This window comes from Haliotis rubra, unplaced genomic scaffold (genome assembly GCF_003918875.1).
Source record: "Haliotis rubra isolate DU_JTF1 unplaced genomic scaffold, ASM391887v1 Scf22, whole genome shotgun sequence".
Classification (NCBI taxonomy): domain Eukaryota; kingdom Metazoa; phylum Mollusca; class Gastropoda; order Lepetellida; family Haliotidae; genus Haliotis; species Haliotis rubra.
This window is the reverse complement of record NW_025766225.1, coordinates 827155-971333: the sequence shown is the minus strand read 5'-3', so window position 1 is coordinate 971333 and position 144179 is coordinate 827155. Positions and strand designations below refer to the sequence as shown.

The 144179-nt window shown below is 39.3% G+C and overlaps 1 protein-coding gene and 1 long non-coding RNA gene across 3 annotated transcripts; one reads left to right on the top strand and one right to left on the bottom strand.

The window, feature by feature from the left end:
- Nucleotides 1-4000: 4000 nt before the first annotated feature.
- Nucleotides 4001-15002, bottom strand: LOC124277229. 2 transcript variants are annotated; one of them, XR_006898778.1, is made up of 4 exons: nucleotides 14884-15002; nucleotides 7318-7463; nucleotides 6439-6625; nucleotides 4001-4815 (listed from the first exon to the last, which is right to left on the bottom strand). It is a non-coding gene; the product is annotated as an uncharacterized LOC124277229 (long non-coding RNA). The 2 variants fall into 2 exon arrangements; XR_006898777.1 differs by having other exon boundaries at nucleotides 14804-14892.
- A 30114-nt stretch (nucleotides 15003-45116) lies between these two features.
- Nucleotides 45117-107556, top strand: LOC124277261 (glutamate carboxypeptidase 2-like). The gene is made up of 13 exons (XM_046712911.1): nucleotides 45117-45684; nucleotides 81241-81550; nucleotides 92561-92683; nucleotides 94401-94473; nucleotides 95735-95872; nucleotides 96402-96494; nucleotides 96739-96941; nucleotides 97316-97447; nucleotides 98352-98531; nucleotides 99915-100131; nucleotides 100895-101057; nucleotides 104235-106322; nucleotides 106361-107556. The coding sequence occupies exons 1-12, from the start codon at nucleotides 45329-45331 to the stop codon at nucleotides 104410-104412; spliced, it is 2166 nt and encodes a 721-aa protein (XP_046568867.1). The 5' UTR covers nucleotides 45117-45328; the 3' UTR covers nucleotides 104413-106322; nucleotides 106361-107556.
- The last annotated feature ends 36623 nt before the right edge of the window (nucleotides 107557-144179 follow it).

Below are 144179 nucleotides of genomic sequence, written 5' to 3'. Positions count from 1 at the left end.
CCCTGCAACCGAGGTGCAATGTGATAATTACCCTGCAACCGAGGTGCAATACGATAATTACCTGACAACCGAGGTGCAATACGATAATTACCCGACAACCGAGGTGCAATGTGATAATTACCCTGCAACCGAGGTGCAATGTGATAATTACCTGACAACCGAGGTGCAATGTGATAATTACCCGACAACCGAGGTGCAATGTGATAATTACCCTGCAACCGAGGTGCAATACGATAATTACCCGACAACCGAGGTGCAATGTGATAATTACCAACAGCATGAGCATCGATCTACGCAATTGGGATACGATGACATGTGTGATCCGATATGCATGAGTTGCTGAAGATCAATTCTATTCCGTATCTTCACGGGTAAACGATAAATGACTACAACCGAAGTGCAACTAGTTTCGGAACAGTCATGTAACAACCTGATAATTCAGTATATTGCGACTAACTATTGCAGCAGTGTTTTTGTGTCTCCTTGGATTGTCTCATTTGAAGTAATTTCCCAAATGAATGTTTTTTATATGAAATAAGAACAAGTTGATGTAGTTTCAGTCTTTTTTAATAACTGACAAGAAAAAAAAGAAATAACGTTTTTGATATGACAATTGATATTTCATTCTAAAAAAACAAGATTTTTAACAAAAAAAGATCCCACGATTTATATACATGTATGTAGGGAATCGTGACAATTTTTAAATGATAGTTTTATTATTTGCACAAACGGATATGAAAATACCTTTTCGTTGAGGCTACAACAAATATATGAGCGAAATCACTATAAGTGACACCATTTGTCATCTTAGTATATTGCTTCAACAGTAACTATCTAAATAACTATAGGTACCAATGCAATTTTAACCAACATTTCAGAATTCTGACTTGGCTGAAATCAAACAACAAACAAACGTTTCATTTAATGCAGAACAACCTTATTTGAAGCATATATGCAAGCCATGTTGCGATGCTCGTCACAAATCCACTCATTTCTAACAGACATCAACCTTATACTCAACGTCGAAACATTGGGTCATCGTCGCTGGCCACATGTCATATTTTCAGATGAGTCCTGATACACTTGCACTTCTTTGATGGGCGTGCGACTGACGATGTTGATATGAACGTGAACTTCCATGTTTTCTCGTTTGGAATGTGTGTTGGTCGACGTTTTGTGATTCAGGACGACCACGCCCATGCTCACCGTGCACGAATCGCCAGGCTCACATCCGTAGAATCCATAGCACATCCACCAGCACATGCCATGGTCAGTCTTGACCCCAGACCTCTCCCCGATAGACCTCGTCTAGGACATGACAAGGAGATGTGTGTCGCAGACCACGTTGACTGAACTTGGCGAGGCGCTTCAAGAAGAGTGTGGCATCCCATGAAATCCAACAAGGCACCCAAAACATACCTTGTTGCATGAGTTAATTTTTTGCAAATAGTAGAGGTACGTCTGATCCAAAAGATTCAACTGTGAATCTTTCCATTTTACAACATTACTAATTTCATTAATACATTAGTACCTTTTGCAGTTTTTGAAATTTAAAGGTTTCTCATGCTTTTCTGTAAGGGTATGTCTCTTACAAAACGTTCGTTTCCTAAAGTTCATGGAAATGGTGTGGAAAAATAAACTAGTTAACAAATGTTAAGAATTTATATTCTCTGGGTCGGGCAAAACCTGTAAGATAAGTATGTTTCTTGGGATCTGTTCAGTCCTAGAATAGTCATAGGGAAGTAGCATGACGGGTATTGGAGACATATTCGGTCCCGGAGTAGTCAAAGGTTCTACGTGAGTGAGTGTGTGACAGTGATTTAGCTTAAGTGTATGCCGCTGTAAGCAATATTCCAGTAATATCACGACAGGGGACACCAGAAACGGGCGTCTTACATTGTAACCATGTGGAGAATCGAACCTGGGTCTTCGGCGTGACGAGCGAACGCTTTAACCACTAGGCTACCCCACCGCCCCATATGAAATAAGAACAAGTTGATATAGTTTCAGTCTCTTTTTATAACTGACAAGAAAAAAAAAAGAAATAACATTTTTGATATGACAATTGATATTTCATTCTAAAAAACAAGATTTTTAACAAAAACAGATCCCAAGATTTATATACATGTATGCAGGGAATCTTTCCAATTTTTAAATGATAGTTTTATTATTTGCACAAACAGATATGAAAATACCTTTTCGTTGAGGCTACAACAAATAGGTTTGTTAAATCCACGAGGACGTTATTGACCTAGAAACATAACAAAGGCGAACCGAGATTCGAGCCCGACAATACCGAGAAGTTAACTGTTATCAATCACAGTTAAATATTACATGGCTAAGCCATTGTCCTACACGAGACAAACTAAAATGAATTAAGTAGCAACCTGTATATACATCGACAAATGAAGTCAACTGACAGCACACAAGTTCACATTCGTTGTGTCAAGTGAGTCGACGATTATATTCTGTTGCAAATTGATGTGATCCATCCTCGATACTCAAGGTGATTAGATATATATTGTGGTGCGTATCAAATCAGTATTCAGTAATTCAGCAAATTACGAAACTAAATACAGGTCGATACCTTTCCCTTCACTAATATACCTTGTGGGTGGTGATCCTAGACATCGGAGTCATAATGAATTCAATAAATATATATATGGCAAAAATGTTATTTTTAGGTTACATAGTAATTGAAACAGCAGGCCGGGTGATAAGAAATATTTTGATACAATCATTCAGTTCCATAATTACATGAAGTAAACCCATCTACATGAATGTGCCCGATGTCCCATGATGCACCTGTCAACAAATTATCGCGAGAATCCCGCGAGACCATAACCTCGACAGAAAATGGAATGTCTTATTAGATAGACAATTTTATTGATGTAATCAAGGCCATGGTATCCTGTTACAGTATCCTGTTACAGGTGTGTTGATGTTGGGCTTATATTACAGGTACCTTATCAGTGAAGCTCTCACAAAATTCCAGCAGAGTTTTTATACCAAATTATCAAACACTATATCAGCTCAAATGCTGAAAATCTAATCATAATTTGATGTATTTATTATTTGAAGGACTTTATATAAAAACTTTGCTAAACTTAACAATACAGTTTTGTCACTACTCGACGTGATTCTAACAAAAGTGTCCACAGAAGGGCTATTTCTTATGCTAGGATGAAAACATTCTATTCTTACAGCTTCATTGCGTTGACAAATCATTAAGACATGACCTTCGTCTTCTACAAGGAATACATAAAACAAAGCCTCTCGTTAGCAATAATATGACAATGCCTTTCTGTTTCAATTGCTAACCTGAAATTGTTACACCTGAATTTACATATAACAGTTCTTAGATGTAAAGAAATGTCGATTGAATGATATAATTCAACATTAACATAGTTTTGAATTGACGATAAGTTTGACACTTGCTAAACTGTGAAGTAATACAATGCCAGTTGATTAGCAATAACAGTGTGTGTCAGTTGATGAGCGAGAACAGCATGTGTCAGTTGATTAGCAGGAAGAGCATGCGTTTCTTGATTGGTGGGAACAGTACGTGCAGTGTTTACGGCAGAAACACGTGTTTATGAAGAATATAACTTTCTTAGACTATAAACACTTGTTAAACAATATTCCAAATAACTGGAGATATCGGATAAGAAACAGAACACTTACATTTGATCAGCCACATATACAAAATATATACAAATATATTATCTGTAATGAAAAAGGCTCAAGGAATCTCTATGATGAACTAATTAAGAATGATACTACACCTAAGTGATTAGAATATTGGAACACTGTCTTTCAGCATGAGATTGACTGGAAAGATGTATTTAGCTATTATTATAAATGAACAAATGACTGTAAGCTCTTAAGACTTTCAATACAGATTTATAAACAGAAAATAAGAAAATAATTATTGAAGATGAAGTTAGTTGATGACGATATATGTACATTTTGTAAAATCCACCCAGAAGATGTATCACATGTTTTCTTTGAATGTCAATTTGTTCGGAACTTTTGGCTTAAAGATGAAAAATTCCTTGATAATAACCTCCAAAACAATTTGTCACTATCTAAATTCATTATTATGTTTGGACTGTCCTCAAACAACCAAGCAGTAAATCACATTTTACTACTTGCCAAAGATTCACCTATACTTCAAGCCTTAAACCGCAAGATATATCTTTTGCAGGATTTCCTATGTTGCTTAAGGACATATGCTAAATTGAAAGGTTTATTGCAACGAAAAATAATAAATTTTGTTATTTTACTAGGAAACTAGGACTTAGATACCCTACTCTGACATTTTTATTTAGCACACATACAATTTGACTTACTCTAGTTAACGTGTCCATTGCAGATATAACACTTTCATCTAGCTCCTGTCTATCTATATTTGTACACCCTTATATGTGTATAAAATTTTGTATATCAAATTGTTGATGTAACTGTCAACACATGCCACTCTTCTGTCTGTACATGCAACTTGAAATGGAATAAAAAAAATAAGAATGTGCCACGTGTATATCAAGAACCGTATGTGTCACATGTATATCAAGAGCAGTATGTGCCACGTGTATATCAAGAACAGTATGCATCTACAGTTTGTCAGGTAAGAAACGCTGACAGGAGGTAGCGAGTCTTACTGGGAACAATATGTACCACGTGTTTAGCAGGAACAGGATGTGCCATGACTTTTGTAGGAACAGTTCAGCAGAAGCAGTCACATTACAGGTACAGTGTGTATCATCACCAGAGCCGATGAACAATGAGAGCGGACAGCCATATGTCAAAGAAAGCCTGAAATACAAAAATATATATCAAGAGAACAAGACCTGATTAGTGACTGATTGAGTGAGTGAGTGAGTTATCGCCATATCCCGTTTTTATCACGCCAGTCTGAAGAAAACACGTTGACTATATCAGTCCGAAAGGATGTTGAGCTAAAAGATAACAAATGTAGATTTGACATGACAACTAGCCGATCCTCTCACAGCTAAGGGGCGTAACTATGCACAGCGTACCACAAGACAGTGGATCAGTTAATGCTGAAATGTCATGGTCTTACAGCTGAAACGATACAACCTATAATAGGAGCCCTATCCTTTGAAAGTATATTGCAATTAATATTATTTTACAATTTATACTTTTATATTATTAGTTCGATATCCAACATTGCTGGGATATACGAATTCCATTTCTGGATTCAGCTGCTTCAATTCCTTCCAAACCACTCATAAGAAAATAGAAAAAATGCTCAATAGTACCACAAACTTGATCATTGACGTGATTGACAAAAGACCCAGAAATGAATTAACCACCAGGCAAAAGAAAGTTACCTCTTTTGAAGTAATTGTATAATAAACGAAAATGATGGTACAGGTTTGAATCCAAGCAGAAAACATTCGCCAAAACTCAACATGATTCCGATAGCAAAGCAGCTATCCGAAAACTTCGTACGAAACGTACATTTTTCAAAACGCGAAAAACGTACTTGTGCAGCACTGGTCCCAGAGGGGTCGAGTCTGGACCAGACAATCCAGTGATCAACAGCATGAAACATCGATCTGCGCAATTGGGAACCGATGACATGTGTCAACCACGCCAGCGAGCCTGACCACCCGATCCCGTTAGTCGCCTCTAACGACAAGCATGGGTTACTGAAGGTTCATTCTAACCCGGACCTTCACGGGTTGGGGGCTTCACAACGTCGGCTGGCAAGAACCTTCAACTGCAGCGAGGCAACCATCAGCAAATTGATTAACCGCTACCAGCAAACAGGCGGGACCGCCCAAAATCGGGAAGACCAATAGTCACGACACGACTGACGACTCCAACGAGAAGGCATGTATGGATGACCAGGGTGTTCACACTCGCTATTGATGACGTGTTCCCTAATTCCTGCCTCATTATGTGACTCTTTATACACTATTTGAATGACCTCTGATTTGTGTAATTTGTAATTTTGATCCCTTGAGTTTTTCTTAATGAATTGCGGCAAATGCAAGATCGGCATTACAAATATTTGGAAAATGATTTCTGTTTGTAAAACAGTTACCATACATCTCATATACATGTACTTCTTTGTTTCTATTTCTTGGTCAAGTGAAGTCGGCAATAACTTTCTTTTGCCCGGTAGTTTGTACCTCGGGTAGTAAAGATTATATTTCTACGTGTTTGGGGAACATACACTACAGTGGACATACAACAGAAGCAACTAAACAAAACCAATCCTCATATGGAATCTCTTCTACATTCTCTTCTTTCTAGAGTTCAAGTTCCAGGTGTTCACAAACTGGTGAACGGTGGCACTCATCACAAACACATGCAAGGACCAGTCAATTTTAGTCTTTTAAAAATATAGAAAAAACAGGAATAAAAAATACCAAAAAGAAAGAAAAACACAACACAAGGCCAGCTGACCTAGTTTATAGAATGTCCTGTCTCTGCATGAGCAGGTCGCGTTGTGCCGACGCTAATGCTTCTGTGTCTTCCGACGCGCACACCTCCGAGACGCTGAAGTCTGTGTCGGGGCAGAAGTTCACGTCGTCCAAGGGAACGTACGGTATCTGATTTGTGGTAGCAGTTGCTGGGTTCTCTTTGTTGGATCCTGAAAAAAACCAAAAACAACATACGGTTAATTTCCGTAGCCGAAGTAATGTAGTGGTACGTACGTTTAACGGAATACGTGCTAACACGTTAACGGAAACTACGAGTAACGTTATTGTTTGGTTGAACAGTAGCGGCCATAAAATATCCGAGTCCACATGACCAAAGAGGTTAACCCCGTCTGCTGACATCAGGATGTCATCTGTGGGATGTCTCCACGCCCTGCTACAGGTAAGTAGCGGGATGTAAATATTCAAACCTGGACCAGACATGAGGTCACTTGTGGGTGAGTGAGTGAGTGGGTGAGTATGGTTTTACCCCGCTTTTAGCAATATTCCAGCAAAATCACGGCTGGAACACACTGGGCTTCACACACTGGGCTTCACACACTATACCCAGTGCCATGTGGGGAATCGAACCCAGGCCTTCTGCCTGACGAGCCAACGCTTTAACCACTAGGCTTCCCCACTGCCCGCTACCGTTGTAGTAACACTGCACGATATGACTCTTTGTGGTCTGCTTACAGTACATTATGTTTGTTTTTTTAACCATTAAATAAAGTCATCTATGTTTGATCAATAGCTATCAGAAATACATCGATTTATTCGTATTTTGCAACATTCCGATAATAAACAGATGTAAGAGTTCAAGGGAGATAACTAGGAGTTACTGAATGACAGTTATGCCCCTTACTGTCCACATTAGGTGAGCCTTCAGGCTCTCCTCTCTCACATTCTGTGGTCGTTGTGAGTTGTTCTGCTAAAGCCTCATGGTAGAATGTTTTCACTGTTCGGCTGGTGGAACATCCCATTGTTGTCTAGGTAACGTTGTCATCCAGTCTAGAAACAACAATAAATAAATGAGGTGGTTAAGACGTCCATATTCGAAAGAACATCCACATGTTAACATGTATGGGGATGAAAAATTATCTATGTGTAACAAGTAGCGGAACAAGAATAATAATATACACACGGACAAAAGTATTGCAACACACGTGATTTTAACCCCTATTTTGATGTCAACTATATCAGCATGAGTTGATAAAGTTACATTTATCAACGTGTGTTGATATATTTGATATCAGAAGACATGAGGGTGAGAATCGGTTTATCATAAAAATCACTCTTCTTTAGTTTTCAGTGAAAAATGTACATCCCTGTACACAGTACTGCCATTAGACTTGCAGTGCAGCGATGTCATAGCATTATGACGCCATCAGGTTTTTGACGTCATAGCATTGGGAGTCATGTAATTGATGACGTCAGGGCATTGTACAATTCTACTTTCGAAACGATATCTCCTGGGAGATATCATTTGACCTCACACAAGCAATACCTCCTGTGAAACACAGTTTTGGATGATAAACAGAGAATCTCACCCAAGATGGCAAATTATTGGCATGAGGAACGCTGGCCTGTCATTGAGGATTATTGCAAGAGATGCTGGTTGTCATCCATCGACTATCAGCCGACTGGCTAGAAAACATCAGCAAAATAAAGACCGTCAGAGTTCAGGGACAACGCCTAGGGAGGATACTAGGGGAGGGCGATAATACCGGTTAACCGGTATATTGCAATTCGAACTTCACAATACGATATATTGCGGTACACTTTTAGCGAACCGGTTCACCCGATACGATCGGTAATTTTTGTAAAAACTACTAATAACATTTGTATTTCCTTTATATTATTATACATCAATAGTTTTGAGACTGTTTATTGTTCATATAATTGTATTTGCGTGACTTTTAAACCATATAAATAAAAAACAAACAGATTTGTACCGGCACTCGTAAGGATAAACAAACCAAAATGGCGGACGCCGCTACAGATGCTTTTTCTCGAGTTGCAAACTTTAGAGTGAAGTCTTCAGTTTGGAAACATTTTCAATTGATCTCTTGTAAATCACATCTGAGTCCTTACAGTGGCCAGTGGCATCGTTCAAAAGAAAGGAAACAGTAATTTCATTACCTTAACCCATGTGTTACACTATATATTGCAATACATATTGCAATACGCCAACACATATCACACTATACCGCAATACGAAAATGTTGGCGATACCCAACCCTTGAAGATACAGCCCTTCTCAGAGTCACATTAATGTCAAGTAGCGTGTTTGTCCAACAGAACTGTCCGAAATCGTTTAAAATCAGTCGGACAGACATACAGACAGCAACCTATCAGTCTCCGTTGGTGTCAAGGTCGACGTCACTGGTATTTTGGGTCATGGGGAAGGGTCCCCTGGTCGGAGATATTCCGTTGAGAACATGCATTGTTTCTGCGGCGCCAAACAAGGGTTCCCCCATCAGTCATGACCCTTCTCCATGACATCAAATTCCTGTGACTTACAGTTTGACACCAAGCTAGTCGTGCTGGCCTGTGCTCTTGGGATAACAACGGACGGATGATAAGTCTTCTATCACGGTACCCTGGTTTCAGGTGATTCCAGGCCGTTCTGTTGGATACACGTTGATGTGGAGGTGAGGTGAAATGGGGTTTAACGTTGTACTTAAGAATATTTCGCTCATATGACGACGTGTGTGTGTGTGTGTGTGTGTGTTTGGCTGCTTGTACTAGCCCAGACTTACCTGGTTTTATAGTGCTAGCCCACTGAGATACCATGCCGCAGTTAAGCATGAGTACCCCACTCAGACACATTATGCTGACTCCGAGCCGACCAGTTCTTGTTGTACCCATTAATGCCGAGCGCCAGGCAGAGACCAACAAGTACAATATTTTAACGTCTTTTAACGTCTTGTAGACCGGTAGTACACTCCCGGCCAGCCATCGGTATAACACCATATTAAACTTCTCACCCAAATCTATATCACAGTACATAACATCAAAATGTCATTTCATCTATCATGTGCTAGTAATCTTTCCTTATATACTATATACTTCATGTTATTTGCTCCTATTCTGTCAGTGTGAATGTGTGAGTGAATGCAATGTGCTTGTCTAATGTCTTAACAAAATCCAAAAAGACAGAAGCCTGTTGCCTCAATCTCTTTTCTCTTCAATGGGGTTTCTGCTTCCCTGGGCTCGAGCCCCAATTTGTAACAGGGGTTTCTGAATAAAAAGATAATTACAAAAATAAATATTTTAACGTCTTTTGGTATGACGCGGCCGGGGATAGAACCCGCGACCTACCGCTCTCCGGCCACTGTGATTTTGACACGCTACTTGACCTGAACTGTTAAGCCTCGTGATTCTCAGAAAGGTTTTATTCTCCCTAGGGACGCTGCCTTAACGTCAGTAGTTTGACGATGTTTTATGCCCAATCGGCTGATAGTCGATGGATGACATGCCAACATTCTACAGATCAATAACATGGCATCTGTTAGCTGTTGTCGACTGAGGAGACCTCCATAATACCTCATCAGTAACGCAATCGATTCATTTTCCAAGTTATCGAGCTGTAAGACTGACTGACTGAGTTTGGTTTTTACGCCGCTTTTAGCAATATTCCAGCAACATCGCGGCGGGGGACACCAGAAATGGGCTTCACACATTGTGCCCATGTGGGGATTCGAACCCGGGTCTTCGGCGTGACGAGCCAACGCTTTAACCATTAGGCTACCCCACCGCCCCCGAGCTGTAAGAAGATCAGTAAACTAAAAGATATTCTTTGCTTAATAGCATGCATAAGGTTTGCACGTGAAGCTCGCTTGATAGTACAACGTACATATCTCGAATCAATGTATGGTGCCCGCGAATAGTTACATTTATCACGCAAAAACATAATTATGATATAAATATAATGTCAATATGGGATTTAAAAACCATAGGCGTTGCGATACTTTTTCCCATGTGTATAGATCAAATGGATGTATCTATAACGTCGTACAATAGACACGAAAATAACAAATGACAAAAAATCGATTTTCCCTGACTGACACTGAAGGAAAACATTAATGCATATTTGCACAGAAAGGACAGACGGTATGGCACATTAACTGGTAATAATGAGGCCAGCGAATGTGTTTCATGCTGTCTTCTTAACGATAAACCCAATTATTTTCTAAAATGAACGGATTGTTCAGAAATATGCCCTAAACGAATAATTTGTTGGCAGCGGTAAAAACAACAACACAAAAATGATTAATTTGGGGAAAACACCAAAACGTCAAACTATTAGCATAATAATGAAAGTAAATAGACTATTTGATGGCGCTCAGTGGATTAATAGTTTGTTGGTAACCGCTGGGAAAAATGGGGATTGTGCTCAAAATCTATTCTCCTCCCAGATTCTTCTACATACTAGGTTGATCGAGCATCTCATTGTATAAGACTGGAATTTAACTTAAATCAAATTCTCCCCAAAGTATTTTAAGACAAACAAACACATGTTTACTATTGGAAATGTTATGCCTAATTTTGTGTTGACATTAATCTTCATCTCGATTGAAGATTATCACACAAAGCGAACGACGTTTATATGAAATTATCAGTTGTTAATTGTGTAAGGTTCGACCAACGGGTAGACATCTATGTGGCAGTACCGTACTTCCTCCATTAAACGCGCGGACAAATATACACTCGGAAAAGGTTAAGCGCGGGGGGTAATTTTGTTTGTTTGTTTGTGTCGGCTACACCAGTGGTGTGCACGCACACTACAGTCCGTTTGAGTCAGAAACGGACCGATGAATTGCAAATTTTATCATTGTACAAAATTGCCACATAAATATAAATAGTACACATGTTTATCATTTACTAATACCCAACAGCTTTTTTATATTTGAAAATTTTCCGGACTCCACCAAAAAAGTTCTTTAAAACTATCATTAACATTTTGACACAGTTCACTTTTTGTTACGAGGGAGGAGTGCAGAGAAAGGGACAGCCAGGTGTTAGAGAAGCACGTGCACAAGTGCCCACCAAGTTATTGATTCATTAGCCTGTGCTGTGCCGTCTCCATCCTTTCTCGCACACCTGGATGTAACGGGGTTACTCTTTATATTGGTTAAACAGACGTAAATTAGAGACTTCGGCAGGCTAATCACATGACAGGAAATTCTCTTGTTTGTAATGAAAAGAGGCTGTTCTGAAACCACATCAGACAGGCCTAATGGAAGCCTTTTGGTAGTCTTTACATACTGTTTTGCATAATTATGTCGACATCTTACGACACCAGCAACAACATGTGTCTATATATCAAAGAATCTGTGTCGCTCGTTGAACACTGGTCAATCCTGTCATCACGTGGAGCCGTATAACCAAAGAATAATAGTCGTTCACGATTCAGTAAGTGAGTTTAGTTTTACGCCGCTTTTAGCAATATTCCAGCAATATCACGGCGGAGGACACCTGAAATGGGCTTCACACATTGTACCTATGTGGGGAATCGAGCCCGGGTCTTCAGCGTGACGAGCGAACGCTTTAACCACTGAGCTACCCCACCGCCCCCGTTCACGATTCAGGGTATTTTCTCAAGGAGAGTTAACTGTTTCATGACATGGTGTATCTCCGCCATCAGTTGAATCCTCAGAATTTCAAGAACATTGGTCCTCGGACATCGGGTACACATGTTAGGCAGTGGGCATAGAGATCATGTCATTACCACACTGAAATGACTTCATTAAAATGTGACTTTCTGATTAGTGCTAGTATACAAATCCTAATAAGGTCAACTACAATTGAGTTGGCACCAAACTGTTATTCAATGAAGGTAGTCGAAAAAAATTAGAATCGTCCAGTGGTGAAAGTGTTCGCGCTTCAGAACGACCCAGGTTCGAATCCCCTCGCGTGAAGCCCATTTCTTGTGCTCCTGTCGTGAAATTGATGGAATATTGCTAAAAGCCTTTCCTGTCATGTTACATAATGGTTATTATCCTCTGAATCAAAAGCTTTCTAAAATTTATAAATAGTTTCGCATTTTTATGTGAGCAAGCCGAATCTCCGTTGTAGTTGAATTAATCACGTTTTGTAAGCTACCATTAATAAGAAAGTCACGTTTTAATTATGTATATCCGACCAGACTATTTCAGTAACGAGATCAGGTGACAGCTCAATAATTTGTCAACAGTAGGTATGAAAATTGTGTAATAACGGTGAACGTGACCGGCATGGTATCGGAGTTATCAAATTGCATCAATTTGTGCCGCTCGCGTGTCCATATGAACTGAAAGATTCGCTTTCGAAGTTGTTGTTGAAAAGGCCGCTCGACGTATTAGAGGATACATGATTTTCGTATTATGACTCACGGATTACATAAATACGCCAAATATACAAAGTGTTAGCTACTTTTCACCCAAATCTAAATCTAGGACAAAATATAACACATTCGAGACAGTGTTTTGATTGCAATGCAATAAAGTTAATTTAACATTCTACCTGTCTGCGTAGATGTATTAGAGATCGAACTGCACGATATCGATTCATTACGTTCAAACCTTTCAATTTTTTACTCCTCACAAAAAATTATGCAACAAGTATTTTCAGTGTAATATCTTTATCAATCTCGATAGCGATTTTGGCCGACATGTTACTGAAAGGTTTATTATTCAAAGAATACATAACCTTTAGTGACTGTCAAAGTGATTTATCAGATAACATTGATAACATCGATCCCCCGAACACAACCACCCTCAGAAACAATGTGCAAAATGTGTGGCATGGATGTGCTCCACTCGTCACACATGTACCCTGATCGGTGTAACCTATTTGTAATCATTTCTCTGGTACAATAAGCGGGTCCTAATTTCATTTTTATGGATGATAATGCCCGTCCATGGATGATAATGCCCGCGAAAGAGTTGTTAACGATGTTGTTTAGATCAATGACATCACACATATGGACTGGCCTGCAAGGTCACTTGATCTTAATCCCATTGAACATGCTTGGGACATTATTGGAAGTCGCGTTTATGGTCTCCATGTTCAGCCCCAGACTCTGGATGACCTTGAGCAGGCGTTCCAGGGAGAATGGCAGAACATTCCACAATGGCAACTTTAAAGGCGCATTTGGTCAATGCAAAGAAGCTTGTATTTGTGCTCATGGTGGTCACACGCGTTACTGAACACTGCTTCACTGTCCAAAACTGACTTGAACCTTAATGTTAACTGACTGACTGAGTTTGGTTTTACGCCGCTTTTAGCAATATTCAAGCAACATCACGGCGGGGGGACACCAGAAATGGGCTTCACATGGGCTTCACACATTGTACCCATGTGGGGATTCGAACCCGGTCTTCGGCGTGACGAGCCAACGCTTTAACCACTAGGCTACCCCACCGCCCCCTTAATGTTAACATTTTGCTCCATCAATGCAGCACATTTTGCACGACTGTTTCAGGGTACATGCTTTTGATGACTTGTAAGTCTATTATTGCTCAATACCATTTCATTTCATTTTGTCAATCGTGTGTACACATGTTTCACCTTTCTATTGCATCATTCCATGATTTGCAATTTCAATAAATGAAAATGTAATGAGACTACGAATTTGTGTTGCTTAACTTTTTGTGAGGAGTATATATTTATTTTGCTGACAAAAACAACACTATATGACCGCCGTGACAAAGGACGACACTACGTCTATATTCATCGGCAGGAATTACCAATGCCGCAGAGCTAAGGTCGCTTTGATGAACTGGGCCCCAGGACTTTCACCTAACTTGAGCGTAAAAGCGCATAAATAAATCCCCAAACGCGACAAAAAACACCTTTTACAAGACACATTTGAGCCCATTTAACGTGCTTTTCATAACACAATTTACACTACAAACCAACAGCAGATGTACAGAATGCGAAAATGTCGGACATATTTAATGAACCCATCAATCTGAATGGTGTTAACAACATAGGCGACAACAGCAGGGAACAGCGCAAATTAAATGTCGTGGTCAGGGTTACAATCGCATACAATGTAACGATCGTTTTTTAAAATGTATCAATACAATTCACGAACCCTTTGTCTGATTTACGGATTGAATACCCTTGACATGCTGCAGACCGCCCGTATTCTACAGACTGTTTCTGAGACTATCTATTGAAAACAGGCAATCTCTATCTAAGTCAAAAACATTAAATTACAATAGGTTGACTTCATTATAGACTGATGCGACCTTGTCCTGCATAAGTGTCAAATAATAACAGCGTTTTATAACACCAAATACTGGTAACGGTGAACCGTAATACGAAATAACATTCACAGGTGAAAACAGACAACAGTTTACCTTAGTTCATTGCGATGTTGCCAAAGTCAAGCAGTTTCCTTTTTATGCGGTAAGGTCTGAGTCGAAATAACGAGACTTACCTGTAGCACGTGCTGCAACCTGTGACTTGTCATTGTCTCTGTAATCACACCTGTTCTCGCTGTGAAGACCTTGCCTAGCAACGGCTAGGTGAGGAGACAACGGTTGGTTACAACGGGAACGCTGTATCCAGGAAGAGCAATTAAGCCTTGTTCATATTAAATAATTACCATAACTCTCTCTATTGAAACACAGTATATGTCAAACTTGAATCACGTTTATTTCAGTGAGAAACTGTTAATGTTGTATATTGTCTTTTTCCTCAGGTTGGAAAATTGTAATCAATATCGCTGTTGTTCTCAAATCATCACCTGGCAAATTGGTGGCAGGTGCACGAGCACCAAATCAAACCGTGATAGCACAAACAAATCTGGTAAAAATCCAGTTTCGATTCCCAACATTTGTACGATCTATGACCCAATTTCTGTAGTCTATTCCAGACAGGTATTCTTCTTTGAGAGGCATATTAGAAGTTGTATAGGTGAAGGAAAACCAAGGTCTATGGATACTCAACTTCTTTATTGCAATGAGTGTGACGTTTCGCTGTAGATACTAACACCGTTATCAAGTAAGTGATACAAAGAGTTGTAACAAGGAGAATATATACATAGCTGTATAGTGAGTATATACAATCTCAGTGTACATCAACTCATATATTGTAGATAACTCACTCTACATATTGTTTTAATCACTATCACTCTGTACTTCAACTTACTCTGCTAAAATCGATCTGTTTGATAGGCTTTTTAGAAGTTGATGGATAATAGAAAAGTATAATACTTTATGGATAACAACTTCTTTATTTATTATGATGCGACGTTTCGGTATAGCTTCTCATACCGTTGTCAAGCAAGAGTAAAGCAATACAGCACAGAACCGACTTATATACATGTAACAGGGATGAAGTAAGACAACATGAGGGAGTACATCAAAGGGATTAACAACAACAACAATGGGATAGGTAATGATACAATAACAATGGGAGGAAGCCAATGTTGAGGAGGCGGAAGAAGGTATACATGTAATATTAATAGTAGAAGCATGTTTTCAATGGATTGAATATTTACAAATATTACACACAGGAGTTACGCTTAGACGGCTACAGTCTTAATGAATCTTTGAATTCCCACAAGACCTATCGCTCACTTTTCACTCCTTAAATTGTCATGACTGTATGGCCAAGTCATTAAGATGCTATCAATATCATTTATTAATTATTCGCCAAGTCTGTCAAAAATTGTAACGTATGAACACACATTGCCAAATCTTTTTGAATCAATCAATATAGATGTTGTGAAAATAATACCATTAGCTTTTATCTGAAATATGCATTCAATGCCAATAGAAACTTAATAATGTTACTAGCACCACGTGCAAGTAGATCAAACTGTAATTGTACTATAGACCTCAGGGCCAACACTGCTGAATAAAATCAATCTATTATTCGACATTACTGTTGACAGGAATCTCATGAATAAAACTGTGCAATATCGTCATTATCTGAACGCCTTCACAGACGCATATTCCGGAAAGATGTCTTGAAAAACATGAAGCTGCGTCTAATTTATAGATGAACATAATTTCCTCGATACTCATTAATCAGATGAACCTTCATTTAGTTCAATTCACAAGTGACTGCAGAAAATGCATAATTCTTTTTAATGACTTCAAGGTGGGAAAACATGTATCATATTTCATAAGTGTATTATAGAACGCTGTAGTAGATGAACATAATTTCCTCGATACTCATTGATCAGATGAACCTCCATTTAGTTCAATTCACAAGTGACTATAGAAAATGCATAGATAGTTCTTTTCAATGTATTCAAGGACGGAAAACATGTATTATATTTCATAAGTGTATTATAGAACGCTGCAACGATTCGACAGAGAAATACTATTGTGCCATTGTATTCCTTATATGAAATACATCCGTGTATAACATTAGCATTCAGATATTGTTATAAAATAAGTTTAAAATTCCAAACATTATCGTGTAAAATGACAAGAGATAGTGTTGTGTTCGCTGTGACAAAAGGTTTCGATATTCAAATATAACATTTAATCAAAGTGACTACGAAGTAGGCCTGCATATCACTCATAACAGAAATAGATACATAATAATGTTTTGATTATTTTCCTACATATCAGTTGCGAGAGCAATGTTTATGTTTATAAAGTTTTCGTCTATTGCTGAAATGATTAGTAAAAATATAATTAAAATCCACCCATGGGAAGGGATGCCAGACGGACATATCAAACCAAAATCGGATAATTACTCTGAGAATTGACTTTCAAAAATAGCATATTAATTATCAATGATATCAGTTTTCCATAAAATCACTACTAATTCTGAAACGTTGCCGATAAACCTGGAATCGTGTTCAGATGTTGTCAGAAATACACTCACACGAACGCCCAAGTGCACTTTGCGCCCTATTGGTTAGTTTTTACAAAATCACGTTTCGCGAAGGCCTGTATTGAGACGCCGATTACATCACTTATATTTCATATTCATCGGCGACAAATGCATCACTGAATTCTAAGGCTGGGACGGGTACTCGGGTACTCGAATCCGGGTCGGGTACAGCTGGAATCGAGTCCTATTTCTAGGAATCGAGTACCCGGAAAGGGAGAGAGCTCTGTAATGACAAGGGCAGACAATAGCTTGTCTTTTTCGTTTTTGACGTAACACACATTTACATCACTGAGTGAGTGGGTGAGTGAGTTTTACGCCGCACTCAGCAATATTCCAGCTATATGGCGGCGGTGTGTATATAATCGAGTCTGGACCAGGCGATCCAGTGATCAACAACATGAGCATCGATCTGCGCAATTGGGAACCGATGACATGTGTCAACCAAGTCAGCGAGTCTGACCACCCGATCCCGTTAGTCGCCTCTTACAAGCATGGGTTACTGAAGATCAATATTCTAACCCGGAAATTCACGGGTTTTTACATCATTGGTATTGTCCGATTAATGGAGCATAGTTTTAATGACTGTAATTTATCTGTGCATGTGCAGTGAGTAGTTAAGTTACAGTAGCAGCAGGAACGAAACGTTCGTTGTTATAATGAGGAATGTATGTAATGGTGTTACTCTCTATATTGGTTAAACAGACGTAAATTAAATAGCTTGAGGTCAGTTTTAATGTCTTATTACCACCTTTTCAAGTTTTCTATAATAATCTCTGTCAAATCGTGATTGAATATTCAGAAAGTTGACCCGAATGTGTTTCTTACATTTCCGGGTAGCCTACTCGATTCCGATTCGGGTAAGTACATGCGGGTACTCGATTCCATTTTTTCCTACTCGTCCCAGCCCTAGTGAATTCGTCATACATTTTAGAACCTAATTACAACTGGTCTTTGTCACCAATACCAAGTGTCTCGATAAGCTGAAACGAAAGATATTGGGGGTCGAAACAAATGCTGTGCTCAAACACCTGTTTGAAATGTAAACAAAGACAATTTCAGACTTTATACTGTGTAGCATTTTCTCAAATTTTCAGAGACCCATTTGCATGGAAAGAGCATAGTAGCAAGAAATAGGAAATTAAAAATAGATACAATAGAGGAATGTGATGTGTTTATACGAAACTGTCAAGTTTCTGTGCAGCGTGACGCCATGACTGACGCAAAGTCACGCAGAACGACAACAGTAATAATCGGCATTTCTGGCCGCTTCTTCTCTTTCTTAAAATGAAAACGATAAAAACATGTAACAATACACAGATAGTCAGAATCATTCTGATTACTTGCATCTCATATTTATGTACAAACGATCCCTGAATCAAAGGAAGGGTCCTCGCAAAACCAATGTCAGCCGCCATTTTTTAAGAAATCTCAACGGTAGTGATGTCATACGTCAACATTGTTTAACATATTTTGCAATTTCTCTGAGGTGGAGGTCGGTAGAATAAGAGTATACACAATCACCATATCCCGCCGATTACACTTTCAGTATCATAATGTAATCATTCGGATATTTTTTTCATGAAACTAATTTAATTATCTACATTTAGTCTTGTTCAATATTATATCATACGTGGGTATAGGGTGTACGTGTTTGATTCTTTGAAAGTGTTTGTTTGAATAATATTTACAGAAGAAATTTACTCATTTAGTGTAGTAAAACATATAAACTGAGGGGCAAAAGAAACGTCCCCGATCATTTTTGTATCATAAAATGATACAAACACGTGCAATTCAATGTTGAAATGTTTAATATAATTTTTGAACATATTATGCAGACTGTCATTACAGAACAATTGAAACAATTTGCTGTAAGTAGAGTTTGTGTGACGTTTTTTCACAGGAGGTTCAAATGTCCGGTTTTCGATCATGACAACACATGCACATCAGTACTGACAGAGTGTCTTTGAGTGTCCAACTCCTCAGTAGCGAGTGTGTCCACCTCTTGCAGCGATACATGCTGCCACACGACGTCGTGCAGAGTGCACAAGACGTCTGATCACGTGATGTGGGATGCGACGCCATTCTTCCTGTAGAGCTTGAGTCAAAGCGTTTCTTGTCTGTGGGGATGTTGACGTTGCTTAACCTGACGGCCGAGATGATCCCATAGGTGCTCAATAGGTGATAAATCGGGGATCTTGCTGGCCAAGGAATGACGTTTACGTTGTTGTTGTTCAGGAAGTTCCGGGTAACAACAGCAGTGTGGGGAGTAGCGTTATCCTGCTGAAACAACACGCCTCGATTCTGCTGGAGGAAGGGTAACACGACAGGTCGTAAAACAACATCAATGTATCGACGGGCATTCAGGTTTCCCTCTATCACCAACAAGTCAGTCTTCCTCTCGCCACAAATTCCCCCCCACACCATCACACTACCGCCGCCAAACATCTCAACTTCCTGAACGCAACAACGTGCTGTGCGTTCGTTCCGACGTCTGTAGACTCGTACCCGACCATCAGCTTTGTTCAACTGGAAGCGGCTCTCGTCACTGAAGAGTACCCGGCGCCAGTTCCGCGGCTGCCACTGCCGAACTCTACGTGCCCAAGCCAATCGACGACGTCGATGTTCACGCGTTAACGTCACGCCCCGGAATGGTCTGTAGGCTCTGATACCGAATCGGCGGAGTGGTCTGGATATGGTCCTTCTACTGACTGGATGGGTAAGGCTGGTTGTTGCTGATGACGTCACAGTCAGGAATCTGTTGCGCAAGTGAAGCACCCGTAAATGGCGGTCTTCCTGAGGGGTGGTTACGGGTGGTCTCCCTGTCCTAGGCCTGTCTGCAGTCCGACCTGTTGTTCTGAAGCGTGTCATCAGTCTGGTGATGGTTTTCTTGCTGCAACCCATGATCCTTGCAACGTGACTGTGAGAAGCACCCAGCTGCAACATCCCAATCGCTCGTTCTCTCTGTTCTGCCGTGAGTCGAGGCATGTTCTTTGTGTCCAACGTATTGAAGTGATGAATTCGAACAGTCGAGCATAATTTTTATACTGTACTTTCATACGGGTATGTTTCCACAGAAGCATGCAAAAAACGTGAATAAAAGCAATTTTCATGCTTACAAAAAACTCCACGTGGATTTCCTTTCTGTGAGACGTGGGGATGCGTTCGGGAGATGTGTTCCTAAATAAATTTCCGTCATAACGAAAACAGAAGAAATGTTTTTTACAATTTTACTTTGGGGACGTTTCTTTTGCCCCTCAGTTTATAAATCTTTACACAAGTGTTAAAAGATGAAACGTAGGCACCATGTTCTTGTACAACATGTATTTTAGTTCCTATGAAGTGCATAGTTACAGTTTCGTATGTAAATCTTCGTCAGAATAATTTCCAATATCGAAGTCCAGTCCACGATACACCCTATCCTTTCTTGGCCTCATGAAAGCAGTGTTAGCCATGAACGCCATTTGCGAGTTAACCACACTGTAAGACCGCCTCCGTGGTGTAGTGGTTAGAGCGTCCGCCCGGACAGCGGAAGGTCGCGGGTTCGATCCCCGACCGCGTCATACCAAAAGACGTTAAAATATGGTACTTGTTGGTCCCTGCCTGGCGCTCGGCATTAATGGGTACAACAAGGACTGGTCGGCTCGGAGTCAGTATAATGTGTCTGAGTGGGGTATTCATGCTTCACTGCGGCATGGTATCTCAGTGGGCTAGCACTATAAAACCAGCTTAAGTCTGGGCTAGTACAAGCAGCAGCATATACACATACACCCGCATGCACGTCGTCATATGAGCGAAATATTCTCAAGCAAGACGTTAAACCCAATTTCACCTCACCTCACCTAACCACACTGTTAAAAAGTTAGCGGCGGTCCTTAGGTGTGTTAACTTTACGTCACGTTAACAACCTGTTTAAAGTTAACAGAGTTCTGAACAACACGATAACCCTCTGTTATTAGTTAACGGTCGGTTAAATGTACTTAACGGCTGGTTAAAAGATAACCGAGTTTTGAACAACCGGGCCCTGGTACGGACTTGATATTATATCAATCACAGTGTGCGTTACAAAACTACACTGAATAAGCGGAAAAACACATATCATGTGTAACCAGGGAGCCAGATGAATTGTGAATCATTGTACGATCTCATCAAACAGGGGCAGTCTGTGATGTCTTAGTTAACGACATGCTGCCTACACCTCGCCATACAATATAGAAATACGATGTTATTACAGTTAAAAAATAACATTCATTTGTAAATACCATTTTCTTATGAAACAAGGAATTGGAATTCGGTGTAACCACAGTTGTTTGTGGTGTCTCTTTTCACTTTCACACGAGAACATTCCGATCGGCTGAAAAGTAGGTCATTGTATGAACTGGTTGATAAGTGAGTGAGTATGGTTTTACGCCGCCTTTTAGCAATATTCCAGCAATATCACGGCGGGGGACACCAGAAATGGGCTTCACACATTGTACCCATGTGGGGAATCGAACCCGGACTGGTTGATAAGACTCATGTTTCGGTTTGCTTTACGTTCAGAAATATTCCAGCAGTTCTAGTATTTGGTGTCTTCATTTGACGTGCATTCCAGCACACTTCTTGTGCCAATATTTCAAAGGGCGACGAGGGTAGGGTGGGGGTGGGCTGGGGCAGCCTAGTGGTTAAAGCGTTCGCTCGTCGCCCCGAAGACACGGGTTCGATTTCTCACATGGGTACAATGTGTGAAGCCCATTTCTGGTGTCCCCCGCCGTGATATTTCTGGAATACTGCTAAAAGCGGTGTAAAACCATGATCACTCACTCATTCACCCCAAGAGCGACATCGTCGACTCATAAAAGATTTTCTTATCAGCAGTTAGGTATTGGCAAGGTTTTCAGGAGATTTGGTAGTGGAAATGTGGAGAACATTTTTAAAATTGGTGTATTTGTGACCAAAATGCCCATCTTGACTTATATCACATGTTCCCAAAAAGTATTTTTTAAACCACCCACTATCAGTATTTCCGGGTATGCCCAGTATCAATGCATCGGGTATGCCAAGTATCAATGTATCGGGTATGCCCAGGATCAGTGTATCGGGTATGCCCAGTATCAATGTATCGGGTATACCCAGTATCAATGTATCGGGTATGCCCAGTATTAATGTATCGGGTATACCCAGTATCAATGTATCGGGTATGCCCAGTATCAATGTATCGGGTATACCCAGTATCAATGTATCGGGTATACCCAGTATCAGTGTATCGGGTATACCCAGTATCAATGTATCGAGTATGCCCGGTATCAGTGTATCGGGTATGCCCAGTATCAATGTATCGTGTATGCTCAGTATCAATGTATCGGGTATGCCCAGTATTAATGTATCGGGTATGCCCAGTATTAATGTATCGGGTATACCCAGTATCAGTGTATCGGGTATGACCAGTATTAATGTATCGGGTATGCCCACTATAAATGTATCGGTATGGAGTAATCCCACAGATGACTCTCCTACCTTGTGAACTTGCTGACGAGGTTAATCCTTTTGGTCATGTGGACAGGATGTCTGATTTCGGGTCAGAAGTTCCGTGGTTCGAATCCAATCACGTGACTCGGAAATTCAATGGCCGCTTTATCTGTATTACATAACTGAAATAGCTGTTCATGCATTTTCGACAGAAAGAACTGCAAGGTGGACTCTGTGTGTAAAACACATAGTTAATGTTTCCTGAGATTTAAGGATCTTTTTGTTTGAATTTGCACCGTGAAAAGCTGGATGGCAGCCATTTTGACGAAGACAGAGGTATAGCTTGGCTATCTATCACACTAGATGCCTTGGTACGTGAATGTGAGGAAAATTTACATTGATAATAAAAACAGACAGATATGCCTGCTCAAGGCGCTACAAGGGAATATGTTGAGATAAAAGTTAGAGGAAATGTTCACTTGATCACAATATGATTAATTAATGTTCCTTCTTCTGTAACTTCAGAGATACTGGAATTTTGTTTGTTCAAACTTGGAATTTTGACTGTCATTCGCCGCTGACCTGCAGCGAATATCTGTCTCTGCGGGCTGCATAGATCGATGAAAAGGAAATCTGATCGAATATGACCTTGATCAATGTCCACAACACGTTTCGGGTCACGAGCAGCGTCCGCTATACAAATTGTGAATGTGAAAGGGGATATACCCTGAAATACACATTGATGTGTGTGACACCGTGCTGACGTCAGAAAAATGAAATGTGTTATGTCTAGTATCTATGGCGATGCCTATTTATACACTTATGGAGATTATTTAAGCTACAGACGTTTTCTTCTGAGACTGGACAACTTAAATGAACTGGTGCATAAAATATGTCAAAGATTTCCATACCATATAAACTTTGTAGTGGATAGAAAGGGCTGAGGTGAAACATAGCCAGAATCACCATGACGTAATCTGGCTTATTTGAAGATGATACAGATTTGGAAAATGTCATAATTTCATGCAAAAACATGACGAATTTCACTTTTCTTGCATTCACTGTCAGTACTATGCGTATATAGTGTTCACGGAATTAAAGAATAAAGTCTTGTTAGTGCAAATACTGACTTTCCATCAGCATCTTGTATAGGCTCCCTCCACACGAACAACTGATACAAGACGACGCCTCATTAGTCGTACCAATCTCCGGATTTGATTCTGAGGAATACTTTTCCATTCTTCATGGCAGCAGTCAATCCATTGAGAGTCTGGGCATCTCCTGTTGATACTGATGTCCATTAAGGTTACCGAGAATGGTAATGAGACCAATGAACAGAGAGACTTTTCTGGGTTTCATCTTTTTTTCATTGTTTGGTAGAACGTTTCAGGGCTTGTTCTGGCCCCATCATCAGGTAGAACTATACTTTAGTTCAGGGCTTGTTCTGGCCCCATCATCAGGTAGAACTATACTTTAGTTCAGGGCTTGTTCTGGCCCCATCATCAGGTAGAACTATACTTTAGTTCAGGGCTTGTTCTGGCCCCATCATTAGGTAGAACTATACTTTAGTTCAGGGCTTGTTCTGGCCCCATCATCGGGTAGAACTATACTTTAGTTCAGGGCTTGTTCTGGCCCCATCATTAGGTAGAACTATACTTTAGTTCAGGGCTTGTTCTGGCCCCATCATCAGGTAGAACTGTTCTGATGATGGGGTCAGAACAAGCCCTGAAACGTTGCATCAAACAATAAAAAGAAGATGAAATCCAGAAAAGTCTCTATGTTCATCAAATAGCATCTCCTAAAATGCCAATCAAACATCCAAGGAGGCCCATCTTCCCATACTTCCCCATCGTCCCCTCAATGCGACGGAGAGTGCTTAAATGCATCAAGTCAATGCAGGTCACACGTATTATTGAGGCGACACTATCTCCCCACAATAGCCGTGGTGAGCAGAATTGGAGTTAAAATCTTTAGCTGTTGTAAATAATTTGCTATTGACTGTATGATTGTCACCATCAACCTATACACACACATATCTATCTCAAATATTCAGGTTACTTTCTTAATATGTATTCTGTTGATTCTTTGCAATAGATGTGCAAATATAGTGCCAGGTTTCTTTTGGGCGTCAGTTTAGCTGCATTGTTGTTATAGTCTGTTTGCAGTGAAAACATACCGATGAATTTCACTTTAAACAAAAAAGTAAAACAAATAAATTGAAATTAAGACTGCGAATCATACAAGGGGGTATGCACATCAAATGAAACACCAAGAACGACAAGGGTTGTTCTAAGTAAACGCTCTTCACGTACCGCACGTGCATTTGTTTCACTGTTCCAACTACTGCGCTTACCCCATTGTAATACAAACCAGTAATATCGATTTGAATCTATGATCGTTTGTTAAACAACTTTTATTCTAAGTTAAATAAAATTGTGAGATTTAAATGTTCAATTGGCAAGGTAAAATTATGAGGATTCGCAATCTTAATTTCACTTTATTTGTTTTACTCTTTCGTTTAAAGTGAAATTCATCGGTACGTTTTCACTGCAAACAGACTATAAGAGCGGCTTAAACCAGAGCAAAGTACGTTCATTCTAATTAAACACTAAACCACCTTAGCTGTGAACAAATTAGTTAGAGGATCGTAAATCTTCTTATGAGTTTCCTATTAACGCTTAAGACATCATTACAGCTGGGATCATTTGGTTCACAGACTCTTTCCTTACAGAACGCACTGAAAATTGATTCTAATTAGGACGATGCCACAGGCTTCTTGGCTACATCTCGGGTGCCAATTTCTACTCTACGTTAAGGCTCGAAGGAAGACATCACTGGCAGTTAATCTCTGTGTGTAACTTGTATTTATAACGTCGTGTCAGATTAATGTGAGAGCAAAGTAATGCAGGTCTCAGATATTTACCACTTAGGTGAAATTCATGAAACTCGGGTATGGCGCAGTCAAACCTAGAAACATCAGCTGGTTGAACAGGGATTCGAACCCTCGATCGTATGTTTCAGACGTACCCAAAATACGCAACTCTGCAATGCAAAATGAGGCATCACCAGCGCACCCGTCAGTTTGTGATCTGAACCATACCAAGTCAGGTCGCCTGTAAATAGCAATTACAATCTTAGAAACGATCAAACGTACAAACAATCAAATGTACAACCTGGGCGTATGCCAAATCATTTCTTCCGGATACGATTAAACTGTTAAACAATTTACTTCACGAAGTATCTCATGCACGCTCATTAAAGGAAATAAAATTCTTAATAAATCATTCTGAAGGAATTATCAACAACCTAGACAAAATATGATTTAGATTCTGCCAAACTGTCCACTGTCGCCTCAGGCCCGGCTACAGCGACTTAAGCGGTGATACGTTCAGGCGCCATGTATCAGATATACCACACTGCACATGACGATGTACCTTTACATACTGGCCCTTATTAAGGTTATGTCAGTTTCCAAGAATTTTGGAATTTTAACCCCGAAAATATATTTCAAATTGTTTGATTCACAAATCCAACCGATTATGCTTTATGGGTCTGAAATTTGGAGATTTTAACGTCATGAATGTCTAGAAAAACTACACCTTTTAGCATGTAAAATATTTTTAAATGTAGCGCAAGCAACACCAACTTGTATGGTTTATGGAGAATGCGGTAGATATATGTAATTGACAAATCAGATGTATACAATATTGGTTAAAGATCCTTGGAATGCACGAACAAAGAATCCCAAAACTAGCTTATAACATGCTTGTACATTTAGATGATAGGGGTAAGACAACATGGGCGTCTCATATTAGAAATCTTTTATTTTCTCATGGCTTTGGATTAGTGTGGCTAAATCAAACAGTTGGTAATATTAATCTATTTCTTAAGCAATTTCTAGAACAATCTGTTAGCATGTATTATCAAGAATGGCAATCCTGTCTAGACAATAGTTCAAGATATCAGTTGTATAGATCATATAGAAGCTTAATTCAACCAGAACTATATCTATCTGTATTGACATCTAGAAATATCAGACGCACATTTGTCAATTTTCGATTCCGCTTGTTAGACTTGTCAGTAAATAAAGGCAGACGATTTTCAATAGAGAGAAGTTTAAGGATATGTCCATTATGTAACTCGGCTATAGAAGATGAAATTCACTTCGCTTTTGTATGCCCACATTATTCTGATTTGAGAAATAATATATCCCAAATAAATACCTGTTAAAATATCCTTCAACTGCTTTTGTTTCCATTCTATCCTCCAAAAAATGTAATACGTAACCTTGCGCTTTTTGTACAACATGCTGTTATCCTTAGAAGCAATATCTTATCTGAACTGTAATTTCTTTGTGAAATGTCTGTAACATGTGCTGTATATATACTTGTAGTACTAGTACATGGGCCGGAGGCCTTGGGTACAATAAATATCTTTGACTTTAACTTACATGGATATGACCTAAAATCAGTACTGTATGACCATGGTTCCGTCATTAGTTCCACTAACGTGGACATCCTTCAATCAGTTCAGTTCAATTCATTGTCAAAAAACAAAAGATTTGAATAATTATAAATTCTACAAATGATGTAGAAATATAACTGCACTATTCTTTCCCCATAGACACCACTGACCTCAAAATACTGGCTTCCGACAATCCGATATTCATATGTAAGGTAAGATAATTATGTATACAAAACATTAATGGAAATTACGATTATGAGAATTTGAGTAACATTGCTCCAACATTTGGGAGAAATTCGTACGAAGCGTACATAAAATATATAATCTCCATGTGTATACAGCCAGTTAGTTCTGCGAAGAACACTCACGGCTGGGTTTACGTCGCTTTTAGCAATATTCCAGCAATATCACGGCGGGGGACACCAGACATGGGCTTCACACATTGTAGCTATGTGGGGAATCTAATCCGTGCCTTCGGCGTGACGAGCGAACACTTTAACCACAAGGCTACCCCACCGCCCCACCGCGGATCAGATTGATCCCTCGTGCAAGCTGCGGTAGATCCGAAATAAAAGGTTAACTGGTTTACAATAATATACTGAAAGCCATTAAAACGCAATTTGACATTCATACTTGCTTTACTCACACAAATGTCAACATATATAAATGTAAATGGCAGATATGTTTTAAGTGAACATCGGTGGATAATGTCATCTGAAAATGTCCAATCAACAACAACATGACGCAACAACGACATCAAACAAAGGAGGGGGTCACTTGCAGTCAATATCGTGTGTGTCAACCGTGCGCTGCAAGACATGCCCGTAGTCTCCGGGGCATTGAAGGACACAAATTTCTCAGAAACAGCTGTGGGATGGCCTGCCAGTGATGTTAAAGGGCCTGTGTCAATTCAGCAACTGTCCAAAGTCCAAAGTCACCCCACCGATGCTCGATTGGGTTCGTGTCTGGGGACAATAAAGGCCAGTCCATCACACGAACAGTGGAATTATTCAGAACACCCCTTGTTACCCTGGCTGCATGGGGACGTGCATCATCATGCTGAAACACAAAATGGTTACGACCGCCATGTTGATCCATCATTGTGAGTACAGCCGGACGAAGGATATTGTCTACATAACGTTGAGCATTCAGACTGCCGTTAACCACCACCATCTGGGACCGGAAGTTAGCATTGATAGCACACCAGATCATGACACCCCCCCCCAAAACAATCATGTTGAAGGACACAGTTTGGCGCAAGTCTTTCTCCTCGACGTCGATAAATCTGTTGACGTCCATCTGCAAAGGATACGTCAAACCTGGATTCATCTTACAAAATGACATCTCGCCATGGCCTGTTGCCAAGATAGGCGCCATTAGCTGCCAATCGCTGTCTGGCAAGTCTGTGATGCAATAAGGTTGGACCACGGTACGGGCGACGACACAAGATGTTGAAGGCAGCAAGGCGTCTTCACACAGTTTGGGCGCTGACATGATGTTGTCTTGTCCCAATTGTCCTCCTTGCCGTACCCGCAGCTGTTTGGAACTGATTTCGCAACCGTAACTGATTTCGCAAGTGTGAAACTTGGATTTTCCGGTCCTGTCGCCACAGGTAGTCACCAGGTGGCGGAAGATCAGCAACACTTCCGGTGGCCCGAAACGTCTGAGTCGACCAACAGTGGATGGATGCACATTAAAGTGCCCGTCAGTTATCACATCTGAAGCACCCTGGCTGACCATACCGATAGCCTGATTCCTTTCGTCTTGTGTGAAACGTGGCATTTTCTCAAAGTGATTGAGTTTCACAATTCCTTGTGCTTTTAAAGGGCCTGGGTGCAGGTAGTGCACGTACACAATGTGTTTCATGAATGTGGTTGTGCTTACGAGAAATGTCAAAGGTTCAGTTTTAAGCATTGAAGTTCATGTGAGAGGAGCGCTCGGGGACTCGAACTCGACGAAATGGACCAGAATAACAGCCTTTTATCCCTACATCCTCTGTATGCCAGGACACAAAACCCGAACTTGTGTAAGTTCCAGGACAACAAATACCAATTGCGTTTTTAATGGCTTCAGTATAGATTTGTGTTGGTTTGGTCCGTGTGTTGTTGAACGCCGCACTCCAACTATATGGCAGCGGTCTGGACCACACAATCCAGTGATCAACAACATGAGCATCGATCTACGCGAGCCTGACCACCCGATCCAGTTAGTCGCCTCGTACAAGCATGGGTTGATGAAGATCAATTCTACCTGGATCTTCATGGGAACACAACGATAGTGGATCCATTAGATTTGGGCGGTTAATGGCGAAGACATGTGGTATCTCTTTAGGGACCTTGTTCGAAATATGCCGGGCAGTTAATGGGTACCCGGTAGACGAAATGGTAATGTGACCATTAACCTCACAGCTTAGGTGTTACACTCCCAAAAGACCTACGAATTAAAATCGACTGCACATTGAATTGGGACAATAACAAAACCCAGTGAGCATGCTTAATACACTGGGGTTATGGAAATGATCAGACCCCTGTTATACTTGGGGAAATATTCACATGCCCCGCAATGCAGAAAAAATAGAGTTTGCCTTTATCTTGCAATCTGCATTAAGTGTCCAAGGAATAAACTTCGTAGTTTTTGTTTACATCTATTTCAAGAAATACAAACACAAATGAGCTGAATAAAACATTGAAAACAATCGGATCTCACAAAAACTCACTCTTCAAAAAACTAAATGGTTGTTTCCAAATCAGGGAGCGTGCGTGTGGGTGCGTGTGTTGACTCTCTTGTGTATACAGTCTCATTAACTCAGATAACACACAAGTGGAGGTTCGCCTGTACACGTCGGCTGATGAACTGATAAGAACGAGATTATCTACACAGCAAAGATGGAATACTGCGTTGTGTATAAGACAAAAGTAAGGCCAGAAATGCTTGGAAAATGCTTTTTTGGCAATTATTTGATAATGGTTGATATTTCAGATTCAAAATTCATATCTAATCATTCATACCACCTCAACCTAATATGGCATATGAGTAATCACGATGTACCATTCCCTTATCATAATGATTGCTCGTAAAATATCGAAAATACCCACCTGGCAGACAGGATGACAGCATTATGTAACGCACGGACAGTGCATGTCAGGGACCGTCTCAAAATATCAAGTGTCAGTATCACTGCTGGTCGAGGAAAAAAGAAGCATACACAAGCTCTTTAACGTCTTAAAGCTTGAATGTGGTATTATTGCGAGCACTAAAATTCTTACAGTTACCCCATATCAGCTCGATGGGATTGAGCTCACAGTGCCGTACTGGTGTATGTGGCCTTGTTTTGCAGCTAGTTCGTCAGTGATGTACTGGATTGGCTTTTTTGTGCTGCCGAACCTTTTCCATGACACCACCTGGAACCACTGTCCTGCAGAGTGCGGTCATAGGGTGATTGTCCGCCTTGCGTTTGCAGTGATCGCGTGGGCTTCACACATTGTACCCATGTGGGGATTCGAACCCGGGTCTTCGGCATGACGAGCCAACGCTTTAACCATTAGGCTACCCCACCGCCCCGTTAAACATGAAGAAAGCAAGCAGCGATTATCGGCAGAACATACCTTTTCACGTAGACAAATACTAAGTTTATTTGAAATATAATTTCATTTTTCTTATGAATGACATACACAGTTAAAGATTATCACCAGCAGTAGCTTCTGTGAAAAGAGGAAGCCATTCAGGTGAAAATTGAAGAAGTCATTGTACAAAATGTAAAATTGATATTCAGTGAAGTGATCGCGGGAGTACAGTGAAAACAGAATTCAGTGATCGGAAATTTGGAATGTGCAGTGATCGGAATTTTCTGTACACGTTTTCTTAAATTTTATCGAAAATATGGAATAAGCGGGTGTGTCGATGTAACAAAGTATATTTTCGATCAATTTCAGACTGAGCAACATGGATGAGAAGGTTAGGTGTGGATATTGCCCTAATATGGATGACTTTTCTACAGTTGTGAATCACTGTGTGCAAAAACACTTAGATTTGAAAATAAAGATAATGGCCAAAACATTTATATAAACAAAGGCAAGAATCAGTATTTATGACATTGTACTAAGCGACCTTGACGGTACAAAAAAGAAATTACACATCTGCAAAAACATAAAATCTCTATCTATATAGTACCTTCCGACACAGAGTCCTCTAAGCAAAAATGCGAAGCAGAGGGGCAGGGATATATCACCAAATGTGACGCAGAGGGCAGGGATATATAACCAAATGTGAGGCAGAGGGGCCGGGATATATCACCAAATGTGAAGCAGAGGGCAGGGATATATCACCAAATGTGAAGCAGAGGGCAGGGATATATCACCAAATGTGAAGCAGAGGGGCAGGGATATATCACCAAATGTGAAGCAGAGGGGCAGGGATATATCACCAAATGTGAAGCAGAGGGCAGGGATATATCACCAAATGTGAAGCAGAGGGGCAGGGATATATCACCAAATGTGAAGCAGAGGGGCAGGGATATATCACCAAATGTGAAGCAGAGGGGCAGGGATATATCACCAAATGTGAAGCAGAGGGCAGGGATATATCACCAAATGTGAGGCAGAGGGGCAGGGATATATCACCAAATGTGAAGCAGAGGGGCAGAGATATATCACCAAATGTGAAGCAGAGGGGCAGGGATATATCACCAAATGTGACAGTTGTGAGGATGTTGATGGGAAGTCGGAGTATGACGCGTATATCCGTGAAATGACATCATTGAAACCTGACGTGGTGAAAGAACTTCATCTGCTTATCATATCACAGACTTCCTTAGCTTTCTGAATATTAAATGCACCGGAACCTTTCCCCTCGACAATATAGCCTTCCTTCTTCTGCTTGATGTGGCAAAAGGGTTTCACTGTTCAAAGACATCGCTAATGAGATATTTCCCTCAAACAAAGCAGTTTTGACAAATTGGATTGTCCGTATTTCATGTCATATTTTTGCGTTTCATGGACTAAGCCAGATACTTGTACATCTATTTTAGCATTTTGTATGAAGCACTTGTGATTTTATTCTCCGTCGATATGAAAGACTTGCCGCCGTAAAAACGGAAACTGCGGCAAAATGAAACCAGATATAGTTTCGGGTTATTTTTTCACATTTCCATTGTCAAACATGTTTAGTATTGTGACTGAATTTAGTCAAGCATACCAAATATTTGGATTTGTCTGTGAACCCCGACTCTACTCACAGATATTTGTAGTTGACCAACTAATCGGGGTACACCAGAAATGGGCTCCACACTCTGTACCCATGTGGGGAATCGAACCCGTGTCCTCGGCGTGATGAGCGAACCGTTTTAACCGCCAGGCTACCCCACCGCCCCAGTGCCGGTGTTGAAGGAAGGCTAAACACCCCCCTTATAGTATACACACATGCGAACTGACTAGCTCTGGTTTACGTTCAGAGGTAAGCGTGTACATCCATATATTACCCACGAGGTCAACGTATGGGTAGTTCCCCTAATCTCGTACGTCACACGAGTGTCGTATCGCGTTGACCTGTGTCGTAACGACTTGACCTGAGATTCTAACGATTTGATTGGATAACAGATGTCCTCTATTAGGTCATATTCTGACGTAACTATTTTTTCCTTCATAACAAACACGTGAATTCATTCATTCTACAACTTGCATGCATTGTGGGAATGTAAACATTGCGAACGTTGCCGTGTCGGTGTTTAATTGTGTGTCGAACTGAGACATTATATCCGTCCAAAAACATAAACGCAATGTTTCCACCAGTGATGTTAGCCGAATGAAGCAACTGGAAACCAAGAAACGAGGTGCTACGGAGTAGTTTACTGTAGAAGGCTGTACGAAGCGATGACAACTGACATGCATCGTGACGTCGGTTACCAAGGCAGTGACGTCATTACAGTGTGACGTCATGCAAATATTGTACTACAGTATAAACTCTTCCGCAACCTCTTTATGAAACCGGTTTCGGTTTGAAACCAAAAACATAACAAAAATACGCTATTTTGTCAATTTAATGCATGTAAGACGTGGGTAATAAATAAAATACCACACTCGGTCTCATTACATACGAATTATACGAAACTCATGACCTTCGCTTTCGCTAGGTCAGATACCATAGGAAGGACACTCGTTTCGTATAATTCGTATGTAATGAGACCGAGTGTAGTATTCTCTATTTATAATCCAAAACTGTGTTCCACAGGAGATATCGCTTGTGTGAGATCAAACGATATCTCCTAGGAGATATCGTTTTGACAGTAGATTTTGTACAATGCCCAGACAATGTTGTGACGTCATGTACTTGATGACGTCACAATGCTATGACATCGCTGCACTGCAAGTCTATTGGCAGTACCGTGTTCAGAGATGTACATTTTTCATTGAAAATTAATCAAGAGTGATTATGGATGATAAATAGAATCTCACCCTCGTATCTTCTGATATTAAATATATCAACACTCGTTGATAAAAGTTAAAATATCCTCGGCAAGCCTCGGATATTTGTAACTTTATCAACTCGTGTTGTCATAATTGATATCAGAAGACACTTGGGTGAGATTCTCTATGTAGCATAATGAGCTTCATATACATTACCGGGCAAGAGAAAGTAAACACTTGAAAATAGAATCTTACAAGAAATTACAAACATTATCAACACGTTATCTGACAGAAAACATTCGCCGAAACACTGCAAACTCACTGTCTACAAGAGGGAAATGATACGCACTTCCAATGCATCAGTACTGAATAAAATGTTGTTTGTTTCATATTGGACCGCAAACATGGGTGTATACTTCATTTTGCCCTATTGTTCATACAGTGGTTCATTCAGAACATTAACCTTTTCAAATTAATTCGAGGTGAATATGACTTCCGTGACGCGTACAGTAGTGGCACGATGAACACGTGTATTAAGGCTTCCGTTCATGCCGTTGCTTGTGTGATTTTAGTTTATCTTTGTCGGTGTACGCCCTGTCACATAAATCACATTTAGATGATGTTTGGTGACACCTGATATGCCGTTGCATGGATGAAGAACGTTTGGTACTGTATTTAGAAATACTGCAATAAGATGTTGTGCTTGATGAAGGCCGAGAAGCCGAATCAGAAGTTGCGCTTCATTGGTTGGTTGTTGTTTTACGCCGCACTCAGCAATATTCCAGCTATATGGTGGCGGTTGGTAAATAATCGAGTCTGGACCAGACAACCCAGTGATCAACAGCATGAGCATCGATCTATACAATTGGGAGTTGATGACATGTGTGAACCAAGTCAGCGAGCCTGACCACCCGATCTTGTTAGTCGCCTCTTACGACAAGCATGGGTTACTGAAGACCAATTCTAACCCGGATCTTCACGGGTAAGTTGCGCTTGAAGTGCTTTAACGGAGCAGTAGCTGGGACTTCAATTTCTGATTCTATGCTAATAAAGCTTACATCCAAACGGTCTATTTCAGTCATCTTCACTTCTACGGGTCCATGCTCATGTTTGAAACGACTGTACTATACCGATCACTGCAAGAACAAAAATACGATCACTGCAAGCATGCACAGTGGGTGTACAGTCATTGGACCCCGATCGCTTCACGATCACATTTAGACAGATTATATACTGTATATGAATACTATGCATTCAACTGAGCAAAGACTTCACATATATGTGGAAAAGTGTATCATTAACAATGTCTGCACATAGAAATACTGTAAAATCAAACCATTTGGTATTAAACTTAGTATTTGTCTACATGAAAAGGTATGTTCTGCCGATAATCGCTGATTGCTTTCTTCATGTCTAACCTATCAACTTATAACTTTCTATAAATGACCATCAGAATCTTTGCATTCGTGAAATGTATAACTTTCTATAAATGACCATCAGAATCTTTGCATTCGTGAAATGTTAAAATATAAATGATATTGTTCGTCTTTCACAAATGGTGACTAGAATTTTAACACCGAACGTACATTCACCACCAAAACAAGCACACGATCTCTGCAAACGCAGGCGGACAGTCACCCTATCACTGCACTCTGCAGGACAGTGGTTCCAGGGGGTGCATGAGCTGGGACTTTGTTTCTGATTGCCTGTACGGCACGTTACAGGAAGTGAGAAAATCCTGCAACTGAGCTTTTGGATTGCTCATGGTTGGTGTGATGGTACCAGGGACTTGCAGGTAACGGTAACTGGCGTTATCCAAAATGATAACGCTTAGTTCGTCCAGCTGCGGTAAAAGCTGATGTTCGAACCAATCCAAAAATACCTGCCCATTCATTTCGCTATGGTAATCACCATCAGATTTCTTGGCCTCAAAAAACAAAGTCACAACCCCCAATCAGTCCCTTGCTACGGGTACCAGCATGCAAGATGATCAGGCGTCTACCTTTGCCTGATGGTAACACTGGTGCCTTAGAACAATCTGAAGGAAACCACATCCGATCGGTTGAGTGATTTGTATTACACCAGGTTTCATCAGGGTATATGATTTGAAACCCCAAATTGCGGTATTCTTCAACTTTTATGAGATAAGCTGATTGCATGGACAGGATTGTGTACTTTTCTCTAAACACAGCTCTGTCATCTCCCTCTTTTGGTGTACCTGAACCCCATTTCTACCAGAGCTACAATAAGTGTTGTTTTCGAGACATTTATTGTATCATTGATCTGATCTTGTATTCTAGCACACGTCGGTGGGATTTTGCGTTCATACAGTTTCTAAACTGCACGGCGTATGACACCCTTATCAAAGCTATCCAGTTTGTGTTTCCTACCTGGTTTTGAATTTGACACGACCCCTGAGGTAACTGATTTGTTTACAACTTTGTAAACCTGACTATATGTCAAATTAAGGACACATTCTATAGTAAACTCTGTCATTGCTGACGAGAGGTTACTCCCTTTGTTTCTCCAGTATGAAATACTGGTATAAATTTGAAATTAATTGCTCTGCAGAGATATCAAGTCACATGTTGCCAGTTCAATGCTCATACACGAAGTGAAACTTCTATGGGTCAACAAGATTATCTATGCAATTTGAATTAAGACTTTTTTACGTAATTATTTTGAATATAACTATTACAAGAGTTCCATCTTTTTGACACATAGATGTTAAAAAAACCCCAAACAGTTTACAATCATTTATGTAATAATATTTAATTAGTTGAGGCTATATGAATAATTATAGTCTGTATTTCAAAACTACAGTTTGTACTTAAAATATTTACGAATGTTGTTAAAACGTCAAAATTTCCTCCTGTGAAGTCACCCCTCAAGTGCATTTCTTCATCAGAGCTTTAATATCCAACTAGGTTGAGTCGTACATGTATCATGTATGTGCTTGTATCTTGTGTCAAATTCATCATATTGATATTGAAGCCAAAAAGCATTTTCCAATCATTTCTGGCTTCATTTAAGCAACAGATTCCTCGCCGTGACGTCATCATCAGTGCTTAGGCTCGGTCATCGCGTCAGCAGGTGGACAGCGTCCACACGACAACGTCTACATGGAAATTGGAGCCTATAGACCGTTGAAGAGCATGACGTTACCGCCGTAATATCGACGTCGAAGATTGGTTTTGGCCAGGAATGTTCGTCAGTGGCAGCAGCGGAACCGGCAACGGGTCCTTTTCAGCGTCGAGAGAAGGTTCCATTTGAACAGAACTGACGACCGAAGACGTGTCTACCACCGACGTGAGGAACGGACGGCGCGTTGTTGCGTTCAGGACACTGAACCATATGCAGAGGGAGTGTGACGGTTTGGGGTGGCATGTGGGAACACCAAGACCGACCTTGTTATCAACAATGGCAGCCTGGCAACCCGTCGGTATATTGATGAAGTTCTGCGGCCCCATACCCTGCCTTTCCTCCAGCATCATCCAGGAACCTTGTTTCAAGCAGGCAATAGTACACCTCACACCGCTTTTGTCACAACGGCCTTTCTCAACGTCAACAATGTGCCCGTCCAGACTTGGCCCAGAAGATCCCCTGACATGTATCCGACAGAGCACTTGTGGGGCCATCTTGGACGTCGGATTGTACAGCTTCCACACCCTCCATTGACGAGAAATGCACTGGCTCCGGCATTACAGACAGAATTGCGTCGGATCCCCAGTCACGTGATCAAGAGACTTACACACTCGGCCCGACGACATGTTCTGACGTGCACTGATGTAAGGGGTGGACATGCGGGGTATTGACGATCTGCCTTCCCATTTCAACCTCGGTTTTATCATTTATTGTTTTGGCTTGCGCTCGAATACTGGACAATCGACCCCCATGTGACAACATTCCCTGTACCACTGTTAGATTTACGACGTTCTCTTTCTTTATGTCAGACATGCTTTACATACACCTTCGTCATGCATATTAAACGTTCATATCTATTCGTGTTTGTGCTTGTGTTGTTTGGTAGTTGAAAAATAATTGGGGACGTTTCTTTTGCACGTGAGTGTACATGTATTGTCATTAAAACCGTCTCCGATTTTTTCTAAAAAATTTAAAAGAATACTATACGTCTATATATTTTGTCCATATAAATTGCGTTCACGAAGAGTATACATAGAACAACACTAATATATTGTGCATGTGTGTTGAGCATGTACCAGTGAGTTAAGAGCGTCATGTACTTGATAAAACGAGCTGAATGTGGACGCCACCAGACCGAAGGTCGACGAATATACACGAACGTTGAGCTCGTAAAATACAGAGGCTTATTTTGGGTGAAATATGTAAGTGGGAATATCAGCTCTAGTTTACGACCTCGACTGGTGTAGCTGTGGCAAAGAGAGATTCGCAAGGACAAAACAAGTTTGCAAACAAAGGCTTGCAAACATGTGTTTCAACAGGACATATCTATTTTTTTCCTTTTTCTCATATACCCGGTGATCTTGTAACAGACGCATATACACATAGGTTGATATCAACGCAGTATCTGATTGGTTCTTTAATGGACAACGAATTACGCGTTAAAAACAACTATAAAACATGTTTGACGAAATATTGGGGAGAACAGACACCGTCTATATTAATAATAATAAAGGAGACTTGACTGATCCCAAAAACTTCCGCCCTATCACATGTTTGAACACACAATACAAATTATTCACTTCTTGTACAGAAAATGATTTTGGAAGAGGCTAAAACATATCACCGCAGCCTCTCCATGTGCTGGATTGACTATAAGAAAGCATACGACTCTGTCCCTCATGAATGGATTCTGAAGTCTCTTCGTTGTATTAACCCGTGAAGATCCGGGGTAGAATAGGTCTTCAGCAACCCATGCGCTTGCCATAAAAGGCGACTATGCTTGTCGTAAGAGGCGACTAACGGGATCGGATGGTCAGTTTCGCTGACTTGGTTGACACATGTCATCGGTTCCACATTGCGCAGATCGATGCTCATGCTGTTGATCACTGGATTGTCTGGTCCAGACTCGATTATCTACAGACCGCCGCCATATAGCTGGGATATTGCTGAGTGCGGCTTAAAACTAAACTCACTCACTCACTCACTCTTCGTTGTATTGACCTCCCGAAGCGACTACTTGATTTACTCAAGGCTTTAATGAGTTGCTGGTCGACTCAACTTGAGATGTACTCGCAAGGGCAGGTGTAGACTTCGGAATCTATTCCAATAAGAAGGGGGATTTTCCAGGGGGACTCCTTCAGTCCTTTGTTTTTTTGTTTGTCTCTAAATCCTTTGAGCTTTCTGCTCAATAGAGAGGAAGGTTACCATCCCGGACCTCCTCAGCACAGATCCCCAACACCGCTTACTCATCTCCTTTACATGGATGACATCGAGCTCCTTGCCAAAGGAGATACCAATTTGAAAAAGCAGGTTCTCCTTGTCGAGTCCTTTTCTAATGATATTGGCATGACATTTGGGCTCGACAAATGTAATCCTCTTCATTTGAAACGTGGCAAGGTAACTAATGATGGATCGGTCAGGTTGCAAGGGGGAGGAGTTATTGAGCATCTTGTGGAAGATCAGGCCTACACCTATCTTGGAATGCAAGTTCGAGACAAGCTCCAGAGTGCTCAAATTCAAGAAAAACTTCGGGCCGAGTACAAATCTCGCTTAAAGAAAATCTGGAGTTCAGAGCTAAATGCTCGAAACAAGGTCAAAGCCACCAATACTTTTGCTGTGCCAGTCCTTTCCTATTCCTTTGGAGTAGTTGATTGGACAAAACAAGACATCCAGAGTCTTGACCGCCTGACCAGAAGGATCATGTCTGATAACAGAGCCCACCACCCTCGTTCCTCTCTCAATCGTTTATATGTGCCAATTAGTTCTGGAGGACGGGGTTTGATTAATGTGGAGGCTCTTCATGATAAAATTTATTGTGTACTTTTGCACATATTTATTTATCGGACGATCCTCTGGGGATGCATGTGAAGACTCATGATGAAAGGAAGGAATTCCACAGCTACCTTAAGCGTGCCAGGGTTGTTGGACAGAATCTGAAATTTGAGGTTGATTTTGCTGATGGCGATGTACTGCTGGACGGTACAGCGATGGGAGTAAACCAGGTGAAGTCCTTCACCAAGTCTGCCCAGAGTCGGTCTTTTGTGGAGAGGCTTGCTGAGAAGCCATTACATCGTGTGTACATGCAGTGTGTGGAACAGAATAGCAATCCCACCGACTCCTTCGCCTGGATGAAGTCGGCTGGTCTTAAATGTGAAACTGAGGGCTTCCTTTTTAGCTGCTCAGGACCAGTCACTTACCACTCGTAATCGCCAAAATGTGATTCTTAAGGAAAATATCAATATGAAATGCCGACTTTGCAATGAATTCTCAGAGACTGTCCAACACCTTGTCAGTGGATGCCCTTCCTTGGCACAAAAAAGCATATCTGAAACGACATGATGGCATGGCTCGCTGCTTTTACTACCGTCTTTGCCATGCCTGTGGCTTTGACTCCGAGGTCCATCCATGGTACGACCCTGAACATGTCCAGGGCGTCATGGAAAATGATGCTTTCAAACTTCTCTGGAATAGGCCCATATACAGCAAACCTGATATTGTCCTTTTGGATAATGCCAATGAATTTATTTGTATCATTGAATTTTCTGTCCCTTTTGACAGCAATGTGATTGGCAAGGTTCAGGAAAAGCATAATAAATATGCGGACCTCGCCTTTAAAATGTCCCGCTTGCATTCCAAGTACCCTGTCGTCAAGCTACCCATTGTTCTCGGTGCCCTTGGTTTGGTACCTCCTGATCTCTTGGCGCAGATCAGGAGAGTGCCCGGGTTCTCCACCGGGAGCACAGCCCTTCTGACACTCTGGGTAATGCAGAAGGCTGCAGTGTTGGGGAGCCTTCATATTCTCCGGAAAGTTCTTGGTGGGTTCGACTAGGCAGTGTTTCCTGTGAGAAGTCCCATTCGCTGTCTTGGCTGCGTGTAGAGGGGGCGAGGGCCCTGGGCTGATGATGAGCCTTACTGGCCTGACAGACGTCACGATGCATGTCAATTGTCATCGCCTCCTACAGTAAACTACTCCGTTGCATCCCGTTTCTTGGTTTGCAGTTGCTTCACGCAGCTAACATCACTGGTTGAAACATTGCGTTTATGTTTTCCGATAGTTAAAATGTCTCAATCCGACTCACAAGTTTTCAGCGACACGGTAACGTTCGCAATGTTGACATTCCCACATTGCAATCGTGGAATGTCGCTTGACTACTCCGCTTCATCTGGATGTCCCTGATCTAAACTTACGTTGGTAGTAGAAATGCGACGTTCATGTTGGCCCATATGGTTTACGTTAATCACAGATGTAATTAAAATAATTTAGAGAAGATATTTAATCCGAACGTTAACCGTCATCAAACTGTTATCATTTGGGTTTCTGGTAACGTTCGTCTTAACGTAGGGGGCAGACACATCAATAGAACAGCACGCCAGTTAGCCCTGTGCGAGGATTCCTCAATTAGGTCACCGACACCGCCGTTTGTTTTCTGCCTTAAATCAGGGATACTCTACAACATATAGAGTCTCCCCTGCTTAAATTAATCGTAATTAATTTAGAAAGTATTACATCTGGCATCTTAGAAAAGAAATACAGTTTGCTCTACCACGCAAGCGTCCTCGTACTTTAACTATAATAGTTCAGGACGAAAGTGTGCTTTATTACACTATACATCGTGGTAGAGCGAACTGTATTTCTTAAGTATGTGTGCATAAAATACACATCTGTGTGTATAGGTGTGTGTTAGTATGCGTGTGTGCATTTTGTAACCTGACTTAGTGAGCTGGATTTTACGCCGCTTCTAACAATAATCCAGCAATACCACGACGGGTGATACCAAAAATGGGATTCACAAATGCGGGGTATCGAACCCGGGCCTTCGCCGACACGAACGAAAGCGTTAACCATAAGGCTACCCAACAGAGCCAGTTTCGTAACGAAAACTGGTTGAATGCACGACGTTTCGCATGGCGTCGGGTATTGCTTCACCGATTTTTTCCTTGTTTACGCACAAATTTCCTTGCATTCCTCCTTGACAACTGACTCAACTGAAGACTGACTGACTGAGTTTGGTTTTACGCTGCTTTTAGCAATATTCCCGCAACATCACGGCGGGGGACACCAGAAATGGGCTTCACACATTGTACCCATGTGGGGATCTCAACTGAAGAAGTTGACGAATGCAGTGTGAGATTGTGGAAATAAGAAAACACGTGTAATAACAGATTACTATCAATCACCCTTGGTTTGGCATGCATGGGGTTCACAACTGATACTGTTGAAAAATATTTACAAGTAGCTCATCGTGGGGAATTGTTTGGAAGTATGATACTAAACTATGGTGTCCGAGAGGGGACATCGCGTTCTCGCCTTCGATCAGTTACGGTCGCCAGAAAGGGACAAAGCCACAACACGAGACGAGAAAGTGACACCGCATCTCACTTTCTTTGCTCGTGTTGTCGCTTTCTCGCGGTGGTAACTGAAGGTGAGAAAACGATGTCCCTTCTTGTCGCCATACCAAACAGACATGATAGGATCTTTGTATAAAATGCGTGGCTTGCGATGAAATCAACCAAGTACCCAAGCTTGACCAGCCGATCCCATAAGTCACCTCTAATTATCATGCTTGTCACATGAACCAGTAGTGTGAAGCTCATTTCTGGTTACCCTGGCCGTGATATTGCTGGAATATTGCTAAAAGCGGCCTAAACCCATACTCACTCACTCATATGAACCAACCCGTGAAGATCTGGATTAGAAATGGATTTTCAGTATTCCATGCGTGTCGCGATTAACGGAATCGGGTGGTCAGGCTTCCTGACCTGGTTGATGCATGTCGTATCCCATCTGCGTAAATCGATGCTCATGATGTCAGTCACTGGATTGTCTGGTCCAGACACGATTATATACAAATGTACAGACATAGAGCTGGAATTGCACAAACAAACAAACGTAACCCGGAACCTCCATGAGTGGAGGCCCACGTGACAGGTCATGCTGGCAATTATTATCGCGCGTTTTTTTCAATGAAATACGGTACCCGATTTGTCTCTATATACCCTCTGACATTCCGTTGCCCTCTGTACAGAAGAGGCCGGGTATATACATACTAATACTCACCGAGTCTACCCGGATCACCCAAGATCGCTTTTTCGTTGCGGTAGAAAACAGAATGCACTGATTAACGTCACAGTTGGGGGTTACACAGTGAGTATTGTTTTACGCCGTTTTTAGCAATATTCCAGCAATATCACGGCGGGGGACACCAGAAATGGGATTCACACTTTGTACCCATGTGGGGAATCGAACCAGGGTCTTCGGCGAGCCAACACCTTAACCACTAGACTACCCCACCGCCCTGAGAGCCTGAGTGTTACACAGAATACTTTTCTTAAAACATGTATTTCAAGCAACAGAAACGCTGTCAGGTAGGTTACGTTAATAGCCTTACTATCTGACTTGCTTCAAAAATAAACGATAACCTTATAACTCCAAAGCCGTTTGACTGTTCTTGAATCAATAAATCAACAGTCAATCGATAGTTTCGAACAGACCTATCGCTCTTAATATCCAACAAAGTGACAGTTTGCGTGTTATTTTACAGCAATCAACAGTAATACAGATATATGACGGCGGCCTGTAACAAATGTCCCAGTGGTAGTCTGAGCATCGGTCCATGCTGTTGGGATACGTCACAAATCCTGACCACATGATCCGGTTTAAATTGTACGACAATAATCGGGTGCTGGGGCCTTTCCAACCCGGATCTTCTCTGATTCCTAGGTTTGGACGAAGATGCATGGTAGGAACAGCACATGTGCTGTGAGTGAGTGAGTGAGTGGGTGGGTGGGTTTGGGTGGGTGGGTGAGTGAGTGAGTGAGTGAGTGATGCCGTACACCGCAGTCAACAAACCTGTATGCAACACGATAGCCAAAGTAAAGACTTTGTTTTTGTTATTCATTCCCATACTTGGATAGTTATAAACACATTATAGTGTCAGAAGTGAGTGAGCGTGTGAGTGAGTATGGTTTTACGTCGCTTCCAGCAACACTCAAGCAACATCACGGCAGCGGACACCAGAAATGGGCTGGTCAAAGTAAAGTTGTCAGTCTGACCGACGACCCCTTCATTCGGACACAATGACACACTCAGGTCACACGTTTTGACAGTCAGACACTCACAAGTCGGATCATATCACTAACGTAGGGTATCGGATGCCAACTGTGTCCCGGTATTCCCTGTGGAGACAAGCATGGGGTACTGGGGATCTGTTCTGTTCCTAAATCAATCCCCTGTCGGGACAAGCATGGGGAACTGGGGATCTCTTCTGTTCCTAAATCCCCTGTAGAGACAAGCATGGGGTCCTGGGATCTATTCTGTTCCTAAATCCCCTGTGGAGACAAGCATTGGGTACTGGGATCTATTCTGTTCCTAAACCTGCTGTGGAGACCAGCATGGGGTACTGGGGATCTATTCTGTTCCTAAATCCCATGTGGAGACAAGCACGGGGTAATGGGAATCCAATCTGAACCTCTTCGGGATATGGGGACAGATTCGTCGCGAAATCATTTCCTGAGGAAGTTGGAGGTAAAAGCTTCAAATGCTGAGATCACGATTTGAAGTTATCAGTCTACTATCATTATACAATCCCTTTTATAAAAGGGTAAAATGTAACGTTTCATAATTGGGATTACCCTTTGGTAGTGAATAAAAAAATTCAAGCATTTTGGGGGGATTGGGTAATTTGCGCCAAACACTATAATTAGGGACCGTTCATAATTTATGGCTAAATGATGATTATTTTGAGGGCACCCATTTTGTTCTGGGGATATGGGGAGGAGGGGAGCAATTTTGTACACATGTACTGGGGGTTGTGTCAGCAATTTTGTACATAAAAATATTGTAAGAATATGCTTAGAAATTATGGGTAGGGGATAATTCATTTTGTACATGCCATGCAGGAGGTCACTTACTTTGTACATACACATTTAGGGGGCATTCACACCGTACATGCTGGTGTCCTCCCATTACGCAGACAGCCATATAAACCATCACACACACCCCCCCAGCCATAATTTATGAACGGTCCCTTTATAGATTACCAAGAAATCGTAATCCCATACATAACATGCTACTGCACATGTTTACTATAGCTTTTCGTTTGTGAGATTTGTACTAGCATGTATTCAACGAAATTGAACTGGCCCGCTAAAAATATCACTTGATACAGAAAATGGGCAAACATACCATGCATTGCATTCCAGTTACGTGTTCAATTTGACATAGGTATACGACGGTCGTTCGTCAGTTTCACAAACACAGTAATTCGTGTAGTTAACATGATCCCATCACGTCCAATTTAACCTCCCGTAAATAGCAATTACCGGTAATCAGCTCCAAATAGGTACCACTTGCCGGGCAATACCTGACTCCGTTACGTAACACCAGAGTGAACTTCTACCTTAGCGACTTATGTCACTCAGGGAGTGAGCGCGTGCGACCGCTGACAGTCGACGGAAGCCATTTGAACGACACCTGAACGCTGAGCTATCAGCGGCAGGTGGCTTTTAATAGCTGGACTCAGCGCGCGGGGAGAAGAGTCGGCTCACAATACAGGTAGTAGTGCAACGCTCAACATGGCGACTCCCGATCGCTCGTACAGGAGGTATCGTTCTTGGAATGCCGATATCGACGAGATGGGAAATGATGCCTTGTTAGATTATCCCTCGACAGAAAGTATTCCCTCCAAACGACCACGATGTGTGAGTCTTTGGACGTGTGTGTTAGCTGTTGTGACTGTCGTCATTTTGTTTCTGCTGGGTTTCTGTCTTGGATATTATATCCGGGAGAGTCTCAACGCTGCACAGATTCAAACTTTCGATTGCGCCTCCTACCGTAAGGATAAGTTCAACGATTCAAAATTGGAAAGTGTTCATGAAAAGATTATGTATTTTATTGCGGAAGACCCCAGACGAATTGGAGAGTTTGTAAGGTAAGGGCGTTTGATTTCATTTGAAGATCAATTTAACAAAAGAAATTTGTGATCACGTACAATCTTGACAGCGCAAAACGATCAGTTTTGCATGTTATGATTTTGTCTCTACTATTTTACATTGCAATTTGTAAACAGCACTTAATAAGATTAAAATTATGATATTCTTAGAACGAGCTAAAAGTCTGAGCCTGTCATTGTCAACATTGTGGCTAGTCTTATCTATGCCGCATTCCGAGTGATTCATCGTGGTATTATTCGAGGGGTTATTACTTTGAACATTAGTTGTCGTAGCAATGGATACGTGAAGATTTGTAATTGCAGATATCACATAGTAAACTGTGGGTTCAAGTTCATCAGGTGTTATTTTAATTTTCTGTACATCGTTTTAATACACAAAATTGGCCACTTCATATCTCAATTTGGAGAAATTAGCAATTCCTTTCAACTTATGCTTACTTTGACAGTAGATAAACATGACCTGACTTGAAACTCAGGTGTATAATCAAAATTCACTTTGTCATATTTAGAGAATCGTTTCTACAGTGTCAGTATTCTTCCAGCCTGTCCGAGCTGTTATAGTTAAAACGTAAAATAACAATTCATTACTGATGTTCAAACAACATGTATTATGCAAACAAAGCCCTAATGTAGCAGGTGTATCACATGACGATACTCACGTATGACTCATCCACACTATAAAAGCTTTTAACTGAATCTTCAACGTTTCATTTCACTGAACCTTTTAACCTCAGTTAAAAATGAAGGTTTTGAGATGAACAGCTACTTGACAGTTCTGAATATGAAAGTGTTTTTATGTGGAGGACAATTCCGCCTTTGATAACAGGAAATGTTATTTTCTAAAGATGATGTTTAATGGAATAAAAATGCATTCAAGGATTACTTCAATTCCCAAATGACACACATTATTAAAAAATAGATTATTTTTGGAAAGGAAAGTTTCTTGAAACCTGAATAATCATTTTACTAGTGACTTGGTATCTTACATGAAGAAGTCTCAAGAGAATTTCAGCTTAATATGTACTTATATAGTTTCTATTTACTTACATGGGATAATATGTACCCAGTTCTCTATGCCGTCACAATTCATTGACCAAAACTGTGTTCATGATCAAACCTATGATTGTGAGTTTAAATCTCAGTTCGCCTGTGACGTATTGCGATTTTTGTCAGCATCATACCAATGCTTATGGGTTTTACCAAAGTGGTTGTGAAATATCTAAGACCTGCAGATGAGGTGGGGTAGCCTAGTGGTTAAAGCGTTCACTCATCAAACTGAAGACCTGGGTTCGGTTCCCACCATGGGCACAATGTTTGAAGCCCATTTCTGGTGTCCCCCAGTGTGATATTGCTGGAATATTGCTGAAAGCGGCATAAAACTAAACTCACTCACTCACTCACTCTAACACCTGCATCACTTCAGACATCTTTTCACATTAAGCTGGCACACCTAAAATGGAATCCCATCTCACTCACTAACTCACTATTTTCTTCTTACCCCTATTTGAAATGCGTTCAACCCCCATGCCGTAGACCCAGGTTCGATTCCCCACATGGGTACAATGTGTGAAGCTCATTTCTGGTGTCGCCTGATGTGATGTTGCTGGAATATTACTGAAAGTGGTGTAAAACTAAACTCACTCACTTATTCAAATGAATAAGGTTTAGTACCTCAAACAAACGTATTATGGTAGCCGAGCTGTATTGCCTCCAGTGATGTATATCTCAGTAATAAGCCAAGCTTAGTGTATGAAGACATCGATCATAGTTTATTAAAGTTGACGTGTCATGTCTGCGTGACGATCGTTCTATTCTGGATGATGTATTATCGGAATGCTGTCTGGCAAAAACAGAAAAATATGTCAACAAGATGGATGTCATATTTTTTTTTATAATGACTTTTTCAAAAGAAACCACTTTCATCTATTCATTTAACAAGTCTCAGTTCTGTGTGAAAATATCCACGGTATTTGATATTGCTTTCAATGTAGTGGTAATATATAATATAAAATTATATGTAATCAAGGTATATAATTAATAAGTAATATATTATTAATCTTTTTTATCTCTTATTGTCATCTTCATCAAGCCATCACATTTGCCATCACTATATGAATATTAATTTGGACGTTTTTCTGATATTTGCTGCCAGTAATTGACCTCTGAACAGGTCACAATGAATCCCTTGAACATTCTTGAATAAGGCTTCAGTTTTATTGTAGTCTCATGGCCATTGTACATAAACTCACCCATTTATTACACACGTGAAGTAAAAAGATCCAACCCTGACCTACCTACTCAATATTTGGATGGTTTGAATAAGAAACAGATTTGTTTGCATTGCTGTAGTTGTAGACCTTCTCAAAGCTAATGTAGTGCTTCAGCTGTTGTAAGTCTGTGTTAAACTAAACATGGGAGAATTATCATCCAAGTGCTATCATTGCCTTGAGACACAGGTCCCTCTGTGAATTAGCAATATTTGAAAATAGGGCTTCGTGAGTAGTGGGCCCATCTAGATTAGTTTCTTAGCCTACATTAATATGTATAACATGTGCCTTGCTTATGTAAGCAGCTACAAACTATTTATTTTCTTAAGCATATGATCTGTTGTGAAGTAAGTATAAAACTAGTTGTGTGTAAGAATTACTGTAAAACCAACTCTCCATTCTGTAAGAAGCTTATCGTGGCGTTGGTAGCTAGCAGCCTCCAAAATGTCATTATTGATAATAACAATAATCCATATATCATATAGTAATAAAACAGTATATATTAGTGTCGCAGAGGCCCAGATAAGCTGCGTATCCGGGTAAAATACGCATAGAAAATTTCCAATTACGCATTGAAAAATAATTGTTGCGTACCAATTACGCATTTAAACTGTTAGATACACAAAAAGTTTAAAACAAATGCGTACGGAATATACTTATAAAAATCGCTTGCGTAATGAAAAAGACATCGATTGCTATCAAGTTGTACTGTTAGTATAGCACAAGTGTTGTACTGTCAGTATAGGATGACTGATTTTTTATGAAATCATTTCCCTTATATTTAAGTTGGTTTTGATTAGGTATGACATAAGGCAGAACATACCTGCTTAGTAAACTTACTCAATGACACAATACTTAAGTGTTGAAAATGACTGAAATACGCACATATTTGAAAGCAGTGGGTAACGGAAAATGAAATACCCACTCAACATTCATAATACCCACTCCCTAAAAATACAGTGGGTACAGTACCCACATGAGCTAAATCTTATCTGGAGCTCTGGTGTCACATGTATGTAAAAAACACAGGTTGGATTGTATCTTTTACACCTAGCCCTCAGGGCTGGACAGACAGCATGAAGTATAAACTTACTATCGGTAGAGTCGATCAATAGATATGTAAATTCATTTGTATTTACGTACATATCTAACATTACATACCTTGATATGTTGATACCTTCATTCATGATGCAGATACCTTACAAACAAGATGAAGAAGTAATCTTTTAAAACAGTTTCCAAACTGTTTATAAGGTATTTACACGGTTTTGTGATGCTTTGGGAACACGTCAGTGATTAGTTCTAATATGCCGAAGAAATCATCATTTTTTTAAGTTTTGTTTTGTAAACAGATTAATTAAGCATAATCCCTGCTGTTTCAGGTTAATATATTCTGAACATGTCTCGTAATGTTCATACCAATATTTCAAAGGCTTTCCAAAATTTGAAAGGTTTACATGTCCAGTGGATCAAATGGTCTCTAACTCTACCTCCTTCATTTTAAATTTTTAAATGTACAATAAATAGTCTGTACAAACAAGAAACATGTTGCAAATGGGTTAAGGAAAACTTTAACCATTTTGTAATGAATATCCTTTATTAATACCCCATAATTAGCATTGTCCTTACGCTGATCTGATGGTGTCACTAACCAGAAAGTGTGTCAAGTGTTTGTCGAACAGTAATTGGATATTGACAAATTACTATAGATTCTTCAGCCCTATTGTTTGTTCAGCGTTTAATTATTAACCAGCCATTGATTATATCATTAATGTCTTTGTCTGGACTATTAATGACATCCGTGAAAGCCTTTTAGTGAAGTGATCTTTTGTTATTGTATAGCTGTTTGTTTTGCGTTATCACGATTTACTGAATGAGCAGTAATTAAGAGAGAACGTAAAAGGGATGACTAATTGACAACCTGATCAGGGAAATAGTTTCGTGCACATATACTACTCACTGGTTTAATGAGATGCGGAGATAGTTGATACTGTAAGAAAACTGAAGAAAACAACAGATGGGAATAATTTATGGAAATATTTTATTCATCATGTCAAGCTAAAATATCAAATACTATTGGCATGAAAACATGTCGCAGCAGTCAGTCACCTTCAGTCCCCAGCTGTATCAGAGCTCCAGATAACTTTTTGGGTCATTGAGTTTTGTACTCGCTTGTGTTCATCTCAATTGGGTATCCTAATATTCCTTTGAGTAACCAATAAATTGTACCCACCTTACTCAACCTCAATTTGGTATTTTGCCATTTTCAATTATTTGTGAAAATGTAATCAGGTTTCAATGTCGGTTTACGTGTGTGTTATGTATATATGATCTGTAATACCAGAAAAGATAAGAAAGACTGCAAGTTGCCAAGTTCATGTACTGAAATAGAACCTCACAATATACCTCAGTTATTCTATCTGTCCTCAGTAACCTCCATCTGTAGCGCGTGGGTCTGCTTACTTCAAATTCTGGTAGGTTTGCTGAATGTTAAAGTACACAAGCTAAGATTTGACATTTTTGTGTGTATGCATGTAAGATCAAAATCACTGAGTATTTACAAAAAGTCAAGCGTACTTGTACGCAACAGACTTAATAGGAATTGAGTTTTCACATAAATATTTGCGTAATTTACGCAGATGTGCAGCTTATCTGTACCTCTGTGTATCATGAATATCTTTATCACATGTTGGCCAGCTGTTGTAATAATGCTGGCAATTACCTCTTGGGGAGTAGCTGCAAGTTTGCTGATCAGCCATGAATCAATAATAACTCACTTTGACTTTTACAATCTGTGTTTGAACGTTTGATATTCTCAACCATATTCAAACTGCTACAGTTATTATCATAAAGGCTTTGCTTTGCACTTATTTTGTATGTCTTCTGAACATTGAAACCAGAAATGATGTAATATGTTTAGCACTTGAAAAGGGGAGCATTTTACACTGAATCTGTTCTCTTGGCATTTTTGGCATTTTTGTGCTGGGAATTATTTACAAATGTGTCAGGATTGAGAAAATAACGGTCTTTGAATATCACTGCATATCTTGAAGCTGTGTATACCCAGTGTATTTTGACAAGACTTAAGACTTGTTGTACCTGTACAATGTGCTGACAACTGCCTGACAGACTGTGCCAAGTATCAAAATATTTAACATACTTGTACAACGGTGAGAGACATGCCAAATATCAACATATTTGAAATGTCCAGACCATGACTATATGTGCATACATGCATACCTAGGATCTCACTTCATTCAGTTGGTTTTAGGGACTTGATACTACTGCTTTCTTTACAACTGTTTTGATATTTGACTTGGAAAACAGCTATCTAGCTGTTCCTGGGTTGGTGTTGTACAGCAGAAATGCATGAAAATTAATTTAAAAAGTAGTTGCAGTTCCAGAAGTTATTTCATCAAAACTCATTTGTTCTTACAAACTGAAAGATCCAGACGTGTAAGAAGAATGACCATTTAAGGGTGAAGATAATTAAAATGTAAATTTCCATCCTTCTTTTTGCAACAAAGATTATTTTTTAGGAAGAGAGTTTCACAGCTCTGATCGTGCTGCTTGTTCGTGTTTTCTTAATGGACCGTTCTCAAACTCACCTTCACCACAAAACAATCCTTGTGTTAGCATAAGCCACTCTCCTAGAGACATCTTCAGGTCGTCAAATATTTTCTAATTACAACAGCAAACACGGACCACTCCGTGAAAGTTAAAGGCTTAATTCTCAAGACCTCATTTTCAGAACAAACTGTGCAAATTGTTTCATCCATCAGCTGAGCTGCTCTCTTTGCCTCGACATACCAGATATGCCCCTTGCTCATCTGAAACCTGTACAAGATATCCGGTTATTCCATCAAGTTTACACATCCTTAGGGTAGACAAATCAGGTCTTATTCTCTTTACTCCAGATCAAACAAAATTAGTCTGTGAGGCGGGATAGTGTTTATCTAACCAGGGACAACACACTTCAGCCCCTTATCTTGATGGCTGAGTGTTTTGTCACAAAAGACACGAGGAATTCCCTAGATTCGATCATGGTTTCATATTGTATTCAAGGCAACAAGTAAACTCTGCTGGGTTTGATATTGTCTGTGTAAATTTGATTTGAATGCCGATGACCGAGGGTCTCTCCTCTGTCTGTTTGTCTCATGAGCAGGGTTTCAAGAACTTGTTATTCAACATAAAAGAGCATGGAAAGAGAAAATGATAGGATTTCAACTTTGGATTAATGTGGGCACCTTCTAAGCTTGCTTGATAGAAAGCTTTAACAGAACTTCATTTCTCAGCATTTTGAAGACATATTTGTCTGATATGCAGGGGCATATTTGATATTACAATTCTATATCTGTTATTCTTTATTAAACAAAGCATGAAATAATTCAAAGGTCATCATACTGCTTATCTCAATACTGAGTTAACATAAAATATTCTTTTTAATAACCTTTTAGTGCATATTTCTGAATTATTCCTGTTAAATTGTGAATAATCTACCTTTTTAAAATTAGATCATATCTCAATGTCTTTAAATATAGACTGTCATGGTGGCCCATTTGTCAACCACATAACAGTATTTAAGGAGTGTTGTCATTGACACTCGAAACCTACCAAGTCAAAGTTTATTCTCGCAAGAGTAACTCTTGCCCCAGTGTATATACTTAGCAATATGGTTAGCAAAGAGTCTGAATGTATAAATAAATAGCTTCATGCGGAGGTCTCTCGCTGCCTGGTGCTTTTGTTGGATCTGACATGAGGCCTACCCACTACACCTGTGTCAGTGTACAGCAGGTAGCTCCTCGTCTGTTTTACATACTGGGTAAAAAATCCCAACAACATTTTTTAGAGAAACAAGCCTGATCCAACAGATCAGCTCTGACTGACTGTTACCCACTACAGTGTTTTACGTGACGCACAAATGTCAGTCGACTTTGCACAAATATATAGAAAATGGAGGCCAAAAAAAATGTGGACACACAATATTATTCATTGTACCCACAACACATCTATGACTTTGCTATGTGTTTGGTTGTTTCATTCAGAGCAGTTACATGCGTCATTTCACCCATCGGTCCAATTGATTAATGATTCATTCCAGACTGTAAAGAAATTATCAAAACATACAGTTCTCTCCACTGTAGCTTTACAGGACACTCGTATTGCCTGCAAGGTCCCTTAAAACTAATACTTGGTGGTCCCATGTTTGTGAATTGAGGTAAAACGCTGACATTATCTAATACTTTCCAATTCAGAATCAACCTATAATCATGTCATGTTTTGGATAAATACAAATCTCTTGCTTGTCTATTATAAACAAACTTGGTAATGTCACATCACCTGAAACAGATATTTGTTTATGGTGGCCTAATGACAGAAACGTAGTGTCTACTGCTTATCTCACAGCGCCACCTGGTGAGCTTTACATACATAGCAGGAATCTTTGAAACATGCTGAAAATGTATGGGACCTGGCCAACAGACATGTGGCTTCGATATTCTGTCAACAAATTCAGTTAAAATTAAGTCTCTTTGGTCCTTATCAAACTGAGCCACATGGCATGTATTGCTACTGAACATTTGGTTTACATTAGGCTAAATTGAATTAGTGGAGAAATTATATCAATAAATCAACTAGATGAAATAATTTTTTTCAGCCTGTTACTGAATGAACAAATAATTTAATTAAGTCATGTAACAGACCAAAACAAAATTGCTTCAAAACTCAATTACAAATCAATAGTTTGAGAGGATACTACAATTTCATGTACTTGTGCACCATTCAATCAATCAATTAATTTTAAAATCATGAATGTCTTGTAATCAGTCCTTTTTAAAATCATTTTGTCAACGGAGATATTAATTCCACGTCATACTACATGTGCTATGAGTTGATGCCATTAAATAATAAGACTGCTCTTTTATAGAGACATAAAATGAAATTTATATTTCTCTGTGAATTTTTTTTTTTCAGGTGTTAATAATGATAATGAAAATCAGTATGGTATTTCCATGAAGTGAAGCATTGTATTTTAAAATGTCATGAAAGCTGTACCACTTTAAGTTAGTCATATTGGGAACAGGCTGCCTTTGACTGTATTTAGAGTGAGAGCTTACCAATCAGCCATTCACAACAACCCAGGTAGGCGATATGCGACAGTGGAATAGGTGCAGAATTTCTGCAAACTGAGGTGGACTTAACTGCTGATAAATGTAACCTAGTTGTGTTATGTCATGGTTTAATCAGCTGTACAATTCCTGCCATGGTTTAATCAGCAGTAACTAACAATTCATGCTTTGTTCAAATGTATCAAACAATTCATGATTCAGCCAGCTGTACAAAACCTGTCATGGTTTAATCAGCTGTACAGTAAATGTCATGGTTTAATCAGCTGTACAGTACATGTCATGGTTTAATCAGCTGTACAGTACATGTCATGGTTTAATCACCTGTACAGTAAATGTCATGGTTTAATCAGCCGAACAACACCAGTTATCGTTTAAACTGTTAACATGGTTAAGATTTAATACAAATCTGAAATAGTTACTCAAGTTTGAATGTGCAATAAATAAGTTCAAATAATTCAGAGTAATATAATCACAGCACATGGTAGGATGTAACCATGGCAACATCTGTATTACCATGGCATGATTTGAATGTATATCATGTCAAAGGTCTGCCACATGGCTTTGTTTGTTTAAATCGACTGAACACAAGCTGTCACTGTCAATCACATCCATTACTCCAAAAGTGTGTGAATTTCAAGACGGAAAGAAAGGCTTCCAGCAGCTGATAGTCAGTGGTCAAAAGTGTCAAAAGTTCAGGTGTCACTTTCAAATAACAACACATTTATTGTCCAAGACCACCCGTGTGTGAAAAAAACACTAAAATTTCCGATTTTTAATGAGAGTGTGTCAACAGGTGCTAAAATGCTCAAGGATTTCCTGAAATCGTGTTTATTTGTTTCGGGTGTCATCGTACAGTTTATTTGGTATTGGGTTGTTTTCATTCACTCCAGTTTGTGTCATTTATGTTCTCCTGTCAGTTTTATGTTGCTTTTAACAGTTGGTTATGAACTGATAGCAAGTTTACATGCCTCAAAGTTATAGCTCATAGCGTCTGTACTTCCTGTTTATGGACTTGAGAGGCCAATTTTGAAGATATGTCTGAAACAAATACAACAATATCAACTTTTAACATATTTAATAGTTCTAAGAATATAATGCAGAGGTTCTATAACTTTAATACAATGGTTTTCTGATGTTAATGCAGTGGTTCTATGACAAAATGCAGTGGTTCTATGAATATAGTGCAGTGGCCCTTTGACTTTAGTAAAATGGTTCTGTGGCATTTATGGTTTTTTGATTATCCAGGGTATGTATCAAAACCTAATTTTTTTTCAGTAATCAAACCTGTGAACAGGTTCTTAGTTTCCAAGCACTTGTTTATGTCAAAAGGGAAATGATTGAACTCTGAAATGTTAAATAATAAGGGCTGATCTCATATCAAAATCATCAACCCCCAACCATTAAAACGCAAATCCCTTTATCGATGGTCTGACAGGATGTTCAAATCCTAAATAAAACAAGTTAAAATTTTTTTATTGAGTTTGATGGAGATTATCTTGGCCTGCTAAGATTGTTGGCCCCGTGTACGTGGCAAATGTCAACAAAACATTTCACATTTTCCTTTCATGTCATTAGTCAAAACAGATGTGATGGCTTGTGCAAGGTGACTTGTATTTCACTGATAACAGTTCTGATACACAGGACCGCCTCCGTGGTGTAGTGGTTAGAGCGTCCGCCTGGAGAGTGGAAGGTCGCGGGTTCGATCCCCGACCACGTCATACCAAAAGACGTTAAAATATGGTACTTGTTGGTCCCTGCTTGGTGCTCGGCTTTAATGGGTACAACAAGGACTGGTCGGCTCGGGAGTCAGTATAATGTGTCTGAGTGAGGTATTCATGCTTCACTGCGGCATGGTATCTCAGTGGGCGAGCACTATAAAACCAGCTTAAGTCTGGGCTAGTACAAGCAGCCGCACATACACACACATGCACGTTGTCATATGAACGAAATATTCTCAAGCACGGAAGAGTAATTTACACATTACTTCAGTGAATATAATGCCATAATGTTACATATATTTGAAATAAAGAAAATATTAAGTTTGATAAATCAAATTTGGAAAAAAGGAATGTTTGATTAAGAAAAAAGTCTTTGACAAGGTTTGTGGCCTAGGAAACACAGAAAATTATAATTTCGGTTTCTTGCCAAATCATGTCCTGCCCAATGAGTGTGAGCTGATCTTAATTAAATTTGACGAAGGAGCAGGAAGTAGCCCTGAAGTGTTGCTGTAAAGAATGACAAAGTTGTTATCAATAAAAGTTTTGTCTTCTTGACTTTCAGTAGAACCTCTCACATTGTGCTTAGTTTATGGGTTGTGTAACATGAAGGACAAGTGCAGACGTGTTGCAGGACTGGACAGGACAGGTCATAAATAACTTCAAATTTAACTTCATGGCCATTACACAGCTGGACCTACTTTGCACTGGTCGGCTATCTTCATTATCTGAAGGTCATCTCGCAGAGGTCACTCTGTGGTGTGCTTTAAGCATGTCATAGTTTCATTGCAGTTGATATTACGTGATTGCGTTCCATTGATTGTAGAGATTAAAGTTATATTTGTGTTTGCATGGAGATATTGGTTTCAGAGTATCATTTGTGGTCGTGTGTAGGATTCACCTGTATGTTTGATTGGACATTGTATATATGGCGTATGTTATCAACAAAGGCCTTTTAGTGTTTATTAGTTTACAAATTGTTTGGCTTCAACTTCAGTGCATGTGGTCAAAAATAACAATTTTGAAAAACTAAAATAGTACTGCTAATGAATGAAAAACAAATACATTGGTAAGACATATGGAAGTATTATTACAAAACAATGCCCAAATAAAATTGAATGTTTTTTGTTAGATTGAAGATACTAACATATCTTATTCACAATTTGTTACGCAGACAAGATAAACTCTTGTGAATTTTTCATTTCACTTTATTATTGAACTTGGGTATCCAAAATATGTGTTGTGAAATGCACTTTTTAAATAATTTCCAGTCTTTTTCTCCCAGTCTTGTAAAGCAAGTAAAAAGATCAATAAATATCTATAAAAAATACAGAAACACACAGAGTGATTGTGCTTATATATTAAAACCTTAGACTGCAAGATGATTTGAGGTAGTGTGCCAACGATAAAATCAAATGATTAGTTCATTACAAACTTATTGCCCTACTAGTATCACATCTCAGATCTGATATTTCAAATTATGACCGTGTTGACATGGGTTACTGAAGTTGTATAATCCATTATCGGTACTTGTTTGTTCATTTGCAAAGTGCTCTTATTGTCAATATTCAATGCAATACTTCAAAGCCATTCTTTTTTGTCAACATCAAGGGAAGTTTAAAAGGCATGGGGCCCAAATTATAGAGCATCCTGAAACAAGATTCTATTAAACAAATAGCAATATTGCACCAGGGGCCTCGTCCTTTGATGTAAGTGCTGAAGATTTTCAAATCATAAACTGTGAGATTTTTCCTTTGGATTATGTTATGCACTAATTAAACTTCCCACAGATCAAGATTACAATGTAATACACAATCAAGCATTTGATTTTTGTCTCTGTTTTTATTTGTTGATTCCAATAATTTCAGTATTGCTAGTTGTAAGAAACTAGTACATTGACACTGCATGTGTGAAGAAGTATTTGAATTCAGATTTTAAAATGGCTGTCATTCTCCCTGATTCAGTCAAACAAGAAGGGATTTGTTGTAATATATTTCTTGACTTTCTTCTGACGATTAATCATGATAAATCAAACTCCAGTATTCATATTGCTTCGGACATCATGGCTGCACATCACAAAATCTGACACGTAATCGGTGCACTTTTCGTTAGCCACGCCATCAAGTCTTATCAAAACTGTCAGCTTAAATCATTGATCAATTTCAATGCTAATGCACAAAATGATGTTTTTACACAGATCAGTTGCAAAGCTTATTTGTCGAATCTTTGATGCGTTAAATCTGTTGGTTATTAACGTGACTAATCGTTTTGAGGGGTATGGATTTTCTGATGAGGTAATTTAGTTGTGCTGTTGATCGAACATATCCTGCAGTGTTACTTGCTGTTGCTTGAGGGTTCTTAAGGCGATTAGGGTCAATTAGTTTTGTGCCTCAAGGTCGTTTTTTGTGGTTGATAATGATATTAACCCATATGATAAGTGGTAGATGGTACAGTCATATTGTGTTGTATTGGATAATGTTGTTCAACATTGTTTTCAAGTGTATAGATGATACTACATGGTCGATGTATAGTCCCATGTCTTCAGGATAAGTCGGGGCCGTGGGGTAGCCTAATGGTTAAAGCGTTGGCTCGTCACGCCGAAGACACGGGTTCGAATCCCCACATGGGTACAATGTGTGAAGCTCATTTCTGGTGTCCCCCGCCGTGATGTTGCTGGAATATTGCTAAAAGCGGCGTAAAACCAAACTCAGTCAGTCAGTCAGTCAGGATAAGTCCGTGAAAAATTTGAAATTCGTGTTGATATTAGCATCAGGCTCTCTGGGCGTCACTGGTGAGTGAGTGAGTTTATTTTTACGCCGCTTTTAGCAATATTCCAGCAATATCACGGCGGGGACACCAGAAATGGGCTTCACACATTGTACCCATGTGGGGAATCGAACCCGGGTCTTCAGTGTGACGAGCGAGCATTTTAACCACTAGGCTACCCCACCACCCCTTGTATTATACTGACAACAAGTCCAAAATAGAAAAAGAAGCTTTAATGTTTATTTTGGGGGGGATCATTACGTTGAATGCAACGTTAAAATACCTATGATTATATTTTTCAAAGTCCAAATTTGGAATAAATTTATTTGTTTTCCCAATTTGCCTTCCAATCCAAGAACAATTGCATCTGTAAGATGTTTTAGCTTGCATAGACATTTCATACCCAATGTTCAGGGGAGGTGGGGTAGCCCAGTGGTTAAAGTGTGTGCAGTCACACCAAAGACCTGGGTTCAATTCCCAACATGGATACAAGGCGTCAAGCTGTTATCTTTTGTCCCCTGCCATGATATATCCGTAAGGTTGACATTGTTCGAGTACCATCAGACATATATTGAGGGTAAGTATTACCTATATAATATAATGGTACCTGCCAACTATATGTTATAAGGGTAACTATCATTATGAAAGCTCTACCCAAAGGCATGCTGATATATAATAAACTTTGAACACTGTTGGTGAGATATTATTAACCCTGTGAGGAGCTTTCACATGATTCGAATGTATGTATACGCTGTGTATACAATGTTCTTGTATACGGAGTGTTTACAGTAGAGTACCAGCAGACAGGCAATAACGCCCAGCTGACGGAACACTAGCCACAATATGCAGCCAGATATTTACTATCCATGGTATATTGTTAATGTAAGGTACCACGCAAAGTAGGCTGATCCGGTAAGAAGCTTAACAATGAGAGAGGTATTAGTACCTGATATTTACAGACTGTGTCGAACGGTGGCTAGTCTGAGTAAGGTAATATATAGATGGCAGATACACAGAACGTGTACAAGGGCTTAACGTCCTGCTTGATTTATGACTTTTACATTTTCCTGTACATGGATACATTTAAGAATTGACTTCTACTTCTTGTGTTATGTGGATTTTTTTCAAACTGTGGGCAAAAGTTTTTATTTCTGTAACACGGTAAAGGTGAAAAATTATTAATGTCAGTTCATATAATTAATTAAGCTAACTATGATAAATTCACAGACTAATTATTTTATCATTAACACAAATAACTAGGTATAAATATAAATTTGGACTTCCTAGTGTTCTGTCAACTTGAAGGTTGAGCTCTCAGTTTCAGATAATGGTAAAATGTGTGAAGCCATTGCCTGGTGTCCCCCAGTATTGCTGGAATATTGCTCAGACGAGCATAAATAAGTTCCTCATTTTCCCTTAAAATATACAACTTATCCCATTACTTGCTTTACCTGTTTGAAAAGAACTGTCTGACCTGAGTGTGTTGAGAGTGCATGGGTCGTTATGATGGATAACACCCTACTGAGACAAGGCACATATTACATTCTAGTGGTATACCAACATGTATTGTAGGACAAGAAAATCTACAAAGGTCAAGGACTTTGTCATGTTCAGATCTTACCGATGAAAACTTGTTGCCTCAAAAATTTAGGTTACCTGTCATAACAAGTTATCGTTATTTCTCAGATTTAGCAGATTCTGTTTTCCTAAAAGTGTCTGTTTCATATACCACTCAAAAATGAAGTTAAAGAACACCCATTCTACCATGGCTTCAGTAAACACTGGATTGTGATTGGTTAATTAAAGTCATTCAGAGGTATATGGTCACGTCATATACTTCTGATTTTCCAACACAGTATGTATCTTTTTTAAATCTTAGTAACGCATTTATGGTAGAATGGAGATAAACATCCTTATCTCCTGAATATCCTTTCAAATAATGTTGTAAATCTGCCATGGCCACTTTGAGTAGTATATTCAATATATGCTATGAAAATGCCAGTGTGAATTTGGAAGGCAATGAACTTTCTGCTTGAAGGATCAATATATTATTTTGTGAATAAAACTAAGGTATTTTCTGTGCTGCTGTGTGTAGACATTTCTCTCAAAGAGAGAGCCCTAATTTTATGTCCTCAAATATAACCATAAACAGTTTTATGTTTCCTTCATACCCTTGCAGACAGATGTAAAAGTTAGTTGACTGTCATATAGTATCTTTCATTGGTTACTTGGAACGCCCATTGTTGAAACCCAGGTTGGAGAATGTTTTCGGACGTGCTTCATTAACTCACTTTGATGTACTTCCACTGGGAGGAGACAATTTGTTGACATGCTATTGTCCTTCCTTCAAAGGGTAGACTGCAGTAGGTTCCTTTGAACTTGACCCCAGCCCTGATAGAAGGGCTGTCACCAAAGGGCCTGTACCTAACGTTCAGCATTCGAAGGAGCTATGCACATATGGTTGTGGGCATTTCAAGTAGTTTGGGTATTTCAGCTGATCTGTAAATTGAGCTGATGTAGAAATGAGTTCCTGTTTCAGTGTTGAAATCAGGTTTGTGAACTGTTCTGATAACTTATTGTGTTAGCACAGGGAAAGAAACCTTTCAAAATGTCCCGCTTGACAACAGCACCAGTGAGTGGACAATAACTAGTGGTCAAGTCTGTACTTCACTGGTCCAAAATAAAATTTGTAGCTTTACTTAACTATCAATACAAAATTCACTGGCCACCAGGACCACTGCAAACTTATCATTTAGTGGTCCTGATGAATTTTTTACTAGCCAGGGGCCACAGGACCATCGTAATTTCGCACACTGTTGTCACTGTTCAGTTTCCTCTGATTGTGTTCATGAATATTTTCATTTTGTTGCTATAGTAGGTTGAAAATGTGATAAAAGGTTGAGGAACTATTCTGATTGCATATTAATTTAATGCTCTTTGTACAGTTTCCTTTGATTTTGTTCGTGAATATTTGTATGTAAGTGTAACATTCTGTAAGTCATTAATCTCGATTGTTATACGGTACTCTCATAATGGTTCTTGGTATGAATACAAATAAATTATAGAATGAATATTCAGACCTTGAATTCCTGCATCTTGCTATTCACTACATTTACCATTAGACTTCCATCGACCTTTTGATTTTAATATATCTTTGTAGGTGCATGGATTTCTTGTTTCCCCAGATCAGGTTAGTAGGTCCCCAGAAAAAGTATTCAGATGTTTTGAAAAACAAATGATCAAGTAAGTAAGAAAACATAAATAGTAAAAGTAGGGGGGGAAGATTTTCGAATACATTTCAACAAGTTCTTATTGATAGTATTCTAAATGATGCAGAGGCAGTGGTGTAGCCTAGTGGATAAAGTGTCTGCTCGTCACGCCAAAGACCCGGGTTCAATTCCCCACATGGGCACAATGTGTGAAGCCCATTTCTGGAGTTCCCCGCCATGATATTGCTCGAATATTGCTAAAAGCAGCGTAAAACCATACTCACTCACTCTCTCTAAATGATAGCTCAATATTAGGGGTGGGCGATAATACCCGTTAATCGGTATATTGCAATTCGAACTTCACGATACGATATATTGCGGTACACTTTTCGCGAACCGGTTCACCCGATACGATCGGAAATTTCGTGATGTAGTCAAAAGTTCTAATAACATTTGTATTTCCTTTATATTATACATTAATAGTTTTGAGAATGTTTATTGGTCATATAATTAATAGCTATTTGCACATTTGCGTGACTTTTAAACCGTATAAATAAGAAAAAGTAGATTGGTACCGGCACTCGTTGAAAGATAAACAAACCAAAATGGCGGACGCTTTTTCTCGAGTTCCAAACTTTAGAGTGAAGTTTTTAATTTGGAAACATTTTCAATTGATCTCTTGTACAATCACATCTGAGTCCTTACAGTGGCCAGTGGCCACAATATATTGCAATATGCCAACACATATCACAATATATCGCAATACGAAAATATTGGCAATACCCAACTCTACTTAATATTGATAGTAGTTTAGTTGTCTTATTTCTGGTTTATGGAACCCCTATTTTTTTATTCCTATTTTTTCACCATCAAATTTTGAGTGTTGGTGTAGTCGTAAACCATATTTGACAAAGGTTTGCCTTTATTTGGAGTGAGTGAGTGAGTATGGTTTTACGCCGCTTTTAGCTATATTCCAGCAATATCATGGCGGGGAACACCAGAAATGGGCTTCACACATTGCACCCATGTGGGGAATCGAACCCGGGTCTTCAGCGTGTCGAGCGGACGCTTTAACCATTAGGCTACCCCAACGCCCCTCCTTTATTTGGAACAAATGATGTTGCTAACACTTGTTGCACTGGTTGTGGGTCAGTTGCATAGTGGCTTATAAGATTCATGTACCGTCACACTCTGAATATCAACAAAGCCACATCACTTCACCACAGACTCAAGTGTCGCTCAGAACTACTTAGAATAAAAGATTGCTTTCTGTTTGTCAACACATACCCTCAATACACCATCACAGAGATCAAGTGACGATCAGGCACAACACTGACCCACTTGTGTAATGATGTTGTAGAGGTGTATGTTTTCTGCTTTGTTGTCAGGACAATAGTATCTTGGACCATATCAACTTCCTTTGTATGCTTGGGGCTTTGTTCAGCTGACATAAGAGATTTAGGGCTTAGCAAAGAGTCATATATTTCACAATGGATTTACAAACATAAAGTGATGACTTTTTAATGATGCTTTTCTTTTTAATCCACAATTACCTTTGATGTGAAGGTCAAATGAGGGATAATTTGATGGGCTTGTGTGTACATTGTCAGATGCCTTGGGGCTAGACTTATAATGTTTTCCTGGCAACTGATGTTGTAATGAGATGTCATTGTAAAGACATTTTGAGATTTATTTGTGGTGCAGGATTACGTGAGAATGTCTTCAATAACAGAAAAGCACAAATGTATGGCCACATTTGGTGAGCATTTGGTTTTCTGACATCCAGTAGAGAACCTTCTGTTTGGCAGGCAATGTAGGCAATCTGGTCCATGGTTAATGGAGCATTGATATGTGACACCAGCCACTTAAGAGTTGAATTGCTGGAACTTCATTTACCCAGCATCTTGTTCAGTATAGTGGATCACTATAAAGTCCATGGAAACCTACTTAGGCCTGATAGCAGCTCTCTGGTTGGATAACACTGGATAACAGGATATATGGTGGATGTAGGATCACTTGATATCCTTTTAATGTTCGTGAGACCCTGCCGTGGTATGTTAGGCTGTATGTACATCGCCAAACTGACTTGAATCAATTGATATCTTTCTTGGTGAACATACCAACATGCAATATTATAGTTGGTGAATATTTCCAGAGGCAAGATCATAGTAGGTGAATATTTCCGGAGGCAAGATTATAGTTGGTGAATATTCCAGGAGACATTACTTAGGCTATTGCAGATGAACATTCCAACATGCCAGATTATTGCAGGTGAATATTCCTGGAGGCAAGTTAGTGCATGTGAATATTCCCAGAGGCAAGAATAGTGTATGTGAATATTCCCAGAGGCAAGAATAGTGTATGTGAATATTCCAAGAGGCAAGAATAGTGTATGTGAATATTCCAAGAGGCAAGTTAGTGCATGTGAATATTTCAAGAGGCAAGAATAGTGTATGTGAATATTCCAAGAGGCAAGAATAGTGTATGTGAATATTCCCAGAGGCAAGAATAGTGTATGTGAATATTCCCAGAGGCAAGAATAGTGTATGTGAATATTCCCAGAGGCAAGAATAGTGTATGTAAATATTCCCAGAGGCAAGAATAGTGTATGTGAATATTCCAAGAGGCAAGAATAGTGTATGTGAATATTCCAAGAGGCAATCGTGTATGTGAATAAGAATAAGAAGAAATGACGATGGGGCATCTAATTTTCAGTTAACACTGTTTTGTGGTTTATCCTGTGCTCATTATTTTTGCTGTCCGAAGAACCAGCCACAGAGGTAGTCAGGCTCCATACGTTGGTTGACTGTCATGGTGACCTGCTTGTCTGGAACTTTGATCCAACCTAAGTCTCTTGATGGTCTTCTCCTGACTTCATTATTTTAGGCTTTCTACGAACACTACAGAATTAAAAAACATAACCCACTTTCATTATTTCAATTATGTTTAAGTATATCAGTGAGGTTTTGGGTCTTTATACAACATGTCATCACTCACTTTCTCAGAACATTTGGAAATAGATGTTTGTCATTTCAGGAAATTGATCATCTATATTTATTAATGTCAGACATCTTGTAAACTCTTGGCCTTTGCAGAAGACATCATTGAAACTAAATCAATTTTTTGTTTTTGTATTTAGTTGTAACCTTAACTTGTGTAGACAGTGTCTGTATATAGATATATTGCCAGTACATGTTGTCATGGTAACAGTAGTAGTTATTAATCTAAAAGATTATTTATTGTAACATATTCAACATCATCTGCAATGAAGTGGTGCATTGTTATTCGCAATGACCGTCACTCGAGCCTTTAAGAACATCAGTCTTTATCCCACAAGGTGTCGATAACAGACAGATTGTTTGTGATATATTTCATCTATTGTTCATGTACATATCAGTGTTATACACTGACTGGGTATAATGATGTATATTTCACAAAGAAAACAGATGGTGTGTGACATGATCTTGTCTATTGCTAAAGCACATATCCCAAGATCAATAGTATCTCAGACAGCTCTTTAGATGTAATGAACATTGCCACCTTCAAGTCATGATGAAAGGAAAAGTTTTAGACGATGTTTATCACAGAAGCAGCCACCTTCGAGGGATTTAAAACATATTTTCATGTTTTACAGTCTCACAACCAGCATTTGTCATGTATTTAGATCGCAGGTCAGGGATTAAATTCCTCTCAGCAGGTTATTTCTATCTTCTCATCAGCAGCAAATGTCAGTAAAATGTTCCAGAATTACTGTTTCCCAAGCCATTCCTTTATAGCTATGATTAATGTTTGTCTTTGATGATGGGACTTGTCCTTCACATATACCAGAACCAGGAGATAGGAAAAGACTTTAATACATCATTCAACATCAGAGCGTTAAATTCAAACTAATATCCTTCACATATTCATAGGACCAGTATACAGAAATATATAATGCGTAGTTTAACATTAGTACATTAAATGCAAATTGATATTCAAAGTTAAAATCGTTTCTCACATGCTGATTTTATGAAAATTAGAACTTTTACAGCTAAGTCCAAAATGTCAAATAATCATTCCCAATTTGTTGTGCAAGGGACTCATAGTTAGGTATTCCAGGTTCCCTGAAGTTTATTGTTAATTTTAGAGTAGGTTATATTTGTGATTGAGTGTGGAATCAGATATATAGCCACCATGCATGAATTTTAGTGTGTGAGTGAGTGAGTTTAGTTTTACGCCGCTTTTAGCAATATTCCAGCAATATCATGGCGGGGGACACCAGAAATGGGCTTCACATATTGTACCCATGTGGGGAATCGAACCTGGGTCTTCAGCGTGATGAACGAACGCTTTAACCACTACGCTACCCCACCGCCCTGCATGAATTTTAAATATATGCTTTGAGAAAAAAAGTTTTTATGCCTTAGTGCACCTGTCAAAGGCACTTAGTTCAGAATCCTAGATGTATTCCTTGTGTTACATATATTCTATAGATGATAGGTTGTGTTTTGTTAATTGAGCAGAAACATTTTCTGTATGTTCAGCATGCAGTGTTGGAAGGTCACCTCAAGCCTATCGAGAGGGTTTAACTGAAGCTGTACTATAAACATGCAAGATAGCTTATTTCCTTCTGGAGTAGCTAATGTATCTTGTTCAGAAATATACTTTTCATATTTGACGTGTGACACAACTACTGCTTGTATATGGATTTTTGTTTTGCTTAGGTACGGACGTATTTTCTGCAATGTTGTCTATTGACAGCGCATGCATACTTTGTACTATGACTTCTCTACAGGTGTCTTGTGTAAGATTCAGAGAATTTTCAAGAAAACTTGTACAGTGCTTGCCAATTTCGATTGCATAAGGCCTTTCTATTTTTTGTACTTTTTGTGTTTGTCCTCATCTTTCTTCTCAAACTGTTCGAATAAAACTTTGCTGTATCATGAAAATATAATCCTTATTTTATTTTTCAACAAATGAGGCTGTTTGATGTTAGCTCCTGTTGATCGAAAATTTTGACCTGAATCTAAGTTTATATGTCACCCTCTCTTGCTTGTCAAATTACATAATGCTATTTCCTCTTGAGAACAAGTTCATTTCCCTATCAGCACACCTGGTCAATTTCCTCATGCTCAATACGCTTTGAAAACCACAAAATCAGCGTTTCAAATCCTGCCATGGTACATTACACTCAGGAGCGCCTCTGACACAAATGCCCTCCCACGTTTCACACCTTCTGACCGAGGGAACACCATTCAATCTTTCATAATTACATGGCATGTTGATCCCAGTCAGTCATCCTTTATTGGGCAAGATGAGTCAAAGTTCATCGAGAGACTGGCTCTGCCCTGAAGCAGCGTCTGCCTCAAGGCATCTTTCACGTCTGCTTCTGGGCAGGTTTCTTCCTGAGTGTTCTTTGATTGAGGCTTGACGTCTGCTTGTGTGGACCTCAGGGCCCTAACAGGTGGTCTTTAATCATTGTGGTCAAGGGCTGTGTCCGGTTTTAGGGGGTGGTATTGTCCAACTTAAGGGGTCAGTGTAATGGAGGTGGTGGACTATCAAGTTGTGACACTTGGTGATTTACAGGAACAATTGTGTTGGGGTATTGTGGAAAGTGGCCATTTTGGATGTCAGGGTGTAGATTGGATAATGAGACTTTCAATTTGTTGAAGCAAGAGAAAGAATATCTGAAGACACTGTATTTATCCATGAATATTTATCATTAATTGTTGAAATGTTGTCAAAAGAGGATTCTTTCGAAATGGAACAACTGAGTACATGCCTTTGTCTGAGTGGGGTATTCAAATGAAACTGGCATGGTAACTAAGTGGACTAGCACCATAAAACCAGCCCATGTCAGGTCTAGCAGAAGCAGCCACACACCCATACTCTCATGTACATGAAGATGTTTATATAAATGCCATATTCTTTCCAGCATACCACCTCACCTCAACACACCTCATCTCCAAGTAGATTTCGTACACCTACTTGATGGGATAATCCTGCCACTGCAGAACTGCATGTGACCTATTGCTTGGAGATTATGCCATACAAATTGTATTCAGTATTGCATGGAGCTGAACAATCTTATGTTTGTTCATGAAGAATGAATGTTCATACTGGTGGTCAATCGGCTTATAATATACACTTTATATAATTGTGAATTTTTTAAAAGCAATTTGCCAAATGAATATACTTAACCTGGTGTCTCAGGGATGGAAATAACCCATTGCCCGACGTCCGAGTCCAGTGTTTTTTTCTGTCGGGCAAGCAAATTTGCATGTCATGCTGTACCAGTGTCCAGTTGACTTTCCAATGTTAATTATGCTGTTTATTTAAGAAATCAACAAGAAAATAGGCCGGTATAGTGGAAAAATTATCAGGGCAAGTGATTTTACATGTGCCACTGTACCGGAGTACACTATCAATTTTAAAGTTATTTCCACCCCTGTGTCTAAGTGAGTGAGTTTAGTTTTAACCTAAGCACATTTGTATCTTATGCAAATATTCACCTCTATAAAAAAATTCAACATTTTTTCAAAAAACAAGTTCTAGTGGGTACTGATCAGCCCCCAGCGGAGAAGTCATGTAAGTTCTTGCTAGATTCACATGTGGGGTAGCCTCTGTATGTATCGAGACAGGAAGATACACCAGCACACCTGTTGGATGACAGAATTTGTTTCCATTGCCGTGATCAAGTACAGGACAAATGTTGTCTTATAGCTTTCAGCCTTTTGTTTGCTGAGATTTTTTTTCATCTTTCTACTAAATAGGAGGACTTACAACTAAATTCTTTGTAGGTAAAGGTGAGATGAGGTTGAAAGGGAGGGGGAAATATGTTTAAGGACTATTTCATATGTTGCCGACCTCCCAATAATTCTTTTTCATGCCACCAACATCTCTATCATCCAACCCTACCAACTTCAATGGCAGATAAATTAGTGATGCTATTTGATTGTGATGTCAAGGCCATAACAGTCAACAAAGCTTTGTGGAGCATGTTTATTGCGGTGATATCACCATGGAGAGATTGTTGGTCTCACCTAGGCGATATCTCCTGTGGAGGCTGGTTTTGGATGCTTTATTCTGGTAGCAAATGAAACATGTTACTTAATATATAAGAAGGGGCAGTGGGGTAGCCTAGCGTTAAAGCGTTCGCTTGTCACGCCAAAGACCCGTGTTTGGCTCCCCACATTGGTACAGTGTGTGAAGCCCATTTCTGGTGTCCCCCGCCGTGATATTGCTGGAATATTGCTAAAAGCGGCATAAAACTAAACTCAATCAATAATGTAACACAAGAACGCAAGTTCTACAGGAGTAATCTTGAATCTGCTTGATATGAGTACTGTACTGGAATATGTATATATATGTTGGAAATTAATTCTGATTAACAGTAATTGCACAGGAATACACATTTGAGGGGCAGTCACATTCATGTCCATCATCTCATCCTCAATATCTTCTCCCCCCAACCCCTTTCTCCATCAATAATCTTTTCTTATGACATTTTTATCAGAATGTCAAAATTTAATGTATTCACAGGTCAAAGGGCATACACAATGATGATCAAGGCAAAGGTCATCAAATATTATGTATGGGTCACAGGCCAGGCGTAACCATTTTGCTTGAGGCCATATTTTGGCAGACAAAGAATTTGTTCACATGAGATAAAAAACTGCTATCTCGTTTAATCTCTATCCTTTGATTGCCGGTATGCCTCCAGGGAAATGTTTGTGTATATAAGCTAATTGAAGATAGTCAGATGGGTTTTTGTTAAAGATATTCAGTGGGGCATATCTCTAACAATGTTGATCCATGAGAACATTAAACTCTTTGATGGATTGTTATTACCAGATAAGAACTTTTGATGATATTTTTGTTGCCAAATTGATAGGATTAAGCAGTGGGGATTTAATTAGGATTTAAACCGGGTTGCCCTTGGCAGGCAAATTGGGAAAACATTGTTTCAAATTTGAGGTACTATTAAATTTCTATTTTATCATTTTGAATTTCAGAGGTATTTTAGTTTTGTATTTCAGTTTTACATTCTATGAATTATTTTCAAATTATCCATTACAGCCTTTTCCTGTTTATTGGTCCTGTTGTCAATAAGATACAAGTCATGCTATGACATTCTAAAAAATGAAAAACCACTCGGCGCCAGACTGTCTAAATGAACTCATACCAGGTAGAGTTGCAGAGATAAGTAATTATAATCTTATCAAGTGAATTAATCATCATCTGAATATCCCAATTATACATTTCAAGAGTCAGGAAAGTAATAAGCAGAGTTAATGAAGAATTGATAACTATTTTGCAGAAAATTAATATACTGTCGAAGATCTTTGTGTCGAAGTAAAAGCTTGGTCCCTGTATATTCTGTATTTAATAATTTTCAAGTTGTGTTAAACCTGTGATAACTTAAGTATTACTGGTACATAGGTGCTTTCAACCTCCACAGTGACTGTATACGGAACTGTGCTTGTAAACATTCACTTACTATCTTTTCACTTACTAACTTTCGCTTCATACTATTCCCGAGACCATTTACCGGTGTACTGTCATTGTACAATTCATATACATATTTTCGGTTGATAGGAACATATGAGCGTATTCATCATACTTACAAGCATTCTACCTGACAGATGCAGGTCAGGATCGGCCCTATTGATCCCTGGTTTATCTTTATTGCTTTATTGGAGAAGGTGTGAGAGGTGTAGTGGAGCAATGGAGTGTCGACAGCCTTGTATTTCACTGTATTGACAGCCTGGGAACACAGGCGCTATAAACATGTCAGGGTGGAACTGACTCATGCCCAGGACATGGGGACACTGCCTGGTGACTGGGACATGAGGGGACACTGCCTGGTGACTGGGACATAGGGGGACACTGCCTGGTGACTGGGACATGGGGGGACACTGCCTGGTGATTGGGACCATGGGTGGACACTGCCTGGTGATTGGGACATAGGGGACACTGCCTGGTGACTGGGACATGGGTGGACACTGCCTGGTGACTGGGACATGGGGGACACTGCCTGGTGACTGGGACATGGGGGACACTGCCTGGTGACTGGGACATGGGGGGACACTGCCTGGTGACTGGGACATGGGGGACACTGCCTGGTGACTGGGACATAGGGGGACACTGCCTGGTGACTGGGACATAGGGGACACTGCCTGGTGACTGGGACATAGGGGGACACTGCCTGGTGACTGGGACATGGGGGGACACTGCCTGGTGACTGGGACATAGGGGACGCATGTTCAGTTTCGGTACAACATGTATAATAGAATCCAACTTTCAAATTCACACTAATCCTCAAGCTTGAGTTGGGCCGGAAATATTTCTCAATCTCAATACGTCCTGATGGGCAAGGACTTTGTGTTGTACTTGCCTGCATTCTTTTCACATACGTTTTAAATAAGATGGTTGCGTTTCCAGTTGTTGCTATCATTTACTTCTTATAAATTCTGTGATCAATGTTTTGTCAGCTCTTTTAATTTATTGTTCATATTGTGCCAACTGATGTTTATTCATTATTTGTTCATCTCCCCACCATCTAAGATTAAAATTTTCATAAGTCAGCAATTTCTTTCACAAATTCATTAACTTTTGCTTTGACACTACAGGATCAGTAGCCACCATGTAGTGGTGATCAGTAGTTTAGCCACCATCTAGCTGGAATATTGTCCTGCAGCATGTAGTGGTGATCAGTAGTTTAGCCACCATCTAGCTGGAATATTGTCCTGCAGCATGTAGTGGTGATCAGTAGTTTAGCCACCATGTAGCTGGAATATTGTCCTGCAGCATGTAGTGGTGATCAGTAGTTTAGCCACCATGTAGCTGGAATATTGTCCTGCAGCATGTAGTGGTGATCAGTAGTTTAGCCACCATGTAGCTGGAATATTGTCCTGCAGCATGTAGTGGTGATCAGTAGTTTAGCCACCATGTAGCTGGAATATTGTCCTGCAGCATGTAGTGGTGATCAGTAGTTTAGCCACTATCTAGCTGGAATATTGTCCTGCAGCATGTAGTGGTGATCAGTAGTTTAGCCACCATCTAGCTGGAATATTGTCCTGCAGCATGTAACACCAGCAAACCAGCAAGTGGTTTACAAAGAAATAATAAATATAGTTACATCTCCCTTTGTCGGGGCGGTGGGCCTAGCTGAAGACCGGGGTTCGATTCCCAACATGGGTGCAATGTGTGAAGTCCCATTTCTGGTGTCCCACGCCATGATATTGCTGGAATATTGCTAAAAGCGGAGTAAAACTAACACTCACTCACTCACTCACTCACTCACTCACTCACTCACTCACTCACTCACTCACTCACTCACTCACTCACTCACTCACTCACTCACTCACTCACTCACTCACTCACTCACTCACTCACTCACTCACTCTCACTCACTCACCTCTGTAAAATATATCTGAGACCTGCAGCACAATGATGGTGTCTGTTTATTTCTTTAACCGTCTGTTGCCAAGTATGCCATCTGTCTATGATTTGAGCAAAATATATTTCACGAGTATTTACTTACTTAAGGTTTGAAATTATTGTGCACATTGTATTGAAATCAATTTATACAACGAAAATATGTACTCGCCCTGTGCGATATTGTTTGTTCCCTCGTTTCTTGCCGTGTATATGTTTTAGCCCTCCCAAGCTACTAACATGTGGAGACAGTTATTGCTTTTACAAATAATGATCAGCCCAAGTTCTTTGCATTTTGGTCGTCTGTTCCACACATTAGTTTTAGACTTACTGTAGACTTAGTATCTAAATTATAAACTACAGGGAATATGTATGTAATGTAACATTGATTTATGCCTTGTATGTTATCAGATACAGTTAAACCTGCAATAGCCTCACTTCATATACAATATGCACAATATTATGTATATATGCATATTTATGTACATGCAAGCATGTGTTGGGAAATAAAAACATAAATAAAAACAACAAAAAACCAAAACAACCCACACAAGTAATAATCCAACATGGAAGTCCTCATTGACTTGTAGCATTTGTGGTTTATAATTCTGGAAAGTTCAATCCTTCAACTTTGCCATGAAGTGAAACTGAATAAGTGGATTTTCACTTGTCCTCTGGACAAGTCTTTAGACAATCATATTTGAAATGCTGCAATCGTTCTCTAAATCTGGCCAATCCTTGTTTGTTTTATTTCAAACATTATTTGTGGTGTATATGTACATAACATATGGTCACTCACTCACTCACTCACTCACTCACTCACTCACTCACTCACTCACTCACTCACTCACTCACTCACTCACTCACTCACTCACTCACTCACTCACTCACTCACTCACTCACTCACTCACTCACTCACTCAGAGGACAAGAACCACTGTTTACAAGACCCAGTGATAAACAAGTGAATACAGAGAACACATGAAGAAATTATGTCATGTGAAGCAATAAAGATTGTACAAGCTGACATATCAGGTATCCAGCTTGAAACTAGAAAGGCCAAGGTGAAACTAGTGTATTTCAAACCCAGCGGCTGATTTACAGCTCACTTACAGATCCATGAAGTTTACGAGCCTGTTACAGATGACAACCGCATTAGTGAGTCGTATCCCAGATATTGGAATTTAACGTTTCACCACACCAGAAGATATTAAGACAACTGTTTTACAAATGTTTGTTTATGTGCTTTGATATACCGGTAAATGGCTGCATGTCAGTTGCCATGGTGACAGTGGTGGCATAGATCCAGGTATGATAATACACAATCAATGTTAAGACACTTTGTGATCATCTGATCCTCATTTTTGGCACATATACTGAGAGAAACAAATAAAGGAACGCAGGAAAATTCAAGTGTTCCTTTAATAATTACCAGTTTTCATTACCAGCTTTGAATAGCGCTGTGGGAGGAAATGTGAAAATAAATAAAGAAACACTGCCATGAAGTGGTGTTCCCTTATTTGTTTCCCTCAGTATATTTCAATAAGCCTAAAGTCTTTGGCACCTGTTCAGACTTTGAGCATTGTTGAGATGAAATTAATAATGTTTATTTGATTTAGATATATTTTCTCCTAAATATGTCGGAAATGACAGGCATTATGTACAGTGCTTTTCAGCACCTTTAGCCATATTTCAGATGCTGAAACCAAGACACTTTTTTGGGGAATCAAATCTGGACTCCTAGCCTGTTCAGCACACCCCTTAACCCCTGGGCTAAACTGATGGCTAAATAATGCTTTAATTTTCAATGGCCACCCAGTAAGCAATAAGTGCAGTGTTATACAAAAATGCTCAAACAATTTTTTAGAATTATAAGACTAATTCATCAGTGAAACACAGTAGATATGATCTGGCCGATGGATATTCGCTTGAAGTAAAGGATGGACGTTAAATTGCTTAAACACGTGACTTTTGCCACTAGTCCGAATCCTACATAGTAAAATTATGTTGTAAGTTCAGCCTGTAGTAGAGTGAAATAATGAGTAACACTAAAATCTTCGGACCCATGAAGATCTGAGTTAGAATTGGTCTTCAGCAACCAATGCTTGTCGTAAGAGGCGACTAACGGGATCGAGTGGTCAGGCTCGCTGAATTGGTTAACACATGTCATCGGTTCCCAAATGCGCAGATCAATGGTCATGCTGTTGATCACTGGATTGTCTGGTCCAGACTCGATTATTTACAGACCCGCTGCCATATAGCTGCAATATTGCTGAGTGCGACGTAAAACTAAACTCCCACCCTCACTCACTAAAATCTTCTGAAAATGGCGCTGAGATCTAGGTTTGTGTTAGTTGTCTACAACATTTTCATCAGAGATTCTACAGGCTGGTGATTCTCCATAAACCATCTCAGCAACTCCGTTCGACATGACAGTGTAGACCATAAAATATCCTCAACAGGTATGGGATTATTATCGCAATTTTACCAGACACCTACATGATATACACTTGACTGAATTCATTTACCATGATTTACAGACGTCACAAATATGAGAGTGACGATACTGAAAGCGCATTGAGGACACAACGTAGAAACCACAACGCAATGATCGGACATGTTGTTCATATGAATAAAGACATTCTGGATTGTTCAACGACAGCCATTAAACCCAAAGGCCTTTATTAAATTCTATTCAGTTTTATCTAAGCTTGTCAAAAGGCAGGCAGGCATGTTTGACGTTCGATTCATGTCAACCCGCCCATGCTCGGTAGTTGTCTGTTGAATGCTTTATGCGAACATTAGTATCGCATGATTGTATGATGTAATAACAGTGCATGCTGGGTGAACAGGAAATGGCTTTATAAACTTGAAAACCCTTCGGCTGTCCTACGTTCACATTGGCGAGAGTGTTGTTTTTGCCTTGTAATTGTTGCCTAGAACCCTGCAGTCTTTGTGGAACATTTTTGTCTGCACAGATGGCTTGCTTCTGTCAATAGACAGTGGATTTAAAAGTACAGTTTATATGTTGCTCTTTGGTCGCTTTTGTAAAGTTCGTAATTACAAAGTATGCAAATTGTGCAGTGTGTTTAACATTACCTGGAATGCAAACATTTTTGATAAATACATATTAGAAAAAGATCTCACGTGAAATAGATTTATGATAGAGTTGTAACATGGAGAATATATACCATGCAGCAATGTATATATTCTCCATGTTACAACTCTTTGTATCACTTGCTTGATAACAGTGTTAGTACTACACCGAAACATCGCACTCATTGCAATAAAGAAGTTGACTATCCATAGAACTTGGTTTTCCTTCGTCTATACAACTCTCTCAAAGAAGTAATAACCATGTTATCATTTATGTCTTAGTAATAGACCAATCATAAACATATTAGCGACACTTTCATATCAGATATATTAGCAAACATCGTGACAAAACTTATCAACAAAAGAATCCATGAATAAACATAGGAGTGATAAAATTTATGGCTTGAAAATATTAGGAATAACATTCATAAAATCAACATTCGGATGTTAAGGAATCTGTGAGCCCAGGTTATTGGACAAGAGGTCAAGGGTCATCAACAGGTTCCACACAATTCCTCGACTATCCAACAATCAGAACAATCCGTATTTCATTGTCAATTGGAAATAATCCGATAAAGTAACTCTCTCAATGAATGGCTCCTCATGCTCAGGTCCAGTCGAAGTATGCTGGCGCATGTGGCCGAGTGTTTGTTTATTCGTCTGCGGTCCTGAATTCATTGTCGTATCAATACAACAGCGTGTGAAGGGTCTGTTCTAATGGTCTTGTGTGTGTGTGAGCAGTGTGAGTTTGTGACAATGTGGTCGCCCAGTGCCGGATATGATAGGCTGTAACAGCATTATTAGCAATGTTTCTGTAGGAAGTGCCACGTTTGGAAATGTCAGTTTTCTAATGTTTGCTGATTGGATGATTGGCCATTGATTTGATCACTGTTATAAAGTTTATAGCCTGAGAAGGAAATAAATGGCAAATGCCTCTAATTTATATATTGGGATAGAAATTTCCTTATCAAACTTTGACTGAACTTATATAAAGCAAACTATATTTATGTATTCAAGATTTGTTTTGTGAAATGTTAATAAAGGATATGTTATTTGTTGTTTCTCAACAGATTTCTTACATGTAAAAGCAATGATGTAATCAGTTGATCTTGTGCCAGACAAACCAGTGATTGATATTTTGAGCATGTAAAGTACCCAGACACACAAAAATTGAAGTGACCATCCTATGCATTTTGTCACCTCATTCCCCGCCGTGATATTAGTGGAATATTGCTAAACGTGACATAAAACCATACTGACTCACGTGTCACCTCATTCAGCGGGGGGGCGGTGGGGTAGCCTAATGGTTAAAGCGTTGGCTCGTCACGCCGAAGACCCGGGTTTCGAATCCCCACATGGGCACAATGTGTAAAGCCCATTTCTGGTGTTCCCCGCTGTGATGTTGCTGGAATATTGCTAAAAGCGGCGTAAAACCAAACTCAGTCAGTCAGTCAGTCATTCAGCAAGCATAGGTCACTGGGGACCTGTTCTAACCTGTAAGGGATGGTGGGGTAGCCTAGTGGTTAAAGTGTTCGCTCGTCATTCCAAAGACTCCAATTTCTGGTGTCCCCCGCCATCATATTGCTGGAATATTGCTCAAAGTGGCGTAAGACCAAACTCACTCACTCTAACCTGTAAAAGGTGCAGAACCCTGTTCCACAAAGCAATCGTAGCGCTATGGCTGTCGTAAGTCTATGTTACAGTATAGGAGTTACGATCACCTTTCCGCTACGATCACTTTGTGAACGAGGCCCTGTAACTTAAGATATTCTCTTTGTTTGATACCATCTTCAAACATATTCAAGCTAATATGATGGCAATCTAAGGATGATAATCAAATATGAATGTGATATTATAGGCAATAATCTTTGTGGCTGGAATACAAACATGTGAGATGTAAGAAAACTTGGACAACCATGGAAAAATACTGTTATAAACGGAGACCTGAGAATAGCCACGGTTTTGATTTCATCAAATTTCATGGCCCTGTTTATCACCTGAAACATGACTCTGTATGTAGCACGAGGCTGATGAAGTACCTGGTGAGGAATTAAATATTGTATTGCTCTGGATTGAGTTTTGATCTATTTCCACAACCAAACTGACACGCTGTATAACTGACTGACTGAGTTTGGTTTGATGCCGCTTTTAGCAATATTCCAGCAACATCACGAACCCGGGTCTTTGGCGTGACGAGCCAACGCTTTAACCTCTAGACTACCCCACCGCCCCGACACGCTGTATGAAAGGAAGGAGTCAAATAAAAGATATTTGAAATCAGAATATTTTCAATAAAACACATTCACACTTTTTGGAAAAAAATAGTGAAACCTACATGTGAAATGTTAACCTGTGTTGCTAGCAGTTTAATGTAGTTATTGAAGAAAGTTTATGAACATCGTGCAAAAATGACCAAAACACTCCCTCACTCACTCATTACCCGCCCACTCAAAACTCACTCATTTTTATGAAACAGTTTTTGATACTCTGACATACCCACATTGATAGTGCAGTATAGGTGGTTGTTATTGGTGAAGATTCCACTATTATTAGGATTAGTTTGTTCCATTTAAGGGCCAATGCTCATGCTGTTAACCATTGGTTTGCCTGGCCCTGACTCGACTACCAACAAGCTGTAGAATTATTCTAAAACTACTCACTTTGGTAGAAAACAACATTCACTCTAAAATATATACCAAAAACAGTTTTCATATTGTGAGGTTTTATTAATAATAATCCTGTAAATCATAAAATTTTTGCATCACGATATTTTTGTGACTTGCCCAATTCTCAAAAATGAATTGTTGAGTTAATATGAATTGGTGAATAATAAAGCGATAATGAGACACGTTATTTTGCGTCATATTGCGTCATAACATATCGAGTTCAAGTCATTCGCAAATTTCACAAAATTATCACGCTTGCAAAAATTTCGTGATTTACATGTAAAATGTAAATTGGTGCATCCGGCAGCAGTGTACATGTCAGAACAGACTTGCAGTTTGAATTATCAGATAAATCCTGCCTGCATCTTGAAGTTCGGGCATCAGCCTGCTGATGTTTGACCTCTCCTCCCTGTCTATCCAGATTGTTAAATGTCAGGTTATGAAGAACTCATCCCAACTTGAGACAGTACACAGATTCTCCTCATCCTCTACAAACATTTGTGTCTCAGGTAATTGATCATGGCTTCCTGTCTCGCTCACTGAGACGAATGTTGTCAGGATTTATTCCAGAATGTGTCACTGTGGTAATCTTGTCCTGCCTGTTAATTAGATTAAATTCCTGCAAGTGTATTTATAGCAAGTGATAGAGCATCTTATGAGCCCTGCTTAGCTCTTCATATACCAAACAGTTGATACATGTGTTGAAGTCTGCTGGTGGGACTGCGTCTCTGTTATTGAAGTCTGGTGTCAGTCTTCATTTCAGAAGCCTACTTAAATCCTGACCTATCAAATTATTTACCGTAGTTGTTCCACAAGTCTGAAACTGATTCATACTTGCTTTCAATATGCCGGGCGGTGCAGTAGCTTAGTGGTTCACTTGTCACACAGAAGACCCGGGTTCGATTCCCCACATAGGTACAATGTGTGATGCCCATTTCATGTGTCCCCTGCCATGATATTGCTGGAATAATACCAAAAGCGGCGTAAAACTAAACTCACAAACTCACCATTTCAATATGCATTGATTATTGTTTTCCTCCCAGTTCCGTTAGTCGATATAGTTCATAGGGACCTTACCAGTATTTACTGTTGTCATTCCATAAATCTGAAACTGATTCATACTTGCTTTCACTATGTATTGAAAATTGTTTTTCTCCTAACTCCATTAATTGATATAGTTCATGGGGACCAGAAAAGAAATGCTGGGTCCCTTTCCACAAAGCAATAGTGCTAAGATGATCGTAACTCCCATACTTTAACATAGACTTACGACTGTCATAGTGCTAAGGTGATTGTAACTCCCATACTTTAACATAGACTTACGACTGTCATAGTGCTAAGATTAACAGCCTCTAAGCAGACAAGCTAGAGGCTAACTCTCATACTTTAACATAGACTTACGACTGTCGTAGTGCTAAGATGATCGTAACTCCCATACTTTAACATATACTTACGACTGTCGTAGTGCTACGATCACTTTGAGGAACGGGGCCCTTGTGGTCAGCTGCGACCTGTAGTTTGAAATTGTGGCCAGACTCAGGAATTTAGTTGACTTCATATCCTGATGGTGACGATTGTTGCTCACTGGTTTGCCCAGACAAAAATGGCTCCCAGCATCCTTTGCTGGTCATAAGCTGTGGCCAATAGACTTGGTGGGAACTTGGGTGAAGCGTGATGTCACGTCCTGATTGTCACAATCGTTGCTCAGTGGTTTCTCTGGTTCATACTTTTATTTACAAACTAACGTCATAGAGCTGAAGTATTGTTTGGAGGCATCGTTGAACAAGAAACAGTGTAAATAAGACTGGGTCCGCGAGAGTAATTTCAGTACGCTTAATTGTTAATTAGATTAGAAACCAGAATGCTTCAGAAACCAGTGTCTACATTCACATGCTGTAAATATCTGTTGGTCATACGCAAATGTCATACTGACTTATGTAACAGAGATGTCATACCTGACATATGTGAAACAATAAGAAAAACGACAAAGTGAAATGTCACGCGGGATGCATGATCTGCCAATAGGCAATGGCGGAATGTTGCGTGCTTACAAATTTGGGAGTGTAAATATCACCTACTGAGCTGGACAAGTTGAATAAACAGTTACAGGTTGAATACGTTTGTAAACACAATTGACAGTAAAGATTTTAGATAAACATTGCACCTGTATGTAGAGCCGCTCAGCTTTATCCTCCAGATGGTGAAGTTTAGCGCCTGGGTGAGACGAAATGTGCTCGGCATGTCAAACAAAGGCTTATGTTGGTTTGAGTTGCTAACATTTCAAACAAGGGTGTACAAATGACGTCAGAGTGCACTGGTATATTTTGTGTCAATTTGACTTAAACGAAATGTGATATTGTTGATGAGATATGTTGTATCATTAATTCGTCAAGAAGATACGAGGTGTAGCGTATTGTTTGTGATCATAAGCGGATTAAATTCAATTTATGTGAAGATGATCTGTACGACATGTTAATGTGTATATGCATGAAGCTAATCTGGAGGACAAAGTAGGAAGGATTTGTATTATAAAGGGATTGAGACGTTGTGATACATTTGAGTCAAGAATGATAACAGCTTGTCTGCTTGGAGGCTGTTAATCCAAAGAATTAACCATTATTCTCAGGGCTTGTGTGAGTTTGTATGTGTGCGTGTGTGCGTATTCGTGTGTTTGGGGGACACGTGTGTGTTCGTGTGTGTACTTGCTTGTCTGCATGCAGAGACGATTGAACAAATGTACTTGCCTAAGGTTTTGCAAAAGCCATAATTATTTGCTAACATGCTAGATGTCCTGAAGAAATGTTTTGCGAAAACAAATACAAAATATATGTTATCTCCTCTCATAAAGATATATTGTATGTTTGAAACGTATTGAAACAATATGCCTGAGATCTTGTATGGAGACTAGATGTCTTTTTCCAGCTACACAAAACCCATTAAGCTGTGAACCCAAATGAATTTTTTATAATCATCTTGCAACAAAGTAGTTTTCAGACAATTTCTTTGTTTTGTCGTCAGTTTAAAGCATAAATAGTTTCAAATAGTTTCTGGGAAATATAGGATTTTTTAATACAATCAAGCACAACCTACCTCCAGATTATTAAGTGTTTGGACCATCAAATTACTTTTTCATCTCGACAGTTTAAGTTTTGTTTCTATTTTGTGAATTCTTTTACTTGTTGCATGGTTGGTGATAAATAATTTTCTTTCGTAGAATTCAATAATGTTGATAAATATGGAATAATAATAATTATTTTTCTCTCTTTACAGAGACTTTGGCAACAATGACCCAATCTCCCACAGTCCGCTGGAGAAGAGGTTAGAGCAGACTATGGAGGAAGAATTGGAGGAGTATGATTTTGACGATGTAGACGTGCAGGAGTACAACATCATCACAACCTACCCTGACCCCAAGAAACCCAACATCCTACAGCTGTTTGACAGCCAGGGAAAAATAAAGGATACTGTTTCCTTGAAGAACTCTCCTGTTGTTGAAGATAGGAACACGGAAAATTCAAGAGGGAGTGCACCTTACACTAAGTTCCCGTTTGTGGCAAACACGTTGGGAGGAAGTGTGAAGGTAAATTGTTTTTGTAGTTTGTTCAACGCTGTGATGTTGTGCGAGTACTTATATACATATATGGCAGGCATTGTTTAGATGGAATGTGTGAAGGAGGGATGCTTCCAGGGATGGGATTGTTTGTGCTTGCTGTAGTCTAACAATACCAAATAATCTGTGAAGATCTGGGTTAGTATTGGTTTTAGTCAATACAGGCTTGTGGTAAGAGGCGACTAACGGGATCAGGTGGTCAGGCTTGCTGACTTCATTTACACGTGTCATCATATTTTAATTGCATAGATTGATGCTTATGATGTCAATCACTGGATTGTCTGGTTCAGACTGCCGTCATATAGCTGGAAAATTGCTGAGTGCAGCATTAAACAACAAACAACCTATTCAGAATCTGAGTTATCCTCTGAACGTGTACAAGCTATTTTTGTAGGGGTGTAATGTTTGTTTTTTATAGTGAGTTTTGTTTTACGCTGCACTCAGCAATATTCCAGCTATGTTGCGGCGGTCTGTAAATACTCGAGTCTGGACCAGACAATCCTATGATCAACAGCATGAGCATTGATCTGCGCAATTGGGAACCGATGACATGTGTCAACCAAGTCAGCGAGCCTGACCACCCCGATCCCGTTAGTCACCTCTTATGACAAGCATGGGTTACTGAAGATCAATATTCAAACCCAGACCTTCACATGTTTTTTTTTGTTTTTTTAACTGATCGACATTTTGAACAAACGGTGATATGGTCAAGACGGCCATGACATGGATCATGGATCAGGTGGGTCACTCGATGACTGGGTTAATTTGGCTTTATCTTCCGTGATGGTGTATAGATTGCTCACATTATCAGTCACTGGTTTGTCCAGTTTGGATTATACACAGGCTGCCATGAAATTGTTGGAATAACTGCAAATTAACAAAACACGTTGATTGCAATAATCAGTTTGATTAATTAACATATATGCAGCTCATTCTGACTTCACTTTACATTAATGAGATTTTTGTTGGCATTTTTGGTTTTTTTTAATTAAATCAATTTGTCCATACAGGATTTCTGTCACCCATGGTTTCAAACTAAGCTTGTCACGTGTTTGTGTCAGGTTTTAGAATACTTTTTGTCAGTTTGTTAGTGGTACAGTGTTTGCTTCAGAATACCCATGTTCATGACTTGTACACTGAGAGAACTCGGTACTCACAGATAGGAAGACCTGAGTGTTTATCATTTGGAGACTTATTCATGTTACACTCTCCTCAGATAAATCTGTAATTACGCTTGTCATATTAGAATTTTCATTTGGTCTGACACTGATCTCCTCAAACAGAACAGTGTACTAACGGCCATGTTTAATATCTCTTTCAAAATAGAATAGAAAATATTGGTGTCTTCAAATCCATTCTCTACATGATCTAAACCCAGCATCAAATACTTATCTCTAGGAAATGTCTTTGAGCTCAGTTAAAAACAATTTATTTTTTTTCCTCAAATAACTATGAAAAAACAAAGTGCAGTCAGTATTGACTACGCACAAAATGGAGATTAAAGCCATGTGATAATCAGTGCAGTGCCATCAAGATTGCCCTTCATGATTAAATTCATGGTTCTCCTCAGAAAAGAGGCTTATTAGGCCAGTATAGCGTATTTTCTTGTTTTAGGGACAGTCTGGAGTGAAACATTTCCTTCTATCAGCTTTTTGTCAAAACCATGGTTTTAAAAAGTATTTTTGAAGGAAATACGTCTCAAATCAACCATATCAAACTAATATATTTGTTTGGTTTTCTTAGTATGGAACAGAGCATATCTGTAAGGTTGTCTGGTCCAGACTGGATTGTCTACAGACCACTGCCATATCGCTGGAATATTGCTGAGTGCTGAGTAAACAGCACACAACCAAACAACATTTGTGTAAAACTCAAAATATATCGGCCTAGCCTAAACAGATGTTTCTGAAATACAGATTCATGCAAGTCATTACATCATCTTCAGAACTCAATCCACTATCAAATCACAAGGGAATCTCTGAAGAAGTAATAAAAATATTTGCTGATTACAGTTTCATTAGGTGTGTTCTGTGTACATTTCAAATGCTATGGACAAATCACTGGCATTGTGTATTCATGATATTGAAAAATTTGATTCAATCAGTATCTTGAACAAGGTTTTCCACAGGTAGGAAGAGGTTTACTTGATGGAGACAAATTTAATTTAACAGTGTCTTGTTCAAGTGCTGTCAAGACATGAAAAGGTTTACATTATAATTGATCTGGACAAATTTAATTTAGCACTTTCCTGTACAAGGTTTTGTCTGGAGATGAAAAGGTTTGCATTAGAATTGATCAGGACAAATTTGAATTAATCAGTATCTTGAGCAAGGTTTTGTACTGATGTGAAAAGTCCTTGAAAGTTTAGTTTAAGGACTGACTGACTGACTGAGTTTAGTTTTACACCGCTTTTAGCAATATTCCAGCAATATCACGGCGGGGGACACCAGAAATGGGCTTCACACATTATGCCCATGTGGGGAATCGAACCCGGGTCTTCGGCGTGATGAGCCAACGCTTTAACCACTAGGCTACCCCACCGCCCTAGTTTTAAGGAGGTCTTGACAATGAATTTGCCTACAAATAGGCCTTGAATTTCAGTCTTTCCTTAAGGAGGCCTTGGTTTTGAATTTGGATTTGACAGTATGGCCTTAAGGTCATCTTCATTAAGATTCTGCTTTGAACAAAACCATAAATTTTGTACAAATGACAAAGGAAAATTAATGTAATAGCCATTGTTTTCTCTGCCATTAAGTAAATAATTGACGATAATTTGTCTCTTTGAAATACAGGTCCTTAGTCCACAAAGTGCTAAGACCAGTGTTGGGAATTGGTTAAAATCTCTCATTCGATCAATCATTGAAAATAATTGGTTAGCATCATTTATCAGATTTACCTGTTATGTTTGTTAATGCGCAAAAAGATGAGGAAAAAACATTTAGTTCTTTGGGATTTGTTTGCAAATTGCGCCAAATGCATTTGCAAATTGCACATCTTTAAAGAAGTCTTTAAGATAAATTCAATCCTGACTTTGAACGAGCTTATGAAATGTATATTTAATGACACAGACAAACCCAACCTTAGGAAAAATATTGTTAATGCAAACAAGTGTTCAAAATTGTTTGTGTTTGATTATGAGAAAACATGAACAATTGCTTGGTCATTTCGTCACTGATCAATCATCAATTATTTCAATTAATTGGACCACAACTAGCAAAGACTATCGTAAGCTGGTGTTAACTTGTGCAGGTTATCATCACTTGCAGTGGTGATCCATATCCTCAAGAACAGTTACACACTGGTGTATAGACATAGAATGTATTGGCCTACGCTTTGAGCTGTTTTCAAATGAAGTCACATTTCCCATTAATGCTGTTTGAAAGTATGCCTAAGTTTTTCTTTTAGCCCAAAGTGTGGTCTTTGCTTTTTAAAGCTAATTAACCTGTTAAGCTGATCTATCATGTTTTGTGAGAACTGATGATGATGGACAATGAGTGGTAGGGTTCAATATTATATTTTTCTGTTAGAAAAAGTTTTAGTCCCCTTGAAACCCAAATGAAACCAAAGGCAACACCACTCCGATCCTCACACTCATCCACACACAGGTACACAAAGACGGAAACACTCACTGTCTAATTATTAATAGCCAGTTCCTCAGGCAAGGCAATATTTTCTGATTTCTGAAAAGAAATCAATATTTTGTAAGTGAGAGCATTGCCTTTCCTTCACTGAGTAGGCTGTGCTTGTTTTATAGAGAGGACTTAAGTTCAGAATGGTTGGTGAAGTGATCGGACTGAAATAAAACCCCTTTATTAATGGTTAGAAGCAAATAATAACTCTCAGAGTATATTATGACGTTCAGAAATGTGGTACATAAGAATCATCTTAACAAAGTCAATGAAATCGTCTGCTGTTGAAAACGATGAAAAATTATTGTTTCCCAACTATGTTCAGAGGATGTTGAAATAGGTCTATTGGTTGCCTTGGTTACCATGTCTGTGGCACAAACTTCATGCTAAATGCCAGGATATGGATTGTGTAATGTACTAGTTACTCAAATGACGTTCAGTTTGCAAATTATAGCATAAGGGACCGTTCATAATTTTTGGCTAGGAGTGGTGATGATGATTTTTATGGAGAAGCATGTAAAATGTAAATGACACCCACTTCCCTTCCCATAATTTCTAAGCTTAATTTCAAACATATTTTTATGTACAAAATTGCTGACCCCCCTAGTACGTGTGTACAAAATTGTTACCCCCCCTAGCTCCCTAGAACAAAATGGGTGACCCTCCATTAAAATCATCATCACCCCCGCTTGCCATGAATTATGAAAGGTCCCTAAGATACTATATTTGTACACACATGTTATCCATAAAAAGGTCATGTATTCACATAGATCTGTTAAGGAGGCCGTGATAGTCCAGCGGATAAACTGTTCTGTAAGGTCTTGGTTTGATTCCCAGTTAACTTATATGATCAGATTAGAAAAACGAAAGTGTTCTTACTCTTAAATGCTTGGCCCTTGTCACTAAGAGTGCAGCAATTTGCTGTGCAGAGTTGTTTCCCTTTGTCAGGAGAGGATCCTATGACTATGAGTTCAAATCCTAGATACACTGAAATTCTTATTTTCCTTATCCTGACTCATGCTCTTTTTGTCTTCTTCTTCTTCTTGCTAACATAGTGGAACACTTGTATCTCCTTAATTGAAGCCCCTTCAATGTAAAATCACTAATTGGTACTCACCACGAGTTGCCTCCCTTGCCCTTTGGCGGAACAGGTGTCGCCACCCTCTGGCCTCATGCTTCACTCTCTCCTTCTTCGCCCAGTGAGCAGGATGTGAGAGCCTGTGTCTCCTTACACACTATATCCTTTGGTTTTTCTTAGTTTATTACCCCTTATAGGTTACTATAGAGGTATAGCTAGTATCCTTCATTAATTTGCATTGATATTTAATCGTATTTCTACCGTTTATTCACGGAGTTCGCGGATTGTTCAGCTAGTATTTACGCTGATGAAAATCTGTACCATTTGCAATTTACGCTTTTCAATTGCTGACCCGCATGTATTATGCCCTAGTTGTGCTACGCCTTTGTGCGCTTGATACACGCTGCAGTTACTGCATTAATCTATCCAATTCTGCTTTTCATAAATATCTTTGCGCCGCGGAGACGCACCGCAGATAGGTCACGCAAACAAGGGTTAGACATGGCCGATACATCGGATTCCCTTCCAGTCAGCTGCTGTCGATAGACCCTCCCGCCTGGTGTTTCGCAAGAGACTCCGCCGGAAGATGGGCGGGATGCAGTCCGCCAACACTAAGAAGCGCCCTGCCTCCCCAGACGCCCCGCCATCGCAGATAAAGTCCAAGAGGGCCACGACGCCTTCCCAACGCAGACTTCGACCCCAGGGCAGCGCCGACATCTAAGGGGAAGTCCACGGTCGCCAAGAACTTTCAGCCGAGATTGTTCCAGCCGAACTGGCCTCTACGATGATCAGCCGATCATCATCCCTGACGACGCCACAAGAAGCGCACCGTGACAGCTACAGTGACATCAGCAGAGATCGCCATGCAGCCTGATGCCTCTACACTGATGTCAGACGACATTCCTGAGGGGTCAGCAGCTGTCATCGCAGAGAGGGCACCGACTACTTCGCCGCAGACCATCCCAGACGAAGCTGTTGCGCAGATCATGACCATGATGGAGGGCCACTACAGTCGGGGAAGCAGCCAGCCCAGGGCCCGAAAGCAACGCAGACGATACCCCAGAGGCACCCCCAGTCAGCGAAGCAGCCACGACGAAGCAGCCTTCGAAGGAAGTCACAGACCACCTCAACGGAAGGACGATGTACAGTCGCCGCTAAGGCCTTCGCGAAGACGGAGAGATCGCCATCATCCTCGCCTCGCCCTCAGATGCAGACTCAGACCACCAGACGCCACGGAAACCGCCACGGAAGTCAAGGCGCCAGCCCCCAGGTCCGACGCAGAGGAAGCTGCACGGAAGGCCGCCACACAGATCGCCATCGCCCAGAAGGACGCCGAGGGACTATTCAAGAGCTTCACGGCCGCCAACACATTCTCCTCGCAGATCTAGGTCTTCCCATAGACGCAGATCACCTAGACGATCTCCACGCCGCTCACCACCGATCTCCACGCATATCACCTCGCAGGTCATCACACAAGTCGGCACACAGGTCTACACTCAGGTCTCCCCGAAAGTGTCACCCGACATAGAGATAGCAGCCCAGAGGTCACCATCAGAAGAGCATCAACCTCTCATCTCCGATGTTGGTACAGAAGATGATGGAGGCATCATCTTCTCAGACGCTGAGATAAGATATTGGATGGTAAACAACCTAGATTTATCTTCATCGGCCCAAGAGTGGCAACTCAGCGCAGACATACCTGATGAAGGAAGACGATGCAGACGCCATCACCTTACCTCCCGATCGAATTCGATTGCCCGCGGTGCCACATAATCTAGATACAGCCTTCATTAAAGCTACGAAAGTGCAGACTCCACATCTGCCGAACTTTCACGCTTAAGAAGTTCTCCACGCGACAACATGGACCCTTCCTGAAGGCACAAGACATCGATGAAAACTACAAGCTGATCAGCCATGTTAAGAACAAGAACTACAAGATTGACGATCGCAAGCTGGTGCAGATAGAAAACATGACGAGACGATGTTCTTTGGCCTAAATAGATCTAGAACGATCAATGAGACACTTATCACCAGATTTCGAATACTTACCTCTGAAGATGATAGGATGATCTACTCGGCCCTACTGATGCAAAAGAAGGACCAGCAGTTCCTTACAGATCATCTCACATCTGTCTCAGCAGCACTGACCTTAGCTCGTCGTCAAGGCCTCCTCGCTTCCTGCAGCTGGGGTGAGAACTTTACAGCTCCACTCTATACAGCCCCGTGGTCATCCCCAAACATCTTTGACGGAGGAATAGACAAAGTCTCCAAGGAAGTCACTAAGGACTCCAGAGAAGTCCTTATGATCAAGTCGATGGACACGCTTAGCAAGCCGCCATCAGGCAGACTTCACAAAGATACTCAGGAGATCTAAGTTCTCGACTACAGAAAGCACGGATAGGAAGATAGCCAGCCAGGGAAAAGATTCTTTCACGCCCATATGGCAACTATAGAGGAGGGTCAGGAAGAGGCAGGACACCCAGAGGTTCCCGCAACTATAAACGCTGAAAGACAGGTTCGAACGACTGGAGTCTTCCACCCCAGCCGCTCCAGTACAACCGCCACAAGTGGGTGGACGCTTCCAACTACACTGGGAGAACTGGGGAATGTTAAAAGACCCTTATGTCTCCAACATTCTTCAACACGGATTTCAGATCCCACTACAGGCCACGCCCGCTGACAGTCAACCCTTACAAGTTCGAATTTACAGGCACAACAACTACCAAAGTTAAGAGAGGCGGTTACATCACTCATAACCAAGCAGGCCATAGAAGTACTAGATCAAGTAGACATCGAACCAGGCTTCTACTCCCCAGTTTTCCTAGTACCCAAGAAAACTCCAAGGAGAAATACAGACTCATTTACAACATGAGCTTTTTCAACAGGAATTATCTACGCAAAACCACCAAAGTTTCGCGATGATACACCTTCCTCAGTTACGCAGTTGATTCGCCCCATGGATTACATGGCCAGTATAGATCTGCAAGACGCTTTATCTACATATCCCGATACATCCCTAATCCAGGAAATATCTAAGATTTACACTAGACGGGCTACATTACCAATGGAAAGTACTCCCATTCGCATATCATCAGCCCCTGGCTATTCACGAGGATAACTAAACCTATTGTCACCTATCTACATCGCCTAGGGCTACGAGCGCTCTACTCGACGACGGGATACAAGTAGATCAAGATCCACAGCATCTCAAACTACAGTTAAACTACATCATAAAGCTACTAACACAGCTAGGATGGTTAGTAAACTTACTCAAGTCGGACCTAGTACCATCGCAAGATCTGCAGTTCCTAGGCATTCGATTTATCACTTAATCACAACCCGATCGTCAGATCAGACCAGAAGACCGCTGGCTCAAGATCCAACAGACCATTCCGCCAGTTCTCTACTCTCTCCGCTACCACTACGACAATGGCAGAGCTGTTGGGTCTCTCACATCAGCCCAAGACATGACAGTCTCAGGCAGATTACAGTTACGCCCATTACAGGTCTTCATCAATGCACATCTCGACGACCTACAACCATTCAGTCTACCCAAACGCCTCAGACCTCATCTACTATGGTGGACCAGGAGGTCGAATGTTTCATGGAAGGTATTTGTTTAGAAGAGCAGGAATTCAAAACCCATCTATATGTAGACGCTGCCGCCCAAGGTTGGGGAGCTCATCTCGCCAACCGGACGGCATCAGGGTTATGGAATCAGCAAGAAAGCAAGCTCCATATAAACATGTTAGAGATGAAAGCTGTAATCAACGCCATACTTCATTGGAGCAACATTCTACAGAATGCGACTTAATGATTCATACCGACAACTCGACAGTGGCGCTTCTATGTGAACAAACAAGGTTCAACAAGATCACTGAACCTATTGACTTTAAGCTTTCAACTGTTCGATCTAATACACGATCTAAACCTACATGTCAGAGCATGTCACATTCCCGAGCCAAGAATGTACTAGCAGACGACTCTCTCGCCACATCAACCGCCACCGACAGAATGGATGCTCAATACAGAAATATTTGCACAGATAATCAAGCAAATAGGAGCCGCTAGTAGATCTATTCGCAACACGCTTCAACAATCAGCTACCGACATTCGTGGTCACCAGTCCCAGACCCACAAGCATGGGCAACGGATCTAAGCATATCCTGGGAAGGCCTCAATGCGACGCGCTCTCCGCCAGCAATAATACCTCAAGTGTTACAGAAAATCAGACAAACACAGAGCCTCCAACTCACTTTGGTCGCTACTCTACTGGTCGGGCCAGAACGTGGTTTCCCATTCTAATTCAAGAAATCGGTCAACCAACACTAGAGCTACCCAAGCCAAATCTATTAATACATCCACACACCAAACAGGTGCACGGAAGCCCAGAAGTATTCCAACTTCAATGATGGACTGTATTAAAATGTGTTTAAACAAGAGAGGGTATTCTACCAGGGCGCAAAAGCGTCACGCTTTGCCTTACGCTTATTCTACACACGAACTTGTAACGACGACAAGTGGCACAGTTTTGAGAATTACGCAGTAAATAAGGGATTTACAGCAAGAGATGCTACTCATCCACAAGTGGCAGATTATTTGTGTTACTTACGGCAAAACAAACATTTAAAAGGCTCGACATTGTCAACATATCTTGCCGCTTTAGTTCTGTCATTACCATGAGAACGGGTGTTAGATTAACAAGAACTCCAGAGTTACTGGCCTTACTACTGGCTTCCGATTGAGGACCAAAAGCGGAAGTTCCACTTCCAGCTTGGGATCTGAATATAGTGTTGCAACACCTCACAAGTGAGGCTTATGAACCGCTGGAATCGACAAACTTTGAGTTTCTCTCACAGAAAACGCTTTTCCTGTTATCTCTAGCCACAGCAGCCAGGATGTCGGAAATTCACGACTAGATTATGAGAGGATACAGTTTGATGACAATCAAAACACAGCACACCTGGGATTAAGATGGGATTTCATCGCCAAAAATCAACTACCAGGTCAACCAGACAGGTTATTTCATATCCCTGCATTATCCTCCATTCTCGATCTCAAGATACACTGGACTTATCTCTATGCCCAGTCAGAGCTCTCAAAATCTATTTACGACGCTCCAAAACAAGGCTAAGATTTCTCAAACGATTATTCATTCCCTTGTCGGCAACAACTCAGACAGAAGTCTCTCGCACTCACCATATCTATATGGATAAGAACTGTCATACTCTGCTACCTACAAGGCAGCAGGACTGGACCCTCCAACAGCATCAAATCCCCATGAAATCAGGGCTTAGCTTCCACTCACTTTACACGGTAACTGTTCTTGAATACAATTATGGAAGGATGCTTTTGGAAATCTAACATGGTGTTTGCTAATCACTACCTGAGAGATATCACCACCGAGGACGCCTCAGGCATTCACCATTTCGGGTCCCTTGGTCCTCAGACAGCAGTTGACAGTCCCTCAGAACGCTAACACGTAGTCTTACGAGATTAATATGCATAATTGTTACATGCATTATCTAGCTTATAACTCACGGAGTTCTAGCAGTATGTATATATGTTCAGTGGTATAGCTTCTCTATCAGAGTCGCTTTGATATTGTTGTTTATAATATCTCAGTATATCATAATGTAAATACCCCAGTATGGCATTATAACCTATGGCTTATAATAGAGGAATTATCCTAAGTCTATGCCTTTATGAAGTTCCCGTGAGGGGTTATTACAGTTAAATCTATATAAATCACTAATTCTATAAATCCAAAGTATTCTGTTTTGCCCACCTCCGCTTCCTCGTGTAGGATTCTACAAGCAAAAGAGCATGAGTCAGGATAAGGAAAAATATGTAATTTTTTGAGTAAAATTGATATTTTATACTTATCCTGACTCATGAGGTTAGCCCTCCCATCCTCCCCACATAACACTTTGGATTTCCCTGTAAATTCAAGTGTTGGGCTCGCAAAATCAGGAGAGAGTGAAGCATGAGGCCAGAGGGTGGCGACACCTGTTCCCGCCCAAAAGGGCAAGGGAGGCAACTCGTGGTGAGTACCAATTAGTGATTTTACATTGAAGGGAGCTTCAATTAAGGAGATACAAGTGTTCCACTATGTTCGCAAGAAGAAGAAGACAAGCAAAAGAGCATGAGTCAGGATAAGTATAAAATATCAATTTTACTCAAAAAATTACTTTTATATTTTCTCTCCATTAGCTGAACAGCTTTGACAATTTGCCAGGGTGCCCATTATTGATCAACATTTCTTGTTTTCAGGGTGGTGTGTTCTATGGACATTATGGCCGTTTGTCTGACTTGTTGACCTTCAAAGGTCAAGGTATCAACATCACAGATCAAGTTTTGCTCCTTCGATTAGGAGTAACATCAGTTGCGGAAAAGGTAAAATAAATTGTGTAGAAGACAGTTTATGTAAATAAGTTGTGCATTAAGCAGTCAAGGTGAAAAAAGATCTGCTGAAAACAGTTTATGCAGTGTAAGTTATGTAGGCAGTAGTTTATGTGAAATAAGACATGCAGAAAGCAGTTTATGTAAAATAGGTTGTGTAAACAATAGTTTATGGAATATAACTTAAAAACAGTCTATGTAAATAAATTGTGTTGAAAATAGCTAATGTCAAAACTAGTTGCATAGAAAACGGTTTGCTTTGTGTGCCATATGTATTTTTGTAGTAAAATGTCGCAATTTTAAAAAACAAATAGAAACTGGTGAAACAAGCTCATTTTCCTCAATCACAATAATTTATATTTTTATATGCGCTCTGAAGCCAATTCTAGCCTTTGTTGCAAGTCAATCTAACAGGCCTAACTAACCTGGGAGAGTCCCTTTAAGTGTGTGATATCTCATTCGTACGTCCCTCGCTATTCCTGTCAGCCCTAACCTTCTTACTAATTTGCCGGTGTGTGTAAATCTATGTGATAGACACCTATCAACCAGCTGTCTTATGTAAACCATGCAAATAGCCCAGTGATTAGCGTTGTAATCGTACAGCGACACAGAGAGATTACATGTGGTGTCTCACCCCAGCGTCCTGACTTCACGACTCGTGCTCCCTGATGGCAATAGGCCCTTTGTTAGAAGCTATGGGATGGTTACAGGCCCTTTGTTACAGGCTACGGGACTGGGGGGGCTCTAGATGAACTTGTCAGGGGTCATTACGCAGGAGCTAGGGAGGTTTTATTAAGTGCTGACCCGATTCCTTTCAAGTATATTCAACACATGATATACACAAACTAGCAAACATTCAGGCCAAAAACCATCAACACGTGTCGGTGAAGCTAAAATATATCCTTGTGATCGTATGCCTATATGTAAGTGTGTTAGATCTTGAATGAAAGTTATAGCATGTGTAAACATGTTTATTTGGAGAAATAGATAGATAAATCAGTTTAATGTAGGAAGGGTTAAAGGTTATTTGATGTCTTTGGAATGGTTTGGGTTTGTATAGTTATTGTGTTATTTGTTATTTGTGTTATTTTGGAAGTATATTTGTGACAAATTTAGTCTGGAAAAGATTTTTTGTGTATCTTTTTTTTACATAACATATTTTTTATGCAGGTTTTGTATATGATATTTACAGGTCAGTTACCGAAGAACTTTGTTGTTTAGTCAGGATGTAACAATACACCATACAATAAAGCATACAGCAACAATCCTATCGGTATAGACAAAAAGCATGTTGTATTTATTCATTTGACAAATGGTTTGGCTCTTTGCTCATGCTTTTGGTCCTGGTTTGTGTGTTGCATCATTCCAGATTTACACCACTCTGTGCCTTTGATATTTTTAGCTTTTTCATCAGAAAGGTAGCTCTTGGTTTCACCTTGATGCATTACTTATCAGTGCCTGATTCAATATTGTCAATGCAGCAATGAAGGGTTTTTTCTGACCATCCTGACCATCAGGTAAATGTGTCACATATCAATGCCTAATTCAACATTGTCACTGTAGCAATTAATATATTATTTGACAGTAAATTTATTCCAACTGATATCTTGACAGAAATGTTACCAGCCATGGGACTGCAGGCAGCCTGTCATTTTGGACACTGTATTGGTCACTCACTGTAACACTGACCAATGGTGTTTGTTTGTTCCAGCTCCAGGTAGCCCAAGATGCAGGAGTGGCTGGGGTGCTGTTGTACTGGGACCCCCCTGGACAAGGAACTGGCGGCCCCACATAATGCCTCCTTCATTCCATATGCTTCAGCAGGATGTGGTGAGAAAAAGATTTAACATTTGATCATTTTATGTGACTGAAAACACAACACTATCTCTTTCTTGAATGATTCTAAATAAGAGCTTTTGTACAACATCCTCTGCTCTTGTGGTTGGAGGGATGGTAGTGGCCCACTTGTTTAAGTCCTTGTCATTGCCTATATGTTGGGTTCCAATCCCATATGCGTGTGTTATCTTTCTATGCCAAGTGCAGTGCTGATGTTCCAGAGCTCCAGATAAGCTTTTGGCCATGTGGGTACGATATCCATACTTTTGGAACTAAGTGGGTATTTCCAATTTCATGTGGGTATCTATACTTTTTTGATACCCACCATATATTTAAGATCTGTATATTCATTTCAAATAAGAACTTTAAGAGGGACGTCATTTTTTTATTCAGTAATAGAGATAAGACAAAATCCTCTAGTTAAAGATGAATAACTAAAAATGCTAAGTTGATTCTGATTGTGAAACACAGCACTTGCCTATCAGTTCCTCTGGTAGTCCTATAATGAAGTTGTTTTCTGTTTGTACCGTAAAAAAACTAGATATTTTACTTGGAGCTTGTTGAAGCTTTCGACCACTCTTGCTCGCCATTATCGATTTGTTTACAGGACACGTAAAAAGAAAACAGCTATTTGATTGGTTGCTATTTATAGATGGGCAGATCAGTGAAGGGTTAACAAACCATGACTTATTCTATCTGCGTTGCACATCTTAATTGCATTTAGAAGTATTCAAGACTTTGAGTTTGTTTCGATTAACTTGAATTGATACGATACGTAACATGATTTTGATGTATTGGGTAAATACTCATTCTTATTTTGACATAGCATAAACATAGATATTTAGTTCTTTTTATACGCTGGCACTTACTTTTCTTGCATATTTCAACTTTTCTATAGCGTATTATACACAAATATGCAGCTTATCTGGAGCTCTGTGTTCAACTGGTAAATGTAAGGGGGACGCTGCTGCATAATAAAAATTTGCAGATTAGATCCATAAAAACCTTACAAATGAATTTCACTCCCAAATTCAATTATTGAGTAATTTAAGATATTCAACATTTTCAGGCTTAGGACTTTGGGGGTTTGTCTCAGAATTGAAGGAACTAAAGGGTTTTTTTATCCTGTATTGAACCTTTCAACCTGACCTTCAAGTACAACTCAATCCAACCATTTATTGTTTATGTTATGTATTTTGGATGTTCCAGATCAGTCCACCTTGTTCACTGTACCCACTCAGACAATCTCGACCAAAATGGCAGCCACATTTCTAAGGGAGCTGCAAGGAGCTTCTGTTCCGACAACATGGAAGGGTGGATTCAATAACACCTACAGATACGGGTCAGGTAAATAACCCAAGGGGTAGCAACTCCGACCTGTGTAGAAGAAAGTGATGTACAGTAATGTAATTATGTAGGTCTTTTCACTTAATGCGGATCAGAAAGTTTGAAAGTTCCTCCTGCAGGTCTATGTAACGCTTTGTTTCAGTCAGTGTATCTATAACCTAGGGTGGTTGGAGTTATCTCCCTTCAATTGAATATGTTGTAAGCCAAACCATCCTGGAGCAAAAAGGAAGCATGCAGTTTTATGGAAGTCAGCTGTTTGTTTATTGCATACAGCAACGTTTCAATGTAGATTCTTACACTGTTATCAAGCTATCATTTTTAGCTTGATAACGGTGTAAGCATCTACATCGAAACATCACTGTTACGCAAGAAACAAGCAGTTGTCATCCATAAGGTTGTATACAGCATTTTTACTCTCCAACTAAAAATGCCAATGAAACAACTGGGACAAATTATCCAGGACGTTCATGCTGCTGTTGCTCCATATACTATTACTGGTATTTTATGAATACTGTTTGTTTATTTACAGGCAACTTTACAGTCAAGATTACGACATTTAACAAGAGGAAAGAAGTGTTTGTTAGGAACGTCGTGGGCAAACTCAGCGGTTATTCAGAGCCTGGTAAGTTGTGAAAAAATCTCTTGATCTGCTACAATTCTCTCCAATATTTTATTAACAAAATGTAAATAATGTGATGCCATTTTGTAACCTTTTGTCGCAAGTTTTTAGGTTTTTCATTAAAAGTTCACATTCCGTCATATTTAGGATATTGGTTTTTTTCTGCTGAAACTGAATAATATAGTTTAACATCATGTTAATATTGGATTAATGTAACTATGTATTCATTAATGCTCAATCTCCACAGACAAGTACGTGATTGTTGGAGCTCCACGATCGTCCTTCCCAGGGTCTTCCACGGATGCTCTCGTCTCCACGACCATGCTGCGACAGATCGCCTGGAGTTTACAGTACAAGAAAACCGATCAATGGAAGCCAAGACGGGGGATAAAGCTCATATCGTGGGGAGGGGCAGAGTTCTCCAATGCTGGGATGAGGGAGTACATCAAGGTAATGTCAAGGCTATATTATTGTTGACATGTATCTATATGGTAGTGATAAACAACTCCCATTGTTTCACTAAATTTGTAAATTTCAGAGTCTTTGAAATGAACATATATTACAGAAAAACAGTTCATATTAAAAAACATAAAATATAATGAAAAGGAGCCCTGAGACTTTCTTCCTGAAACTGTGACTTGCCACACAATCTAGACTTGCATGGGCTTTCTTGGATATGTTTGTTTCAGGGTCTGTATGACAGACTGGGTTAGGACTCGTCACTCCAACACCCAATTTTGATTTCTGTTCAATGTATGAAATGTAGTCATGACTCACCCACCCACTCTCACAAATTTGTAAGATGGTGATGATTGTATTTCCAGGCCAATATGCACCTCCTTGGCAGGAGAGCTGTTGCCTACTTCGATCTGAGTGAACTTGCCACAGGGAACAAGACGATCACCGCCACCGTCACACCAGCGTTGAGGAAGCTGCTGAACACCGCCGCTCACAGGGTAGGTCACGTCTCCCATTGTTGCCCTTACTTGTAGCAGGATACACTGATCTTCAGCAGCTGATTTCAAATTCCTGTCTGTCAGCTTTCTTTCAATGTCTCTGCTTTTGAATTTGCTCTCTTTCACGAAGCAATGCAGTGCTTTAGTTACTTCTTTTTAGAACAGATACAACAACAACACTTAATTCAATGAAAACTACTTTTCTCCGGTCAGAACCACAGCAGTTGAAGGGAGACAATCCACTTCATAACTGCAATGACAAATTGTGCTCACAACAATCACACAGCGGAAAATTAAATTGAAAATGTCAATCAGATTGAATTGTTTTCAGTTTAATCTCACATACACATTCTTCATTGGTTATGAATCCTATGAAGTATATGACAAACAGGATCGGGTGGTCAGGCTCGCTTACTTGTTTGACACATGTCATCGATTCCCAATTGCGCAGATCGATGCTCATGTTGATCACTGGATTGTCCGTCTGGTCCAGGCTCGATTATTTACAGACCGCTGCCATATAGCTGGAATATTGCTGAATGCGGCGTAAAACTAAACTCACTCACTCACTGACTATGAAGTATATAGCACTCAAAAGAAGAAAATATTTCACTTTACTGCAGATAATTTCTCAAGGAAGAGAGTTTGATGGATGTCAACTACTTTATTATGAGGAACACAACGTTTCAGAGTATATCCTTACTCCTCCTTCACCGGGTGAAGGAGTAAGGATATACTCTGAAACGGCATGTTCCTCATAATAAAAAAATTGACATCCATAAAACCCTCTTCCACATGTATCACTTCTAAATGCCATTTAAAGACATCTGTGAAGAATACTAGTATGTGGAATATATCTGCTGAATTATTTTCCATCTGAACAGACTGACCTCTTTGTCCTCAGGTTCCCAATCCCTTGAACCCAGAGACCATGATCCTTGACGACTGGGACAGGAAGTCAGCTGTAGGCTCCTCACACTGGTCTCCGTTCAAACTCTACACACAGGATGTAACACGCCATCCCTTCCTTCATCTCGCAGGTGTACCGGAAGTTCACCTTCAGTTTGAGGGCACCACCATCGAGGTAGGCAATACTACTCAATGTTTGATAGGGTAAAAAATATTCTCACTTCAGACATCATGTGTCTTTTTATGTTTTTAAAAAAATTAAGATCCTACGGCAAGACTATCACTTAATTTCCGAAAGTATAGAATTTTGATAGAAACAAAAACTTGGTTTATCCTGTCTTCAATCAGATGAGACACACAAATACAACCACATATTAGAACAGTTATAATATGGTACCTACATGTTGTTAACTATAATGTTTATATATCCATATCGATACCTTCTGATGTGACCGCCTCCGTGGTGTAGTGGTTAGAGCGTCCGCCCGGAGAGCGGAAGGTCGCGGGTTCGATCCCCGACCGCGTCATACCAAAAGACGTTAAAATATGGTACTTGTTGGTCCCTGCCTGGCGCTCGGCATTAATGGGTACAACAAGGACTGGTCGGCTTGGAGTCAGTATAATGTGTCTGAGTGGGGTATTCATGCTTCACTGCGGCATGGTATCTCAGTGGGCTAGCACTATAAAACCAGCTTAAGCTTGAGTACAAACAGCTGCACATACACACACACACGCATGCACGTTGTCATATGAGTGAGATATTCACACACACACACGATGCGTTAAATCGAAATATTCTCAATTTCACCTCACCTCACCTTCTGATGTTCCGAGAGCATCCATCATGCTTTGCAATGATGCAGCCTGGTATTGTTCGAATCACTGGCATGCTCTTTGGTATCAAAATGATGGATGATGTTCTATTTTTGTTAAAAGTATTTCATGTGACTTTTTCTGTAATAGAAGTAACCAGTGTCTTGAATAACTTGTAATAACTACTGCTAACCAGCTTCAGTGGCTGAGGGATCTGTGATGCCATATGATTGTGATGTAACAATAATCTTCAAAGCTTTGTTTTGCAACATCTCCAGATATAGATGATAAACTCAACTATTGCATAATATTGACGTATTCATGGACTCTGTCTCCCACACAATGTCGGTTTAGACAGTGGTCTGGACTTGTGAGGTTTAACAGTATTTGGGTCACACTGACAGTTTTCCAAAGGTTCCAAGTATTGCTACACAGCATGCTGTTATAGAATACCATATGATATATGAACACTAATTGATAAAAACAGTTTAAGTGGTGTGTGAATGATATGTATGGGCAGTTAATATGGGTTAGAAAACCAAACCACATTATGAATTTGCATTTCCCCCAGTCTGAAAAGAGTTCAGTTAGAGGTAGTAAATTTGGGTTGAAAAATTTGATAGAGCTTTGCAGTAGACAGGAAATGATGAGCGAAGCCAACTCATAATGTTTGTTAAGGACTCACTCACTCACTCATAATGTTTGTTAAGGACTCACTCACTCACTCACTCAATTGTTTTTTCAGGCTCCAGGAAGCATAGATGACATGAGAGAGCTTGATAGTCAGCACCACTTCAAGTACCACATCGCTGTCAGCCGGGTTGTTACCATGGCGATGATGAAGCTGGTAGATGACTACGTCCTGCCGTATTCCATCAACGACTACGCACAGACTCTGCACGTGGCAGTGTGGCAGACATCTGAGGCAATCAAGGAATGTTCGGAAGAATTCAGAGACCTAGGTAAACAATTCATCCAAAAATTTACCATTTAGTACCTTATTTTCACTGTCTGTTTTCTTTCCTTTATTAGAGAGTCACATTAAGTGGTGTAATGTTGAATGTCTAGGACTGCACTGTTTCAGGATTTCCTCGACATGAGTGAGTGAGTTTGGTTTTACGCCACTTTTAGCAATATTCCAGCAATATCACGACGGGGTTACACCAGAAATGGGCTTCACACATTGTACCCATCCTCTACATGAAGCTGAGACAGGGCTCGATTTAGTGCTTTGTTACTTGCACTAGTGCAACCCAGTATTACAAAATACAACCTAGCTATGAGTCTATCTTGCACAAGGTGCAAGTGAATTGTTGAGAAATACATCAACAATAAATCTAACATATGCATAATGCCAGCCCATTTTTCTTCTAAACTTTGAATAGCTATGGCAATGAAACATTGCTATTCATAAACACGTCTCGGCTATGACAGCTCTTGTAAACAGGGATCAGCTGTGTCTCAGTGTTGCTATGGTTTCATGGGTACTACATCACTGATTAAGGTTTATGTGCACCGAAACATTTTAACACACTACGTTGCAACTGGAATTTGGCTGGTGCAACTAGGTTTTTATTTTAGGTTGCACCTGGTGCAAGTAGGTTAACATCTCTTAAATCGAGCCCTGTGAGATATTGTGTGATATCTTGAATACTGTCCAAACCTGGGGTAGAACCCAACTCACTCACTACTTCACTGTAATGCATGATTCTTGCATATTTTCAGAACCTGAGCTGACCGTCACAGACCTTCTGACTGAGACAACCACAGCGTTCAAGGACCTCATTCAGATCTACCGCAAAAACCAGGACATCCTGGGAGTGAAATCAATCAATGAAGTTAAAATGTTGTTTGAACGAATATTCGTAACTGGTTACTCAGGAAAACGGTAAGAGAGACCTCAGATATCAATTCATCCTTGAATATCAGTTTTGGGTGTAACTTTTATTACAGTTGCTTTGTTATTTTTTGTAACTGTCCACTCTAAATATTGTTATTCTTAAAAGGTGAGGATGTATGGATGTCATTGTCTTTATTATGAGGAATATGATTGTTTCGAAGTATATTCTTACTCCTTCATCAGGTATACTGAACACAATGTTTCAAAGTATATTCTTACTCCTTCATCAGGTATACTGAACACAATGTTTCAAAGTTTGTTCTTAATCCTTCATCAGGTATACTGAACACAATGTTTCGAAGTATATTCTTACTCCTTCATCAGGTATACTGAACTCAATGTTTCAAAGTATATTCTTACTCCTTCATCAGGTATACTGAACTCAATGTTTCAAAGTATATTCTTACTCCTTCATCAGGTATACTGAACTCAATGTTTCAAAGTATATTCTTACTCCTTCATCAGGTATACTGAACACAATGTTTCAAAGTTTGTTCTTAATCCTTCATCAGGTATACTGAACTCAATGTTTCGAAGTATATTCTTACTCCTTCATCAGGTATACTGAACTCAATGTTTCAAAGTATATTCTTACTCCTTCATCAGGTATACTGAACACAATGTTTCAAAGTATATTCTTACTCCTTCATCAGGTATACTGAACACAATGTTTCAAAGTTTGTTCTTAATCCTTCATCAGGTATACTGAACACAATGTTTCGCGGTATATTCTTACTCCTTCATCAGGTATACTGAACTCAATGTTTCAAAGTATATTCTTACTCCTTCATCAGGTATACTGAACTCAATGTTTCAAAGTATATTCTTACTCCTTCATCAGGTATACTGAACTCAATGTTTCAAAGTATATTCTTACTCCTTCATCAGGTATACTGAACACAATGTTTCAAAGTTTGTTCTTAATCCTTCATCAGGTATACTGAACTCAATGTTTCGAAGTATATTCTTACTCCTTCATCAGGTATACTGAACACAATGTTTCAAAGTATATTCTTACTCCTTCATCAGGTATACTGAACACAATGTTTCAAAGTTTGTTCTTAATCCTTCATCAGGTATACTGAACACAATGTTTCGAGGTATATTCTTACTCCTTCATCAGGTATACTGAACACAATGTTTCAAAGTATATTCTAATCCTTCATCAGGTATACTGAACACAATGTTTCAAAGTTTGTTCTTAATCCTTCATCAGGTATACTGAACTCAATGTTTCGAAGTATATTCTTACTCCTTCATCAGGTATACTGAACTCAATGTTTCAAAGTTTGTTCTTAATCCTTCATCAGGTATACTGAACTCAATGTTTCAAAGTATATTCTTACTCCTTCATCAGGTATACTGAACACAATGTTTCAAAGTTTGTTCTTAATCCTTCATCAGGTATACTGAACTCAATGTTTCAAAGTATATTCTTACTCCTTCATCAGGTATACTGAACACAATGTTTCAAAGTATATTCTAATCCTTCATCAGGTATACTGAACACAATGTTTCAAAGTATGTTCTTAATCCTTCATCAGGTATACTGAACACAATGTTTCGAAGTATATTCTTACTCCTTCATCAGGTATACTGAACACAATGTTTCAAAGTATGTTCTTAATCCTTCATCAGGTATACTGAACACAATGTTTCAAAGTTTGTTCTTAATCCTTCATCAGGTATACTGAACACAATGTTTCGAAGTATATTCTTAATCCTTCATCAGGTATACTGAACACAATGTTTCGAAGTATGTTCTTAATCCTTCATCAGGTATACTGAACACAATGTTTCGAAGTATATTCTTACTCCTTCATCAGGTATACTGAACACAATGTTTCAAAGTATGTTCTTAATCCTTCATCAGGTATACTGAACACAATGTTTCGAAGTATATTCTTACTCCTTCATCAGGTATACTGAACACAATGTTTCAAAGTATATTCTAATCCTTCATCAGGTATACTGAACACAATGTTTCAAAGTTTGTTCTTAATCCTTCATCAGGTATACTGAACTCAATGTTTCGAAGTATATTCTTAATCCTTCATCAGGTATACTGAACACAATGTTTCGAAGTATGTTCTTAATCCTTCATCAGGTATACTGAACACAATGTTTCGAAGTATATTCTTACTCCTTCATCAGGTATACTGAACACAATGTTTCAAAGTTTGTTCTTAATCCTTCATCAGGTATACTGAACACAATGTTTCGAAGTATATTCTTACTCCTTCATCAGGTATACTGAACACAATGTTTCAAAGTTTGTTCTTAATCCTTCATCAGGTATACTGAACACAATGTTTCGAAGTATATTCTTACTCCTTCATCAGGTATACTGAACTCAATGTTTCAAAGTTTGTTCTTACTCCTTCATCAGGTATACTGAACACAAAAGTTTGTTCTTACTCCTTCATCAGGTATACTGAACACAATGTTTGAAGTATATTCTTACTCCTTCATCAGGTATACTGAACACAATGTTTGTATATTCTTACTCCTTCATCAGGTATACTGAACACAATGTTTCAAAGTTTGTTCTTACTCCTTCATCAGGTATACTGAACACAATGTTTCAAAGTATATTCTTACTCCTTCATCAGGTATACTGAACACAATGTTTCAAGTATATTCTTACTCCTTCATCAGGTATACTGAACACAATGTTTCAAAGTTTGTTCTTACTCCTTCATCAGGTATACTGAACTTACAATGTATTCAATGTTTCGAAGTATATTCTTACTCCTTCATCAGGTATACTGAACACAATGTTTCGAAGTATATTCTTAATCCTTCATCAGGTATACTGAACACAATGTTTCAAAGTTTGTTCTTACTCCTTCATCAGGTATACTGAACTGAACACAATGTTTCGAAGTATATTCTTACTCCTTCATCAGGTATACTGAACTCAATGTTTCAAAGTATATTCTTACTCCTTCATCATCAGGTGACTTCATGTATACTGAACACAATGTTTCAAAGTTTGTTCTTACTCCTTCATCAGGTATACTGAACTCAATGTTTCAAAGTATATTCTTACTCCTTCATCAGGTGACCTGATAAAAATATACTCTGTATGCTCTGGTTTAAAGTAACGTAAGATTAAATGAACCCATTTATATAATGCTACAATTTGTATGTTTCTGATTCCAGGTTTTCAACTCATCACGTGTTGTATCCAGCACTTCATGATGACAGCAGTATTGAACATGCTCAAGAATTATGTCGAGTTGCCAAGGAAACGAAAAAATGGGATAAAGTGGATAAATTTCAACAAAAACTGTACAGGGTCCTTCATGAAGCCCTCCGAAGTTTGCGTATGAATGAGTGAAAGTATTTCATGTGCATGCCACACATGCATGGGATAGTGCAATTACCTCCCTTGGCAGGAGCTATTCTGCAATTGAAGTTACATTATCAGTCAATATCTGATCAGAGAAGAATCTGTGAAGCAGATGCCTTGATTGGAAAGAGTTATTTATGTACCTGAATTCGTAACCAGTGAACGTATTTGCACACGTGATATGTGGATACTGTTTTATAAACATTGTGTTCTTTGATGAAGATTTGTTATACAGGAGTATTCGTGGACCGACAGAATCATGGAAAAGTGAGATGACAATCATTTTAACGATATCCCAAGAAGATCTCTATCTGGTACCATATACCCAACAACTTATTCTGATAATTACTTACTGCAACAGGACTTGCAAGGAATCTCTCATTTTATCTCATTCATGGACTCGGAAAGTAAAACTGCCCCCGGGCGAATACTGGATCTGAATGTTGATAGACACAAATGTGAATCTATTCGTGCACATATTTTCATGGTTCTCCTGTAGAGAGAATAGAAGGCTTGCTCACCCATCTTGGTTGGTATTTTTGTGGGTTAGCGGAAAACACCTGAGTAATCTCCCTTGTGAAGGATCATCCAGGTACATTCAAACCCAGTGTTGATGGGTTCAAACCTAGCCTCAGTGGCCACATGAACCTTTGGGATACTCCCACTGTCCTGCCACAAATGACTGGTGACAACCGTAAATGGCAAGACACATTTTTTCTGTATTTTTAAAGTGTTTTCTGTCTCATGTGATGCTGTGTATCGACTCCATATGTATATATTCATCTGAGGAAGGTGCTAATCCCCTGGTGTCCACACATGTCAAAACAATTTTGACGGAGTGTTTGTCTTCACAGTTTGAACTTTATGCCATAATTGAATTGCATATTTCTGTTGTATGATGATTATTACACCTTCATGCTGTTGTCATATCATGCCTATAATATACCCATCGTAACCAGCTGCTGTTTCTCAAAACCACCAAGAATGGTTCAAACCATGCCTCAACCCCACAATAACCAGATCCCTGCCGAACCAGACCCTACATTAACCAGATCCCTGCCAAACCAGACCCCACACTAACCAGATTCCACCCAACCCGATTGTGATCTCAATACTTACTTTGACCTTTCACTTATACATCATCTTAACCCTGTGATTCGTGACCCTGACCTAAAATATGACATCACCTTGACCTTAACTATTGCTGACCTTGAACCCAAATTGTTGTTCCAACCGCAACCATGACCCCTATAATGACAGTCACATAACAATTATTCGTTTTATTTATTCACCTTCCTTGTCTAAAAGATGGACCAGACTTTCGCAAACTGACAAAGAAGCCTAAACCCCACTTTTTCTATTGACAAGGTTTTTTATGTAAGTAAACTACAGTTGTTACACATGCCATGACAGTAACTTTTTTATAATGAAGTAATTGGAAGATCCTTAACTTTCTTTTAAAACCGTGTTACTTCATGAATTTCACCAATCACAAAACTATCTGAAATGAACAGAAGAATGTGGCTCTGTTCAACAGACTTTATTGAGTATGTGAGAGCACATATCTATAAATTTTCGATTTCTTTTTCAAAAATATTTTCAGTATTTATTTCTTTCAAACATGACATAAGATTGGCCTTAAAAAACGTATACTACTAGAAGAAAATGACAATTTTCGATTTGTTGTATTATTTTCTGGTACCTCCTGTTTTCCTGTGAATACACAACATTCTTTCATTTGTATATACATAACTCTGTAATTTTTGTACATCCAGGTGTATCGAGATGTAATGTTGACCTCTGCTTGACCTTCTGTTATCCCTGTAGAATGTTGTGTAGAGCTTGCAGTGACCTGTCCTGTGTGGATTTGGAGGTCAGATTGGGTATCCAGTTCTCATGTTTGCTATCTGAAAGGAGATTGGTAGGTCACACTCAGTCACGTGACTGATCGCTTGTCATTGACTATCAACAACTGGAACCTGGTGATGAAACTAGCAGACGACACAGACCAGTTACATCTAAAGTGTACATTCCTGTACACTCCTGTGTACAGACAAGACATTAGATTAGATGCTGCTAATTCCTCGGGAGTTTCCAGATTCTCGGTTTCATAAATGATAAGAGTAGTCCTCAGAGTTATCCCCCTTACACAATGTGATCAAAGCATTATGACTGTCACACATCTGTGAGGAAGGCTGAGAGTTATGTTCCTCTTTGTGCAACGATCGCTTTGATGAACTAGGTACAAATTTACCACAGTATACTTAGATCAAACACTTTTAGATGTCAATATTTTCAAAATAATCTGATGACATAGAAATATATTGCAATTTACATGTGCCAATTTACAGCCTCCATTGGTATTGATGACAAGGGACTGTGAACTTGACCAAGTCAATCCTAAGTATAGTTTTGGTGCTAGTTGCTGTTTGTGACTGAAGAGCATACATAGGAACATATACCGGTACCAAAGATATGCCAGTAGTGCCAGGGTTATTCAACATAGCTGCTGGGTTTAAAGGCATACCTACCTGTCTGACCAGTTTTGGCGATAATGAACAAAACACATACAATTGGTTGGCGTTAAATCCCAAAATTGCCTTGATGTAAATCTTTTTTCCACACGAACCATGAGTACCTGTCTTCACTCATATGGTAACTGTAGAGTTCCTTGTGGTAAGGGAAATGGATTAAATGGAATGTGTTATTAATGCCACACAGCACAGGGCAGAATGTAATAATAATATCTGGCACAGAAAATGACACCTGAGTTCTTTACAACAAAGCAAACAACCACATTCCAGTATGTTTCAGCCTATTTGTAAATTTGAACCTTTTTGGAAAAATATAAACATGTAATTTTTGTGGTAATTACTCAGAGATGTCACTGAAGCCGTAACAGCAGTTGTCCATCTTGGGGAGACCCTTTTGTCTTATTAGTGGTGTTGTGCATCATTTTAAGATAATGTACATCATGTCAAGAGACGTTTTTTGAATGTGGTTAGTGAATGTTTATTTGTCAAATGTTTGTAAATAGTGACGTGCTGAAGCTGTATAAAGTCCTGCTTGAACATTGCATCATCGTTTTGTACCGAAGGTATTCATCAGATCACATAAAACATGCACAAACTATCCCTGTCTCTGTGTTGTTTATGTTAATATGAGGACATCGCCTTTGAAATGTCTTGCTTGCATCCCAAGTACACTGTCGTCAGGCTCCCCATTGTTCTTGGTGCCCTTAGTTTGGTACCTCCTGATCTCCTGGCGCAGATCCGGAGAGTGCCCGCGTTCTCCACCAGGAACACATCCCATCTGACACCCTGGGTAATGCAGAAGGCTACAGTGTTGGGGACTTTACATATTCTCCAGAAAGTACTTGGTGGGTTCGACTAGGCAGCTTTTCCTGGGAGAAGTCCCATTGGCTGTCTGGGCTCCGTGTAGAGAGGGCAAGGGCCCTGAGCTGATGATGAGCATTACCAGCCTGACTGCCAGGATCACCTGAACCCTCTCTGCTGCAAACTATTTTTAACCTGTAAAACATATTATGTAAACATGTTCAGGCAACTTTTTTGCCCTGAACTGAATGCTGTACAGACATGCTCATACCACATAATGGACCCAGATAACCCATGCTGCCTGTAAGTGCTAGAAGGTTCATTGTTGGGCAGGACAGGAGTCGTAGAGACTCTCAGGAGTCAAGCTGCCAAACACAGCCACCCATTCAAGGCCTCTCTGTGAGCAAGGTTGCTTACCTTCAACTGATTTGTGACCTGGACTCTATGCACAAGACCACACACCACCACGGTATCCATTTATAACATTAACCAACAACATATCGTCGCAGGCATTCATGGACCAACATCTCTGACTGTTTTGTGCAGGAAGTAATCTGATCATGGCTCTTTTGTAAGCATGGTGTTCGTCAGATCATGGAAGAGATGCACCAACACCCTTAACTGTATTTAAACTTTGTCAACACCTGTGTCATCACTGATTTTCAATGGTCCATTCGTATTATTTTCACAGCTATATTGCCCTCTACACAAAAAGGAATCCATTTCTGAGAATAGTCAAAGACTTAGTATTCTTTGGCACTGATGTTTTATATTTATTTGTAAAGATGGTGTTCACTGGACCCCTTTTATCAGTGGGGGGGTTGGGTAGCCTAGTGGTTAAAGGATGCCGCAGACACTGGTTCTATTCCCCACATGGGTACAATGTGTCAAGCCCATTTCTGGTGTCCCCTGCCGTGATATTGCTGGAATATTGCAAAATGCAGGGTAAAACAAACTCACTCACTCACCCACCTTATATCAGTATTATTCTCACTATCTACCATGGTGTGTTATGTATGTGGAGTTTGCTTCCTTGACACATTCGATTATTCAAGCAATGTGATGTTCTGTATACCATCAAGTCTGAACCCGACAACCCTGTTCCTCAGAATAAAGAAGTTGACATCTATAAAACTCTCTTCCTTGAGAAATTATCTACAGTAAAGTGAAACATTTTCTTCTTTTGAGTGCTATAAACTTCATAGAGAGTGAGTGAGTTTAGTTTTACACCGCACTCAGCAATATTCCAGCTATATGGCGGCGGTCTGTAAATAATCGATTCTGGACCAGACAATCCAGTGATCAACAGCATGAGCATCAATGCAATCGGGATACGATGACGTGTCAACCAAGTCAGCGAGCCTGACCACTCGACCCCATTAGTCGCCTCTTACGACAAGCATGGGTTACTGAAGACCAATTCTCAGCCGGATCTTCACGGGTTTGGGAGTCGAACAACTCACCCAGCCTTATCACAGGATCGTTTAATGGCGGCAAGCATACACAGATAAGGAACAACTGTACTCAGGGACAAAATGAATCCGCAAGTATCGAGTTTGAACCACCCACCACTGCTCTCCAAGCAGACCTTCTTTCAACCAGAACCCAGTGGTGATCCTTCATTATGGGAGGCGGTGGGGTAGCCTAGTGGTTAAAGCGTTGGCTCGTCACGCCGAAGACCCGGGTTCGAATCCCCACATGGGTACAATGTGCGAAGCCCATTTCTGATGTCCCCCGCCGTGATGTTGCTGGAATATTGCTAAAAGCGGCGTAAAAAACAAACTCAGTCAGTCCTTCATTATGGGAACATCCAAGGGATGATTTAAAAGGCTAAACACATCTTACACCAATATCATGGATGATGTAAAGGGGTATTCTTATGATAATAGTCATAGATTTAGTTTTTGAGTTCCTCCCTCCAAATGGAGTGTAGTGTTAAGTTGATGACATAAGGGATTGGTCCCTTTGTCCCTACTATCTTTTTTGTAAACTGAATATGGTTCAAGGACACAGAACACCTGGAGGAGGCTGGTACATGACTTCGGTCTTCTTGGTACTTATTGTGAGACCGAGGTTATCGCAAGCAGTTGAACATTTGTCCATGCTGTGTTACATTTGTTCACCATCTGTGAGCACTTAACGCACACTCGTCTGCGAGAAGGAGGTCACGAAGAGTGCTGTAACTGGATTTAGTGGCGTCTTGGGTTGTACAACTTGCAATCTGTGCAGTACCGTATATCTCTGCCAGGGTCTTCTAGAGTGAATGCATCTGATAACATTGCCGAGAACATCATAGAGAATAGTGTCGGGGCAAGGACACATCCCTGTTTCACGCCATTGCTGACTGAAACGTCTCTGGACATTTCTCCGTCATCAAGGATCCGTGCCATCATACTGTCATGGGATTGTCTCACCCCAGTGTCAAAGACTGGAGGGCAGCCGAACTTTGCCATTATCTTCCACAGCTTTTGTCAGGTCGATAAAGGTTGTGTACAATGCTTGGTGTTGTTCCTGCGCCTTTTCTTGTAGTTGGCGAGCAGCAAAGATCATGTCCACCGTACCTCTCCCAGCCCGAAATCAACATTGACTCCCTGGCAGCAGACCCTGGTCAAGGTGTTTAATGAGGCGGTTCAGCAGCACCCTTGCTAGTATCTTGCCTGCAATGGACAGTAGTGATAGATGAATCTAGATGAAGGGGTGTGACTAATGCAGTTGAGGTAGCTGGTAGACATGACCTTCCTCTGTCTACAGTATACAGGACTTTGAAGAATATTCAGTCAGGAGTTGGGATTGAGCTCAAGACAGAGGCCAAGGAAGTTCGGTACTACGGAGCGCAGGCGACTTGGTCAGATTGTGAGTAGGAGAAAATTGAAAAGCGTTGAGAATATCACAAATGAGATGATTAATAGAGGAAGTCCTCGGGTTTGTAATGAAACCCTTAGACAAAAACAAAATATTAACTGGGTGAAAAAGCGCAGAATTCCCTCACCATTGATGAGAGATGCACAAAAAGGTTTAAACTAGCGTAGGGCTCACAAAAATCAAGATTGTGATAATGTTTCTTTTCTGATGAAAGTTCTGTCTGACTTTTTCCGAACTGCGTGAACCACCCAAAACATAGCCCGAAATTTCATATGTAGGTGGGATATCATCAGGTTGAGTGACGCCGTTGTGTATTTTCACTTGAAATTTGACGGAGGAACGATATGTTGACATCTTAAATGATCACCTCCTTCCAACGACCCGAACACTGAATGAAGATAATTGGATTTCCAGCATGATAACGACCAAAAACACACTGTGGGATACACAAAACAGACGAAAATGTTCAAGTTTTACACTGGCCCTGTTACAGCCTAGATCTTAACCCTATTGAGAATGTGTTGGGACTAGTGAAGGACAGAATAATCTAAAAGGACTTAGAAATATTGAGGATATGAAGAAAGAAGTGGTCGAAAATTGACATACGCTGTCACACGATTTCCTGCAAGCTTTGATCGGTAGTGTACCTAGGCGCATTCAGTCGTGGATTTCACTGCAAGGAGGTGTCACAACGTACTGAAAAAAACACTTAGACTGTAAGAGAATCATCTCTACATATTCATTTAAGTAAAACGTCTATAGTTTATATACATGTATTAGATATTTGCCGAAACAACTTTCTCAATAATTTGTGGGAATACTATATACTACTTTTAAAGGAATAAGTAAGGACATATTAATAAAATGCATGGCGGGCCATGGGGCATCAAGATCAGTTCTGCCGGACCTGCAATATCTACTTAGGATCCGTAGGAAACATTAGTCACGGAATGCGATCAGATGCTGTCAAAACGTCTATACAAGCCCTGGTTCTTTCACAGATTTGGTGATGGGGGTAGGGCAGTGGTTAAATCGTTCGCTCTTTACTCTGAAAACTTGGGTTTGATTCCCGGGTGCAAAGTGTAAAGTCCATTTCTGGTATCCACCGCCGTAATATTGTTGGAATATTGCTATAGGCTCCCTTTATTCAGATTGAATGCTGTAATAGTATCTCTAGGGCTTTATTGGAGATCTGGTACGCGTCCAGAAAGTCCGAAACACAGCTGCTAGAATAATTACCAGAACATCCAAATGCTCAAACTTAAAACCATCATCCAAGAATCTAGATTGGTTGCCAACAGCTACCCGGTACAAGCTTTCGATCATGCATGAGTCGATAGAGCTCATTAAGTCGTTCAAAAGATTGTTTGAGAGAGTTGAGTTAACTTATTTATGTAACTCATTATGTGAGTATGTACCATTCACAACTGCTCACCCAACCGTCGAAAAAGTTAAAGACTATCATGAAATATATAGGCACAAATATAAAGGAAACTCATGGTATTGAATTCTGAGATGTGTCGAAAGCATTCCTGCGTACTTGCACCTACACAAGGAAACATGCCGTAACTCCACTACCTTTAGAACTAGACTATTGTAAATAAGCTCTCACAGTTTGTAACTAATTTTCATTATCAATTTATATTTCATAATTCGTGGAGGAAAAAGACTGAATGGGGGATTGTACTCAAAATAACTGCATGTCGGAATTTGCTTTGGATCAGGACAAGATCTTTTCGTAGGGTGTGTCGAGACATCACCCTGCCCTTGCCTCGTACTCGAAGTGAAGCTACAGCAAGAAGGGGGGTGGGGTGTGTGTGTGAGTGTCGGATGACCGCTGTTCCTATTTATCACCATAACGTTCTTGCACATTCATTCAAGGATAAACTCAACACAGAATCTATACTCATTTAGCTTTACTGTGTCACAATCCATCTCTGATCCGTGAGGATCCGGTTAGAATTTGGTCTCCAGCAACCCATGCTTGTCGTAAGAGGCTACTAACGGGATCGGGTGGTCAGGCTCGCTGACTTGGTCAACACCTGACACATAATATTCCAATTGCGTAGATCCATGCTCATGCTGTTGATCACTGGGTTGTCTGGTCCCAACTCAATATGCAATTTTATCTTGTCACAGTTAAAGCAAACTTCATCTGAGCATATTATTCAAACAAGCTCTGTAACATAGAAGCAGCAGAATTGTCTGTGTTCAGAAAGTACGGACCCGTGAAGATCCGGGTTAGAATTGATCTTCAGTAACCCATGCTTGTCGTATGAGCGTGGTGGGGCGAGCTGTCTTAGGCGCCAGGCTAGTGATCCAGCGAGCTTGAGGTGCTGGGATCGAGCCCACCTGTGACCAGGTGTGAAAACTTTGGAGTCAACTTTGTATGCAGACTCTTTCAGTGTTGTCACAACCCCCAGTGTATAGTACACAACCCTGTGCACTTAAAAGAACCCACGAATGCGTTGGTAAATAAATACGTGCAAACACCTAGTTGCGGGTACACAACGTGCAGTAAAACTTGGACAAAGTACTGTGACTATGTGTCCCAGTCCACCCAGCTGTGAATGGGTACCTCGTAAGGAAGGGAAAGCCACATAAACTCTGTGCGCATAATGGCTGCAAAAGTTGTATGATCCCCAGGGAGTTGAGATTGATAATACGATGTGCCGTTGAGATTGACATCCAATGATCGACGGGAAACACAAAGCGCCTTTGAGGCGACTAGCGGGATCGGGTGGTCAGGCTCGTATCCCCATTGCCTAGATCGATGCACATGCTGTTGAGCACTGGATCGTCTGGTCGGGACTCGATTATTTACAGACTGTCGGCTTATAGCTGGAATATTGCTGAGTTCGGCCTAAAACTTCATTCACTCACCTCACTTACTTCACTCACTCACTCAGAAAGTACGAGCCTTGTTAACATGTACGTTTAATGCCTGACCCAACCCTGACTGAGTGAGCAAGGTCTTACGCGAATTTCAGCAATATTCCAGCAAGATCATGTCGGGGCACCAGAAATGGGCTTCACACATTGTACCCATGTGGGGAATCCAACCCGCATCTTCGAGGGAACGCCGTCAGTGGGCTACAACACCGCCTCCTGAATCGAACACAGTGAAATATAGTACACCTGTCACTTAGAGAACATTTTTCAACCACAACAGGCACACTGTTGAAAAATTCCATTTGTACTCTTAGTTTGAACAGTGCGCATCGGTTAACACTGCAGGTGTGCCGGCACGACCGTTAATGTAATTAGTTTTAGCTGCACCAATCTAAAATTGATCGTTTGCACCTGGAGGGTCTTCACTGTAGAAACAAATCGCTTTTGGCACTCATTTCGTTTGCAATTTAATTTGCTTGAGTATATTTGTTCATGATGAAAATTAGATATACTCTGTCCTTTCACCTAAATGAATAAAATGATTTAAGATGACAGAATCGAAAACAGATTTTTCTAGTGAGTCCAAAGTATACAAATAGGATAGATTTGACTTTCATTATATACAAACATACTCAAGCGAATATGTTCACAACATTCATTTTTAATTCCTACCTCTCGCAGACTATTCCTGATATTTTGGTTTCATACCCTCCACAAACCGGGCACATGTCCCGCAGTCTCTATGACAGACAAAAGCATGCTGATGACGTCGATGAAAGACCCGTATGTCTTGGCCTACCACTCATCGGACGATCCTGTTTTGAGTTGAGGCTGGTACACGGATCCTATGAAGGGCATATGTATGGTGGTTTGGTGTACGTTCAAATGACGTGCAATACCGGTGTTGTGACCCACAGCGTTTAATTTCGGTATTTTACATTTCCAATATGAATAAAATGTAAACTGACGTTTGACCGTTTATGGCCTTTGTAACTGGTTCTCAGATCTTTCACGTGCATCCTGCTTTCAGTTTTTCTTTCCAAGAAAATTTCGAGCAGTCTTTTGACAATTTCTAGGGCATATACGGCTGCGATTGCTCACAACCCCTTGAAACTAACATATGTCGGACATCCTTCAGTCAAAATTTTTGCCTTTGTAGTTTTACGAATAACCATTTCAACATCCCCATTATCTCCCCAACATAGGAGCAAGTTGGAAACATCTTTAATTTGTGCCGAATGTTTATTTGATTTATTTTCAAAAATAAGATGTCAAAGATAGCAACCTGCAATCAAGTAGTATGTGATTTGTATATCAGTAAAGGTTTTATAATGCAATTCATTTGGCAAATTATTTATAAAAAATCGTAACATGGATTTCAAGGAATCCTTTTTAGGAATATATTAAATTTGGTATATAACAAATCACTAACTTATATATATTTATACACCAACCATGATAAAATCAACTGAACTTTCTTTTGCCACTCAGTACAGATTTTCTAATGTATCGTAACAATATTTTCATACGTACGCTAAAATCTCTGTCACACTCTACCGGGTTCCTACGAAGTGTGTATGGCGTTGTGAAATTTCTCAGAGCCCCGTGGGATCGGAGAAAACTTTAAAAAAAACGCGCTTTTATTTATAATTTCACAAGATGGAGTATTGGAGTGAGTGAGTTTAGTTTTACACCGCACTCAGCAATATTCCAGCTATATGGCGGCGGTCTGTAAATAATCGAGTCTGGACCAGACAATCCAGTGATCAGCAGCTTGAGCATCGATCTGCGCAATTGGGAACCGATGACATGTGTCAACCAAGTCAGCGAGCCTGACCACCCGATCCCGTTAGTCGCCTCTTACGACAAGCATGAGTCACTGAAGGTTTATTCTAACCTGGATCTTCAAGGGTAAGGAGTATTGGAGATGTCACTGTGCTCTTTCGAGGCGTTCTAGATGTCGAGTGCTCACGGCGTGCTAGGAGTCACTGTGCGTCCACGGCGCGCGCACGGCGTGCCCAAAACGTTCGTAATGCGTGTATTTACAAACTGACTGATTTTGCACATTGCCTGTAACATATACAAACACCATCATCAAATAACTTTTTATGGGGCTGGCTCACAACGACCTGGCAACGCCCTGCAAACGCCATGTCAACCCTGATGGACGCGGAAGAAGCGCTGTTGGAGTACAGTGGTCTCCGTGGCAGTGCCGTGCAGTCGCTAACAGAGCGGAGTGAAATAATTAGCACTCCGTGACAAGACTAAGGACTCCGTGAGGTCTCCGCGCAAGCGCCGCCGACTGCGATCAGGTGCGTCCTTGGTGCTCACCCACAGAGTTCCCGAGGCGCTGTAGGAGACCTAGACTAATGCTTAGTCCCTGAATACATATAATTGTGATAGTAACAAACAAGCCCATTTAAATTGAAAAGGAGCCCTAGGGAGACCAGAGATTCAGGTCTGAACCTGAGGAAATCTAGACTTGCTTTATTTAGGGCTTTAGCACTGCAGAGAGAGCTTGGCAGTAGGGAAAATAATGTGGTTCAGGGACTGTGAGACAGACTATAGGAGACCCTACGGCGTACCTGCTGCGCGCATGTCAGAACGCAGAGCAACGGCGCGTACTTTGTGCATGCTCAAAGTGCGCGCCGTCGCATGACGTTCTTGGCGACCCCACCGCATCAAAGGGAGATGCCACCGCGTTGCAGGACGCCGCGGAGTCACCGTGAGGTCGCAGCCCTGGTGTGACAGCTGTTTAAGAATGTAACACGAAAGTTAAAAGACATGCTTACATGAACGTATATCGAACAATGTCTTTTACAGATTTTCATGTCGTATTACGCAATTATTCCTTCAGTTATTATCAGTTATTTAGACAGAAGGTTAACTAAGATGCAGTCTAACGCTTAGTCTCTGAATCTGTATGATTTCCATAGAAAATTAAAATTAAATTATAAAGGAGCATAGGAGAGTCAGAACCAAAACCTGAGATCAATCTGGACTTGTTTGCAGAAAGGGTAGAATGAAACATAACGTGGACTGTGAGGCCGTGTACGTCAGGTGGTGCAAATGTCAACAGCCATTAAGATAAGTTGTTGTTTACATGCTTGCACGAAGTAATGCTTTTTTTCATTTAAACATTTATAATCCGAGTGTCTCAGATCGACCTGACACAAGATGAACAGACTGGAACCTCGTTTCGTCGCCAAGGGAATGTTTGGTATTTTCCCGTGCCAGTAAAGAGATCAGTTAACGCGGTACAACCACTTAAATAACTAAAGCCAACCGCGTAACTTTCAGCTGTGTCAATAGTTGTCACGAAAGTACATTCCGTTGTCTCCAAATGAGAATGATCAAGTGCAAACTACATCAAAACTGGGAATAATCTGTTAAATGTCAATACCAACCTTGAAGATCCAAGTTAGAACTGACCTTCAGCAACCCATGCTTGTCGACTAACGGTGGTCAGGCTCGCTGACTTGGTTGACACATGTCATCGTATCCTAACTGCGTAGATTGATGCTCATTCTGTTGATCACTGGATTGTCTGGTCCAGACTCGATTATTTACAGACCGCGGCCATATAGCTGGAATACTGCTGAGTGCGGCGTAAAACTAAACTCACTCACTAAATGTTAATTACGATACTCGACATGAAAACCTTGTAACCTACAATATCTGTTCTTTGTTATTTTTGTACCCATAATTTCGGGAAATGTTGCCAGCATATTGCAAGTCTAATCCATAATAGTCAGGGCATTTCGCATGTCATGTGTGGTAACGACCCACTACGTACGCTACCGATCCAATACGGACACTACCGAACCAAAACGGACACCACCGATCCAATACGAACACTACCGCGAACCAAAACACACAGTACCGACCCAACATAGGGTCAGGAATTGTTGCCTTGCTTATCGCCTGCTAACGTCGCCAAGAACGTTATCTTCCATCTGGGTATGGATGGCAAATCCCTGATTACCCGCTTTGCTTGTTTGTTTGTTTTGTGCTTTGCGTCTCACTAAAACAACAACAAGATATCAGCTACAGGGCTGTGTCAAAAGTATTCGCGATTTTCAGTAAATGTGTGAAATACAAAAACAAATAATCAAATGAAGATAGAAAATAAATGACTTTAGCGCCAAAGGAAGTCCGTGATAATTTGTACGCAACAGCGCATGTTAGTTTACTTCCTGTATGACGTCACAAACCTGTCGTCTGCTCCGACGAACGGTATGGCAGTATGGGTAAAAATGTCCTAGCCTGTTTGACAACTCTGATAGATGTGCAGAAGGAAAGATGTGCCCAGTGGCCACATTTGTTGCAGTTGTTGTATTCGTCTTTGGATATAGACATGGCATCATAATCATCACCATCATCATCAACATCATCAGAACTGTCAACATAGAAGGCTGAAGGAATTGGTTGACAACTTTCTTTACTTGGCATGAAGATCATACTTTCTGCTGAATTGAATTGTTCAGATGATTTCAGAATGTAAATATTTTGTCTTATTCATCTTTCAAGAAGTGGTGGGTAAAAGTTACTCTCGGATTTGTTAAGTTATATAACAATGATTGTTATTGTCCTGGTCTTAAAGAAGCCATTATGTTTGTCCTCAGGTTTGTTCGAAATATCAGGAGTAGCAAATGGAAAATATTTGGCTGTTTCAGATTGAGATTTAGTCACGTCTCTTTGCCATTTTGATCTTCTTCTACTTATTTGTAGAATTCAGAAGGTGCTACCTGAGAATTGTGGACTTCGGATCTGGAAAATGGAAAGATAACAATTTCCGGAAAGCAGATGATAAGTTTTCTGGGGAAATGGATCGCATGTATACCCCCGAAGTTAATTTGGCAATGCAACATATTATTTTCATTCTTGGATTTCTTTGCAGGTGGTTTTAACAGGCCCTGCAATACATAAACATGAACGGCCCAAAGAATCCAGTGACATGACTGGTGGGAAAGTGAAAGAGTATAGTGCAATGAATTTTAGCTTGTCGACCAAAGTCAGATATGTGCGGGATTTGAACACAACAAATAGAATAAGAGTGGTTGGTGACTTTACATCAGAAGAAATCTCCGAATGCTTAAGTTGTTTTCTGACAGTTGAAAGAGGCCAGTATTTGACCATCCATTTTCAGATATTTTGCCATCTGACCCAGAAGATTCACCATCAAGAAAGTTTCGATTGCATCTCTTTCCAGGGAAGAATAAAATTAGTGAGTGAGTGAGTGTTAAAATTTAACGTCACATCGGCAATATTTCAGCCATATCGTGACGAGAACAATTAATTTTATGCATAATAAGCAATGGCAAACTATAAAACCTGTCAACGAAGGACAGTAAAATAACTAGATTATCACAGATCTGAATTTAAAACAAGCAATCAAATCTAAAACAGTCTAACTATAGGACAATACAAGGTAAAACCGGCTATATATTGCCAACAACTGAAGGTAGATCACCATACTAGGGACCATGGGGACTTACAGTACATTGGCTTCCTGCATGGACATTAGCTGGATTTACACCATCCCCTCAGCTATTAGCAATGTTAGATAATCTAGCCATAAATTAAACGAACATATATTCTACGATTAAAAGAGTAGTAGGTTTAAATTTTACTATGAATGTTTTGGGACTTACGTACTTCCTCAGGAGGACAATAATTTTACGCTACTTCAACCCTTTGAGGGCACTGCCACTCACAATCTAAGTTACTAATTAAATCTACCAATAATTAAAAAATACATATATGTACAGAACATATTAATCAAAAAAATTCATTCATTAAACTCCTCAATTTCTTTTAAAAAGCCAATAATTAAATGAAAAATTAACAGTGTTAAAAGATCCTTAACTGTTTTCACATTGAGGTATTTACCCCCTTATGATGGAGAATTCAACACAGTCAAGCAGAACATGCTTGACCGTGGTTCTCTCTATCACAAGGGATACAAAACGGAGGATCCTCACCTTCAATAGGTATGCATGAGTGTATCTAGTGTGGCCAATACGACATCGTTGCATGATGACCTCTTCAAATCTGGACTGACAACCCAAGTAGGTATAACCGATATAGGGTTTTATTTCATGTAATTTATTGATACCTACTTGGTTGTCCCACTTCTTTGCATCAGATCACGGATGTAAGTTCTAATGCCAGCTTTATAATCAGAATATGGAATAAGAAGTGGTGTCACAGATTTGTTGAGTGCTGCCTTAGCAGCAAGATCAGCCATTGTGTTCCCAGAAATGCCAACGTGGCTGGGTAACCAACAAAAGACGATGTCGCATTGGCCAGTAGCAAGATCATTATATAATTCGATTATTTCAATTAAAAGTGGATGTTTGCAAGAGAGATTTTAATCGCCTGAAGGCAAGAAAGAGAGTCAGAAAATATTATATATTGTTTATGTTTAGGATGCCTGTCAATATATTCGAGAGCTGTTAAGATGGCGTTTGTTTCTGCTGTAAATATAGAGCTGTTATCTGGTAATCTAGAAGAGATTGTTCTGATCCAATGACAGTGGCACATGCCACTGCGCCACCATCCTTGGACCCATCTGTAAATAAGGATTTGTATGTATTATAGTTATTCTTTAATTGATTATATTCTTGTTTATACTGTAATTCGTTAGTTTCCTGATTTTTTAAACTTTGTCAGTGTTAGGGTCAACTTGTGGCCTCACTAATTGCCAAGGAGGAGAAGAAAAAAGACGGGAAGGAGATATATTCTCCAACCTCAATGCCAGCAGCAGAAATATATTGTTGATTCTTATCCCAAGAGGTGGAACAAGTGAAGGCTTTTTATTATACAAGTCCTTATAAAGAGGATTAAAAACGCAAGTGTGAGCAGGATTGATTCATTAGAATATAACTTTTGTGATATATTGTAGGGACAATTTGATACGGCGAAGTTTTAAAGATGGCTCATCGGCCCCAACGTAGAGACTGTCAATGGGAGAGGTTCTGAAAGACCCAAGACAAAGTCTTAGACCCCTGGTGATGGATAGAATCAAGTAGTTTGAGGTTGCTTGTACAGGCCCCACCATATACGATAGAGCCGTAATCAAGTTTCTGATCGGACCAGTGATCTATACAATGAAGGAGGGTGGTTTGTCCCCTCCCCACTTTGAACTGGAAACGACTTTCAACAAGTCGAGTGCCTTCAGATTTTGATATGTGGCAGAAAGGTTAAATGCGAATCAAAGATGAGACCAAGGAATTTCAGCCTCCTTGACAACTTTGATGGGTGTGGCATTTAATGATAATTCAGGATCTTTATGGGGTTTGTATTTCTACAAAAATGTGGTAGACAGTTGGTTTTGATTTCGAAAATTTAAACCCGTTTTCAAGACACCATTTATGAATTTTGTTGAGATAAATTTGTAATGTCAGTATGGGGAAAGAAATGTCCTAGCCTGTTTGACAACTCTGATAGATGTGCAGAAGAAAAGATGTGCCCAGTGGCAACATTTGTTGCAGTTGTTGTATTCATCTTTGGACATAGACATGGCATCATAATCATCATCATCAGAACTGTCAACATAGAAGGCTGATGGAATTGGTTGGCAACGTTCTTTACTTGGCATGAAGATCATACTTTCTGCTGGATTTAATTGTTCAGATGATTTCAGAATGTAAATATTTTGTCTTTTTCATCTTTCAAGAAGTGGTGGATAAAAAAGTTTTTCTCGGATTTGTTAAGTTATAAAACAATGATTGTTATTGTCCTGGTCTTGAAGAAGCCATTATGTTTGTCCTCAGGCTTGTTGGAAATATCAGGAGGAGTATCAAATGGAAAATATTTGGCTGTTTCAGATTGAGATTTAGTCACGTCTCTTTGCCATTTTGATCTTCTTCTACTTATTTGTAGAATTCAGAAGGTGCTACCTGAGAATTGTGGACTTCGGATCTGGAAAACACAAAGATAACAATTTCCGGAAAGCAGATGATAAGTTTTCTGGGGAAATGGATCGCATGTATACCCCGAAGTTCATTTGGCAATGCAACATATTATTTTCATTCTTAGATTTCTTTGCAGGTGGTTTTAACAGGCCCTGCAATACATAAACATGAACGGCCCAGAGAATCCAGTGACGTGACTGGTGGGAAGGTGAAAGAGTATAGTGCAATGAATTTTAGCTTGTCGACCAAAGTCAGATATGTGCGGGATTTGAACACAACAAATAGAATAAGAGTGGTTGGTGACTTTACATCAGAAGAAATCTCTGAATGCTTAAGTTGTTTTCTGACAGTTGAAAGAGGCCAGTATTTGACCATCCATTTTAAGATATTTTGCCATCTGACCCAGAGGATTCACCATCAAGAAAGTTTCGATTGCATCTCTTTCCAGGGAAGAATAAAATTAACTGCTAGTTAATTGCTATGGATAGTTGGAGATCTGGCGCTGCGAGTTTGAACGTAATACCTATTAGGTTGTGCTCCGTGTCAACACCTCTTTCGTCAATGCCATATATTATACTGGTCTGTCTCTGACATTATGAAGTGAAAGACTACCCGACGAATCTTTGTAGTAACTGTCTATAACTTCCTAGAAGCGTACTCTCATCAGACTTGACGTTTGGTATTCTCCTCATAAATCCATAAAACCAAAAGTCGCCCATTGGTTTGTTTGTTGATTCTCTCTTACCAAGTGAGTGAGTATAGTCGGCCAATGTAATATGGTTGACAAGGCCCCCCTCTTTTCCTCAACCCAAAAGCCTATCTGGTCCAGAGAAACTCTCCAAAGGGATGTTGTCAAGTTCGCGGTCTCTGAGCGTTGACTCACGCTCACCATATTGCCTTCACGGTAAAACTGACAAGTACAGACTGACTCTCCGGAAGAGCGCCTCGAAGACTACATCGCTGATAATGCATGCTGACTTGCTTGAACGTTAACAAGCGGTTCAGTTTTCCAGCAGAAGGAACCGAAAATAGAAAAATAAAATGTTCTGATAATAAATTTTATGGTGTAGAACAAGTAAATAGATTTACGAAAAAGCGTAATTACAAAATATTTTTGTGAAGAAAAAGTAACTCATACATAAGGTTTCCAGTCAGGATGGGTGTAACATACGTTTAGAATTTTCATTAATTACAATATCAATTGAAAATCATTTGTATCAATCTAATTTTATGAAATCATTGATAGTATTATTTTTTTTTTTCATGAAATTCACAAGAGTCAGTTATTTTGTGTGGCTCCGTGGTCTGTAACTTCTGTTCATTTGGATACAGTATCGACTTGACCTGAAAAATAGTTTTAGTCATGAGGCGAGCCATACCATTTGCTGCCGCGTGTGCAGTATGAAGTTGTACAGTACGCGAATGTTTCCGGTCCTGTTTTTTAGGACGATAAATTATACGAAAAGACATAAACGAAATGTTTCCCCAGTGATGTTTATAGTGGAAACGAGGTGCAGGATTAGGAGGCTGTGAAATAGACCCAGAACATGGCAGTGCCAAGATGAATATTTTATTATATTTACGATTGAAGACGCTATTTTGACATTTAAATGCTGATGAACAAATCCCGGTTTTCCTGAGTTGTTGAGGTAACCTCGCTTTCCTCAGATACCAGGACACTCGTTTACAACCCAAAGGTTCTCTATGTACAGTACGTACCGGTCAAATAGATTACAGACGAACGCAAAAATAGAAAACAATATGGCTAGTATTTGAGTTGTTAATAATAAACAACCCAAAGGTTCCTGGTGGTGTACTAAAATTAAAGGAATATGGCTAGTATTTCGTTAAAATATACAAATAGTCAAAATATACTTCTGCTTCAGCTTTGCCTATTTTTAAAGATAAGGCTTTTATTTCGTTAATACTGGTGCAGCATTAGTAAAATATTACTTTCGCAAATAGATTTCGCAAATTGTGAGATGTGCCAGTATTTCGTTAATATTGATGGAGCAATAGTCAAAATATACAAGCCGGTTTTCCGCAAATAGATTTGTGCCAATTTTATAGCTAAGGCAAGCATTTCCACGTGCAGCATTGGTCAAAATATACTTACAATCTGTGAATGTGGTAATCTTAGGACTCATTCGATACTAGATAGTTCAAGCCATTTTGCTATTACCTGTTTGGTTCACGTTTCATGCTTATGCTTACAGGCAGTATGCATGAACAAAGAAAATTGATACGTGTTGTCTTGTTACTATAACAATTTTAACAAAGGATTCAAATCGCATTAAGTGATCAACGTCTTTTTATATATTTTCCCGGAGACCACATTGAATATTTGTAATTACGTTATTGGTTTCCAAGTTTGAAGTTAATCTATTTTTTACTATATTTTCCGTGGTTTACAGACACAGCTGGTTAAAGACATGGGTCTGTAGTTAGAGGGATCTGTATCATTCCGATCAGGTTTCAGTATGGGGACTGCAATGGTATTATGCCACCTTTGACATGAGTGTGATTGAATAACTTTTGGAGACATCCCCTCCAATATTTGCGCTCATTTTGTTTTTTAGTCACGTCGTGCTCTGGTCTGGCATTTGTAAGTGAGCGAGTTAATTACCAATACTATTTTTATTTAATAAAACAAAACAAAGTACTTGAACGTTTCAATGCCCTTTTAATTATATCACATGGTATGAGACCCGAGTTTCCTGATAACTAACTGCGTGACTAACTGGCCTGGCTCATGCCCTGACTCGGGGATGGTTTTAGTAATAAAAGTGTAATTCAGTTGCAATTGTTCATGAAATGTTTAAAATTAAATTTTTGAGACATGTAATAATGACAAACATTTTTTTCCATATTTTTTTTCACCTCACCAGTTAATGTAGAAGGGATGTATTCATGGACATAGTATCTATTTAATAATGGAGACAAGTTCATGGACAAGGTTGTATTGTTGTATTTGATGATAGTATTATTATTAATACTAATAGTAATGGTAGTAGTAAGAAAAGTACTTTATGTTTATGACGTCAGTGACATACCGAAAACTCGACCTTCTTAGGCTTTAAGAGATACTATACCATGTTCTATTGCCGTGAGTAAGAAACTGTATTGGTACATTGTAGTGGTAGCAGGCAATGACCTGATGCCTCATAGTACTTTCCAAATATATAGAAAAAACACTTACAATTATGATTATTTAGCAAAGACTGTGACAATGCTATGTACATTTGTTATTTTTCATTGTTTAACGTGCATGATTTAATCATTTCCCATTTCTGTGACATTTGAGAATAATTAAAGTAACTTTTAAACAGATAAAGTCAAATTCCATCATCAAAATGACTCTAACAATTGAAGCTATTTTAGGAAGATCTTAAAGAGGGTTTGAGAATGGATTTTGCCAATGTTGCAAATGTATAATAAAATGTATGATGATAACACTATTCATTTAGGTCACATATAATATTTTTAGAATTTAGACAACAGAAATATAATAACGTTATCATTTACACATAACCCTAAAATTGGACCCAACCCTCATGTATCTTTGATTAATTACACTGGAGAAAATGCAACTTACAAGTGCACTAAACACTAAAAATATGCATGAATTTATTTTACTGTTCAGATTTTTCGTCTTAGATACAAATAAAAAAAATAAAATCTACCCTTCTGACCATTTTATTTTTTAACATGTAATGAAAAAACTATATATGTTAAATGGCCTCAGTTGATAGAAGATGAATTTCTTAAACTTAAGTTTATGTTTCAAAGCATGTTTATGATGTCATAATAATTTGTTGGAAAATAGAGTTCCCATCAAATAAACTTGGTAAACTTACAACAGCAGCTGAAAGACAAGATTTCTTGGCATTTTCAGTTAGTAGCAAAGTCAACTGCTGCTGTACCTTTGTCAGTTTAGTCTGTTCCTGGATGAGAACTCTATTTTCCTTCATCTATTCCAGTTCTTCTTGCAAAACCAGATCTTCGATCTTCGGGTTGGGTTTGTCTGGTTTCACAATATCATTTTTAATAAATGAAAAATCTAAAATTGTCGTATCAGTGCTGGAAAACACTTCTGATTCCTCCGCCCCCGCCTCTGTACCACAGCTCGCCGAAGTCATAGGAACTGAAATCAGAAAAAATGTCAGTATGTTAGTATGTATTTAAATATGTAATTATATGAGCTGTTCTTGATGCATGTCACATATCAATATTGACAAGATTTAATAATATTCAAACATTATTCATGGGACATACCCTTTATAGCACACATTTTTTAACTATAGTTTAATATATGGATAATAAGACATTCAACCTTATATTGATATTTTCAAAATTCAGTATGCATAATGGTATGGTCTCAAATAAATTATAGATATCTCCAGACTGTGGTATAGCATCCCCAATTACTGTATACAAGTATTTTATTACAAATTTTTCTTAATGCCTCTCTATTTTAGGAATCTAAGATTTGTGGACATTAGCCAGGATATGATAAATTAAGACCCCTTTGAGATACGACAAAAGTCAACATGTTTCGATTTCAACTGTAATAGATACAATGGTAGTATTTGTAGTTAACAATTATATATATGATTATCTGTCACTCACTGATCAAAATTTACATTGACTCACTGAGAAAAATCATCAAAGAGTCAAATGACATGGATTTTGTACTAAAATAACTTGTAATGAAACTCGCTGAACTTAATGACTGAGCACTGTGACTTTGTAATCATACTCTGTAAAGATTTTCTTAACACCTGAAATTTACTTTCACGTTTTAATATTTTTTTAATATTGATCAGTGGCTTTTACTGAATAAATGTGTATTTCAATCCGAAAACCTATCTTTGTTATTGTTAACACGATACATTTGGTATTTCACCTACTTATTGTTTGTTGTGCAACTGTATCGTCACTTACTGTCTGTGTCAATACCTCCGGATATGCCATAGAGACTGGGCCTGCCCTCCAGGTTCTGTAGTACAATCTGCTCTGGGGTAGTGGGTGACTCTGGGTGGGGTCCACTTCCAGTTGGGGGCCACATGGCAATGCTCCTCTTAGATTTGGCTGTAATCATTTTCAGATTAGGTTTAATATTATAATTGCAACATATACTATTACTTGCTATTTGTAACTCTTCGTGTTGACCATCACAATACAGGATATATTGTTTTTTCACATATTTTGTGATTTTATTAAATCCATAAAATTACAGATTGATCTGTGCACCATGGGCCATATAATCATTATTTAGGTGAATTCTTATTACTTATCATATTGTAATAATTAAATCACTCAATTTGTGAGACATTATGACGTCATTCATTTCGGGGTATTATATGCTAGTGTATTGTTGCCGTATAAATATTAACCTACAATATCTTCCACGGGTAGGTAATAAATAACGGGAATTTACTATCTTAAATTCATATTATATTTTTTTAACATTTGATACGAATTTATACATTATGAATTATTTTCTGGAGATGAAAATTAGAATAATTACAATCCATAGTCAAAAAAGTGGGTATAAGATGACAATTCTGTGTAATGTGTGACCCATAAAATAAGTTGGGTTTCAATAATTGATGAGGAAGAATGTTTGGCCAAAGTTTCTCCAAGTTTATTTGCTATGTCAGATTTATCAGTTAATAATTCATCTCAAATTTTTAGATGTTTAATGCTAGATTTAGAGCCCTTACCTTTTATTTTTTGGATCATGTTCAACACCTTTTGATATTGGCGTGCGCGAATTGATGTTTGAGACATAGTTTTCAAGATTGACGTTTATTTTTTGTTTAAAAAGTACGCCGTGCTGGCGTTTAAAATTCTAAATTTGTTTAAATTGTGGACCATAGGATGGCGACGGAAATAATGTTCAGCTTTTCTTCCGTGCCTTGCGAGCTTGTTTGCATTCAGCGTTAAACCATGGTTTTACGTACATGAGGAACTGCAGAGGATTTTTTGGGATACACTTGTCAGCTATGTGTCTGAGCTCATCTGAAAAACATTTGATGGCATCAGGAAGATCATGAAAAGTTCTGGTTTTGAGTATGTCAGCACAGAAAGTTTCATATAAAGGCCAGTTAGCCTTCTTAAAGTTCCATCTTGATGATGGAGGAACATCAGATGGATTCACAGGTTTTAGTATTGTTGGGAAATGGTCACTTCCACACAGGTCGTCGTGGACAGACCACTCAAATTCATTCAATAAGTCTGAGTCTGTAATTGATAAATCAAGGGCTGAATAAGTTCCTGTGCCAGGATGTAAATATGTGCTAGAACCGTCATTATATATGCATACATCATTATCTGAACAAAAGTCTTCTAATAGTTTAGCATTAGTTGTTGTACCACCCCAGAGCGGGTTGTGGCCATTTAAATCTCCCATAATGATACAAGGTTTTGGGAATTGGTCATATAAATTTGAAGGTCAGTCTTCCGAAGAGTTGAAGACGGTGAGATGTACAATGAGCATAATGTGAACGCAACATGTAACGTCAGTCGTACCTGCAACCGCCTTGAGACCAGTATTAAGTATAACAGGGCTATGGATAATATTCTGTTTGATAAGGATCGAAGATGCTCCAGTGGCCCGATCACCCGGAGGTGAAAACAATGGTATGCATTGAAATGGCGTAGGTCAAATGTATCCGTCTGTTTTAAATATGTCTCCTGAAGACAAATGGCTGATGGTGTTAAGTCCTGGACTAATAGCTGCAAATCATTGAAATTATTCCTTAGCCCTCTGCAGTTCCACTGTACAAGATTATTAGAAGACATTATCTTTTGGGGGATTTATGGGGATCTATTCCCGCACTTGTTTGGAGGGCGACAAGCTATGTGCCCTAGAATGGACGTTTTCAGATACGTCCATGGCCTCAAGAGATCCATATTTGTTGTATAATTGAATTTTGTTTTGCGACCCTTTTGGGGCTCTGCCACTCTAGCTTTAGATAAATCTGGCTTGTTACTTTTTGGGTTTAGTGATACCTTGCTGAGACTTTGTTGACGACTGAAAAGATGGTTCATGATCACGGGAGGACGTCTCTGACTGGATTCGAGATGGACCAGGAGGTGAGTTTCCAGTTTTGTGTAGTTGTAGCAGTCGAGAAAGGTTTAGGAGATTCTGTATTTACCCAAGTTAAGGTTTGTGTGACAACTTGTAGACACTTTAGTTACCCTAGATGGTACCTCAGCCGTTGGTCTGGCAATAGAAGCATAACTTTCTGTTTGTTTTGAGTGCCCTCAACCACCAGAATCCCTTCCTCCACCGACACAGGGCGCAACCCACCGCAAACAGGTTGGTGGACCAAATTTCCCCGGGTCCACAACGGGGGTCCACAACAAGGGGGATTCGAAGGGCGCTTAGCATTACCCAGCACCCACCACGAGGAGGTGGCCCTTCATGGGTGCCTGATGGCTAGATACAGGGAGAATAGAAGACGCTGTAGATTATACATGATTAGGGTGATGGTTAGATACAGGGAGAATAGAAGACGCTGTAGATTATCCCTGATCAGGGTGATGGTGAGGCAGGCTCAGCATGTTTTCCAGGTTCCAGGAGTGGCGTTTAAAATGTTGAATTAAATATATTGTACGTGAGTAATTATTAAATATTAGGTTGGACATCTGATTGTGCAACCCTGTGAGGAAATGGGTGTCTACCTTTGATGATGGCGATATTTTATTTTGATGTTAAAAATATTTTTCGAACCGAAACGGGGGAAGTATGTTGCCAACCTTGGCTCCCTTTTCTCGCATATAGAAAGACTGATCAGTTTTCTCTCTGTTGCGCTGCCTTATTTGCGCTACATTTTGCATGTGGATGAAGATACCAGTCACCTTCTCTTGATGCACGAATCAGACTGAAGCGAAGATGCCCCAGGTACTTCACAAAACAGGAATATACCCTGTCAAGTTCGCTGCTGGTCAAATGTAATGAGTCATGTTGTCATCAAGCCATCCATCCTTGAGCCCTTCAAATTGGGTGAGGAGAGTTGCAAGTGTTTCTTGTTCTTCATGGTCATTCACGTCAAGCCACTTCATGAATCCACTACACAGAAGACGCATAGATGCTTTAAACATGAGCTTATGTTGGCGAACAGCTCGGTTGTAATGTCGGGCCTCAAAAACTCTATTCACAGATCCTTCTGCGATGGCCTCTGCTTCTATACAAATGTCACGCAGTCTAGTATCTCAAAGCGTTTCCCAATAATTGCAAGAAGACTGCAGATGGTATGAAAAACTCCCGAGTCTGAGGACAATGCTGTGGAACTTGTTTTCATGTTTCCATGCAACATCTGCAGCCTTTGCGTACGTTGCTTGATCAAACACAACTACAATCGAGTTCAACTTCAAGGAATTCCTCATCTTCAAGACTTTTCATAGAACTTCATGTACAGTCGACATCGATTTTGCTAGGGCATCAATGGTAGGTAAATAGCCAGTGCTAGCTTTGACTATGTCTACATCTCTCCGTACTTCTATGTTGAAAACCCCTATTTCTTTATTATGGTTCTTTTTCATGACTGCAAACAAACAAAAATGTATTTGGTTCATTTGTTTTTGCATTTAGATAATGTAAATGATCATTTTAAAAAATAATCAAAAATTCCAAGGTAGAAACTTCGAAAATGAACCAGCTTGCTACCAATAATCATTTAAAGTGATTTTGGTTTGTCATTGTCACTCTCAGTAAGGTTTATATGCGTTTTGAGGTAATTGGAAATTGCAAATGTTCCAAAATCATGGATGCATATTAAGGTGCATATGCACTAGGGGACACAACAAAAATACGCTGAATCTTTTTGAAATTGATCATACCAGAATCTGTTTCCGTAAGGATAAGCTACATAAAAAACACAATGAGAACTAGTGCCTCCGCGTAGGATTGGTGATCTTGCCTGGCGCATGTACTACGACTTGCAAGATGTAGACATATGTGTTTGAATGATCGTCATATATATGTTTGATTTACTCAATTTTCCAGCTATATGACGGTCTCCCCGACACCGGTGTCATCAAGGACAGTGTTATATAACACCGGGTTTCCATGGTGCTAACAACACGGCTACTGGGATGTTATACTCCATCAAATATGACGCAAATAGTTACATTTATCGACTACATTGAATGTCAGGCTGGTTTGTCCAATGGTCACATGAATGATTGACAACCAATTAAGAAATAATCCTTTAAACAGCATTAGTTTTAATATTGATTACCGGTCGTGTTCGGTATCAATTACTGGTCTGCCTAGTAGGCGGTTGATAATTTATTTACAGTCAGAAGTATAATGATTTTATTTCTAACAAAGAAATTGAAATAATAATGTAAACGTTTATGTATTAGCATTGCCATAGACTCATGTAGCAACAATTTCCAAAATAGCACACCTCATCAACTATTCATTGTTTCCTGATGAAGTTCAATAAAGCTTACGCACAAGGGAAGTACACACCTGGTGTTTTCGGATTATGTTCCAAAATATATTGTTTTGATATCTGAAAAGTATCTTGATTGTGTCTTTCTTGTGTACGTCAGTTTAGTTGATTGTGTGGGTTTGGTTCACGCTTAACAACACAGCTTTAAGCAAATCACGAAACAAATTCTCAAATGCATTCATATTTAGGTGAAATACATCTTTTTCAGAAGAGTTGAATTGTCCTATTTTCGTCCATGCCGAAATAAACCAATAACCGTGGTTTAGATGTTCATAAAGAAAGGTTGAAATAAAATTCTGCTTTGAGACAAAGATAAACCATTTAAAGTCACCCACCACCCCTGAACCTGAGATATTAGAAAGGTTGGTGAAACCTACGATCGCGGATATGGTGCTCACAAATGAAGAACTCTAATAGGTGCAAATATAGGATGAGAACCCATCATCATCACAGGTTCCTAGCACAGGTACAGCGTCCTGTTATCCTGTTGAGGAAATCTGGTTTTACGCCGCCTTTAGCAGTTCTCCAGTAATATCACTAAATGGTTGACACTAGACATGGGCTTCACTCATTGTACCCATGTGGGAAATCTAACCCATGTCTTCGACGTGAAGAGCGAACGCTTTTCCAGGGCTCGAAAAATTAAAAAATCTGTTGATATGAACTTTCCTTCTAAAATTGTACTTGACCTATAGATCATGCAACACAATGAATGTAAATTTAAATTATGTTATTTCCAAATGTTTGCTTGGAATAAAACTACAATAAACATTACTTACTTTGTCTTCTGTACAAAATCTTTGACAAAATTGAATTTGTTCACCATTTAATAAAGCTGAACTTCACAGAAAAAGAGAAATGTTACTTTTAGTCTGGACTGGAACAAACTGGTTTCTTTAAGAGTCAGTAGTAAAACTAAGGTAGACACTTCAAGGACTTCTACTCGACACATATCATGGCAAGATCTGGAGATGATGTTGATTCTGGAGATGCAGGTGGTGCACTGGGAGGTCCAGTTATCTCTGGGTTGGACGATTTCTGGTGTGGTGAAACTCTTGGTCCTGTGTATTTGTGGCCTGCAATATATCTTCTATTTGTTCCGCTTTGCAGCCAATGCAGAACATATTTCTGGGACTGGAAATCTTCCAATGACGGACCATCCATGGTAATCCTCATCAGATTCCTCAGTGTTTCTTGGCTCATACTGGTTCTGAGGTTTGTCTTCAACCTGTTCATGCAACTGAAGCCCCTCTCACAGTCAGCTGTACTGGGTGAAATCGTCAGCATGATTGACACTAGAGGCAGAATATGCTTCATAGCTGTCTGTGACATACTGGTAAATCCATGTGCATCCACCAGTGGCCTGCCTTAAGGTCTTTCATATAAATCTTCGAGTCAAGCCATTCGTCAATAGCATTGCTTTTCTCCTCTTCAGTGAGTAATGGGCTGTAGATTTCAACTTCTGAATCTCTTGGTCTCCATAACATCTGAACTCGTCTGGTTGTGTAGCCATGTTTGGCCACATGTTGAAGTTGAAGACATTAAACAAAGAGTGTGGTTCCCCACCCAGATGTTTGATAAATCGCTCTTGAAGAACAACTGCTGCCGTGTCCAAGATGCTGTCAATATCCTTGTAAAAGTTTCTATCTACATTCTGATCTTCTGACTGTAGTGCAGCTGCTGCTCTTTGCTTTGGAGCTCTGATTTCTTGACCTTTGAACTTTCCACCTTTGCTTTCCTCTAAGAATGCCTGAAATGCCTTGCCTTTCTTTGTTTTCATCTTCATGAGCTTCTGCCTGAGAGATTCCATCCGTCTCTGAACCTCTGATATGACGGTCTTCTTTAGTTGAGATTTGTAAAGTCAATCATAAAGTGCAACATCTTTAGGAACCGTTCCGTTTCAATCTCAGCCAGGTAGTTTCTTGCTCTAGCAGAAGTATCATCCCTCCCAGTAGCTATTTCATCCAAGTGAACAAGCGTAACTTCATAGTTCCCTAGAAGTGATTTCAAGGCCCTACTTTGACTGGCCACCCATCTAACTTCTTTCACTCCCCCATAATGCTTCAGATCATGGTTCAAACTCTCAGCAATTGCATAAAGTTCCCGTCTCCGTTTAGGTGAATAGTAGTAGAGTTTGAAAATTCCTTTCAAAACTTCTTCAAAATTTTTGAGATATTTGCAGTCTTTTTTTTGTGTCACACACTGCCAGTTCCAAACTGTGTGCAATGCAGTGTGCCACAGTGATATATTTGTCACAGTCTTCTGCACCAGGTCTACCTTTCAGGTCGTCCATGAGCAACTTCACGGCTTCTTTCCTAGATTCAAAGCTGCGCCATCAGTATTCATTCCCACAAGTTTTCGGGAGAGATTTTCTTCTGACAGACCTACAGTAGCTAACCATGTTCAAGGTTGACTATATCTGCAAGCTTTGTCTTCACTTCACCTTCAGCACTCACATATGGCACATACACAACTTCTTGCTCTATGATTCCTTTATCTGTAGAACCACCTGACAAAACACTGACGAACCTACTTTCTCTCAACTCGGTGACAACTTCTGTTTTCAAAATCTGTGCCATATTTTCTGTAAAATGTTTTGCATGCATGGTCGTTGATGTAATTAGCACCAAGATTTATACAATTTTTAGACTGCAGCTGACAAATTCATTCATATTTTGAAAATGGCTCTCCTTCCAATGCCACATAGTTTGCAGTTGTGAAAAGTTTCTTATAAGCCAATGTATGTTTTCGTCAACTCTGTGCATAGCCATGGCATATTGTGCATTTTCAGGTTTTTCCAAAATTCTATCATGTTCACAACACTGAATATGTTTTTTGCTTTTATCATGAAATCTCAAACTCTCTTTCCTGAAATTACCTTTCAATCCCAATACAAGATTTGATTTTGGATTCGATAACTTTGGATATTTGCGACACACAGTGCAAGACAGTTCGCATCCATTTTCATTCAACTCGACCCAGTCAAACTCAGTCAACCATGCTGTTTGAACAGAACGCTTTCGTTTTTCAGTGTCATATTTCTTTTGACTTAAGTTTTCTCAGACATACTCTTTTTTTTCCTCTCTGCATCACTCCCGCCAACAAGAAACTTCCTAATATCCGACATCGTTATCAGTGACAGTTCAGCGTGAATAGCAACAGGCCACTTACAACATCAAAACTAGCCCTAATTACTTCCCTTGGCTTTGCAAATCGATACACGTACAGTTAAGATTTGAAATATATGAGAAAACTAGCGGATTACAAATCAATGTAATGGATATTGTAAACTCAACAAAGCATGAATTAGTGAACTATATTACCTCGTTGAAAATATCAATGACACCTGGCAAGTGCGTTTACTAAATGTCAGAATTTTCAAAACATTAGACTAAATTAAAATTTCCACCTCGTTGTCAGTTTAATCTAATTTTCAGTTTAGTGTACGTGGTAAAATATATCAAGTATTTTATCTAACCTGGAAATTACCTATGTATAATAATAAAAACAAATAATCAACCAAAAGAAAAGGTTGACTACAATAAACGATCGGTAATAACAAGCAGGGAAATCCCTATAATAAAGCTTATTCTGATTCGACAGCAGTGCCATTCATGTGTGATGATTTTTCTCATTGGTCAGTTTATTAATAGCAGCCAATCATGATATCCGATCGAAGCCTTTGGGTTACAAAACCATGCTGCATGATGTCTATTAAATATGGATACAAAACGCACATCAAAACCTAAACTTTGCGGTTAGTATTCGGGAAATTTGAAAATACTGCTAATTGGGAATGACGATGTTAAAACTTGAACTTATTGTTTTGAAAATTAGTTGGGTTGGTAAATGTACTCGTGCCCGAAACATTTTACTCGTCAATACGAGCGGGCGATTGGAATGTGCGAGCCCTGCTTTTCCCTATTTTTACCTTAACACCGAATTTGTAAAGTACCGTGTGTGTTTGTGATGTTCCTCCGTATATTCCAGCAACATGACGGACTGTACATACTCGAATCTGGACCAGATACCCAGCCGGTCCATATAGTTAGCAACGACCTGTGTAAAATAACACGCTATCAATCAAGTCACTGCCAAGCCTGACCACCCAATCCATTCTGCTGCCTCTTACGACCAACATAGGCAGCCGGGGGACCGTTACCCGTGAAGACACGGGTTAGAATTGATCTTCAGTAACCCATGCTTGTCGTAGGAGGCGACTAACGGGATCGGATGGTCAGGCTAGCATGTCATCGTACCCCAGTTGTGCAGATCGATGTTCATGCTGTTAATCACTGGATTGTCTGGTCCAGACTCGATTATATACAGACCGCCGCCATATAGAAGGAATATTGCTGAGTGTGGCAAAGAACTAAACTCACGCTCACAGTCTGGGGACCTATTCCATCTTGGTGTATATAACATAGACAGGAAAATCTTGACATTACCACATTCTTGGCTATTCCAAACATAAACAAAACCAGTTTCAAAGAGTAACTTACGAATATGTGAAACCCAACAAAGCTTTTAAATTTACCTTGTTCATCGAACTGTTTCACCATTTCATAGCAAACCCTAGGGTATCTCGACCTGTCCGTATGAAGTAATTTACACCAATAGCTAATGAAACGAATGCAGTAATGTAGACATAAATAACTTCTACCTACATCTCCTAAAACGGCATTACTAGAAGTACGCCTAGAAACACAAATATTCCTCTTGAAAAAAGTCACTCTGTACCTTTACCATCGACGGCCTAAAAGTATATCCCCAAATCTCCGAACCATATAATAAAATAGGCATTATTTTAGAGTAAACAATACTTTGGACAATATGAAAAAGGTAGCGTTGAAAACGATTTCAGTAACCTATGAACTGGAAAGCTTGCTTTTCTAGCTTGAATAGCTAAAGTCTTTGACTAAACGAATCTGAAAGAAAATACAAGTCCAAGATATTCATAATATGTAACACATTTTAGTTTAACTCCAGAATAGGACCATCTTTCCACACTCCTTAGACTTCCGCCATTTCTAAATACACTTACATTACTCTTGTCCAAATTTACCTGCAATCCCTATTTGCATCAGTAATTTTCGAAAAAATCTAGTTTCTTTTGTAAACCTATAACTGTGTCATCAGTCAAAGCAAGATTATCTGCAAACAACAATAGTAAAATTTCCTCTAACAGGTCATGAACGAATATACCCCTTAAACCACTCTGTGTAAACTCTGACATTAATTCATTAATGAATAAAATAAACAAAACCGGACTTAACATGCAACCCTGTCTAACACTAGACGATGTATCAAAATATCTGACTTGCTACTGTTTGTTTTAAAGAACAAATAAACTTTGGTTTTTGTTATCATTTAACTATAACATATGAAAGATTTGTGGCTACTCTTATGCGGAACACCAAATTCATTCTTAAAAAATCTTGTGGTTAATTAATACCAAGCGATTAAAAGTTGCCAAAAAGTCGCCTGCTTCACTCTCGCCCGCCAACGAAACCACAGACAGGTTACGTAACTCTGTCGCCAGAGCACTGCAGTGACGTCATATGAGGAAGGATTTTCAGTTAGTTGTATATAAAGTGTGTAGCAAGCTCGTCATTTTGATGATGTCTCGACATCAACGAAGACATGCCGAATCGTTGCGTTGTCGTCAACTGCTCCTAGGGGTCGGGCGATGGTGTCACCATGCACAGATTTCCACAGGACCCAGCAGTTCGTGCTAAATGGGTTATGTTGTGGAAGCTTGTGGAATCTTGAAACGATATCTTACTTGTGTTCAGATCGCTGAGCTGAGGTCATCTAATAATTCCTCTTTGTTCCAGTTATTGTGGGTAACCATTTTGTTGAATATTTGAACGCTTGTTTCTACTGTCTCGTATTTTTTTGTGTCCTGGTTGGGGTTGTTTTGGTATTCGTCCATGAGTTCGTCGAATGTCAACGTTTGGGTTCGCTGACATTCGAGTGCCATGGCTTTGTTGATTAACGTGTTATAATTCGCCCCGGCTATAATGTCGAATAACTGGTTTGACTCTCTTTTGCTGAGTTTGTTTTGGTTGTATATGGTCAATATTTCTCCCTGTTGTTTGATGTTGTGGTGTTGTATGAGCTTGATGAGGAATTGCAAGTTTTTGGCATTTTTACTTTCCTTTTCCTGTTTGGGTGATTGCGGTTCTAAATGTTCTGCACGTTCTGATTGTGCTCGTTCTCTCATGGTTTTCCAGTGTTGTGATTCATGTTTCACCTGTCTCGGCGGTGTTGTGACATATCTCAGCCACCCGGCCGGGTTGCGCATTTTTTGTGTGTTTGGTTGTCTGTTGGGTGCGAAGGTTGTTTTACAGTATTGGTTCAGTTTGGCATAGGCGTAGTTCTTTGTCATATGGTAATTGAACGTTGTTGCTATCCCTACGTGTAGATGATGTACCCCGTCCCAAGGTTTTGTTTTCGTCCCTGCACTATCACATGTTCTCGTTTCGGCTGGGTGGTCTACTACTATGTAGTTGTTGCCTAAACTTCTCAACATATTGTCTATTTTCGTTTTGAAGTCACTAGTCTCATATTTCTTGTACGGTACTAAGGTCTGTATCACCATACTCCAGTACTGAATCCCGAAATTCTCCTTACCTGGTACGTGTTCCTGTTCAGCCATTTTGTCCATGTTTGTCCTCGAATATCCTTGGAATTCACTATGTCACAATTTTTGCACAATAGGTAATCCAAAGTCACTCCAAATTCGGCGGTTACGAGTCCCAATGTTAGTAGTGCGAGCAGTCCAACACACGTCTTCACTGTTCGTGAATTTAAGTTCAAGTGACCGTTCGCCGGTTCTGATGTCATCTTCTGACGTCACACTATGACGTCATGGGAATCCCCATGGCGACCCCATGGCAACGGTCAAAGGTCAAGGTCAAGGTCAAAGGTCAAGGTCATCCTCAACCTCTCCACTCTTTTTCTACCGTTCGTGTTCTAGTATAGCTTTTTATGCAGGGGGACCCCCTCTCTCGCGCCCGTTCGGTACGGGCTATAGGGTAACGGCACGGCTTTAACGAGTTGTCTACTTACTAGTTGTAGTAAAATATGTAAATGATTGATGACCATAAAGATTTTCCATGACACAACTTGTAACATAACGATTTCTTCCTCGGAAGCGAGGTTGTGGTCGAAGTAACAATAATACTGTAAGTAGTATTATATTGACACCCACCTCGCTTCCACGAGAGAAATTGTTATGTTATAAGCTATTTCATGCAAAATCCTATTGGCCATCAATCAAATACATATTTTACTACCAGTAAAATGTAGTTTTGATTTTGTAACTCGGTGAAAACAAACCTAAATAGCATTTATCCTCAGACTGGCGGATGTTCGCGACAGGGCGCCGCCATTTTTTAAAATCGTAAAGTCACGGGCTAAAGTCTGTTAGAATTAATGAGATTATGGTTTGTTTTCATCAAGTTAGAAAATCAAAACTACTTTCTACTCGTAGTTAATATGTATTTGAATCCTGACCAAAAGGGTTTTGCATGACACAACTTATAACATAACGATTTCTTCCACGGAAGCGAGGTGGGGGTCGAAGTGACAATACTGCGCGATAAATTTCTTGCTCCATTCTTGTGGTTAACGTCCATTCACCAGTATGTAGATACTAGTCAATGTACGTCTTTATATTTGGTCTTATAATCCTAATTAGTTTATTGTCATACTTGTATGCATTTTGAAACTAAATAAAAAGCAGACGATCTGCTGATACTTATAGTGAATTTATAACAGGACTGTAATATGTAGACATTTTTTAGTTTGCCAATGTGAATCATAATTCGCACACACGCCCTAGTGTATGTTGTCTGTCTCATTACACTTCACAGCGAAAAGATTGATTCTGTTGAATGCCAAGACAAATCAATAAAAAAAAATTCAAATATTCAATTTAAAACAGATTAAAGTTATAGGAACAGTGTCAGGCTATTACCTTGTTCGAGGGATGTATCCATCAATATCCACAAAAACGAGTGTTTAGAGTCTGGGTCCACCAGGCCATGACCAATTAGTTAACAAAGGGGGAATTAAGGTATAGTCTGTAGCAAGAAACAAGGTAACACTTGGTAAGACATTTAATAGTATAAATATTTATATACAGTTTGATAGTAAGGTGATACTCATAGCACTAAACATACAGTAAAACAACTTACAGTCCAACAAAATCCAATACATAGTATAAATATTTATATATAGTTTGATAGTTAGGTGATACTCATAGCACTAAACATACAGTAAAACAACTTACAGTCCAACAAAATCCAATACATAGTATAAATATTTATATACAGTTTGATAGTAAGGTGATACACATAGCACTAAACATAGAGTAAAACAACTTACAGTCCAACAAAATCCAATACATAGTATAAATATTTATATACAGTTTGATAGTAAGGTGATACCCATAGCACTAAACATACAGAAAAACAACTTACCGTCCAACAAACTCCAATACATAGTGTAAATATTTATATACAGTTTGATAGTAAGGTGATACTCATAGCACTAAACATAGAGTAAAACAACTTACAGTCCAACAAAATCCAATACATAGTATACATATTTATATACAGTTTGATAGTAAGGTGATACTCATAGCACTAAACATAGAGTAAAACAACTTACAGTCCAACAAAATCCAATACATAGTATAAATATTTATATACAGTTTGATAGTAAGGTGATACTCATAGCACTAAACATACAGTAAAACAACTTACAGTCCAACAAAATCCAATACATAGTATACATATTTATATACAGTTTGATAGTAAGGTGATACTCATAGCACTAAACATACAGTAAAACAACTTACAGTCCAACAAAATCCAATACATAGTATAAATATTTATATACAGTTTGATAGTAAGGTGATACTCATAGCACTAAACATACAGTAAAACAACTTACAGTCCAACAAAATCCAATACATTGTATACATATTTATATACAGTTTGATAGTAAGGTGATACTCATAGCACTAAACATACAGTAAAACAACTTACAGTCCAACAAAATCCAATACATAGTATAAATATTTATATACAGTTTGATAGTAAGGTGATACTCATAGCACTAAACATACAGTAAAACAACTTACAGTCCAACAAAATCCAATACATAGTATAAATATTTATATACAGTTTGATAGTAAGGTGATACTCATAGCACTAAACATACAGTAAAACAACTTACAGTCCAACAAAATCCAATAGATAGTATAAATATTTATATACAGTTTGATAGTAAGGTGATACTCATAGCACTAAACATACAGTAAAACAACTTACAGTCCAACAAAATCCAATACATAGTATAAATATTTATATATAGTTTGATAGTAAGGTGATACTCATAGCACTAAACATACAGTAAAACTACTTACAGTCCAACAAAATCCAATACATAGTATAAATATTTATATACAGTTTGATAGTAAGGTGATACTCATAGCACTAAACATAGAGTAAAACAACTTACAGTCCAACAAAATCCAATACATAGTATCCATATTTATATACAGTTTGATAGTTTGGTGATACTCATAGCACTAAACATACACCAAAACAACTTACAGTCCAACAAAATCCAATACATAGTATAAATATTTATATACAGTTTGATAGTAAGGTGATACTCATAGCACTAAACATACAGTAAAACAACTTACAGTCCAACAAAATCCAATACATAGTATACATATTTATATACAGTTTGATAGTAAGGTGATACTCATAGCACTAAACATACAGTAAAACAACTTACAGTCCAACAAAATCCAATACATAGTATAAATATTTATATACAGTTTGATAGTAAGGTGATACTCATAGCACTAAACATACAGTAAAACAACTTACAGTCCAACAAAATCCAATACATAGTATACATATTTATATACAGTTTGATAGTAAGGTGATACTCATAGCACTAAACATAGAGTAAAACAACTTACAGTCCAACAAAATCCAATACATAGTTTAAGTATTTATATACAGTTTGATAGTAAGGTGACACTCATAGCACTAAACATAGAGTAAAACAACTTACAGTCCAACAAAATCCAATACATAGTATAAATATTTATATACAGTTTGATAGTAAGGTGATACTCATAGCACTAAACATACAGTAAAACAACTTACAGTCCAACAAAATCCAATACATAGTATAAATATTTATATACAGTTTGATAGTAAGGTGATACTCATAGCACTAAACATAGAGTAAAACAACTTACAGTCCAACAAAATCCAATACATAGTCTAAATATTTATATACAGTTTGATAGTAAGGTGATACTCATAGCACTAAACATAGAGTAAAACAACTTACAGTCCAACAAAATCCAATACATAGTATAAATATTTATATACAGTTTGATAGTAAGGTGATACTCATAGCACTAAACATACAGTAAAACAACTTACAGTCCAACAAAATCCAATACATAGTATAAATATTTATATATAGTTTGATAGTAAGGTGATACTCATAGCACTAAACATACAGTAAAACTACTTACAGTCCAACAAAATCCAATACATAGTATAAATATTTATATACAGTTTGATAGTAAGGTGATACTCATAGCACTAAACATAGAGTAAAACAACTTACAGTCCAACAAAATCCAATACATTGTATACATATTTATATACAGTTTGATAGTAAGGTGATACACATAGCACTAAACATAGAGTAAAACAACTTACAGTCCAACAAAATCCAATACATAGTATAAATATTTATATACAGTTTGATAGTAAGGTGATACTCATAGCACTGAACATACAGTAAAACAACTGACAGTCCAACAAAATCCAATACATAGTATACATATTTATATACAGTTTGATAGTAAGGTGATACTCATAGCACTAAACATACAGTAAAACAACTTACAGTCCAACAAAATCCAATACATAGTATCCATATTTATATACAGTGTGATAGTTTGGTGATATTCATAGCACTAAACATACAGCAAAACAACTTACAGTCCAACAAAATTCAATACATAGTATAAATATTTATATACAGTTTGATAGTAAGGTGATACTCATAGCACTAAACATAGAGTAAAACAACTTACAGTCCAACAAAATCCAATACATAGTATACATATTTATATACAGTTTGATAGTAAGGTGATACTCATAGCACTAAACATAGAGTAAAACAACTTACAGTCCAACAAAATCCAATACATAGTATAAATATTTATATACAGTTTGATAGTAAGGTGATACTCATAGCACTAAACATACAGTAAAACAACTTACAGTCCAACAAAATCCAATACATAGTATACATATTTATATACAGTTTGATAGTAAGGTGATACTCATAGCACTAAACATACAGTAAAACAACTTACAGTCCAACAAAATCCAATACATAGTCTAAATATTTATATACAGTTTGATAGTAAGGTGATACTCATAGCACTAAACATAGAGTAAAACAACTTACAGTCCAACAAAATCCAATACATAGTATAAATATTTATATACAGTTTGATAGTAAGGTGATACTCATAGCACTAAACATACAGTAAAACAACTTACAGTCCAACAAAATCCAATACATAGTATAAATATTTATATATAGTTTGATAGTAAGGTGATACTCATAGCACTAAACATACAGTAAAACTACTTACAGTCCAACAAAATCCAATACATAGTATAAATATTTATATACAGTTTGATAGTAAGGTGATACTCATAGCACTAAACATAGAGTAAAACAACTTACAGTCCAACAAAATCCAATACATTGTATACATATTTATATACAGTTTGATAGTAAGGTGATACTCATAGCACTAAACATACAGTAAAACAACTTACAGTCCAACAAAATTCAATACATAGTATAAATATTTATATACAGTTTGATAGTAAGGTGATACTCATAGCACTAAACATACAGTAAAACAACTGACAGTCCAACAAAATCCAATACATAGTATACATATTTATATACAGTTTGATAGTAAGGTGATACTCATAGCACTAAACATACAGTAAAACAACTTACAGTCCAACAAAATCCAATACATAGTATCCATATTTATATACAGTGTGATAGTTTGGTGATATTCATAGCACTAAACATACAGCAAAACAACTTACAGTCCAACAAAATTCAATACATAGTATAAATATTTATATACAGTTTGATAGTAAGGTGATACTCATAGCACTAAACATACAGTAAAACAACTTACAGTCCAACAAAATCCAATACATAGTATACATATTTATATACAGTTTGATAGTAAGGTGATACTCATAGCACTAAACATAGAGTAAAACAACTTACAGTCCAACAAAATCCAATACATAGTATAAATATTTATATACAGTTTGATAGTAAGGTGATACTCATAGCACTAAACATACAGTAAAACAACTTACAGTCCAACAAAATCCAATACATAGTATACATATTTATATACAGTTTGATAGTACTCATAGCACTGAACAAACCTACAGTATGACAGTTTACCGTCCAACAAAATTCATCACAGTGTTGAAGTATTGGATGGGTGTCTTGACACCAGTGATCAGCAAGTTCTTCTCTTCTGTGATTCTCTCATCAAGGCGGCGGTACTTTCTTCTCTTGGGGGCAAGTCTGCCCCCAGATTCCAGATTCGAGCTGTCTGATGGTGAGTTCAATGTCTTCATGTTCATTCTTGATCAAGTCAAGGAACTTAAATATGTTTGGATGGCCCGGACCAAGCTTCTTCAGTTGCAGTGCCAGCCCTCCAGATGATTGGTTGTTCTTGACCCCACAGTGGCGAAATGGTTCCATATTTCTCTGTCACCATTGATCCACTGTTCTGTCACGTAGTCTGCAAACTGGTTGATTCGGGGATCTTCTGACTCAGATTGTTCTATGGCATAAAACATCTGCCATTCATCTGCAGCTGTTCCAACTGATGTGTCTTTTAACAGTTTAATATACGAAACAGTGATATATCGTTTCAGGTATATCATATTGGTGTATAGTCTCATTGGTCACCCAAGATAGCACACCTGGCAACTAATTGCATAATGTCCGACATTCTTTAAAAAAAAGTAATTTAGTTAGCCAATAATGAGCAATCAATGAATGAATTGGCAGTTAATTCTTTGAAAGACGGACGTTGTTTTTACGCAGACACAGACACGACAGAGTGTATTCATACATAAATACTACCTTTTGACAAATCC

Excerpts from the sequence above, each read along its gene's own strand:
- LOC124277261 (XM_046712911.1), top strand. The coding sequence starts at position 45,329 with ATGGCGACTCCCGATCGCTCGTACAGGAGGTATCGTTCTTGGAATGCC. Across the intron at positions 94,474-95,734 it reads CCCTGGACAAGGAACTGGCG|ATCAGTCCACCTTGTTCACT; the intron begins GCCCCACATAAT and ends TGGATGTTCCAG. Across the intron at positions 96,942-97,315 it reads GGATGAGGGAGTACATCAAG|GCCAATATGCACCTCCTTGG; the intron begins GTAATGTCAAGG and ends TTGTATTTCCAG.